The 144,179-nt window shown below is 36.1% G+C and overlaps 9 protein-coding genes across 11 annotated transcripts in view; 2 read left to right on the forward strand and 7 right to left on the reverse strand.

Moving 5' to 3' along the window:
* Positions 1 to 12,256: 12,256 nt before the first annotated feature.
* LOC128223201 (uncharacterized) lies at positions 12,257 to 14,098 on the reverse strand. Its single transcript, XM_052932492.1, has one exon. The coding sequence runs from the start codon at positions 14,096 to 14,098 to the stop codon at positions 12,257 to 12,259; it is 1,842 nt and encodes a 613-aa protein (XP_052788452.1).
* Positions 14,098 to 14,625, reverse strand: LOC128223202 (uncharacterized). Its single transcript, XM_052932493.1, has 2 exons — positions 14,488 to 14,625; positions 14,098 to 14,271 (listed from the first exon to the last, which is right to left on the reverse strand). Exons 1-2 carry the CDS (start codon positions 14,623 to 14,625, stop codon positions 14,098 to 14,100), a joined length of 312 nt encoding a protein of 103 aa, XP_052788453.1.
* Positions 14,626 to 38,592: 23,967 nt separating this feature from the next.
* Positions 38,593 to 40,141, reverse strand: LOC128222724 (short-chain collagen C4-like). The gene is made up of 3 exons (XM_052931817.1): positions 39,854 to 40,141; positions 39,631 to 39,696; positions 38,593 to 39,089 (listed from the first exon to the last, which is right to left on the reverse strand). The coding sequence occupies exons 1-3, from the start codon at positions 40,104 to 40,106 to the stop codon at positions 38,593 to 38,595; spliced, it is 816 nt and encodes a 271-aa protein (XP_052787777.1). The 5' UTR covers positions 40,107 to 40,141.
* Positions 40,142 to 41,919: 1,778 nt separating this feature from the next.
* Positions 41,920 to 53,305, reverse strand: LOC128224678 (short-chain collagen C4-like). Its single transcript, XM_052934646.1, has 3 exons — positions 52,984 to 53,305; positions 52,604 to 52,669; positions 41,920 to 42,422 (listed from the first exon to the last, which is right to left on the reverse strand). Exons 1-3 carry the CDS (start codon positions 53,297 to 53,299, stop codon positions 41,920 to 41,922), a joined length of 885 nt encoding a protein of 294 aa, XP_052790606.1. The 5' UTR covers positions 53,300 to 53,305.
* Positions 53,306 to 60,698: 7,393 nt separating this feature from the next.
* LOC128224924 (uncharacterized) lies at positions 60,699 to 71,568 on the forward strand. The gene is made up of 7 exons (XM_052935028.1): positions 60,699 to 60,845; positions 60,976 to 61,440; positions 62,041 to 62,147; positions 62,613 to 62,691; positions 65,377 to 65,507; positions 67,639 to 67,708; positions 70,261 to 71,568. Exons 1-7 carry the CDS (start codon positions 60,750 to 60,752, stop codon positions 70,363 to 70,365), a joined length of 1,053 nt encoding a protein of 350 aa, XP_052790988.1. The 5' UTR covers positions 60,699 to 60,749; the 3' UTR covers positions 70,366 to 71,568.
* A 4,432-nt stretch (positions 71,569 to 76,000) lies between these two features.
* Positions 76,001 to 91,544, reverse strand: LOC128222882 (sodium-coupled monocarboxylate transporter 1-like). The gene is made up of 14 exons (XM_052932050.1): positions 90,699 to 91,544; positions 86,345 to 86,413; positions 84,844 to 84,895; positions 82,769 to 82,836; positions 82,172 to 82,252; positions 81,908 to 81,981; positions 81,057 to 81,197; positions 79,802 to 80,023; positions 79,091 to 79,277; positions 78,687 to 78,773; positions 78,258 to 78,424; positions 77,832 to 77,932; positions 77,126 to 77,247; positions 76,001 to 76,318 (listed from the first exon to the last, which is right to left on the reverse strand). Exons 1-14 carry the CDS (start codon positions 91,050 to 91,052, stop codon positions 76,076 to 76,078), a joined length of 1,968 nt encoding a protein of 655 aa, XP_052788010.1. The 5' UTR covers positions 91,053 to 91,544; the 3' UTR covers positions 76,001 to 76,075.
* Positions 91,545 to 102,880: 11,336 nt separating this feature from the next.
* Positions 102,881 to 105,412, reverse strand: LOC128224782 (uncharacterized). The gene is made up of 3 exons (XM_052934830.1): positions 105,293 to 105,412; positions 103,906 to 104,274; positions 102,881 to 103,008 (listed from the first exon to the last, which is right to left on the reverse strand). The coding sequence occupies exons 1-3, from the start codon at positions 105,388 to 105,390 to the stop codon at positions 102,921 to 102,923; spliced, it is 555 nt and encodes a 184-aa protein (XP_052790790.1). The 5' UTR covers positions 105,391 to 105,412; the 3' UTR covers positions 102,881 to 102,920.
* A 12,209-nt stretch (positions 105,413 to 117,621) lies between these two features.
* Positions 117,622 to 121,575, reverse strand: LOC128224783 (uncharacterized). Its single transcript, XM_052934831.1, has 4 exons — positions 121,531 to 121,575; positions 120,383 to 120,495; positions 119,009 to 119,380; positions 117,622 to 117,724 (listed from the first exon to the last, which is right to left on the reverse strand). The coding sequence occupies exons 1-4, from the start codon at positions 121,537 to 121,539 to the stop codon at positions 117,640 to 117,642; spliced, it is 579 nt and encodes a 192-aa protein (XP_052790791.1). The 5' UTR covers positions 121,540 to 121,575; the 3' UTR covers positions 117,622 to 117,639.
* Positions 121,576 to 132,445: 10,870 nt separating this feature from the next.
* The window catches only part of LOC128224223 (uncharacterized), a 130,368-nt gene continuing 118,634 nt past the window's right edge, over positions 132,446 to 144,179 (forward strand). For 2 of the 3 annotated variants that reach the window (XM_052934012.1, XM_052934014.1), the window contains exons 1-2: positions 132,446 to 132,687; positions 142,758 to 142,847. The gene's annotated coding sequence lies outside the window, so the exon portion shown is untranslated. Of the gene's footprint in view, positions 132,688 to 139,316; positions 139,477 to 142,757; positions 142,848 to 144,179 lie in introns of those variants that run through there. The other variant, XM_052934013.1, reaches the window with a different exon arrangement.

Raw genomic sequence — 144,179 nt, forward strand, 5'->3', positions numbered from 1 at the left:
TTGTTGTCTCGGTTATCGACATTATCTAAATGTCTAAGAATTAGAGCGGTGTAACTTGTATAAATAGAACACGAAAATTATTGAACATGTATAATCATTTCTTTAAATACAAATCATTTGATGGGGAACATCAAACGACATTTGAACAATGATTCATTTGTTTTTTTCAACATAAGTCAAAACTACTGTTTGTTAATGGTTGCCTACAGTCTAGTAACATAAAACTTGTAATGGGAATATTGAAACTTGATTACAGAAATGTTGCTAATTTCAAGGGTCATAATCCAGTCAGATCTAGCTATGTCTTCACACAGAAAACTTATGGATATCTAACAACTTTCAAAGTCTGGTGCAAATTAAATTAAAATGAGAGGCTCTGTTTTGTTCACACGCTCAATAATAAATTATTAACCAATTTCACGGTGCCGTAACCGAATCATTGCCGGGGGCTTCTGGATGGTTTTCGAAAGGAATCATGAATAGTTAATATCTTACAACAGTATCAGTTAAATGAATAAATCGAAACCCTATTTTGGTCATAAGCTAAACTATAACAATTTTGACAAATTGAAGGGCTATTATCCAGTCATGCAAGGGCTGACCTGGCAGGAATTTGAAAAGAATCGTTTTTTCATTATTATTAATTTCTGTCCTGGTTTGGTGTATATCGGAAAAAATGGAGGCTCTTTTGTGTTCACAAACCAATTTATAGCAAATTTGATCATTTTAAGGCACAAAATCAAGCCATCCATGGGTGGATCTGGTTTGTGTTTGTTCGAAAGAAACCGTAATTGAGTCAGTATCTAATTACTCTATACGTTCACCAAACATATGTTAATAAATATATTGCTCATTAAAGAACTATCAACTCACTGTAACAGCAATGGTGAACACCTTCTGCAGTCTCTGAGTATAGGTTGTCTCTTAAACTGTAATGTTTACCTCTTCAACCAAGGGAAAAGAATGTAAAACAAAATGTAACTGCATTTCTGAGTACAGGTTGTTTCTCTTAGACTGTACTGTTTTACCTCTTTAGCAAAGGAAAGGGATTGCATAACAAAAATAACTGCACACACTGTACACAGGTTGTCTCTCTTTGACTGTATTGTTGTACTTGGCTGCAATGGATAGGAATTTAGAACATTTCAATGACTATTATCCAGTAATGCATAGACGGTTTTGATTGGTTATCAAATGGAACCGAGCTCTCAGAGATATACTGTAATATACCTTGATTAAAGATACAAAAACAACTGAACACTTTATTGTGTTCACAGGCAGTTGTAACGAACACACGGACGATTGGCAGCGTCTGCCAGAAGGGCTAAAAGGTAAACAGTTCAAAAATTTCCATCAAGATTTAAGAACATGCTAAAGAACACGTATGCCGTATAATGAGGGAGTAAACAATCATAATCTACGCGAACACGATAAATATATAGTCTAGTATTGAATATACCTGAATACATATACAAAAGAGAGCCTTTTTTGCACGAAAGCTTTTTTGATGCTTTCATCGATTATGATATTGAAGCTAGTTCATTAGAAATACTCTACATATAGTTTAGTCTGATTCAAAATGCTATCGAATGTGACATTCAACCTTGTTCATAAGAACTACTCTATAAATAATTTAGTCTGATTTAAAATGCAAATATAAATTTGAATTAGAAACATTAAAAGATTATTCCATAATGCGAACAATATAATTTAAACCTTGTAATGGTCTGGATCTAGTGGTGGTGCCATTAAGAATATACATCACTGGTGCCATTAAGAATATACATCACTAATCTAAGGATAAACTAAAACTAGTACTTTTGCAAATCATTAAAATATGGTACAATATGAGTTTTTTTTATTATAGTATACCTTTACATGTTGGAACACTTTTTTTCAATATATAATTTGCTAATGTGAAAAATATAGTATTAAAGATAAAGCATGGCTTTAATATTTATCATTTATCAAAATACTAGCTTCACACTTGTCCCATCATTTATCCAAATACCACCTCCTCACCTGTTCCATCATTTATCAAAATACAACCTTCACACATGTAACGTCCTTAATCCCAATACAACCTTCAAACTTGTCCCATTCGTTATCCCTATCTAACTTTACACTTGTCACATCATTTGTCCCAATACCACCAATATACATGTCCCAGCAGTTATCCCAATACTAACTTCAACTTTCTAACATCATTTGTCCCAATACCACCTATACACATGTCCCAGCAGTTATCCCAATACTAACTTTACACTTGTCCCATCATTTGTCCCAATACCACCTATACACTTGTACCAGCATATATCCCAATACTAACTTCACACTTGTTCCATTATTTATCCCAATACTACATTCACACTTGTCCCATCATTTACTCCAATACTAACATCAATCTTGTCCCACCATCTATCCCAATACTAACTTCAAACTTATCCAATTATTTATTCCAAAACCACCTTCATACTTGTCCCATCATTTAACCCAATACTAACTTTACACTTTTATAATCATTAATCCCTATCTAACTTCACACTTGTTCCATCATTTATCCCAATACTATTTCCACATGTTCCATTTATTATCCCAATACTACCTTCACACATGTCCCATTATTTATCCCAATACTAACTTCACACTTGTCCCACCATTTATTGCAGTACCAACTACACACTTGTAAAAGCATTAACACAAATACCACCATCACATTTGTCCATTTATTTATCCCAATACCAACTTCAGACTTGTCCAAGCATTAACCCAGATGCTAACTTTACACTTATCCCATCATTTATCCCAATACCACCTTCACACTAGTCACAACATTTATACAACCGTCACACTTATCCCAGCATTATTCAAAATACCATTTTCACACTTGTCCCATCATTTATCCCAATGCCACCTTCATACTTGTCCCATCAGTTAAAGTACCAACTTTACCCTAGTCAAACCATTTATCGCACTACAACCTTCATACATTTCCCATCATATATCCCAAAACTAAATTATCACTTGTCCCATTTATCATTCCAATACTAAATCCACCCTTGCTCCAGCATTTATCCAAATACTAAATTCACACTTGTCTCATCTATCATCCCAATACTTACTTCACACTTGTCACATCATATATCTCACTACCGCCTTCACACTTGTCCCACCATTTATCCCACTACCATCTTCACACTTCTCCAAGCATTAACTCAAATACCACCGTCGCACTTGTCCCATCATTTATAACAATACTAACTTCACACTTGTTCCATCATTAATACAAACACTAACTTCACAGTTGTTCCATTATTTATCCTTATCTAAATTCACACTTGTCCCATCATTTATCCCAATACCACCTTCACACTTGTCAAAACATTTATCCCAATACCCCCTTCACACTTGTCCCATCTTTTATCCCAATACTAACTTCACACTTGTCCCATCATTTATCCCAATACTACCTTCACACTTGTACCATCATGAATTCAAATACATACTTTACACTTGTTCCATCATTTATCCCAATACTTCCTTCACACTTGCCCCATCATTTATCCCAATACTATCTTCACACTCGTCCCATCATTTATCCCAATACCACCTTCACACTTTTTCAATCATTTATCCCAATGCCACCTTCACACTTGTCCCATCATTAATACAAATAGTAACTTGACAGTTGTTCCATTTTTTTTCCTTATCTAAATTCACACTTGTCCCATCATTTATCCCAATACTAGCTTCACACTTGTTCCATCATTAATATAAACACTAACTTCACAGTTGTTCCATTATTTATCCTTATCTAAATTCACACTTGTCCCATCATTTATCCAAATACCACCTTCACACTTGTCAAAACATTTATCCCAATACCCCCTTCACACTTGTCCCATCTTTTATCCCAATACTAGCTTCACACATGTCCCATCATTTACTTCAATACTAACTTCACACTTGTCCCATCATTTATCGCAATACCACCTTCACACTTGTCCCATCTTAATCACAATACTAGTTTCACACTTGTCCCATCATTTATCCAAATACCACCTTCACACTTCCCCCATCATTTATCCAAATACCACCTCCACACTTGCCCAATCATTTATCCAAATACCACCTTTACACTTTCCCCATCATGTATCAAAATACTTATTTTACACTTTTTCCATCATTTATCCCAATACTTCCTTCGCACTTGCCCCATCATTTATCTAAATACTAGCTTCACACTTGTCCCATCATTTATCCCAATACCACCTTCACACATGTCCCATCATTTATCCCAATACCACCTTCACAATTGTCCCATCATTTTCTCCAATACTAATTTCACACTTCCCCCATCATATATCCCAAAACCACCTCCACACTTGCCCCATCATGTATCCAAATACTTACTTTACACTTTTTCCATCATTTATCCCAATATATACTTCACACTTGTCACATCATATATCTCACTACCGCCTTTACACTTGTCCCACCATTTATCCCAATACCACCTTCACACTTGTCCCATCATTTACCCCAATACCACTTTCACAATTGTCCCATCATTTTCCCAATACTAATTTCACACTTGTCCCATTATTTATCCCAATATCATCTTTACACTTGTCCCATCAATTTCTCCAATACTAACTTCATACTTGTTCCATCATTTACCCCAATACCACCTTCACACTTGTCCCATCATTTATCCCAATACCACCGTCACACTTGTCCCATCATTTATCCCATTTTTTACTTTACATGTGTACAATCATGCATCACACTACTAACTATACACTTGTTACATCATATATCCCACCAACCAATTGCTGTATATGGTTGGTGCAAACAATCTCCAAAGGCTTTATGTTTGAATGTTCGACTACAGGGCTTGTCCCTACGGCTTTCAGTGTATCATTTTTAAGCGACACACACTAATGAAGCCCTGCAAAATTGCCCGATGAAGGAAGCATTATGATAAAATTTAAAATATCTTTATTGTAAATGTCTTATATTTATAGCGTCTATGGATTGCATTGTGACATATTTTCGTCGAAGCGTAGGTGGAAGCTTTTAGCTTTATTCATCTCATTCAATTACCGCTCATACAACTCAGGAAGCTTTGGTCTAGAAAATCAGATGACACAATTAATTTATAAAACACACTTTAAAGGTCATATAACAACAAGACCATTGAAGATCCAATTGTTAGTGATATCTATCCAGACTCAGAATATAAGATCATTGTTATTTTAATTCGTTTCCCCTATAACATAAAAATGTTGTTGTTGTTTTTATTCTGAGGGCTAAAACCCTATCCTACTGGATTGATTGAGCGACACAAAATAGTAATGTGGCATGGGCTTATCGAAGCATCTCCATACCCTGCAAAGAAACAATATCCCATCATTTCCAATAAAAAAATAACCCCGATATCTGTTAAAAGAAACTGCATACTCGCATATTTCAAACTGTTGAATCCTACCTTATGTTCAAAAGTTGAAAATAAAACAAAACATGCGCCAACTAAACACACTGAAATAAAGCAACTGAGAGTTATAAAGTTGGCGATCAACGAAAAGTTTATGACTACAACAGAGCAAACCAAAACAAAATAGCCAAGAATTGATCCCATACACTGAATTGTTAATACAAATATTATACTTCGTGTTGAAACAATTCTCATCGAGCGTTTCCTTGTCAGGCCATGTGTTTATCTCAAAAGGCTTTATGTTTGAATGTTCGACTACAGGGCTTGTCCCTGCAGTTGTCCCATTTATTATTTATGTATTTTTTTTAATTGACACACACTAATGAAGCCCTGCAAATTTGCCCGATGAAGGAAGCATTATGATAAAATTTCAATACCTTTATTGTAAATGTCTTATATTCCTAGCGTCTTAGGATTGCATTGTGACATATTTTCGTCGAAGCGTAGGTGGAAGCTTTTAGCTTTATTCATCTCATTCAATTACCGCTTATACAACTCAGGAAGCTTTGGTCTAGAAAATCAGATGACACAATTAATTTATAAAACACACTTTAAAGAACATGCTACAACCAAAATATTGAAGCTTCAATTGTAAGTGATATTTATCCAGACTCACAATACAAGACCATTGTTAGTTTAATTCGTTACCCCTATAACATAAAAATGTTTTTTTTTATTCTGAGGGTTAAAAACCTATCCTATTGATTGAGCTACACAAAATGTTAATATGGCATGATTTTATCGAAGCATCTCCATATCCTGCAAAGAAACAATATCCTATGATCTTCAATGAAAAATAACCCCCATTTAAGTTAGAAGAAACTACACACTCGCATATTTCAAACTGTTGAATCCTACCTAATGTTCGAAAATTGAAATAAAACAATGCATGCGCCAACTTAACACGCTGAAATAAAGCAGCGGAGATTTATGAAGTTGCCGATCAAAGAAATGTTACGACTACAACAGAGCAAACCAAAACGAAACAGCCAAGACACTGAATTGTTAATACAAATATTATACTTCGAGTTGAACTAAATCTCATCGAACGATTCCTTGGCAGCCAATGTTTTGATTTGAACCTTGTGAAAAAAGGGAATAAGTGTTGTGCTTGCATTCATTAGCCTGTCACAACTTCACAAACATTCATTTACCTAGAAGCTAGGATCGAGCCTTACGTTTTTGCCGGTAATACGAATGGACGTCAGTCTAAATATAAAAGAACAACAAAGTCCAGACCAAGACACTTTTAGTATCAGCACTTAGACGTTATAATTCAAAGTATTGTTGTATGTGTGAAATCGGTAAGTGCATAAAAACGATTCATCATATAAAATTCATGTGATTATGTCGACCTTGAACGCAAATGGACCTCACTTTAACACTCACTTTAAAAGAGTGCCACTAGAAATTCAACACAAACCAAATTATGAATGCTCAGAATAAAGCAGTTATGGACGACAGTGTTTTTGCAGTTTCCTAGAACTTATTTATGTCTATATAAATACTCACTGACATAAGACGTTTAACATGGTAATAAAAATAAATCAGTAATCAATTCCTTAAGCCGAAAATCCGAGGGTTAACCTCCCTCTTTGGTATTTTATTTTCAGAGGGTACTCAGGGCTAAAGAGAGAAGTACACGTTACGAAAATAATTTAACGTTCATTATTTATTATTAATCAGACTCTCAAAATAAAGTATGATTTGGTTCGCAAGATTCGGATAGGAATTGAAAGATTTTTTTTCTCAGAACGAAGGGGTGTAAGGGAGGAGTGGGTACTTGGGTTAAACCATTAGTCTATGTAAATAATTTCTGATATAACAAGTTTAACATGGTAAGAATATGATCAGTTAATAAACCCTTAGGCCGAATATCCGAAGGTTTAACCTCACTCTTTGGTAGCAGATGTATTATTTCCATGCGGATAACAACAATATTTACTTATAACGCAAGCTATTGATTGGTCGTTGTCCTAGGTCGCATGATACAAAACTGCTTCGTCACCCACAACCCGAGTAATTTAAATAATACACAATCGCTTTACTACTAAACTAAATTAACGCCTAATTTGACATGTCGCCTGTCAGCACTCGGAGCACCTAGATCATATTCGTTCGAAAAAAACGTCAAATTTATATGGACGGTTTACATTATCAGAAGTTTTAACATTAATCTACGTTGCAAGTAGATCGCGTAGTAATTAAAAAAAAACGATTACACAATACGCCAAACTCTGTGCTCCTTTTTTAGGCAAAAACGTCGCCGGTCTTACACTGAACATGTAGAATTCTGTTTGCGTTATCGCCATTTTATTTCTACAAACTACTTTAACATCCAAGGTTTTGTCGTATGGCGTAAATGGCTAATGTTCCAATCGGCCTGTCCGGACAATAACATCAATTTACATTTGAAAGGTGTAATATGTGTTTAAATTCAAAACTTTGTCTCAATGTAAGAATGTATAAAGGGTATAACTTTCGTGTTTCTAAAAAGGCAATTCATGTGATAATAAAATTTGAGATGGACATTGACACTTTTACATACTATTTTTAATATAATGTGCTTGCTTCTTTGGTAATGTTCTGTGGGGCTAATGGATGGCTCAAATGCGTCAATATAAATGCTAAAACTTGAGAATGATTGATATCATTAGCATGCTGAGTGTTTTAAACACATTACTATGAATTTTTTATTGAATTACGATACAAGAATATAATCCTCGACATGAATGTAATAAAATAATCGAAAAATCCTGTCATTGTGCGATATGCTGTTCCACTATCTAGTAAACGAACAATCACACCAGAAAGAGACGTCGTTCTAAAATGTTGCAATATATTTTAATACTTACAACAGCTGGGTTTACGTATGGCATTAGAATTCAAAGAACCGTGTATGAAAGTCAGGGTTCAACACAGTTCTCACAAAGAGGGATGCGTCCACAGTGCGCCAGCAAATGTGTCATGCAGCTTCGGCATTCTCAGTCAAGTGGCGTGAAATATACTGGCTTCACTACAGGGCCTTGTTTTTGTTCATCGGTGGCCATTTCTGAAGACAAAGAACCCGGAATAGGATACGCTATGAAAAGAGAAGTTATTGCACAATATGATCCTCCGGTAGGATACATGTTTATAAGTCTTTTATCTTATTGTGCAGTATTATTTTTTAAGATTTGTTTTATTTGTAAATCATTTGAATACTATTCCAAACACCAAACGCAACAAGGCAAGATAAACCAGCAAACACAACGTTAACTGTCACAAAATGTTTTCATTGATCCTGGTATTTTCGAATGTCCACAAATCTAAATCCACATGAAGTATTGAACAATGTATATCAGCACTATTTAAATTCAACAACACTTGTATTCTGAACTGTAATCATCATAGAAGTATTTATTTTTATTTAAAAAAGAAGATTTTAGAAATGCTCTATCACCGGTGATTTTTTTAATTATTTGTTACGCTTTTAAAGACCCTTTAATTTTACCGAAAAAATGCTCAGAGAAATTTGCCCTTATAAATGGTAAATACTATTATATACACAAAAAGAATGTTCCAGAACATACTACACACATCCTTTCTTTTGTTGTTTGCATACACATCCTTTCTTTTGTTGTTTGCATACACATCCTTTCTTTTGTTGTTTGCATACACATCCTTTCTTTTGTTGTTTGCATACACATCCTTTCTTTTGTTGTTTGCATATGGGACTTTTGTGCGGAATTTATTATTTACAAGTTGCTCTCCATGGGTCTTTGAATAGCACTTTACACACTTAATGTAAAGCTAACAGTATTAGGTTTTCTATTGCATAATTACGGATTAATTTGTGCATGGTATGATAAACAATGACTTTGAACACGTTTAGTTTAAATAATAACATTGTACATCTAAGATTGGAGAAACTGTTAGTTGAGAATTCGGTCATTTATCTTTTATAGGCCATTACACAAAGAGTCAATAGAGTGGAAACGAGCCGGTTTGTTGAGGAAGTATCTCTTACACTAGTAAACGGAAGTCGGATGACCGTCACCTTGAATGAAACCAAAAGGTAGTTATACCATGTTTTCATTTTATACAAATGCAATCTGGAAATGAATTTGACTTTTCATTTTAATAACAAGACAAATTCAATGTCCGTTATGGACAGTTCAATATTTTGCTATAGGTTTGCTATAATTGTAAGCCAACGTCTTTCTTTTTTAGAATCTTAATAATTCTTTAACAACAGGTGCTTCTGCAGGTGTCAGTGGCGTTTGCCCTGATTAGTACACAGAATATACTACACCTTCAAAAGATACTAAAAATAAGTGGTGTCACAAGTCATAAACATTTATTATCATCGCCAAAAGCTATAAATACAGACAAGCTAATGTAGACATCAGCAACCAATTGTATAAAACAGGATAAGCTATCCAAAAGAAATACTTCGGCTTGTTTGCAGATAATAGCAATTTTCTTGGTCAACAATAATTATTAGATGAATAATGACCAAAAATATACATCTTGGTTAACATTAACCAAACCAAACACTCAATCGGTTTTGTACAATTTGCTTCGTGTACCTTAAGCCTGGCAGTGTTGCCTTTTTCAATACTGTCAATGAGCAGTTTCAATCAAATTCATTATTTTGATGTTTTCTGTGCTTTTGAAGAATCTACCTTCCAGAAGACAATCATTTAAAAGAAAAATCGTTTTTTTTTTTCAACATTACAGTTGCAGTCTAAATTGGATAATAGACGAATCCAACATTTTGTTGCATATTCGCGCTTCTGGGGACGTTGACTTCTGGGTGGACAGATATGTTAATAAAACATGGGTGGATGGGCAACCTTTGGTGCTTCACCTTGCCAATTCGACAGGCTTGCAGGAGTTCAGTGTCATCTTTTATACGGGCTTCGTTCATGTAAGATCAACAGTTTCCCTTTTAGAATTTTTTCTATATATTTAGCCAAAACCTCTTGTATTGAATAAATGTATATATATTAAGTCAACATGAATATATGAGTCAAATGCCAATAATTACTTGAGCCAATGGCGAACGTGTGTCTATTGAAACAGAGGTGTACATGTATCAACTGAGTCAAATACGTATGCGTATCTATTGAGTCAATACGTAAATTTATCTTTTGAGACAAAGGTTTGACTGAGTCATATTTAGATCACCCAAAGTTTATATTTGTGTAAAGTGTAAATCCTTTCGATGATCAAGTTAAAGCCTCTTAGAATTATGGTGTGTGTGTGTGTGCGGGCGTGCGTGCGTGCGTGCATGCATGCGTGCGTACATACGCGTGTGTGCTATATGTAATACAATTTATTACACTGTTCTAGACTCTGCTACTTCATAACATCAGCACGATATATCAGCTTTATACATGCAAAAAATCGGTAAACTTGGATGAGTTTTAGGACTAGGAAAAAATATGTTACCCTTTGAATGAATCTCAGAAATTAAAAGTAAGTGACGTCATTATTACTATCGGTTTATCAAGCGAAGGATACAAACAACCTATTGTTGCATACACAATGGTAATATATTTAATACATTGCATACTCACTTCTTTAAGTCAATATCTTATAACATTTAAGAAACGTTGACTTAACAAAGCGGTTCAACATTAACTCATTTCTTTTCAAGAGTTTATGTTCTTACCCCTTAAAATTCTTCAAAATAATAATTGCACTCTTTCTAACTCCGGACTATATACTAGACCCCATATTTCATGAAGGTAGCTTGAAACATAATGTTTAGTTTATAAAAGTAAAATGTGTGTTAAAGATGCACTCTTATTCCCGAATCAGATTTACCACAACTCATGTTATTGTTTAAATATGCCCTAAAGGATTAACTCTGGATTAAATCAATTACGATTGAAATAAATGTTGATGTCACACGAAATTCCGTAAATGTATCTTTTATGCTAACCTATAAAAATGTAAATTTAATTGGCGTTAACTGGAAAATCTCTTTAAAAAGAAAAGTTGTTATGCCATTTTATTGAAGTTAATATAAAACTATTATACTATTAAACAAAACGGTCTCTGTTAATAGTAAGATTATTATCACAAATGTATAAACACAAAATTCTATTATCCTTGCACTTAAAACGTCTTTCAGTATCTTTGTAAAATTAGGTTGTATTTATTTCAGGTATTTTATAAGGGGCAGTTTCTGAAAAGATATACGATTGCAATGGACAGCTCCGCAGTTACTACGTTTGAAGTCCGTTCTCACAACCCCTTTTTTTCTCGAGCACATAATGGAACTTGCCATATCTACCGAGTGGAAGTCAGAAGTCCAGTCGGTAGTCAAGACAGTAACACAGTTGGTAGTCCCATCAGTACAACACCATCAACTGTAGCGCCTCCCTGGTGACCAGGTCCCATCAGTATAACACCATCACCTGTTGCGTCTCCCTGGTCACAAGGTCCCATCAGTATAACAGCGTCACCTGTAGCGCCTTCCGGGTGACCAGGTCCCATCAGTACAACACCATCACCTGTACCGCCTCCCTGGTGACCAGGTCCCATCAGTACAGCACCATCACCTGTACCGCCTCCCTGGTGACCAGGTCCCATCAGTACAACACCATCACCTGTAGCGCCTCCCTGGTGACCAGGTCCCATCAGTACAACACCATCACCTGTACCGCCTCCCTGGTGACCAGGTCCCATCAGTACAGCACCATCACCTGTATCGCCTCCCTGGTGACCAGGTCCCATCAGTACAGCACCATCACCTGTACCACCGCCCTAGTGACCAGGTCCCATCAGTACAGCACCATCACCTGTACCGCCTCCCTGGTGACCAGGTCCCATCAGTACAGCACCATCACCTGTACCGCCTCCCTGGTGACCAGGTCCCATCAGTACAGCACCATCACCTGTACCGCCTCCCTGGTGACCAGGTCCCATCAGTACAGCACCATCACCTGTACCGCCTCCCTGGTGACCAGGTCCCATCAGTACAACACCATCACCTGTAGCGTCTCCCTGGTGACCAGGTCCCATCAGTACAACACCATCACCTGTAGCGTCTCCCTGGTGACCAGGTCCCATCAGTACAACACCATCACCTGTACCGCCTCCCTGGTGACCAGGTCCCATCAGTACAACACCATCACCTGTATCGCCTCCCTGGTGACCAGGTCCCATCAGTACAACACCATCACCTGTACCGCCTCCCTGGTGACCAGGTCCCATCAGTACAACACCATCACCTGTAGCGCCTCCCGGGTGACCAGGTCCCATCAGTACAACACCATCACCTGTACCGCCTCCCTGGTGACCAGGTCCCATCAGTACAGCACCATCACCTGTACCGCCTCCCTGGTGACCAGGTCCCATCAGTACAACACCATCACCTGTACCGCCTCCCTGGTGACCAGGTCCCATCAGTACAACACCATCACCTGTACCGCCTCCCTTGTGACCAGGTCCCATCAGTACAACACCATCACCTGTAGCGCCTCCCTGGTGACCAGGTCCCATCAGTACAACACCATCACCTGTAGCGTCTCCCTGGTGACCAGGTCCCATCAGTACAACACCATCACCTGTACCGCCTCCCTGGTGACCAGGTCCCATCAGTACAACACCATCACCTGTACCGCCTCCCTGGTGACCAGGTCCCATCAGTACAACACCATCACCTGTAGCGCCTCCCTGGTGACCAGGTCCCATCTGTACAGCACCATCACCTGTAGCGCCTCCCTGGTGACCAGGTCCCATCAGTACAGCACCATCACCTGTACCGCCTCCCTGGTGACCAGGTCCCATCAGTACAGCACCATCACCTGTACCGACTCCCTGGTGACCAGGTCCCATCAGTACAGCACCATCACCTGTACCGCCTCCCTGGTGACCAGGTCCCATTAGTACAGCACCATCACCTGTACCGCCTCCCTGGTGACCAGGTCCCATCAGTACAGCACCATCACCTGTAGCGCCTCCCTGGTGACCAGGTCCCATCTGTACAGCACCATCACCTGTAGCGCCTCCCTGGTGACCAGGTCCCATCAGTACAACACCATCACCTGTACCGCCTCCCTGGTGACCAGGTCCCATCAGTACAGCACCATCACCTGTTGCGTCTCCCTGATCACAAGGTCCCATCAGTACAGCACCATCACCTGTACCGCCTCCCTGGTGACCAGGTCCCATCAGTACAGCACCATCACCTGTTGCGTCTCCCTGGTGACCAGGTCCCATCAGTACAGCACCATCACCTGTTGCGTCTCCCTGGTCACAAGGTCCCATCAGTACAGCACCATCACCTGTACCGCCTCCCTTGTGACCAGGTCCCATCAGTACAACACCATCGCCTGTACCGCCTCCCTGGTGACCAGGTCCCATCAGTACAACACCATCACCTGTACCGCCTCCCTGGTCACAAGGTCCCATCAGTACAACACCATCACCTGTACCGCCTCCCTGGTCACAAGGTCCCATCAGTACAGCACCATCACCTGTACCGCCTCCCTGGTGACCAGGTCCCATCAGTACAACACCATCACCTGTACCGCCTCCCTGGTGACCAGGTCCCATCAGTACAACACCATCACCTGTACCGCCTCCCTGGTGACCAGGTCCCATCAGTCAGCACCATCACCTGTACAGCCTCCCTGGTCACAAGGTCCCATCAGTACAGCACCATCACCTGTACCGCCTCCCTGGTGACCAGGTCCCATCAGTACAGCACCATCACCTGTTGCGTCTCCCTGGTCACAAGGTCCCATCAGTACAACACCATCACCTGTACCGCCTCCCTGGTGACCAGGTCACATCAGTACAGCACCATCACCTGTACCGCCTCCCTGGTGACCAGGTCCCATCAGTACAACACCATCACCTGTAGCGCCTCCCTGGTGACCAGGTCCCATCAGTACAACACCATCACCTGTACCGCCTCCCTGGTGACCAGGTCCCATCAGTACAACACCATCACCTGTACCGCCTCCCTGGTGACCAGGTCACATCAGTACAGCACCATCACCTGTACCGCCTCCCTGGTGACCAGGTCCCATCAGTACAACACCATCAACTTTAGCGCCTCCCTGGTGACCAGGTCCCATCAGTACAACACCATCACCTGTACCGCCTCCCTGGTGACCAGGTCCCATCAGTATAACACCATCACCTGTAACGCCTCGCTGGTTATAAAGGTTGACTGATAATGACGAGTTAACTCACTTACCATTATACAAATTGTTCATAAGTCTGTTTTGACTGTTTAGCTCATAAATGGAGGCGTGAATGCTGTAAGAAGCTTTTATATATCAACATATTTCCTACGCAGTGATATTCCTTTAAGCATTGAGACAACCCCTGCCAACACGTGTGATTTTGTTTTATTTCATCTCATTGCTTTGTTTAACTATATTAAGAATTGAATTTTTCATTTCCCCAAAAATGATTAAAATTAAATACGCTTTAAAATGATGAAAGATGTAACGTGATTTTATAATTGACGGCTGTAATAACTGTACGGTAAAGGGGAGCAACCGTTGCGCGGAGCTTGCTGTTCAATTTGCCAATCACGGTCGTAAGGGCCATTGTTGATTAGCGTATGTATTGTGCAGACGTCATTTATTTCTCCGACTGAGGCGGGCTTAGAGATTTAAGGTTTTTTACATAATAAAGAGAAACAAATAAACCTGTTCGTACAATAGGATGCATATCTACGTATTGTTGTACTGTCACAGAGTGATTTTCACGCTCGTCTTATAGAAAGCAAATCCTAAATATAAATAAATGCGTAAATGAGAATTACGCCTAAATATGGATTTGTACACGTGTTCAACTTATGCCTGTTTTGTATTCCCTTGTAAATTATATTGAATATTGAGAATGTCTATATAAATATTGCTTTGTTTGCAAGGATACATTATGCTGTATAGATTTGTATTCACGTGTAAATCATGTTGAATATGTTTTTGCATTCAAGTCTAAAATACCTATTTGACCTATTTTGAATATTGATTTGTATTCAAGTGTAAATAATGTGACACTGGCATTGGATTTTCAACAGAAATAAATAAAAAAAAAATAGTTTCTATATATGTGAGGATGTATAGACAGTACAAAAATCATGTTTATTAAGAAAACAAATGAAATTTGTTTGACATCGTTATCTTTAGTTTGGAATTATATGATAAGTTTTTTATAAAAAAAAAAGTTTGAAAGTCAGGGGTCAGTGGTATGATTATGTAAAATTTGATTTGTTTCAATTGTAAATTATGCTTGTATAAATATTGATATGTATTCTAACGAAAAATATGCCTGTTTTGTCATGTTCTTTATTGTAGTATTCATTGTCCAGACTATGTTGTGTTCTTGGCTATAAAATAAACATTAAAAATTGTTGAAGTTTTGAAAACCAAAGACTTATCAAATAAACAAATACATGTTACAGAAATCTATGGATATGCCAAGTAAGTAGTAATTTACCGTTATGTATGGCATTTTGCTGAATTAGTACAATTGTCTTTTTCGATCAGTCCTGGGTAGATGTAGAATGTAGAAGGATTTTCATTTGAATATCAGAGCAATTGGTTTCATGCAAATATAAACTGTCGAAGATACTCGCACATGTTCATTGACGCAGTTTAATTTGTACTTCAAGTTAGCATGTATGTATTAAATATATTTTATTTGAATTGTTTCTGACTGATTCTGTAAGTACATCCGTCTTTTCGTATTGATAAGCAATATATTACTTTTTTTAGGAAACGAAGTAAAACTAAAGTAGTTACGCTAGACATGACGATCATTTTTGTCTGAAACCGCAATAAGCAGATTTGTGTGCTGTAGAACAATTTTGAATTTCGACTTAAGTTCATCATCAATGATATAATATAATAAAAGTAAGCCCAAACTGCTGAAAAGTATCATAATATCAAACAAATTGTATACCATGGGCGCAGCTACTGTACTATATCAGCTTGTCACAGTTCATAGATTTCATATTATAGTGTATCTTTCAAATATAGTAGAAACAAGATATTGCTTTTATAACTAGTCTTGCTATCTTCGCTGATATTCATCTACATTCTGTTTGTGAAGATAAGTGCTGGGAATGATAAATGAAGTATGATATTTGCATACTGAGTGTCTAGCAGACATTATTATTAAATCTTTATTGAATTAAGAAAATATCGAATCATTTTCAGATCGTTTTTAGATAAGATTTTTAGAAATATTAGTAAACGACTGTGTTCTACGGAAAATAATCGCATAATCAGGAAATGTTTAACCCTAATATTATAAGTATGGTATAATAAAAAATGAACGGTATGATTTTAGATCATTTTTATGATCATAGTGATGCTTTCATTATTAGAGTATTTGAAAATATAGTTTTTAACCTTGCTAAGGTTATGTGGTAGTCTTTGAATGTCTTTATCGTACCTTTTAAGGGCTAGCCCTGTTGCTCCGCCTTGATTTACACGTCTGTTGGTGATTACCTAATCAGTTTACATGCTATTTGTTTACCTTATTCTTCACTATTTTAAAGGTGATGTTGACTCTGATGAGGCTTTTATTGTAAACTTTGCAATCATTGATAACTATTTGGACAAATGTGCGGTTATAGCATCACAAACTAGTTTAAGACCCAGTAAACTCGTGTTCCATTGGACTCGTGTTTTACTGACCGTTCCATTATGGATATCTCATTATTTATTATAAATGATATTAAATTGTTTCGTCACTCACATTCCGAGTTATTGAAATAATACACAACTAACTTACTACTTAACTAAAATAACGCCAAATTGGACGTTTCGCCTGTCAGCATTTGGAGCACCTCGGTCATGTACGTTCGAAAACAACGTTAGGTGTATATGGACGGGTTATATTGTCTGAAGTCTTAACATTAATCTCCGTTTCAAGTAAATCGCGTAGAAATATATATATATAAAAAACAATTACAGAATACACCTGACTCTGTGCTCCGTTTGTAGGTAAATGTCGCCTGTCTTACACTGAACATGAAGTACAAGCATACACAAACTTTGTAGGAGTCATCACCTTTTTATTGCAACGAACTTCTTTAACTAATGCACCGGCAAACATGAAAAGCTCGTCGTTTGGCGGAGATGGCAGAGCTGTTCCTATCGGCCTGTCCGAAGCAACATTGTTAAAACAAAACATCAGTTTTGATAAGGATGGAGCGATATGTGTTGAAATTCAAAACTTTTTCTCAATGTAAGACTGTACATTGAAATGTAAAAGGGTATACATTTTGTGTCACTAAGAGAGGCAATTCATGTGACAATAAATTTTACATGGACATTGATACTTTACATTTTACTTTTAATTTCCTCGTTAGAGAGTTCTGTGTCTAATGGATGGCACAGATGCTTCAATATATATGTTAATGCTTGTAAAAGTTTGATATCATTTGCATACTGAGTGCTTTGAATAAATTTATATGAATTCTTAATTGAATTACGATATAAGAAAATAATCCACTATCGACTCGAAGATTATAAAATGATCAATGAAACGTCATTGCGCGATGTGCAATTCGTCTATCTAGTAAATGAACAATCGCACCAGAAAAAAACATCGTCCTAAAATGTTGCAATCTATTTTAATACTTACAACAGCTTGGTTTACGTATGGCATTAAAATTCAAAGAACCGTGTATGAACGTCAGGATTCAACACAGTTCTCACACAGAGGGATGCGTCCACAGTGCGCCAGCAAATGTGTCATGCAGCTTCGGCATTCTCAGTCAAGTGGTGTGAAATATACTGGCTTCACTACAGGACCTTGTTTTTGTTCTACGGCGGCCATTTCTGAAGACAAAGAACCCGGAATAGGATACGCTATGAAAAGAGAAGTTATTACACAATATGATCCTCCGGTGAGTGAAGATATTTTCTTTATGATTTTCGGGTGTTTAATGATACTACTGGGGATTATATCCTGAAAAAGTGAAACAGTGTTTCATGCACACATACTTGCACTGATTCTCTCATTTTAGCCCTTTTCACTGTACGAAAACTAACGTATACGAACACAGTGCAGGGAAGCAAACCATTTACATCATTTCCAGTAAGCCGTCATTTAGCTGTAATTTGCGGCAAGTTTCCAATATCATTTTTTTTATTATTAATGATAATTAAGAACTTTTGAACACTTAAAAAACACTAAAATTAAATTAATATTTCACTTGTGGTGCTCAACCGGTGAAAAATATATCGATATTTTACACGAAAAAACAACACTCAGCGTCTATTTGATAACTCTTTTCTCGTCCCGTGCATTTGTAGCTTTATAATATTTGCTTGATTTTTCAGAATTGATCATTTTAGAATGGTTTTGCATCAGCGGATACCCACAACTAGCCCATTCCCTTACATCGATGAATGGAGGGCTACGGAAGGGGGCACAAATTCATGTCATCGGAACTACTCGGCCATTTCACATCGTAACCAACTTATGCCGGTGCATTAGTAGAAGTAGTTCATATATCGTTTATGATGATAATGAGTAGTGCTTTAACGTTTAGTTTGTACTACTTAGCTAAAATAAATTCCCAGTTAAGTGTATTGTTGCATATATAATGAAGATTCCTTAGAGTAATTTCCTAAGGCTTAACTGATTAATTGAACCTACTACGCGATCTACTTTCAGCGTAGTTAAATATAAAGATGTTTGACATTATAAACCGGCAAAAAAGTTGTTTTCGATGGAAAATTGCCGAGCTGTTCCGATTGAAGTTCATGTCCGACGATGCCTCTTTCGGCCGTAAGGCCGTCTGAAATCGTCCTGACTTCCTATGAATTTAACCTTGAGTAATAAACTAAAAACATAAAGATTTTCTTTGGTCATTATAAACTTATACTAGAAATCCCATTTGTCAATGTAAAAAAAGTCAAATAAAATTAAGGGCATTAGAAAAAATGCTCCTTAGATCTCTAATTGGCAGATCATCTTTTTAGAGTATACAGAGCGAGCAGAACGTTAAAAACAGTATACAAATTGTTTTCGAAATCGATTGTTTTTGGTGTAATACGGACCTGCATTTTTCCTTACTTGCGTTGTGACTTACAAATATTCATTTCGAATCGGAAGTAAGTGCTAAGCAACCTGCTGACAATATAGAAAAAAACAGTTACTGCTGACCATTTCCCGACCATATAGATAGAAAATGTTTTTTATTAATTTAATGAAAATAGTATGAAGAGTTATATTATGTTGCATTATATTGTTTTTAAAATGATATGTTATCAAAGTTGATATTTTTATTACTATATAAGAGCGTTCAGTATTACAAGCCACAATCAAACAACCTTACTATCTTCAAGGTTGAGCATTATAGTCTAAACGAATGATCCCAAGAACTCAGTTCCTGTTGGTCACATATATTGACACCCTTTAATAGATTTAATAATTTAATAATTTGGCCTTTTGCTACCGTTTTAGGGATGAAAACATTTCTCTATTGCAAAACAGCACGTATTTAGTCAGACATTGCAATACTGTAAAATGTGCATGGCTATGATATTCCTTTGAAAAGAATTACAATAAGTAAACCAATCAAAATCTCTATATAATAACATGTTGAACATTCGAACCTTTCAGACTCTAATAATCCCGCTGGCTTACCACGGCCTAGTATCGTTTTAAATATTCTTCTTGTTGTAGCTACATATATCATCTAGCAGCACTAAGAACCAGACTATGATTCCTTTGGCCAGCCAGTTCCTCAACTTTCTCGTATCCATTCTAGGTTTAATACTGCAATACCTTATGGTAAAATTGCAATGGGCATATTCCTTTTGAATCCTATAAAATCGGTTTAGTAAATGTCCACTTGACATTTTTATATTTTAGGCCATTTCACAAAGAGTCAATAGCATAAAAACGGACGTGTTTATTGAGGACGTACCTTTTCCATTGGTAAACGGAAGTGAGATGGCCGTCACCTTGAATGCAACTGGGAATCAGTAATACTTTGTTTTATATTTGTTTGACTGCAAGTGTGGTACTAGTGTAATAGAATAGACTTTACAATATGTGACTCCCATTGTATTGTTTTTAATGCTAAACGTATCTAAAATATTCCTATTGATTACAGTTTTTCATTAACAAATGAAAAAACAATCTACACCAAAAATCCATATGGCTACAAATATGGAAGCCAACAAATCAAAAATCGAATCCAATCTATTAAAACGATGATGTTTACAATGTAAGTAAATTCATCAATTTTATGCACACTTGTCGAAATATAAGATGTTTGTTAATATCTAGCGGCAATGTTTAACTTGAATAATTATGATTTTATAAAGCACTAAATTTGTCTAAATCCATCTTGAAAATAGATCATGGCTATAGGGGTGGGCAGTTCTAAAGTAATCAGCAAATACTTACATATTTACATCTCAACTTCCATTTCTTAAATGACCTGCCTTGCAGCAACTGCATTAATCATCTGATGAATGCAACACGTTCGGATTGCGAATCTTATTGAAAATTGATTATCATGTAATTGTTTGTATTAAATATTAAATCAACATGTAAAACTGTATATATATGTTAGGTTAAATGTTTTGTTGTAATAAGTGTTTCAATATTACGTTTGAAAGTGATTTGAAATGATCGATTTTATTTACAGAATAGCTGAGAATTTCTGTAAGTTTCCTTAAGTGAAATGAAGTATTTTTTAACAATTATTGAATGATATAATGAACTGTCGGTGTAAATATAACTAATGAATTGAAGGATTATTGTCATTATCAGCGATATGAACGCAATTGGGCTGGTTATAGTACGCATGGAGTCCCCACACGCTTTAAAAGTCCACCTGCGTTCACACCCCGATAATGACATAAAAGTCACCGATGTATGACATAAGAATGACTTTATTTGCATATTTAATACCACCCGAAGTGGCATCGGCCGTTCTGCACTTTTCATTACAGTCAATGTGCAATTTCAATCATATTCATATTTTCGACATTGTTTGTGAGACTACCTCGCAAAATGAATTCGTTTAACAGATTTATATGCAGTAATTTCAATATTTCAGATTTAGACTTGACTGGGTTGTGGACGAATCAAACAGCTTGTTGTATATCACAGTTCAGAACGATGTCGTTATTGGAGTGGAGTATGTTAACAACACTTTGTTGGATCGGAAGGTATTAGGGTCATACACTGGCAAAGAAAATGACTTGCAGAAATTCAGTGTCATCTTTTATACGGGCTTCGTCCATGTAAGTTTAATCTTTTTCATAACAAAGATCAAACCGAAAACTGATAAAAAATACGGTTAAGTAGTGATGGGCCGATGATCGCCGATAATCGATTATATCGGCAGGCATTTGTAACTCGGCGATCGGCGACCTCATCGTTCCCTTATCGAATAATCTAAACAAAAAATGTTTTCTTAAATCTAGTAAATTTTCAAATTTAGATAGCGTAGTGACTTAGAGCTAAGGGAAGAAACAGTACTTTCCTTTAGTTGTTTTTTGCTTTCAAATCGCTATTATGATTGCAGACAGCGACTCTGATCTCATTATATTTGATTACCCTGGTAATCGGTCGTGCAGGTGCTGGAAAAGTGCAAATTATTCCAGCGAAATGGTTAGTGTCATAGATTCTTATGAAACTAGGCTTCATCGACCCTAGATGTTCTCACATATTGGAATGTACGTCAAAATCAGTCGATGTAAAAATAGGAAATATTTGAAGAATGGAAATATTTGTCGTCTAATTCCGAAAATTAGTGAGAAAAGATTTGCTATTTGAATTTACAATTACTCGTTATTTTGAAAGCTAAAAACCTATTTGTTTTGTCTCCTTTTTTTAATTTAATTTTCATGTATTATACAGGATAATAAAGGATCTATCAATACGTATATGAAAAACTACAGAGACAAGCTCAGTAGCCAAACGTTTTAACATAAACCCCGTTTAAATGGCACAGGGTAAACGCAAAAGACATAGAACACAAACACACAAAAAAACACTAACAAGAAACATGGAACAACAGCACAAAACTCCACAAACAACGCACTACATATATAATATTTAAATAACTAGGGGTGTTTATCAAGGATTGTTAGAAACCGCCTTGTAAGGTTTGTCTGAGTAAGATTTAGACACTCTTAATTGTATGTGTGACGCATGTATGTCTGGCTGAACCAGATGGAGGCTGTCCAAATATATGTGTGGGACATATAAGGGCTGACATAGACAGATTAAGACATTCCGAAATGTTTGTTACATGCGAGGTGTAAGGTTGGACCGAGCCAGATTTAGACACTCTTAAATGTATGTGTGAGAGGTGAAAAGTTTGGCTGAGCTAGATTAAGACAATCCAAAACGTATGCATTAATGCTTTTAAGTTTGGTTTAGCCAGGTTTAGACTATCAAAAACATAACTGTTAGATGTTTTGCTGAGCTAGGTTTGACTCTCCAAAAATACAGTCGAACCCTGATGGCTCGAACTCCCAGGGACCGGTGAAAATATATCGAGCCTCGGAAAATTCGAGCCAAGCGGGAATGATTACCTTCAGTTGATACAAATCGGTCCTTTACATCCAGTTCGAGCCAAAGAGAAATTCGAGCTAAACCAGTTTGAGCCAACGGGGTTCAACTGTATGCGTGAGAGGTTTGGCTGTAGTTTTTCATATTAATGTTGAGAAGATTCAGACAATAAACACATGTGTATGAGAGAGGTAAGTTCTGACTGAGTCAGATATAGACCTTCCAAAATATTGTTGAGTGAGGTGTAAGGCTTGCCTGAGCTGGATTCAGACACTCTATACTGTGTATGTGTAAGATACATATTTTAACCTAGCCAGATTTAGACACTGCTAAGACTTATAACTGTGTCAGATATTGTGACACATACTTTAAGTGTAATGTGAATGGCTGTAAGGTGTACACGTGTTTACAATTATTAATGTTTATTTGCAACACATTTGTCATTATGTGTGTCAGTTTTTTATTTATAATGTCACTGTTACTATAATATGTGTGCGTTTGTTTTAATGCTCCTATCGTCATAGGCTTGTGAGGCAAATGCAACTTTATTACTGTTTCTTTGACTTGGAATATTTGTGGTTAAGTGTATTTTTTCATTATTTATGTGAGAGTTTTTGTATTTAGGTATCCTTTACTTCATATTTCTGTAAGTGACTTAACTGTGTCATATGTGTGCAGGTACTTTACAACGAGAACTTCTTGAAGAATATTACAACTCGGCTAAATAGCTCAGCGGTGACCGAATTTCGCGTCCATGCTTTCCATCTTGGAGTTAATGTTACCTGCTTTATTCATCGGACGGAATGGAAAAGCTCACCCATGAAGTCCAGCCATAAGTAAAGTCTGAGGTCATGTCAGTACAACACCAGAACTTGAACAATTGATGATCGACATAAGAAGGGTTATATAAAACACTTTGTTTGTTGATTTATCACCAGAAAACCATATCAGGATAGTTTCGTTTTTCTGCTATCATCATTTCTTTACAGTCACTATCTTTAACGTCCATGTGACACAGTCATGGCCGCATCTCTTGTGCAATCTCTGAATCCATCCACCCAAGAAAGAGATCCTGCAATTTATCATTCCAAACCACATTCATGTCTTTACATATGATATCAATCATGTTTAAACTTGAAAATACATACAGGGGTGCAATGTGCACGTATTCAAATGCTACCTATATATGGAAAAACATTGTTTTTAAAAACTAGTTGAAGGTATACAACAATTCGGGAGCGTTTTGTTGTGGGCCGACACCTGAAATTGTACAAATACATTTTACTTCTGTACTAGAGGCGGACTGGCAGTTTGATTGCTTTTGTTAAATAGTCATTTAAGAACATTTTAAACTGATTTCATGCACTAATAAGCGTATTTCAAAATGCATGTTGTCCCTGCTATCACTCAGTAAATATATTTTATATACAGTAAATCAGAATACATGTAGTTTAAAACGTGGTTGAATTTGTACACTAATGTATATGTTTATTGTTTTATGGTCCAATTTCACAACTGCAGAAATTCCTGTAAACATATTGTTATTAATTTATGTATTCAAGTGTTAATTATGCCTGGTTTGTTATTTCGATATTGTATTGATCATTTTCATAACAATGTTGTAAAATGATTGTTTTCTTGACTGTGTAGGGTTTTGTTGTTATTTATATTTGGTGGCGGATTTAAAAAAAAACTGAAAACAATCAATCGACTTATCAAATAATAATATAACGGCAGACACATAAGATTGCAATTCACCGTTATACATTTTGATAACTTGATGTGAAAAATTATGTCTTCGATTTGACCAGGCATGGTATCAGAATAAAACGAGTACTTGTATGTATGTAGTCGTACAAGCTTCGATTGCCTTTATTGTAAATCCGCTAGTGGACGTACAAAACAACAACACCAACATAAACAAATTGTTATCAAGAATTCTGAGATGGAATCGTATACCACGGTCCTGGAGTTTAAGTGGAACTTAACTATTAATGTTTGTCTTTCGTTGTTTGCCTTTTAGGACTTCAATCTTGTGCCTCGAAACTGAATAATTTAATAATAATAATAATTGTTTCGGCTATTTGACTTGCCCCTGAAGTTTCAATTGAATTAGTGTTACATCGTTCATCAATAAAGTATACCAAAAAGGCACTCGCTCACATACTAAGTAATGGTATAAATTAGTATTGTTCTTATATATCGCTAAAAAAGAAAACACTTTTAATAGATTTATAAAACGTATGCTTATTTTATCCTTATTCTCCTATTGCCATCTATTTTCATTTTTATTTTTATGGTGAAAGTGATATTTTTGTCGATAACAAGCTTTGTATATAAACAGTATGATCTTGTTATTTGGACAACCAAAAACTAATCTCACAAAGGTATTAAAGAGTGAATACATATTTATTCAACATTTCAAAACCAATCGATGAATCTGGTTGTCAATAGTTAAAAATGCATTTTCAGTTTTTTTATAGATAAAACAAGAAAAATATCGGTATTCAGCATAAGCATATCGATATAAAACACTTCTGCCCCATATGCGAATACTATATCGAGTAATAGATACTATTGTACATCCCCATTTGTTCGAGGCATTTCTTTCATAACGTATTAAGACATTAATGTGTTAGTACAAATACCAACCAGCAAGTGTCAGATAGTCGATATGTATTTAAACAGAAACATGAAAATCATGCTCAGTATCGGTCAATTTATTACGTTATTTACGCTTTTTGACAAATTGGAGAAGTTCTGTCCCAGTTTTAAATATCTGTAAACAATGCATGTCTTATTGAAACTTATAAAGAAGACAATACTGCGATAATAATCTACTTCAAAACATTTTTACTATTCATGGAAGTTTAACAACAAGAAAAGAAGAAATTAAACGTTAAATTTAAGTGGTCGTATGTCCGTTTTCTCTACAAGTCGATGGCGGAAACAGGATTCCGTATAAAATACAGCATAAATCGGCATTCTTTTGGCTATTAAAATTTTCTTCCCAATGCCAACAAAAAACAAAAGGCACGATTTGATACAATACACGTGTCCACACATTATATTTAAAAAATAGAAACGTAATGTGGTATTATTACAATAACATGCTCGTATATGGGTGAAAATAATAACGAATATTGTTTATGTCTATATAAATATTGACTTGTATGCAAGTATTCATTTTGCCTGTATCATGACAGATTTGATTCAAGCGTAAATTACGTTGAATATTGATTTGAATTCAAGTATAAGTTATGTTTAATATCGATTTGCATTAAAGTCTAAATAATATTGATTGTTGATTTGTATTTAAGTATAATTATATGACACTGGCACTGGATTTTCAAAATCAATATGTAGTGTATATATATGTGAGAATATATAGACAATACAAAAATCATGTTTATTAAAACACAACAACACTTTTTTGGCATCGTAATCTTTAGTTTGGAATTATACGAATAGTTTTTATTAAAAAACAGTTTGAAAGTCAGGGGCAAATGTTATGACTATGTAAATATTGATTTGCATTCATTTGTAAATTATGCATGTATACATATTGATTTGTAGTCTTACGAATAGAATGCCTGTTTTTTATACTCCTCATTGTATTATTTATTGCCCAAACTATAGTGTTGCTTTTTCTGTATAAAATAAACATTAAAAATGGTTATAGTTTATTAAATACCAAGTCTTGTAAAATAAACAAATCAATTTGACAGAAACATTATGGATATGCCAAGTACTTTGTAATTCATCGTTAAGTATGGCATTTTTGTCGAATGAGTACAATTGTGTGTTTTCTTCGATCAGTTCTGGGTAGATGTAGAATGTAGAAGATTTCTCGTACGTTTACCAGTGCAATTGGTTTGGATAAATGTAGCGTGTAGAAGAGTTCTCGTGCGTTTACCAGTGCAATTGGTTTGGGTAAATGTAGCGTGTAGAAGAGTTCTCGTGCGTTTATCAGTGCAATTGGTTTGGATAAAAGTAGCGTGTAGAAGAGTTCTCGTGCGTTTACCAGTGCAATTGGTTTGGATAAATGTAGCGTGTAGAAGAGTTCTCGTGCGTTTACCAGTGCAATTGGTTTGGATAAATGTAGCGTGTAGAAGAGTTCTCGTGCGTTTACCAGTGCAATTGGTTTGGGTTAATGTAGCGTGAAGAAGAGTTCTCGTGCGTTTATCAGTGCAATTGGTTTGGGTAAATGTAGCGTGTAGAAGAGTTCTCGTAGGTTTACCAGTGCAATTTGTTTGGATAAATGTAGCGTGTAGAAGAGTTCTCGTAAGTTTACCATTGCAATTGGTTTGGGTAAATGTAGCGTGTAGAAGAGTTCTCGTGAGTTTACCAGTGTAATTGGTTTGGATAAATGTAGCGTGTAGAAGAGTTCTCCTGCGTTTACCAGTGCAATTGGTTTGGGTAAATGTAGCGTGTAGAAGAGTTCTCGTGCGTTTACCAGTGCAATTGGTTTGGATAAATGTAGCGTGTAGAAGAATTTCCGTGCGTTTACCAGTGCAATTGGTTTGGGTAAATGTAGCGTGTAGAAGAGTTCTCGTGGGTTTACCAATGCAATTGGTTTGGGTAAATGTAGCGTTTAAAAGAGTTCTCGTGCGTTTACTAGTGCAATTGGTTTGGGTAAATGTAGCTCGTAGAAGAGTACTCGTACGTTTACCAGTGCAATTGGTTTGGGTAAATGTAGCGTGTAGAAGAGTACTCGTACATGTTCATTGTCGCAGTTTAATGTGTACTTCAAGTTCACATACAAGTATCAAATAAATGTTATTTGAATTGCTTCTGACAGAATCGTTTTTTATGAATCGACGCCAAACGTAACTAATTACGATAAACATGCCGATCATTTTTATCTGAACCCGCAACAAGCAGATTTGAATGTTGTAGAATAATTTTGAATTTCGAATTGTGTGCATCATCAATGATATAATATACAGAGGTAAGCCTAAAATGCTATAAAGTATCATGTGCTTTAAAAAAAACAATACACATACACCTGGGCACAGCTACTGTACTATTTCAGCTTGTCACAGTTCATATGTAAGTTTCATAATATAGTATATCATTCATGTATAACACAAACAAGATATTGCCTTTATAACTTGAGTTCCTCGCTGATATGGCTATCTGGCTGATGACCGGATACATTCTGCTTGTGAGAATAAGTGCTGGGAATGATAAATGAAGTATGATATTTGCATACTGAGTGTCTAGCAGACATTATTATTAAATCTTTATTGAATTAAGAAGATATCGAATAATTTTCAGATGGTTTTTAGATAAGATTTTTTGGAAAATAATCGCAAAAACAGGATGTGTTTCACCCCAAATATCATAAGTATAGTGTAATGTAAAATGAACGGTATGATTTCAGATCTTTCTTTGAAGTAACAACAATGGTTTGAAAGGTTCGAATTCATTGCATAATTAATCCTTAACGTAAACGAGTCATGTTAATGTTTGCATTTTCGAGTGTCCGGTAGGTAATCTTTGGTTTGTAAAAATAGTTTTTGCCTCATATATAAGGGACTGGTCGTAACATTTTCTATTAATATCGTTTTTTCTATCTCGAAGGAGATTCGACAACATTTATATGTGTTGTTTTTTTGTAAAGTAATTTTTCACAGTGTCCCCCATCTAGTTAGTAAAATGATGCTTTTATTATTAGACCATTTAAAACTCTAGTTTAAATCCTAGTTATGTGGTAGTCTTTAAATGACTTGATCATACATTTTAAAGGCTCCCTGTTACTCCAGCTTGATTTATTCGTCTGTTGGTGATTACCTTATCAGTTTACATGCTATTTGTTTACCTTATTCTTCACTATTTTAAAGTTGATGTTGACTCTGATGAGGCTTCTATTGTTAATTATTATTTGTTGATAAATATTTGGACAAAGTGCGATTATGGCATCGTAAACTAGCGTAAGCCCCCAGTAAGGTTGTGTTCCATAGAACTCGTGTTTTACTCACCGTCCCATTAAGGAAATCTCATTATTTATCCTTGAAACCATGATACTGTGTCGTCACCCACAGCTTAAATTATAGAAGTAATACACAATCAACTTACTACTAAACTAAATTAACGCCAATTGGATGTGTCGCCTGTCAGAATTCGGAGCACCTCGGTCATATTCGTTTGAAAACAACGTCGGATTAATAAGGATGGTTTACAGTGTCTGTACATTGCAAGTAAATCGCAGTGTTATATAAAAAATATTACAGAATACACCTGACTCTGTGCGCCTTTTTTAGGGAATGAGGTCGCCTGTCTTACACTGAACATGCATACACAAACTAGGATTGTACGAGTTATCGCAATTTTATTGCTACGAACTTCTTAAAATAATGCACCGGCATACATCCAAAGATCGTCGTATGGCGGAGATGGCCGAGATGTCCGATCGGCCTGTCCGAAGCAACGTTTTTAAATCAAAACATCAGTTTTGATAAGGAAGGAGCGATATGTGTTGAAATTCAGAACTTTGTTTCAATGTAAGACAGTATCTTGAAATGTAAAAAGGGTATAACTTTTGTGACACATAAAAGGCAATCCATGTGATAATAAATTTTACATGGACATTGACACTTAACATTACACTTTTAATTTCTGTTTTAACTCCTAATGTTCCGTGGGGCTAATGGGTGGCACAAATGCGTCAATATATATGTTAATGCTTGTAAATGTTTGATATAATTTGCATACTGAGTGTTTTGAATACATTTATATGAATTCTTAATTGAATTACGATATAAGAAAATTATCCACAATCGACTCGAAGATTAAAAAATGATCAATGAAACCTATCATTGTGCGATGTGCTGTTCCACTGTCTAGTAAACGAACAATCACACCAGAAAGAGACGTCGTTCTAAAATGTTGCAATATATTTTAATACTTACAACAGCTGGGTTTACGTATGGTATTAATATTCAAAGTACCGTGTATGAAAGTCAGGGTTCAACTCAGTTCTCACACAGAGGGATGCGTCCACACTGCGCCAGCAAATGTGTCATGCAGCTTCGGCATTCTCAGTCAAGTGGTGTGAAATATACTGGCTTCACTACAGGGCCTTGTTTTTGTTCTACGGTGGCCATTTCTGAAGACAAAGAACCCGGAATAGGATACGCTATGAAAAGAGATGTTATTACACAATATGATCCTCCGGTGAGTGAAGATATATTCTTTATGTTTTTCGGGTGTTTAAAGAAACTAATGAGAATTATTTCCTGATAATGCACCGTTTGAAACAGTGCTTTCATGCAGGCATAATTGCACTGCTTCTCTCATTTTAGCCCATTTCACTGTACAAAAACTAACGTAAAGGAACACAGTGCAGGGAAACAACCCATTTACATCATTTCCGGTACACCGTCTTTTGGCTGTAATTTGGAGCGAGTTTCCAATATCAATTAATTATTAGTTAATGATATTAATTAAAACTAAAAATATTTCACATATGGTGCTCACCCGATGAAAAATATATTGATATCTTACACGAAAACAAATAATCTACGCCTATTTGATAACTTGTTTTCGTCCCGTGCATTTAGAGCTTTATACTATGTGCTTGATTTCTCAGAAATGATCACTCTATAACATATTTTGCATCAGCGGATACCCCCAACTTTCCCATTTTCTCATTATCGATGAATAAAGGGTTACGGAATAGGATAGAAGTTAATGTCATCGGCCATTTCCCGTCAAAAACAACTTGTTCCTGTGCATTCGTAGAAGTAGTTCGCATTTCGTTTATAATATTATTAATTAGTAGTGCTTTAACGTGTAATTTGTACTATTCAGTTCAAATTGATTCCCAGTAAGGTATTTATTGCATATATAATGAAGATTGCTTAGAGTAAATTCCTTAGGCTTCACTGCTTAATTGAAACTACGTGATTTACCTTCATCGTAGTTAAATGTAAAAAAGCTTGATATTGTAAACCGTCAATATACATCCTAGGTTGTTTTCAATGGAACAATGCCGAGGTATTCTGATTGAAGTTCATGTTCGACGACGCCCTAAGCTGGTATGATATTTACCGAAATAAACTGAATAAAATTAAGATTTGCATTAGTCATTATAAACTTAAACTCGAAATCCCATTTGTCATTGTAAAATTAGACAAATAAGATTAAGGAGTATCGGAAACAAGCTCCTTAGATCTCTGATTGACAGATCATCTATTAAGGCTTTACACAAATAGCAGAACTCTAAAACTAGTATACAAATTGTGTTTTTTAGGAATTGATTGTTTTTGGTGTAACACGGACCTGCTTTGTATTTTCCTTTCTCTCGTTGAGACCTACATTACAAAAAAGTCATTTCGGGTCATGTTTCAGTGCTGAGCAATTTGCTGACGATATAGAAAATGAGAGTTACTGCTGACCATTTGCTGACTATAAAGATATTGAGGGAAATTTTTATTAGTTTAATGAAAATAGTATGTAGAGTTCTATTATGTTGTATTATATTGTTTTTAAAATTATATTTTATCAAAAATGATATTTTTATATAAGAGCGTTTAGTTGCAAGCTACACTCAAACAACCTTACGATCTTCAAGGTCGATTATTATAGTCTAAACAAATGTTCTCAAGAACTCAGTTCCTCTTGGTCACATATATTGACGCCCTTTAATAAATCTAAGATTCAGCGTCTTGCGTTTTCTTACCCGCTTAGAGGTGAAAGCATTTCTGTAATGAAAAATAACATGTGTTTAGTCAGACATTGCAATACTCTATAAAACTATTCATGGCTATGATATTCATTTGAAAAGCTACACTGACTCAGGAATTACCCAACAACAAGTAAACCAAACACAAACTCTATGGCATGTCGAACATTCAAACCATTCGGACTCTAGTCATCCCGCTGGCTTGCCGAGTATCTTTTTAAAAGTACTTCTTGTTGTAGCTACATATATCATCTAACAACACTAAGAAACAGACTATGATTCCTTCGGCCAGTTCCTCAACTTTCTCTTATCCATTCTAGGTTGATACTGCAATAGCTTATGGTAAAATTGCAATGGGCATATTCCTTTTAAATCCTATAAAATCGGTTTAGCAACTCACAACTTGTCATTTTTATATTTTCCAGGCCATTTCTCAAAGAGTCAATAGCAAACAAACGGACATGTTTGTTGAGGACGTACCTTTTCCATGTGTAAACGGAAGTCAGATGATCGTCACCTTTAAGGCAACTGGGAAACAGTAATACTTTGTTTTATATTTGTACCAATGCGAGTGTGGTAGTGTAATAGACTTTACAATATGTGACTCCCACTGCATTTTTATTTTTGCTAAACGTATCTAAAATTATCCCATAGATTACAGTTTTTCATTAACAAATAAAAAACAATCTACACTAAAAACTCATTTTGTTACAAATAAGAAAGTCAATAAATGAAAAATTGAACCCAATCTTTTATAACGATGATGTTTACAACGTAAGTAAATTCATCAAAGTTTTGCACAATCTTCGAAATATAAGATGTTTGTTAATATCTCGCGGCGATGTGTTTGCACTTGAAGAATTCAGCTATTAGAAAACACTAAATCTGTCTTAAACAATCTTGAAAATAGATAGTGGCTACAGGGGTGGGCAGTTCTAAATTAATCAGCAAGTACAATTCTCTTGAATTGCGCTTAAATTAAATGCATCAATATTTACACCTCAACTTCCATTCCTTATATGAGCTGCCTTTCGTAAACTGCAATTATCATCCGATGAACGCAACATCTTCGGATATGTTCGGATCGCGAATCGTATTGAAGCTCGTTTATCTTGTTATTGCTTGTTTTGTGTCAGCAGGCAGAATTAAATCAACATGTTAGAAAGTGTATATTTATGATATGTTAAATGTATTCCTGTCATAAGTGTTTCAATATTATGTTTAAAAGTGATTTGAAGTGATTTTTCTCGCGTTATTGTTATGCCTTTTGATAAACTGTTTCCGTCGGGTTGATCTATTTACAGAATGGGTTGTAAAAATTATGTAAGATTTCCTTAAATGAAATGAAGTAATTTTTAACAATTCTTAAATGATACAATGAATTGTTGGTGTAATTATAAGTAATGAATAGCGGGATTAATGTCATTATCGGGGATATGAACGCAATTGGGTTGGATAAAGTAGGCGTGGAGTCATTCCACACACTTTATCCAGCCCAACTGCGTTCATACCCCGATAATCACATCTATCCCGCAATTCATTCCTTATATAAGTAACATTATCGCCACTTATAGTTGACTAAGAAACTTCCTTCTACAAAAGATACCATTAAGGCCAAAGAGCTGCTGGATTGTTTGAAGCAAATTTAAAACATTTCTGATAAATTAAATGTTGATAAACATATCAACGTCAAAATTTAATGAGGCAGACACAATTTCATGGATATATACAGAACGAAAACTATTTAATAAATTATATATAATTGAATATGTCGCCGGCATCAAGAATCGAACACGTACAATCTACTTTAATTCTGAAACCATATCCATTACACCATGATAGAAACATAATGCCCTCGATGTGTTTTATAAAACATACAAAGGAAAGGTACCATTATTGTCATTATTGCATAATTTGTCAACATTTAAAACACAGTTTCCAACATTTAAGCGTTTATCTAGTTTCCCGGAAGTTACCAAACAGGCATAGAAAAGATAATATACACGTGTATCTGACAAACTTTTGTTTTCTTTTTACAGCAATCAACGAGAAAATGAAAATATTAAATGTTTCATATTAATGGATAAATACTGTAAATAATAACTACTTTTCTGGTAGTAGCTCGTTGTATCATTAGAAATAATTCAGATATATATATTTACACAGTTTGGAATTGAACATGTCTTCATTTATAAAAAAAAATGCGAAAAACTCGTGGAAAAATGTAATTCAGGAAGACTTGTTTGTATGAATATTTAATAGCGTTTTTTGCATGCCCAGATGTTTCATTGGATAATGAAGGAAGGTGACATGGTAGTTTAATCCAATTTAAATCGAGCTTTGAAGCACAAATGCAATAAGTTCACCATCACAAAAAAATTAAGTCAACGGTGTATGACCATACGATTGACTTAATTTTCAAATTGAATACCACCCGAAGTGGCGTCGGCCGTTTTGCACTTATCATTACAGTCATTGTGCAATTTCAATCATATTCATATCATCGACATTGTTTGTGCTACTACCTCGCAAAATGCATTTATTTAACAGATAAATATGCAGTAATTTCAATATTTCAGTTTTAGACTAAATTGGGTTGTGGACGACTCAAACAGCTTGTTGCAAATCCTAGTTTGGAACGATGATGTTTCTGGGAAGGAGTATATTAACAACACTATGTTGAACCGGCAGGTATTAGGGCCTTACACTGACAAAGAAAATGATTTGCAGAAATTCAGTGTCATCTTTGATACAGGCTACGTCCATGTAAGTTTTATCTTCTTTTTGTACAAAGATCAAACCGAAAATTGATTATATAAATTATATATGAATATATTTAATATGTGTGCGTTTGTTTAAATGCTCCTATCGTCTAACGCCTGTATTTGAAATGTAATTACTGTTTCTTTGACTTGGAATATATGTGGGTATGTGTTTTATTATATATGTGAGAGTTTTTGTATTCACGTATCTTTTACTTCATATTTTTACAAGTGTTTTAACTGGGCAATATTTGTGCAGGTATATTACAACGAGAACTTCTTGAAGAATATTACAACTCAGCTAAAAAGCTCAGCGGTAACCAAGTTTCGCGTCCATGCTGGCTATCGTGCAGTTAATATAACCTGCTTTATTCATCGGACTGAATGGAAAGCCCACTCATGAAGTCCAGTCAGAAGTAAAGTCTGAGGTCATGTCAGTACAACACAAGAACTTTAACATAGAGATTATCAACATAAAAAGGATAAGTGAAAACAAAGTCGAGTTCGACAATAGCTTTGTTGGACTGGTAATATCTCTACCACTGTACAAATGATTCATGAAAGAACCCAGTCTGGTTCGACTATATCTTTATTCGACTGGTTACCTCTCCTTTATTGTACAAATGATTCATGAAAGAACCCAGTCTGGTTCGACTATAGTCTGGTTCGACTGGTAATCTCTCCGCTATTGTACAAATGATTTATGACAGAATCCAGTCTGGTTCGACTATAGTCTGGTTCGACTGGTAATCTCTCCGCTATTGTACAAATGATTTATGAAAGAATCCAGTCTGGTTCGACTATAGTCTGGTTCGACTGGTAATCTCTCCGCTATTGTACAAATGATTTATGACAGAATCCAGTCTGGTTCGACTATAGTCTGGTTCGACTGGTAATCTCTCCGCTATTGTACAAATGATTTATGAAAGAATCCAGTCTGGTTCGACTATAGTCTGGTTCGACTGGTAATCTCTCCGCTATTGTACAAATGATTTATGACAGAATCCAGTCTGGTTCGACTATAGTCTGGTTCGACTGGTAATCTCTCCTCTATTGTACAAATGATTTATGACAGAATCCAGTCTGGTTCGACTATAGTCTGGTTCGACTGGTAATCTCTCCGCTATTGTACAAATGATTTATGAAAGAATCCAGTCTGGTTCGACTATAGTCTGGTTCGACTGGTAATCTCTCCGCTATTGTACAAATGATTTATGACAGAATCCAGTCTGGTTCGACTATAGTCTGGTTCGACTGGTAACCTCTCCTCTATTGTACAAATGATTTTAATCAGAACCCAGTCTGATGCGATTTAAATCTGGTTCGAGTGGTAAGCTTTCCACTTCTGGTGGATTTTCTATCGTATGACCAAACATTTTTACTGGGAACACCTCTGGTGGAGTCGGCCTGCAATGAGATTACCTTCTTTGTAATATCTTATATTACTCAAATTCATCACTTTATTATGAATTTGCAGTAAACAAATCAGCTTTTACACTATTTTCCCCCACATTATAAAACACTTTGTTTGTTGATTTATCACCCGAAAACCATATCAAGATAGTTTCGTTTTTCTATTATCATCATTTCTTTACAGTCACTATCTCTAACGTCCATGTGACACAGTCATGGCCGCATCCCTGTTGTCATCTTATGAATCCATCCACCCACGAAAGAGGTCATTTAACATATCATTCAAAACCACATTAAAGTTATTGAACACTTTAAACCTGTTTCATATACAAATAGGCGAATTTCGTAATGCACTTTGCCTCTGCTATCACTCAGTAAATATATCTTATAGAAAGTAAATCCGAGTACATGTTTTTTTAAAAAGTGGTTAGATTTGCACACTAATTTATATGTTTATTGTTTCATTGTCCATTTTCACAGCTGTAGAAATACCTATCAAATATTGCTATTAACTCATGTTTTCAAGTGTTAATAATGCCTGTATTCGACATTGTATGGATCATTATCTAAACAATGATGTAAGGTAGTTGTTTCCTTGACTGTGTAGGGTTTTGTTGTTGTTTGTATTTGGTGGGGGATTTTAATAAAATAATTATTAAATCTGAAAACAAACAATAGACTGTTCAAATCATAATACAACGGCAGACACATAAGTTAGCAATTCACCGTTATATAGTTTGTTAACTTGACGTGATAAATAACGTCCTTGATTTGACCTTGCATGTTATTAGAATAAAACGAGTACTTGTATGTATTAAGTCGTACAAGCTTTGATTGCCTTTATTGTGAATTTGCTAGTGAACGTAAAGAACAACAACACCAAAATAAACAAATTGTTATCAATAATTCTGAGACGGAATCGAATACCAGGGTCCTGGAGTCTAAGTGAGACCCATACCATTGATATTTGTCTCTGGTTGGGTACCTTTTAAGACTATAATCGTGTGCCTCCAAACAGGATAATTTTTAAATGGTTAGACTATAGGGCTTGACAATTATTGCAAGCAAGAAAGGGTGACACTCTTAGGTTCATACTAAAGCATCGATCCAAGCAAACCTGTATACACGAGATCAGTTCCATTAGCCGGACACGTGCTTCTTCCCCATCTTGTGTACACTGAGCCTGGAATAGAACATTTGAGCAGGCATTTAATATGTAAAACACCTTATCGCATTAGGAAAGATAGTTTAAATCCTAGTGATGTACTGGTGAATAGAGTAATGATGCATAGTAGTCTAATCACGATTTATTGTAACGCATGTCAACGACAAACTGTGCTTATTCATCGGAACAACATTAGAAAGTCAAATTTCAGTGTAAATCGATTTCAAAATTTGCAAAAATAATACTGTTGAAAATGTATAATACGTGTAATACAAAATTGTACCTGCTTTTTGGACAAGATGAGAGTGTTGCAATATCCAACTTTTGTTGGTTTTATTTGGGTCTCGAATTTCGTAATTTTTGCGACCAGTTGATTCTTCTTAGTGGACAGCTTGTTTACCTCAGTGGTCAGTAGTTGTAACGCTGCTGTAAGGTCGTCATTGCAGTGGAGAAGAACGCGCTTTTGTTGACCAGCGTCCGCTTGTGTTGATTCAAAAGATAAGATACAGGAAAAAAACGAAAATAGTTTGAAGAGTCATTTTAACAATCCAGTTACGCACAGAATTACTGCGAGAGTCTCCTGTCTCTTCACTTATTAATATGTCTATTCAATGTGCGTTATCTCAAAAGTTTTTGCTTAAAAGGGGAAGTTCAGGGAGTTCGATCCAATGGTAGCAGAATATTACGCAATAGTGGGGTCCTGTCTTTTATGGTTAACTTGAGTACACGGTGGACCAGAAATCGACCAATGGCGGTGATTGAACCCGATACAAGTGAATGCTTAAATCAGTGTGCTAACAGGTCGACGAATAGGCTTCTGTTCCTACAAACGACTTCAAGTGGTAAAAAAACGAATTTAAACAAAATCCATCTCAAATATCCCGACGCCGCTGAATATGACACTACCATTCAACTTGAATTGGGCTACCCATACTGGTTAGACGTCTATATTAAATGGTACATATATCATATTTTAATAACAGTAACCGCTTATGATGTTTAAACATGTTTAAGAGCGCCAACGTGTTCAGCGCTTTACCGACAACACAATGGAAGGAATCAACTATGCTAAAAAAGCAATAAACCTAAATGATTGCTTACATAAGGATCAAATTGATCTATTTTGCTCCTTAAGATACATCACTTTAGTGTTTTTAATTGGAGGAAATCATTAAGGTTAGGACGATGTTGCAGATAACCTTTGCGCTACCTTGAAACTTATTTACAATACTGAACAGAGGTGTTCGGCCTAGGTCTTGGCTCCAACTAGTTGTTCAAAACACACGGGGGCAAAAATGTTTATGACCACATGTGTGGGTTGGTATACGTCTCAAGGAGATAGCGTGAAGAGCCCAAACAGAAGCCAATGCTACCTTTGGTTGACAAATTAATATTCTGGCTATCTGGTGTGTTCTGTCAATACCAGCCATTGCCAGTAATGTATTACTTACTACTCCGTAAATAACATATTGAATTTAAAGAAGAAGACCTCATTATTGTGTTTTGGGGATGTTTGATGGAAATAAATAACAATTTACTAATGATATCGAATTTATTTGCTACATACAACACATGTGATTTCACGATACTGTACATAGGGCGGGCAGCGAAGAGACCCACAAACTGCTTCGACCGTGTACATCAGTTTTCCCATGTTGGCTTGGTAATCGCCAGTCACGACTTCGGCATTTGCATCAAGGCAGGCGTAGTTATCTCCAGATACGGAGCCAGACCATTCGCCTGATACTAGATAACCGGCGTATTCTTTTGTCCATCCCTCAAAGCACTGATTTCTGCCTGGGATCATGATGGTTGTTTCGCGTGATGTACGACAAACAGCACACGGGGCATCGTGATTGTGTAAGTCCTTGCCGAAAAACTCTGAGCCTGCTTGTTGATAACCCTGCTCAAAAAACTGATATTCTGTCCCGTATATCTTAGCCGAAAATGTCTGTGGAGAGTCGTCGAATACACCCCAAAGTGGCTGTGATGTGAGACAAAGATAATCAGCAGCTCCCTGTTCAGTGTAAATACTTCCAGCGGTAAAACCTGTAAAATAACAAAACTTAACGAGAACTTAAAGTTTGTTCCATATTAGGGAGTGCTGTTTTCTTGTCTATACACTCATATCGGAACGGTCACATGTAGGCGTAGAACTGATTATTGTAAGAATTGGCCAGAGTAGCCAATTTTGAATTAAATATTTGAAAAGTAGGTAAGTTTTTTATTGAATAGTCAAACTAAATGATATTCTGAATAGGTTTTCAAATAAAACGGAATTTTTGAGTTTCAACTGTGTGGAAGATCGGGGTAAAGATGCAATATGCATATGCGTCGTTGGAAGACAATCGATTGGATGGTATTAAATATCTTTAAAAAGCTGAAGAAATGGCTGCTCCGTTTCAATGTAACTTTCCGAAAAAGATCATAGCATCATATCAAAAGTCTCATCTTAAAGAAGTAGAATTTATATAAACATGTATATAGGAAGTAACAATATCTACTTATTTGAACTATTTCCCCTTATATAAATATATAGGAGGTATTGGTACACAGGATTTCCGAAAGGTTGGCAAAGAGCCAAGCAAACCTGTATACACGAGATCAGTTCCATTAGCCGGACACGTGGTTCTACCCCATCTTGTGTACACAGATCCTGGAAAAGATCATCATTTATGTATTACTCACATTATCCCATTAGCAAATGTAATGTACGTCCTAGTGTTGTACTGATGAAATAGAACACAATGCCTACTCAAAGAACAGTTGTCCTCAGCGATGTATTTATTTTAACTATATATATAATTTTTTACCTCCCTTAGGGCTAGATGAAAGTGTCGCAATGTCCAACTTCTGCTGATTGATTTGGGTCTCGAACTGCGTGATTTTTGCGACCAATTGATTGTTCTGAGTAGTCAGCTGGTTGACCTCGGTGGTCAGTAACTGAAGAGCTGCTGCAAGGTCGTCATTGCCGTGGAGAAGAACTCGTTTTTGTTGACCAGTGTCCGCTAGTGTTGAGTCAATTAATATGATACAAGAAAAAACGAAAATAGTTTTAAAAGTCATTTTAACAATCCAGTTTCACATAGAAATACTTTGAGTGTCTCCTGTCTCGTTACTTATTAATATGTCTCTACAATGTGCGTTATCTCAAAAGTGTGTGCTTAAAAGAGAAAGTTCAGTGATTTCAATCAAATGGTAGCATGATAATGGGCGACAACGTGGTCCTCTCTTTAAGGGTTAAGTTGATTACACGGTGAACCACAAATTTAACGCGTCAATGGCGGTGATTGAACCTGGTACAAGCGATGCTCTTATCACTGTGCTAACGGGGCAACGAATAGGCTTCTATTCATGCAAACGAACTTCAAGTGATTAAAAATGATCTAAGCAGAATACATATCGAATACCCTGACGTTCCTGTATATGTCACTGTCGTAAACCTTACACGGGCTTATTTATACCTGTACGATATGGATATTAGATTGTACATATTTTTTGATATTGATTACAGTATTTAAAACTTGAACAAAAACATATTAGAATTACGTAGTATTCAAAACGTAGTTCAAAATATAAACTACAGGAAGCGTTTCCCAGCGCTCTGTTGTATTAACATTTCATTAGATCTTGTATTAATTCATGTCCGTTGGTCGTACAAATAATACAGTGAAACCTACAGGGACATGCCTTGTAGTATAAACCCAATTGACAATGGCCAGACGTATAAACACCACATACACAAATACAAACAAATAAATAAACCTAACCCGCATCTTAATATTTATGCAAAAAGCTGCAGATGCAAGCTCAGTAGCAAAAAGTTTAAACATAAGCCCGGTTTAATGGCATTGGTCAAAGACATAGAACATAAAATCACAAACAAGAAATCTTTATACCGATACATTTTGGGGTTACCGCTTTTGAACGGTCAATGCAATGCCAGTTTACTAAAACATGAATCTACCCGGGCAAAAGTCGATCGTCTTGTTTTTTGTTTTGTCCTGACTTTCTGTGCATTTGGGGTCAGTGGTTTTAGAAGTTCGAAAAGGAATGATTTAAACACAGACAGCTACTCGTATTTAAATACTTTGGCTCAATTTTGTAAAACGGAGGGATAAGTTTTTCATCATCAAATACAGTAAAATATATATATGTAGGCACTGATTATGTAAGAATAAACAACATGTCAAGCAAATGGAACAACCATTAATACAACGAAACCAACAGTGATAAGCCTACTAGTCAAACCACCAAAACCATGTGTACAGCCACAATAGGTTCACGGGGTGGAATATATTGCGATCTTACACTTTAAAAAAACAACAGTGTTGTCCTTTTAGTGAAGACCTAAAAGGGATATATACTGACAGTTAGTTACATTTTTTTCAAAAGACAGCACGATTGTTTGCAAACGTAACGTCATTTCAGAAATGTCGTCGTTAGAATTGTGTCCTAGCCCTGTGCGCGTTGTATGGTCTTTTCCGAATATGTCTGTTTAGAGTCGTCGTAGACTTCTCAAGCTGGCTGTTACCTCGAAACAATGTGTATAACAATGCTGCATAGAGGAATTCGGCCTACGACTGTGGCACAAAATATTAGTTTGCTCGCAAACGGAGTTACAAGCGTACGACCAAAACGCCCTACGAAAGGTTTCGGCGAGCTACCATTAAACGGAAAGGAAGAATCGATTGAGACACTTCGTTGACCAAGGAACATTCTGGATATCTAGGTGTAATTATCAATGTGAGCCACTGAACGTTATTTATAACATTCTACAAAGCGCATTCAAAACGACCAAATAATTTCTTTTTTAGAAGTTTGGAAGACATTGCTCAGCGGCTCAGAATTAAGTAACACTTTACTAGTGATACAAAATTTATTTGCTACATACAACACACGTGATTTCACGATACTGTACATAGGGCGGGCAGCGAAGAGACCCACATACTGCCTCGACCATGTACATCAGTTTCCCGTTGTTGTTTTGGTAATCGCCATTTTCTACTTGAGCGTTGGAATCAAGACATGCGTAGTTGGTTCCCGATTTAAAGTTGGGATGACCCGATGCGCCTGATACAAGATAGCCGGCGTATTCTTTCGTCCATCCCGGGTAGCACTGGTTTCTTCCTGGAATCATGACGGTTGTGTCACGCGATGTACGGCATACAGCACACGGCGCATCATGATTGTGCAAATCATTCCCGAAAAACTCCACACCTAACTTTGGGAAATTCTGCTCGTGAAATTGGTATTCTGTTCCATATATCCTAGCGGACATTGGCTGTTGAGAGTCGTCGTAGGCTCCCCAAAGTGGCTGCGATGTAAGGCATATATAGTCAGCTGCTCCAACTTCAGAGTATAGATTTCCAGCTGTGTAACCTGTAAAGTAAGACAACGATTATCAAACATGATGTATATTCATTTCTTTACATATAGATTATATGATGGGGAAAACAAAACAACATTTAGCTAATCATTAATTGATTATTTTATATTATTAAGTCAAAAACACTGTCTAATGATTATAGTATCGGACATTTTAACTTCACCCAATAGTTTGTATACAATAATAAAAACACAAAATACCAAATATGACATAAATATCTGGCCTAATTAATATTGAAATTTACTCCCCGATATGAATGCATTCATCGGTACACAGATTGTCATTCAGACAGTCCCTTATCGGTAGTAAACACGTTATTCGCACGTAAACCAGCCAAGGTCACATTTGTAACAAGATGGCAGAATCAGCAAGATAAGTAGTATGTTTATAATTATTTAACAAAAAAATGTTATGCCATGTCTGAATAATACTGCCAACTTTTTTTAAAGAGTTCCTAATTAAAAGTAACCAATCCCCTAAATTAAAAAGAAAAATTTCATCATTCGTTTTAAAAATTTAGTGCATCCTTTCATTCTGCAAAAATGCACGGACGATATGTTATATATCTGCTGCAGGTACGCTAACCTTCACACTTCACAAGTAAGGTGTTGGTTTACAGGTTGTTTTTATTAAGATAGCAGGTTTTTCATTGTTAATCCAGTTAATTAGACTGACTCCCGTACGAAATTTTTCGCCCGGAATTGACACGTAATTTAACTATAAGTTCTGGGTGGAGATATTTTCCAGGCGTAGTTTGAATAATATAATGATAAGTGTTAGAGGCGGAACCCGGCCGGATCCCGGGTTTTTGGGGCGAAATATGTAATTGAGGTGGGACGGAATTCAAATTCCAGGCAGAATTTCATGTTACGGGCGGATTTACAGATTTAGTTTGATTTTTTGTTACGGGCGGAATTTCAGATTAAAGGCGGAAATTCAGAATGAGACGGAATTCCGGTTCTGGGCGGAATTTTAGATTACGTGCGGAATTTCAGATTCAGACGGAATTTGAATTACTGACAGAATTTTAGTTTACGGGCGGATATTCATACATATGTCACATGGAGTTAAATTAATTTTAATTTTATGTGCGCAATAATTTACATGCGAAAACTATGATTAATTAACGGACTGCAAAACAATGTGAATAACCATACTAAAGCTTACTCAATTTATTCTGCATTTCAAATATAAATACGCAGAATAGTTAAATTATCATATTGGCTATAAAATATAATTCAAGTCACTAGTACACTTCACAGTAGAATCCTTATTGTTCAGTCATCTAGTATTTGTCAACTGTTTCGCGCATACGTGTTCCTCTTGTGGTGGCCAGATTTAAATCTTCTTCAGGGAACGTCATGGCAGCATTTTCAGTCATATCACATACTCTGAAAATAAGACATGATATTTTTTTTATTAAACCGAAAGTATAAGCTTTCTTATCATTAGAGAATCGAAAGCTTTTTTTTCTCAAAACAACACACTTATAAAAGTGATATAAGACGAGTGCTATATTGCTTAACTCTGTGTATGGATACCTAAGTCTTCGGTATATAATTTTGCACAATAATTTGTAAAAGGGTAACTATGGGCCTTTATTTCTGCCTTATGTTTATATTTTAGGCAGTCTACTTGTAATACAGTATCTACCTTCGAGTATTGCCTGTGGCCAAGCATATGCTTTCTTGCCTTACCAGGGCGAGGTTTCCCAATACCAGTTCCCCATGGAGTTCGCCAGTTTGGTAATGGTGAACACCTTGTCAATGAGGTCATACATCAAGTTCTCTCCTTTTGCCCCCTTTCGGATAGCATTGGTACATGCTCCATTCTATAAACCTCACTGTGAGGTAATAGCCTCAGCTGTAAATAAGTTGAAACTTGGGAAAGTTTTTTTATACTGTATCTTGTAAATAAAGTTTAATGATTTTCTTCTATTGAAATTGTGTATTTCAGGTTTATTTGATAGCATTGTATAATTTACACTCCTGAATTGAAAAATGATCTATGGATAACCATGTAACACATGTCAACAATTACAGAAATAAAGTCATACGTAACATGCCATTTAAGTTGCATGCCATAGTACAAGGCTGGTTGAATTGTATTTCAAATAAATTGTTATTAAAGTCAGTTTAGTTAAGAAAATGTTATTTATCTTTTACAAAGTCACAAACTTCTGAGCGTAAGGTTTTATTTGCCATTATAGTATCATAACATTATGATTAAACAAACAGGTTAAACTAAATTTGTAGTGTTTCTTGCAGCACACCCATTATGGTAGCAACGACTCTTAAAATAACCGTTTGATTAACATTCTGATATTTGTATATACAAAATAAGTAGAGAACATGATCATGTTTCGGGAGGCCAGAAGACGTGATGACTGAGCATTCTTACCGCAACAGATATGTTTCGGGAGGCCAGAAGACGTGATGACTGAGCATTCTTACCGCAACAGAGTTGCCTGGGGTTACAGGAGTGGAGATCATGGTTGGCATGAGTTTTCTTGCGAAGTTGACCTTGAAAGTTGCTTCGATAACTGTAAAAATTGTTTGATTAATTGCAATAATCACCTTATAACAATTAAATGATCACTTATTTTAGCTGTTTACACAATCCATATTATTTTAATATAACTGCTCTCATTCATATCCTTATTTTATCATGAATTACATCTCTATAAAATATATATGACACATTAATTTATTAAGCACTTTAGAGGTTTACGCGAGAAACCCATTACCTTTGCTGTAAAATTTGTTGATGGAGATGCAGTCGAATTCTGCGTGTGAAAGTGGCTGCTGAAATATCAAGAAGAACACATGTATAATGCGTTTATTTCTGTTTAATAAATTTATTAATTTAAAGATTGTTTTTAAAATCAAGACTAAAACCGTTATTCCAGCATAATGCAGAACTTAATTAACATTTTGTTGTTTAAACAAACATATTAAAATGAATATATGTGAACTCGGTAGATTCCCGCAAGCTTCATTATGATAACACCGACAGCAATTGTAATTACTCGGAAACTTTCGCGGAAAGCCAAGGGTTAATGCCGATATCTTTTTTTCGTTGCACATATGAACTTCTTTGTGAAGTTTAATGATTGCGAGAATGCTTTTCGGGTGAAAATTATGTAACAATGCAATTATAAGGTAATATGGTTGTAATAAACATAGTAATGATACCCAACCAAATATTTTGTAAAGCATAAACTAAGCATTCTTAATCGCATCGAACTTAATCGATGTAAATCAAACAAAATAGTTATAAAAGTGAGAACAGACAAACACAATTTCAAAACCAGTACTGGTAAAACGAGAAATAGAAGAGTTGCCTCCATCTTTCACGGCCACGTACCCCTTTGAATTGTTGCATTTGATAATCCGCCAGTCTCACACAGCATATTATTTCGCGATTCAAAATTTGTAAGACACCTCAAGTCCGCGTTATTCTTATCAATCACGGCTAATGTTCCATCTGTTGGTCAATACACACAACCATACGTTTTAACTATAACGTTGTTCACGCAAGTTCAAATGTTTTCTTGGTAAAAGTCTAGTTATCCATTATTCGAAAGCGCGGTACATGTATGTCTATCAGTAAGGTTTCCGTGTGGGCATCTTGTGAAACACATGACCGGAATAAATAAAGGTTAATGTTCTCAAAGGGAAATCCGACCAGATTTATGCGAGATAAGGCGAGTTACTTTATTGGCGCCGCTCAGAAGAGCGCGCCTATTATGGAATGGGAATTTATTTTAGTTAGTGGTAGGAGCGGTTTTTAAGTTGATTGACAGTTGGGTTTTACTGTTATTTTATTATGATTAAAAAATGCAAATGGATGGCGATTGCATGGGTGTTAAAATGCTATTTGTGGTTGAATAGATTGTCTTCAATTTATCTTCAAAACATTATATTTGAAGAACGACAAATAAGTTTAATAACTGTTCCCGTTTCGTTTACGCTTTCCGATTGGTTAACTGTAATATCATGTGCCGGAAATGTAAATATTCGGAGGAGTTCCGAATGAAATGTAAAATGTGTGGACCGGTAATTATGTGAATGGGAATAATTATGTTTTATGTTGTTTTGTTATGTTTACTGCATTAATAAACAATGAGGTAAGCTGTTTTCTTTAATTTAATCGATATTGGATTAAATGTTTACCTAAATTTATTTTTTAATGTGTTGAAGGTGACATTACTAAAATTGTATTACGATTGCCCCCGAGTTGTTTTATTTTTAGAACACTACACATATCCGGATGTTGCTATTTTTAGAACCAGAAGGTATTTCCCCGCTATTCATAGGTCAATAATGGAATTTCTACATCGTCGATTAATAGTTGGAGACTCGGTTTTGTCATGAATATACGTTTAAAATAAGTAAACACTAAAAGTGCACACTGACAGTTGATTACGATACATCGAACAATTTGAGTCATTACAGTAAAACATGGATTATAAGTGAATTATACGCGTAAGAGAAGATTTTCTGTCGAAAAAAAACTAATGTCAACAATCAGCATGGAATTGGGATATTCGTATCAAAGGGCTATTCATGTAAGTATCCTTGAGTAGTTGTGTAAGTTTATGTGTTCAAAAATGTTTGTTTTTTAATTTCTTTGGAATTCTTAAATTTTTATTTGCTAAACGTTAAGACAGCGTTTTAATATTTCTACATGTACTATAAATATACATGTTACATACTTTACATCTACTTATAATGCACCAGTCAATTGTAACCAAAGCCCCACCAGGTCCGAGGAATAGCTGGGACTTTGACTTTCTGTCCAGCCAACCCCGGGTAAAATCCTCGTCCTGCAGGGACGAACTGATGGTCAAATCCTCGCCATATGCCCCTTACGCTAGGGAGCCTAGGTAAGGCATATTCCCTGCTATATCTGGCTCGAAAGCACCGTATTCACCCGGCACCGCGAGTCCACCTGAAAGTTAAAAACACAGCCCATTTCCCCGGCATATCCCCAGCATATCCCCAGACCTGGAGGGCCGTGGTTACAATTGACTGGTGCATTATGTACATGTTACATATTTTTAAATGTACTTATGTACATCATTTATGTATATGATATGAGTATGTAATCTTTTATTTGATTTTTTTTATCTTAGAAAAATATTAGACTTAAAAATACCCATTATTTGTTTACAAACTGCATATTTTCAAAATAAACCTGTATAAAGATGTACATGGTTTCGGGCTGGAAGCCACAACAGCTTGGACACAAGCGACATTCATTTGCTTGGTGTAGGTCTTGTTGAACGCCATACTGTTGTGAATCATTATCAATTATATGCACAACATCTACACATTTGTGCCTACCAACCCTTACTCTTGGCTAAAACGGATATTAGTGCAGAATGTATAATTAATACATGTGCATTTGTATTTTACGGTTGTAGTTTCTGTTGTTGATAATAAGAAGTCTAATTTCTTTCAGGCAGGAAAAGGACTGAGTCTGAATATTACTATTATATGAAGAATTCCAGCCTGCATTAAATACTTTGTTGGATCATTGAGACAGATTTGACATCCATGTCTATCCACATCTGATAGAGATGATGTGAGTATTTCATATAAAACATATTTGAGTTGGTGTTTGTTGTTTTATAAACTCACTGTTTTCAATAATCCAGTGGTTGTGGTGGTGGTGATGGTGGTGGTGATGATGAATTTTATTGATAAATTTAGTAATTTTCTTTATATTATATACATGTATGTATCAGCTTATTGTTGTTGTTTTTAAATAATGTTGAGAAATATTAAACTGTTTATATTTTATTTTGTATATGTATGGCAGTATTATTATCTATACAAATTAGTTAGAAAGTACTTTTTTTTCTTTTACAGCACTAAACATTCTAGATGGGTAAAGACCTGTTAAATCAGCATTGACTCAGCATTGAGTAATTTTCATCTGTGCAGACACTACAAGTACAAACGCATGGGGACAAACCAAACTTCAAATGTTGAAGAGTGAAGAATTATTGTGAAAAGTTCTAAATGTTAGAATACCATTGACTAAATAAAACAAATAGGCATCGATTACCAGCAGAGACTGTTTACATGTTATAATATTAAAAAGACATTAGTTGAGAACTTTCACTCTGACATTTTTGGAGGGTACTTACTTACCTACTTTTAAATTAAAATATGTAAAGAAACTCTGAATTCTGAGTTAGTATCATAAGTAAAATTCATTTATTTGAATAATTACATTTTATGAATAAGTCCAATTGAGCTTTTTACAAGAAAAAAAGGTTGATTTTTAAGCATTTTATTAGTTATAAAAATGTATAGTTACATGACATTATGTATATTTTCTTCAAAACTGAATGGTAAACTATCAAAAATTGTCTTTTGAATTGTTCATTAGACATCATAGAAAATATTTAAATGATTTCAGCAGGTTGTCTTATTATTAACTATTTTTTATGAATTTATAAAACTGCTATATATTTTCAAACATCGAAATACTGCTCTGTTCCGAAGACTCACAAGATCAATCAAAATGAATTTTTTTCCATGTGTATCAATAATATGTTCGGTTAATATTTTTCTGTTAACTGAAGTTTATTTTACCAGAAACTGTTGTGTTTATTTCATAATCTCTGATAATGTGAAAAAAATTCAAATAAAGACAAAATATTTTTAATTAACAGTAAAAAATCTTCAAAATTTGGATAAAAGTCCCATAGTGTACCATCATAATAACTATGTTGTCCGTAAAAGCTTTATAAAAGTGTGTATTACTTATACCTTAATTCAGTTCAAATAATTATGGCCTTTAAGGATTTGTGTTTTCATAATATAGATTTCCTGTTATATTGAGCTTTTTCAATTTGTGTTGATGTTTTGTTTTATGTACAATTACTACTTCTATTTCCTAACTTTTGTCTCATTTATCAAATTGAATTGTTACATATTTAAGTGAAAAAACACACACACTATTTTTAAAGATGCACTCTTACTCCCCAATAAGACTTATGATAATTAATATTATTCTTTTCATTTTTCAAAATGGGTTGATAGATGTCGACAACAATGTTTCTAATGAAGGATCTTGAGTTCAATTTGCTAATAAGAATGAACTTAAAACATGGTATTTCTGCCTTGTGATACTATAATAGACCACAGTAAATCTTTTAGCAATCACCAATTGATCATTTAATATTTGTCATGCATTCTGCTATTATAAACAGGGTGACAAGCTTGTTATCAGTAAACGATATTTCAGTAAATGCATTATTTACTAAGTAGTTATTGTTTTTTCACTCAATTTGATGTGTGTTATATATACAATTATATGTATTGATTTCAAATAAGAGTTTCACTTTAAAGATGCTCATTTAAAGATAATGAACAGACACACAAAACTAGACACATTTGATACTAACTATAGGAATGATTGTTTTATATATAGGTGACCTCTGATTTGTTTTGGAGATATATGGGTGTTATTCTTTATTGTCTTTAGTTTCTTATACATTTAAGGATTTTTGCTTTTCTGGTATATATTACAATGTAATTTAATGCAAATGAAAACACACTTTAAACTGGACACATTTGATACTAATGATATAAATGATTAGTGTTTACATGTACTCTGATTTGTTATGAAGATATTCATAAAGGGGTGTTTTTCATGTTATTATACATTTTGGACTTGCTTTTAGTATTGCTTTTCTGGTATATATTCATTTAATGCACAAAGAAATTATTTTAAGTGTTCAGTATAACTTTCACACATTGTTTACTATTTTATTTTTTTTGCATATTTGGCCTATTTATGCTTATATGTGCATTGTTGTATTTCAAAACCTTTGTGAAAAATAGAAACAGTATTATTTCCTTCATACATAGTCTGATACATATTCAGTTTGAATGCGTTATTTTTATCATATTTGAAAAAAATGCCATTGTCCAATAAGACACATGCTGTTTTTGTGTTAATATCAACTAAAACATCCATTTTCTACTCTTCTTTACTATGTAAATGAAGAAGTTAACATTAGTATTATTAAACAGCTAAAAACAAGGCATGTTATGTTATAAATGCATTTCATCTAGTAAACAATGTTCACTTTTTATATAACAGTTCAATAATTATGTTCTATTTATGTTTGCAACTTTACAGTTCAATAATTATGTTCTATTTATGTTTGCAACTTTTGGACGAAATGATAATGTTTATTAAAGTACTACACAAATTGTTGAATTGTTATTTCATATCACTTCTTCATGATGAATGAGGTAACTTATTCTTCCCTACAAGTTGTCATTCCAGCATGGCGACGTTGCCCCCTCCCCCTTTATGATTAGAACTGCAGTGTACATGAACAATAACTCTATTTCAGCGTATTGCAAGAGTTATTCCCTTTGTATCCTTTCCTGTCCGGAGCATAACTAGAAAACTACTTTTTGGAATTTCATTAAACATCATTCAATGGTATTTAGCACAACGAGAGGAAGTGCAGTGCACAATGACTATAGCTGTTTTAAAGCTAATTACATAATTATTGCCCTTTGCCGCTTTTTCTTGACCAGAACATTACTTTAAAACTACTTATGGTATTGAAATAAAACTTGGTATATGGGTATGTGGCAATGACAAAAAGTACAGTGCACAAGCACCCTAATTCTGTCGTGTTCATTAATGTACCCCACCCCTAATGAAATGTTCAACTTGAAAATCTTCAATTTCAATGCTTTTGCCTATGTTGTCATGCAGAAAACTACAAACATTTTGAGAATTTCATAGATGCGGTTCAATACACCATAATATGCTTGTTGGCCTTGACATTCCTTGTTTTTCAACATATAACAAGTGCATAAACTTTTAAACGGCGCCCTTTGATGCTTTGCATCAATGGTCTTTCTTGTAAACAGCTGGATCGTGTACCCCATTGATAGCCCATGAGGCCTATCGGTGAGTCATTGATGACCTCGAATCGAGTGGAAGTCAATTATTTATAGCCGACTGGACTAAGTTTAGTTTTAATTGCTATTAGTGGTTGATGGTTATAATGTCCCAATTAGTGACATTAGTAACATTTTAAGTGGACCTTAAAGTTCATAAAAGCTGAGTGTAAATTTATATCATTGGGTCATGTGGGGGTTTTTTTCCTTTATGTTTTTGACTGCCCTTTGTAGTTTTATTTTTATTTTTGTTGCACATTTTATGTTAATACATGGAGTATGCGGTGTTCAGATGAAAGCATGGAAGATGTTTAGCTTTTAACTCGCTATGTGAAATCTAAACAAAAACAATTCAATAAGTTTCATGACTTTCGAATTATTTTGGATTTTTTGGCTGAAAATATTAGGCTAAGTTCGAAATTACGCTCCACTAAAATGTTTAAGTAGGATATTCCGTCCCAAACGTTTCGTAGAAAAAACAAAGTACGAAATTCCGTGTCACACAAATGTTAAAGTATATAAATACGCACGTTATTTGTTTACGCCTGGAACTTTCAATATTTTTACGCCCAGAATCCACTAGAAACTAGGGATATCGGGCGGAATAATGATTCCGTCCATACTCCAGGCGGAATTCACCGATTCCGTGTCAATTCCGCCTCAATTCCACCCGGAATCCGCCCCTTTATTTCGTACGGGTGTTGTCATCCCATCTGATCGCATTTCTGTGGTATTCCGGACCGGATGGGGGAATTAGGTACGCCAGATTCTTCGTACCAGCAAACATAAATGACAGAGATAATAAACGACTTTCAATTACAAATACAACGTCAATGTGTTTCAACTTTCTACAAATGCATACAGCCGCCCCGACTTACTCACGTTTGAAAGGATGTATTATGCTACGTTTCCATTCCAAAATAAAATCCAATTTTATCGCACGCTTTGCATTCATTTCATTTCTGTCATTCTCACACGGCCGTGTTTATAAATTATACGAATACCTAGTAAAAGAGTTGGTCTTTTTAAACTTGTCCGGTAATTTCCAAGTACATATGTCAATGATTGATTGATTTAGGGAACTTCAGATATGGTATGTCGGAACATTTGTTCCCTATATATCTCTAAAGGGTCTTTCGGAACTCTGGATTTCCGAAAGGTAGGCAATGATTCCAAGAGAGAGAGGGTCGCACCGGCAGACTCGTAGGAAAGTATTGATCAAAACAAACCTGAGTAAACGAGATCAGTTCCATTAGGTGGACACGTGCTTCTACCCCATCTTGTGTAAACCGAGCCTGTAACAAAACATTCAAGCAGGAATTAGTTATGTAATACGTACACACCTTATTGCATTAGTAAACATAGTTGATGTCCCAGTGCTGCTGAACAGAGTAAAATGTGTAGTATTCAATTATTGGTGAATTTACTTCAGCGATTGACTATTTGTTACACTTGGCAATACGTGCTTATTCATCGGATCAGCACAAGAAAGTAAAAATCCATCTTAAACGGTTTTGAAAGTTGTAGAGCACAAGGAGTGTAATTAGGTAAGTAGGTTATAGATATTATAAATGGTATTATTGAAATGCATTATTATACATAATTATACCCCCTTTTGGGCTAGACGTGAGTGTTGCAATGTCCAACTCCTGTTGGTTGATTTTGGACTCGAACTGTGTAATTTTCTCCTCAAACGCCGCGTTTTTTGCGACCAGTTGACTGTTCTGATTGGTCAATTGAGTGACCTCAGTAGTCAGATGGTTAACCTCAGTGGTCAGTAGTTGTAATGCTGCTGCAAGGTCGTCATTGCCGTGAAGAAGAACGCGCTTTTGTTGACCAGCGTCCGCTGGTGTTGAATCAATTAATATCATGCACGAAAAAGCTAAAATGACTTGAAAAGTCATTTCTAAAATCCAGTTACACATATAAGTGATTACGATTTTCTCCTGTCCCGTTACTTATGAATATGGCTCGGCAATGTACCTTATCTCTTTGTGCTTAAAAGGGAAAGATCAGAGAGTATAATCCAATGTCAGCACGATGAAATGCGAGAGTGTGGTGTGGTCTTGTTTTGTAACGCGAGAATGTGGTTTTACGGTGTGAAGGAAAACGGAGAAGATGTAGGTAACATACTGGAATCCGAGACGCCTTTATGGGAAGCGAGTGTGCTAACCAACCACTGGACAACGAATTGGATTATTTTAATGCAATCAAACTGCGAGTGACTAAAACGGATTTTATACGGAATACATCTAGACGCCCGTGTGTCTTTGTCACAATCGTACACTCACCTATTCATTCCAGTATGATGCGTATATTAAAATGACATATTTTAGGTATAATTTCAGGATTTGAAACTGTACAAATTAAACATACCAGAAGGGCGTTGAAATCAACCTATAGTTTAACATATACCATGTTCTGGATATCGATTTGTACACAATACGATACCAAATTGACGTAACACTCGACATATAGTTAAAACATATACTTACGAGATCTTTTATGCTTGTACAGGTAGTGTTTTGCAACGCTCTCTTGTATTCATATTTCATTACATAAATTAAAGTATCGGTCGAACAAAGTCGATTTGTGTCCTTTCTTTCTGCTCATTTTGGATCAGTGACTTTCAGAAATTCAAAATAGTGTTGCCCTTAGCTCTTAAACAAACTCAGACAACTGCTCATTTAAAATACGTTGTGTTTTTTGTGCCTCGGATGGATGGATCTGCTTTCGGTTAGCTTGTTTTTATTTTAAATGAGAAGAAACAACATGCCAAATTAACCAATCATCCAGCAGTTCAGAATTAAGTAACACTTTACTAATTATACAACATTTATTTGCTACATACAACACACGTAATTTCACGATACTGTACATAGGGCGGGCAGCGAAGAGATCCACAAACTGCCTCGACCATGTACATCAGTTTCCTGTTGTTGTTTTGGTAATCGCCATTTTTAACTTCAGCGCCGGAATCAAGACAGGCGTGGTTGGTTCCGGATATAAAGTTTGGATGACCCGATAGACCTGATACTAGATAACCAGCGTATGCTTTCGTCCATCCGGGGTAGCACTGGGACCGTATTCACGTACATGTCTTAGCCTCAAATGTAGACTTAGGACTCAAGACTCAGACTTTGGGCTGTAAAACGATATCACTAATGTTTCTGAGATCAAAGTTTGAGTCCAAAGTCTAACTCTGATCTCAAGCGTTGGGTCTATAAAGCTTTGCAACCTCCGAAGATATCGGCTTGACATGCCGAGATGTCGTTAGAAATCATATTTATCAGAGGCCAGTGCCACGTCCTCGTGTTTCCACTGGTTTCTACCTGAAATGATGACGGTTGTGTCACGAGATGTACAGCATACAGCACAGGGCGCATCATGGTCGCCTAAGTCCTCGTGTTTCCACTGGTTTCTACCTGGAATCATGACAGTGGTGTCACGAGATGAACGGCATACAGCACACGGCGCACCATGGTCGCCTTAGTCCAGTCCGAAAAACTCCGCACCGGATTGCGGATAACCCTGCTCATTAAAATTGGTAATCCGTCCTATATATCTTAGCTGAATAAGTCTGTTGAGCGCCGTCGTAGGCTCCTCAGAGTGGCTGCGATGTTAGGCATAGATAGTCAGCTGCTCCAAGTTCAGGTTATAGATTTCCAGCGGTGTAACCTGCAAAGTTTGAAAACAATAACTAGTTAATTAATTCCTTTACATACAGGTCACTTGATAAGAAAACTGAATCTACACTTTCACAATCATAATATGGTTTCCTTTAAAATAAAATCACTGTTTGATGTTTATATTATCGGATATTCCAATTACACTCAATAGTTCGTATAAACAAATAAAAGCAACAAAACAACAACAGAATATATAGCATAAATATTTGGCTACCTTCCAGCTATCCGAATTTACACCTAAAAAGAAATGAAGAATATGAATATAACACAAAGTGGCATTCAGGAAGTCATTTATCTGTGGTTAACAATTTCTTTGCACGTAAACCAGACTTAAATGCCACAAAGAGGAAAAGATCAGTGAGCCACAAAACATTTCCTACCACTACCACTAACCGCTATTCCTACTACTAGTACTACTACTACTACTACTATTACAACTACTAATCTACTACTACTACGACGACGACGACAACGACGACGACGACGACGACTGCTACTGCCGCTGCTGCTGCTGCTGCTGCTGCTGCTGCTGCTGCTGCTGCTGCTGCTACTACTACTACTACTACTACTACTACTGATACTGCTACTGATACTGCTACTGCTACTGCTACTACTACTACTACTACTACTACTACTACTACTACTACTACTACTACTACTACTACTACTACTACTACTACTGCTACTGCTACTGCTACTACCACTGCCACTGCCACTGCCTCTGCTACTGCTACTGCTGCTGCTGCTGCTGCTGCTGCTGCTACTACTACTACTATTACTACTACTACTACTACTACTACTACTACTACTACTACTACTACTACTACTACTACTACTACTACTACTGCTGCTGTTGCTGTTGCTGTTTTTGTTGTTGTAAGGGCACATGCTTGCAATAATTCTCATTTGAGTTTAATCAACTTCATGTGACCAATGATAGTTCCCCTAATGGAATAAAGCGGGACGATTCCAGCTGGGATTACGGCAATCGGCTTTTTCAAGAGAAATTCAATTTTCCGAATCAATACGGAAAAAGCCGAGAAATTGTGATTGGGATTTTAGCTGATTTCGGCAGGAAACCGTCTTAGACTAACATCAAGTTGTCCATTCTACTCCAGGGATTAGGTTTAAATTAATTGTTATTGAAATATCATATGCATACCATACATGAAAATAAGGTCTGGGCTGAAAGACGACAATCTTTCGAAGACATAAGATTAATATTATACACTCACTTTAGTGTGACTGAGGCCATGAACGGTTGTAACCTGTGAACCAAAAAAAATCAAACAATTTTAAAGAACAGACTGATTATTCTTGTTTATTTATGCAACATATTTAAACGGTAAATGATTATCATCATAACTCTATGCACCGAACTTTAAACGCGCAAAAACGACGTGAACATTCGTGAAATTTAAAGAGGTTATTGTGACGTCACTTCCTTGACGTTCTTGGCGACGTCAATACTCCGCCATCTTGTTTCTAACAAACAAGTCGCTTTTTACGAAGCTCTTAAAGAAATGAAAAATATGCGCTCGCTACATGATGTAGAATGTCAGGAGTCGTCACGTCACCGATAACGAATTTGTAACGTAAACGTATGAAGTCAGATGTAAAGTTTGTGACGGATTTCACCCGTAGTGCAACGATAACTTTGTTTGCATTTAGCGGGTGGGGCAACGTTTTCAAAAAGCTAAGAAATCTTTGTTCAACTTTCAATTAAATGTAGGTCGATAACATTTCCAATCCAAAATGTAAGGCATTAAAAGTAGGTCGATTACATTTCCATTCTAAATTGTTCGGCTTTAAATGTAGGTCGATTACATTTTCATTGTAAGCGAGTTCATTTTCAATGAAATATGTAGGACGATTTCATTTTCGACACATTTTATATGTATATTGTAGAACGAATTCATTTTTATTGCAAATTGTAGGGCGGTTATATGCTTATTGTTCGTTCTAAGGCAAATAGATCTTCAGTGTAAATTGAAAAGTTATTTCATTGTAAAACTAAGGGTGATTACATTTTCGGCTATAGATATAGGGCGATCGTTTTCGATGTAAATTAAAGAGCCATTGCATTTCCATTGTAAAATGGTGATTAGATAGATACAAAGTCATGTTTACAATGGCAATATGCTTACACATTTCTAGGCAAAATGATAGAAAAACATGCACCTTTGTCGAAATGTTTTATAATCTTGTTAACCATTTAACTATCTCTCTGTCTTCAGTGACGACCCTGCTTCTCAGCCAGCTATCGGTGACCCACTAGAGGTCACGACCTCTGACCTTTCCAATGTCACTTCTTCTGGCAGTGACCTAACGGAGGTCACGACCTCTGACACTTCAAAGGTCATCACAACAGTCAATGATCAACTAGAGATCCTGACCCCTGACCTTCCCAAAGTCAACCCTGCTGTTAGTTACCCACTAGAGGTCATGACCCATGACCTTCACAAGGTCAACCATGCTGTCACTTACCCTGACCTTTCTCTGACTTCTTGGAGTGACCTTGACCCCGGCCGGAACTCTGATCTTATTATTCTGGCTGGGCTCTGTGTCAGTCAACTCGAACTCCTTGGTACTTTTATTTCCATTCTCCGCATACTTCTTTTTTTCTTTATCTTCATCTTTCATTTTTGCCATATTCATAGGAGGTTTTATTTTGAATTCATAACGTTACTTAGTTATATAACGAGTACACATACATTTACGAGTTAACTTTATAGTATTCAAATAATCAATATATTTGCTTCCGTCAGAACGGCGGCTATAAATTCTGATGTCATCTTCAGAATCAGAGAACGCGGGGGGCGATCTGACTCCCTTTTGGGAAGATGTTTCCGGTTCCGCCGCCTCGTCTTCATTTGCCTCTCAGACGGAAGTGCCGTCATCGACGGATGACACAGCCGCCATTATCCGAAATGATGAGGGCTATGAACCGCCAAGTAAACGTCGATGTGTGGAGTCTGTGGCTGATGTTTGTCCGGAAGTGACGTCATCGAGGGATCAGAAGGCTGCCCCTATGACGGCGTCCTCTGGCTACGAGAGCGAAACGGAAGAGGAAGATGAGCCGCCCAGGAAACGACGTCGAGTGACGTCTGTGCTCGAGTGGCGTCGACGAGGTTTGTTACTTTAAACTTGACAGCCTTACATTAATTGTGTGGTTCGGGGATGAGTTGGTTTTATTTTTTATCGCCTTAAACGAGTTTAAAAGCGTCACCCTTTTGTTCTTCTCTATTTTTCAGTCGAAATAAATTATTATGTTTAAATCTGACAAGATTTTTTCTTTCATTCTGAAGTTATGAATAGAAGCTATCAGAAACATGCATTGGTACTATTTAAAAAAAGTAATATTAATTGTCCAATATGCAGTACGAATGTCATAACTTACAACAGCTTTATTGACGTCTGTTTGTCTGTTTCTAAGTTCTAAACCTTTCAACGCGTAATTCTTTATAACACCTTATAAAATATAATGATATTTTTATATTTTATGACTTTTAAAAGATAGTTAAAAGTGTGTTACTTAAAATTCCAGGTCTTTCCATTTCCGCCCCCGCCAGTGCTCGCCTTATACCCTACCACCGGAAGTTAGATGACGACCGGAAACGGACTGGTCGTCATGTGAGGTTTTGCGACCACGTTCGTGTCCGTCTACTGTCTCCTGAGCCGGCAGACAACTCTGACTTAGATGGCAGTGATGCAACTTCCGAAACTTCCGACAACGATTCCGACGACTCCGACGAAGATGTCTTTTTTGGCAATTCCAGTTCTGATTTCGACGACAAGGAAAGAAGTCTTTCCTCTGATGGAAATTATAATTCCAACGATGAAGATTCCTTTCATATTTCATATGGAAGCTCTGATTCCGACGACGAGGAAGCTAGTCTTCCTTCTGATCGAAATAATAATTCCGACGATGACGATTCCTTTCATATTCCTTATGGAAGCTCTGAATCCGACGACGAAGACGATAAGGATCTGAAGGACGCTTCTCTTTTTTCTCTGGTGAAGGTTCAACCTCTGATTCAGACGACGAGGAAGATTCCATTCCTTCCTGTCCGGCCTTGTGTCCTTGTCGACGGAGATACAGTGAACCGGAACTACGGGAAATTCCCCACCAGAAGCGCGTTGCAATGCCGCTCTACTACAAGTTACTGCAGTAGCATTTGCTTCGCAGCTCCAACTTGCGCTTGCGAAACTGCTGCAGTTTCCGGTGTAACCGGAAGTGGGTAAAGTATGAGTGTAAATCCATCCCCATGATCGTGAGTGACTATTAGTTTATAAGCTTAATAAGAAGAATTGTAAGTGTTTCTTAATGTTTAAATGAGGCCTAGAAGATAAATTTGGTTCTGATATACTGCTGATGGTTCCTTTTGAAAAAGCCTGATAAACGAACATTTTTTCACGCGCACTCAAAAGTGGTAAAACGTTTTGATTTGAATCTTAAATCAACATGTTACACTACTTTTTTGCAGAAATATTCTGCAGCATATTGTATAATTGTGCGCCGCAGATTCACGCTCGCAAGCACGCAAACACACACACGCACGCACGCATGCACGAACACACAGATACAAACGTACGCCACACACACACACACACACACACATACACACACACACGCACGCACGTACGCACGCACGCTCGCTACACGCACGCACGCGCGCTTCACGCACACACACACGCACGCACACACGCACACACACGCACACACACACACACACGCACACACATCCACACCAAGTAACTCCGCCGTTGCCGGTCCCAAGCCCGGATGGAAAAGGAGGAGGGACGTGTGTAGAAGCACACAGATGCAGGCATAATGACATCTACAACATTCAAGTCTAAAAGCTAACGGCGGACGGATTTTCGACTAAATCAGCGGGATTATAAGGACAAAAGTAATGCACGGTTTGTTTTAACTAATGGTAAGGCAAAAATGGTTTGGTTGTGGGTTACATCGTTTTCAAAAACAAGAAGGGTAGACCTGTAGGACTTTTTTTACTCATATTTCTATTTTAATTAAGAGCCACTCCATGCCCTATTGAACTGAACCTATAATATAAGCTATTTTTTCGTTTTGTGAAATCCATAATATTACACTTAATGTTTAAAATGTAATACCCAAAGAATATTAAATAAGTTTATGAACGTTTATATTATACATTCTACATGTGTGGAGATTTTAAATTAAACTTTATAACCTGGATTTGAAATTAAACACACGCACAGATGCACGCCCGCATGCACGCATACGCTCACACACGTTTTGGAAATTTAAATTATCTTGCTAAAATAAATCGGCAAGCTCTAAATTTGTTCATCTAAGAACATTAATACATGTTTTGGACGATATACGCCACCTATTGAATGAAACTGATTCTGAAAACTGTGATAATTCATATGAATTTCTCAACTTTCATCGGAACCGGTTACTGTCATGTTGATTCTATCTCATACGCAGTGATACCCCTTTACAAGTCAATACTTATTTCATGTCGGGCATCGTGTTACGAGCAGAGTGTAACTATATAGCAAAGGGAAGTCACCGCCGCGTGGTCCGACTTTTCATACACTGGACCCGGACGCCTGCGTTTATTATTTCCTATGTCCACTTCCGGATCCAAACTTCCGGTTATTCAATGCTTGCTATTTTCGCGACTTTTCTATCAAAATGAGCTGTCATTTAACATCAGTGCGCATAAAGCTTCTGCAGCTGCTTCATTTTCGTCCTTCCTGCAATATATCACTAATTGACACTAGCCAAAAGGTTTGTATAGTTTGCTGTTATGTAAGAAATTGCGTTTGAAGGTCAACGTTTTCATGTTTTTTGTGTGGTTAACCGGTTTCATGAAATTATGTATTTAGTGTGTTTAACTCCTACACTGTATATATTCCAGCTACTGTCACAAGGTTGTTATGGATCAGCCAGAAGCAGTCAGTTGCTATGTCAACAACAGATAAGAGGCTGCATGACAGCTCATGTGTGCCAAGCCCAAGGCCAGCTTGACAGTTGCAAAAACAATGAAGCAACTGCCAGTTTTCACAACATGTTAAACAGTTTGAAAATGCAAGCGCATGTGAATGAAAAAAGTCACGAATATTCATCAGTTACTCTGTATTCTGACATTGGAGATGACAATCACTCACATAGCAGGAAGGACAGTAGAAATAGGTTGTGCAAAAATGTTCCACTTTCAGAAAGTTACATTTTACACTTTTCTCAGCCAAATGTGCAAAAAACAAATGGAGACAGTTTGAATAACTCTACCTCAGATCAGAAAACAGACTCTGATGATGGAAAGAAGGATGATCTGCCATCGCCTGCTCAGCTGTCTGATATAAGAAAATATTACATGCAACAGGTCAGTGGAGTTTTTTTTTCAACCGAAAATTGGGCCATATTTTGGGTTAACAGTCAATAAGCTCAAATAACACCTCATTAAAGAATCAGCTAATGCAATCTGAAGGTTACAAATTGACTAAGATTAATATCAGATTCATATATATGTTAACATATTGAGTCTATATTCACTTAATTATTGTACTTCATATGATAAAATAACATATATATAAAATATATAGGTTATGGAATGTATTTTGGTCCGGTACTAAATGGCAAGGGTTGAGCCTACACGTAATGCGAAATAACTTAAATTTGATCAGTCGGTCAAATTAATCAAGACATGCAAAAGTTCTTTGTGATATTTGACCTATTTTCTTCGATGATTCCGACCTGACATTTTGATAATTTGCAGTGAAAATTATATAAATTCTGCGACAAATGTGCTAAACTTAGGCAAATTTTGAGGCCTAATGGCATTTTACAATTACTGTCAAAAATAAGTATTTTGGATGAACGAGTCTGAATTCTTACACTTAAGAATAATTTATATACTATTAAGCCATTTATAAGTTAAAAGCAGACAAATCACATTGTATCCTGTATTTTAATCTGTTTTCAGCTTCCTGTATGTCACAAAGGCGGAACTATGGATGATTTGAAAACCGGCAGACACCATTTAGATATAGTTTTTGAAAACCTATTCTTCGAAAAGCCAATCATTACACAGTAAGAACACAAAAATATATCTAGCTAAGCACATAAACTAGAATAATTATTTGATAATATTCCAATCAAAGCTGAATTATCTGTCAATATTAAAATAATTATTAATTTATATAGTTATAGAGTTAGCATACCCAATCAGGTCATTAAGGTCACTGCACAGGCACAAATTCACCATTGAATTAAGTAAAAATTCTTTATAATTTGCTTATGAATTTAATAATTTAAACTTTGAACATATTTTTTCGGTGTATGAAATCAAGCTGTCAATTGCTTCTCTAAATACATTCTTGGCTTTGGATGCTTTATGGGGTGCTCAGTAACCATGTCTAAAAATAGACCAATCATGGCTGTTTGAGGAAACACGCCTCTCAGTATTTGTGTGACCCTGTCTGTATGTAAGACATTGACGTGTAAGTAGATGTGGCATTTATTCTCTATCACATTATTTTCAATGTCTATTTGCAGGGGAATACTGAAATACTCCTACCAACAAGTGAAGTTCAAGTGCCTATTGCATTTTCGCTTCGTGTCTTTTTATGTTTTGGTAAGTATATTAAATGCGGGGTATAATGTATCTTTGTTTTTTTATCCTCCGCCGAATCGAAGATTTCGGGAGGGGGATATTGTTTTGGGGTTGTCCGTCCGTCATTCCGTCCGTCTAGTACCATATCTTGGTAGGCATTGATCAGAAAATGTTCAATCTTGGTCAGACTTCCTCTTGATCAAATCTCGACCACTTTTAAAAGTAGGTCACTTGAGGTCAAAAACAAGGTCACTAGGTCAAATCTTAGAATAATCATTGGAACATCCTAGAGGCATTATACATGGTCAAATATTCATTAAACTTAATCAGAAAACAAATCAGAATGTTTTCCTTGATGAACTCTTGGTTGTAAATAAAACTGGGTCACATATGATCAAAAATTAGGTCACTAGGTCAAATCTTTGAAAAATCTTGTCCAGTACCATATCATGGTAATTATTGGTAAAGTTATGTTCAAAATTGGTCATGATGTACCCCTTGAAGAAATAAGGATCACTTAAAAAAGTGGGTCACATGGGGTCAAATCTTAGAAAAATCTTTGGAACATACTAGAGGCATTATACATCATGGTCAAATATTCATGAAACTTGATCAGAATGTTTGCCTTGCTGAAATCTTAAATTAGTTTGGAACTGGGTAAACATGGAGTTATAAACTAGGTTTCTTGGTCAATTCTAAATGTTACATTATATAAAAAAAAATTATTTCAAACAGTTGCAATCAAAATCAAATTCATATTATATATTTCATCAACAATTGATTTCCATTCCTTGACTTAGCCCAATCAGGCGGGGGATATCATTTCAACGAATTTGCTTGCTATAGGTAGGTGTGTTTGACCTATAACCTTGTCATGCACTGGGAATAGCTAAGATGTTTGGCAGAAAAATCTGATGTGTTGTGGGCAAGACTAACGTTACTATCGTGAAGATTAAAGCTGCACTCTCACAGATTGAACGTTTTGACAACTTCTTATTATTTTTTGTCTTGGAATGAGCCAATTTATGCGAAAAAGCATGGAAACCAGTGATATAAGACTGCTGACAAAATATCAGATCCCAGATTTTCATATTTAAGTTTAAAAAAAATGATGTTTTATGGATTTTTCTTAAACTGTTAGTAACACTTATAGCCATAAAACATTAATTTACGAAAGGAAATATGAATATCTGCAATCTGATCTTTTGTCAGGCAGTATTCTTTTACTAGTTTGCAGATATTTACGCAAAAATTGGCTCATTCCAAGGCAAAAAAAAAAAGAAATTGTCAAAACGGTTAATCTGTGAGAGTGCAGCTGTAAAGCTGCACTCTCACAGATTGACATTTTTATGTAGTTTTTGTCCCAGAATCAGCTTCTTTTGCCATCAATACAGTCATATAAGAGAACTGACAATAGAATAGCTCTCAGTTGATTGGGAAACTGCCAAAAAATTATTTTTTATTTAAGAGTTAGTAACACTTTAAGCCAAGATACATATATCAGTTTTAAAACATAAATTTAAAAAACTGCATTCTAATCTTTTGTCAGCAGTGTTGAATCACTGATTTCCACACATTTATAAATTCAAAAATTGGCTAAGACAAAAAATTAAAAGATGTCAATCAATCTGTGACCGAGTAGCTTAGGTACACAAGACCACACTCTCTCGCAACATCGTGCCAACAAGACTGATTAATATAGGCTGCAGAAGCTTGTTTCACAATCATAAAATAAATAAGTTTTAACTAAACTAAGGTCCCGCTCAGGGCTTTATCATAATGGAATACTGTATATTATTCATACCCAGGGATGTTGTATGCAGGTGTCTGCTGACCAAAAAAAATAAAAAATTAGAAGATTTTTTATCATTTTTGTTTATTTTTTAAAGCCAGTTTTGCTTATGGGGCAGGACTTTGATTCCCATGGGGCCTAAGTGCCACCAAAACCATCACTGTGAAGGTTATAGCCCTTCAGCTGCCATTAGTAAATCACATCCCTGCTAATAACTGTATTAAACAACAAGTGGTTGTGTTGGGGCTGTAATGTTTCCATGCATAAGGCCAAAGGGGATTTTTAAATAGAGGCACAGATGTTTGGCACATATAGGCAACTTGTGGCATGCACCACCAATTTCTCTACCTTGAAAGTCAAGGTCACTTATAGGGGTTTATCCTTATAGAATGCTGCATATATGCACAGAGAATATTAAATGGACTGGTTTCTACCCAGGAGAAAAACTCTAGCATGATTCTATACAAATGAGCTGAAAGAAATGAGAACATACTTAAAAGAGCCCAAAACATTTCGTTTATGTTTTATCAATAATCACCTGCCTTAGTTGTCACCCAGGTGCCTATCAGCAGTAGCCATATGACACAAATTCATACGCTATGCTAAGTCAGTGGTCGAAATTACCACAAGCCCACATCCCCTGCACTGGTTAAATGTTTTTTGGGCATGCTCAGATCCTCATGTTTGGGCATCAAATTTTTAAACAAGTCTTGCTATATAAAATTTAGAATTTGAGCAAGCCCGGAAGACATTTTACCAGTGCAGGGCTTGCGGGCTTGTGTTAATTTCGACCACTGATTTAGTAAGTAGCTAAAGGTTTACCACTCAAAATGTATGTTTGCTAAACATCTTTATGTATTGATTTTAAATACGAGTATCACTTTAATTTTTACTTCCTTGCTTTTTTTGGACAGCCTATAAATGTGACCACACACTATGACCAGGGCTGTATAGTGATTCACTGGCGACTTCACACATTGACGTTCACGGCCTTGGTTCGCAGTATCCTTGCCTTCAAATGGCTTGATAGAACGACCTATTACAGGTGAGTGTTACTGTTGAGTTTAAAGTTGCACTCTCACAGTCTGACGGCTTTGATATCATTTCCTGTTTTTGTCTTAGAATGAGTTAATTTTTGCGTAAATGACTGAAAACTGGTGATATAAGCAGTGTTCGACACTAACGGGGTCCCGGGATCCTGAGGACACCAATTTTTCAGGAGGGACACCTGAACATCGAAGTCTGGTATTCCGTCGGGACATTTAAATTTTGACTGATAAAGGCTGAATATCAATAAATAAGTAGCATTTAATTAATTTATTACCTAAATTCGGGCTCCCCTAAATTTCTTGACAGCACATGTCAAAACGATATTATAAATTATCATTATCGGACTCATCAAAGCGAAAGTATAGCTGACTATTTGACTAAAGTTACGTCATGAATCTATAAATAAACAGGTCATTTCACAAGGCGCATGCAGTTTAACGCTTCCGTTTTGTTGTTTACATTTTAAACAAGGTCAGAGCTGACAGATTTATTATCGGTAAAATACTTATGTGGAATTGTTTTGCTTATGTGTCAGAACCGCCCAAAAAGATTCCAACTCTGGTGATACGAATTTTAAAGACATATATTTTATACTTTGATAAAAAAATAATAGAAATAAAATTTGCAGGGTTTTATTCATTAATTCAATCAATTTATAAAATTTTATGACTTTTTGTCGCGAAAATTAACATGTATACACAATTTTTGGTCGTCTGCTCTTCCAGTATTCACTACGACTGTTGGGCAGTCTGATTGTTTTATCAACAGCTCTACTAAATTTTGATTGGAGTTTTCACAAGCCAGATGTAATATTCCTACTGTTTCTTAATGAAAAGCACCGACATTTGACAAGACCCTGAACCATGATGTATTTTATGCGTATTTTCCAAAAATCTAAAAATAGTAACAACATCAAGTTCGTTTACATTGTATCCATCTCTGTTTTTGACTGAAAACAAAAGGGACTTAGACATTCTCCCGCTTTTGAACCCAATCTACCAACTTAGAGACCAAAATACACCTCACTGCCTTTCAGTGCTACTAACCTGTCATTACATGCTGCTGAAAACCTGTATAATATGGTGGTGTATACTTGCATTACAAATTGAAAAGTAAAAGGATGTTGAATTTAATATTAAAACAGGCTCAACAATGAAAAAAATGTAAAAAGTGGAAGGGACTCCTAATTTCAGGAAGGGACACCTGATTTCAAATGTTGGTGTCCCTTCGGAATCACTTGGAAAAATGGTTAGTGTCGACCCCTGTATAAGTCTATTAAGTCTGCTGATAAAAGATCTTCCATCGAAAAATTACATTTAAAGGCTAAAAACGTTAATATCGCTTTATGAAAAATGAAAAATTCTGCACTTTTCAGAACAATTAAGATTAATTCTATTCTGAGTTACCTAGATGCTATTACTGAATTTAAGGCATTGATGCCAAAATCAGCTGGCCCCGATTTCTCGAAACTTCTTAAGCTTAACTGGCTTAAGTCGCTTATTTCAATAAGCCAAAATACATACTAATAATGGATTTTGATTAATGAAAAATGATTTATTCTGGTAATAATACAGATTATTCCTACATAATTTCTAAAATTTCTTGAAGAAGTAAATATAACACATTTTATAGACCAACAAAAATAGTGAGATTAGCTTAATCCTATTATAAGGGACTTAAGAAGTTTCGAGAAATTGGGGGCAGATTCTGAAATGTATAATGATTTTCTTTTACAAAAATGACAATCTGTGAGAGTGCATCTTTAATGTGGAAATTTATACCATTCATGGGGCTTATCTAAAAGGAAATTACAATATATTGTATGATCAATTTTGTTTAATTATTAAGGTAAGCCATCCATCATTAGGATGCAAAGTAAGTGTTAGAGCATTTTAGATACTATTTCCAAGATTATTGCAATGTTTAATTTATATTAACTTACCATTTTAAATTGTTACTTCCTTTAAAATATATGGCATAATTGTACATGGTTAAAATCATGTATTAATGAGGTAAAATTGCAGAATAAAATAAAGTTTTATTTATCGAAGTCTCGATCTGCCAAAATAGAGCTGAGATCATTGTTTATAGTTGCTGTAAAGTCATGTTTTATTTTTGTTCTCCAGGACTGTTGAAGGCATCTCAACTATATATGCAAATTCTGATGGAAAGATTATAAAACATCGTTTAGAAAGGGTTAGTTATTCAGCTTTTAAGATCGTTGTTTTTTAAAGATAAAAAATTGGTGTATTGTCAAAGCCTTGGTGTTGTTGTTGGCATTTTTGTCATTATGCAAAAGATTTAAGTTTGAGTTTAACTCAAAAAGCATGAAGATAGTCAACTGAAACATCTGGTTATAAATGTTACCCTAGACAATTATGCATGTGTACAGCTTTATGACAATAACTCAAGTTTTAATAAATTTCCAGTAGATGACCCATTTGATGTTAGGGGGTCATTGGTCAAAGGTCAAGGTCACAGTGACCTTGAACACAAACTCAACGATCCTGGACCTATGGTTATCAAACTTGACATGAAGGTTGGGCCTTACCAGCAAATGACCCCTATTTATTTTTAGAGTGGTTGGGCCTTACCAGCAAATGACCCCTATTTATTTTTAGAGTGGTTGGGCCTTACCAGCAAATGACCCCTATTTATTTTTAGAGTGGTTGGGCCTTACCAGCAAATGACCCCTATTTATTAGCTCGACTATTCAAAGAATAAGAAGAGCTATACTACTCACCCTGGCTTCGGCGTCGGTGGCAGCGGCGGCATTGGCGTCACACCTTGGTTAGGGTTTTGCATGTAAGCCTCTTTAAGTCATTATCTCAGTAAATACATCAGTTATTGCATTGAAACTTTGGATATGTATTCCCAACTATCTTACATACTAAATTAATGAAGTTAGATAACAATAATTGGAATATAATGCAAATTATGGGCCTTTATTATTTGACTTAGACATTCTGGTTAAGGTTTTGCGTGTAAGCACACACAGTATTGCATTAATACTTGATACAATGGTACTCAACCATCCAACCTACTAAATTAACCAAGTAAGATAACTCTAGTTTGCATTTAATGATAATAATTGCACTTTATTATTTGACTTAGAAATTCTGGTTAAAGTTTTGCGTGTAAGCACACATAGGTTAATATCTCAGCAACTACTTGAGGTATTGCATTGAGACTTTATACAATGGTAGTCAACCATCCAACCTACTTAATTAACCAAGTTAGATAACTCCAGTTTGCATTTAATGCAAAATAATTGCCCTCTATTATTCGACTTAGAAATTCTGGTTAAGGTTTTGCATGTAACCACATTTAAGTCAATATCTCAGCAAATATATCATGTATTGCATTGAAACGTTAGATATGTATTCCCAGATAACACTTTTTTGAATATAATGCAAATTATGGGCCTTTATTATTTGACTTAGACATTCTGGTTAAGGTTTTGCATGTAAGCACACATAGGTTAATATCTCAGCAATTACTAGATGGATTGCATTGAGACTTTATACAATGGTACTCAACCATCCAATCTACTTAAATAACCAAGTAAGATAACTCCAGTTTGCATTAAATTAAAATAATGGCCCCTTTTTTAATCGACATAGAAATTCTGGTTAAGGTTTTGCATGTAACCACTTTTAAGTCAATACCTCAGCGAAAACATCATGTATTGCATTGAAACTTTACACACAGGCTCCCATCTATTTAACCTTCTTATTTAATCAAGTAAGATAACTCTATCTTTTATGATATATGATTTTTACCCCTTTATTATGCGACTTAGAAATTCTGGTTAAGGTCTTGCATGTTAGCACACATAGGATAATATCTCAGCAACTATTTGATGTATTGCATTGAGACTTTATACAATGGTATTCAAACACCCAACTTTATTGAATAACCAAGTTAGATAACTGTATTTTGCAAATAATGGCCCTTTATTATTAGACTTAGAAATTTTCGTTAAAATTTTGCATGGAACCACATTTATGTTAATATCTCAGCACACCATGTATTGCATTGAAATCTAATCTAACAGTGATCCATGCATGTTTTGCCTAAAGGTTTCAATCCTTATATTGAAAAGCGGCGGAATAGTCGAGCGTGCTGTCTCTGTGACAACTATTGTTTTTAGAGTCATCAGGTCAAAGGTTAAGGGCAATGTTTAAGGTCAATGTGAAAAGGTTGTTTGAGTGATAACTCGACAATGCCTGCACCCATGGCCCTCAAACTTGATTTGAAATGCTTTTGTTACTTTAGCTCTGAAGTGCTCTTGTTTGCATTAGCTCTGAAGTGCTCTTGTTTGCATTAACTCTGAAGTGCTCTTGTTTGCATTAGCTCTGAAGTGCTCTTGTTTGCATTTAGCTCTGAAGTGCTCTTGTTTGCATTTAGGTCTGAAGTGCTCTTGTTTGCATTAGCTCTGAAGTGCTCTTGTTTGCATTGGCTCTGAAGTGCTTTTGTGTCAGTTATAATATGTATATGCAAGGCCAATAACTCTTGCTTCAATAATTTCTGAGCTATGCCTTTTTTATACTTTTGTTGTTGTCTTGTGCCACTAAACAGGGATGATTTTGGAATACTCTTCTTGTCCCTGTATTTTTCATTGTATTCTTAAATAAAGAAATATCTTAATTAATTAAACTAAGGTGTCGTTTCTCCACCTCCTGACCAATTCAAGTGAAGTTTTTTATTTATATTTGAATTCTAATATGATTTTATTTTCTATTTAGAAAATACCTCTAGACACTGCCCAGCCGAGTAAAGCAGAGCTTCTTGCCGCGAAGTTGGTGGGCCGGAAGAATCTAGCCACTCAGTCGTTCAGTAAAAAGAATTGAGATGAGAAGTTTTAGCGCCATTAACATGAACACGAATGAAATAAAGGGTTTTATGTGATTTGTTGAGTGGATTAACCATTTCCACACGGACACAGAAGAATAGAACTGTGACAAGTAGAAATGGGTCTGTGTTAAAAGATTAGTGTCCAACATCAGATCAGATCAAGGATGCTTTAAAAAAAAAGAGAAACAAACTACTGTACCTAAAAAACACCTGAAAAATAACCATTAACTTTATGAACATCATATGTGCCTCAAATCATTCAATTGAAATAATGACATACCGGTAATATCTATTGAGAAAATAAAATGGTTAAATTTTACAGGCATTGCAAATATGCCACAGGTGATATTTGATAAAGTGAAAAGGCAATAAAATGGTTTGGTTAGGGTGACACCCTGTTCAAAAACACGTGGGCCTTTTATTTTTTTATTTTATTTATTAAGTTTAATAATGTAAGAATGTTATTGTGATCATTGAAGATACAGAATTGTGTAATTTTTTGTATTAAACTACATGTATGTTAAAACATACACTTAAAACCACAAACACAGTAGCTGTTGCCATAGAAAAACCATAGTTAATCTGTTTAAGAAGGGCAGATAATTTTGATTGTGATATTTGTACACATCTGAAAAGTATTTTGATGAGTAACAGCTTTAAAGCAGGAGAATGGTAATTACTCTTACAGTAATTTTGACTTAAAACTTGGGGAAATCTGTAAAATTATAAGGGAGACGCGTGTGTGGTCAATACACCATGTTAGGGCTTACGAGTGCATGATGGATTTTACTTCATATACTATTTAAGGGATTATTTCTTGCATTTATGCTGTTTGAATGCATTAGGGCACGCAAGCGGATTCTATGGTTTCTTGGTAATTTGTTCCCTTGCCCTTCTGCGTTCATTCAGCATAAAGCCAAAAAAACGTGATCAAATACATACAATTATATTTTTCTTGGACATTATGATTAAAAATTAGCAATATCTTCTGCAATTGAGTATTTGTTCTTAAAGAATTGTAATCAACAACATACATTTGTGTAAAAGAATAGCTGATATTTGTAACGTCTTATATCATTGGTTAAACTACTGGCACGCTTATCCAATCAGATGCAATATTGAAATAAACAATGATGTCATGATCAGTGCATGTTATAAACTATGAATGTTAAGTGCTAAAGTAAAGGACTAAATTCTCATTGTGCTTAGTTCTAGATTTATGTACCATTTATCCATCTTTGGTTTGGTAGTGTATAACAAGATAATTATACAATATATATATCTGTAAATTTTTAAATGCATTTTATGTCAGTAAGAATTCATCTTTGAGTTAAAACCCCTTCTTTAGATCTATGTAAACACTATAGAAAACCTGCATTAATTTATAAAAACCCACCTCAAGATTGTGTAGCCTAGAATGAAGTTATAAATGGAGGGCTTTTGTGAGAGGGATGTAACTGCTGTTGTATATCGAGTCACGTCTGACTTGGGTTTATCCCTCGAAATAGTGATAACTAGTTTACAGCATGCTGTTTTCTTGTTCGCAAAGTGCTATATCTATTGTGTATTTGTGAGTTATTTTCATGCACAAGTAAATATTGTACACACGAAAGAGACTTTGTTGTGTACACGAGTTGCTTGTTACTTCAAGGCATTAAATATTTTTGAAATATGAAAAAAAATGCTTTTGTAATTATGTATTTTTATGCTCCCCTTCGAAAAAGCAAGGGTATTGCTTTGCACAGGTCTGTCCGTCAGTGAATAGACCAAACCTTGTCCACTTGATTACTACGTTTGGACCTAGTTTCCTTAAAACTTGGTAGCGAGGTTGACCACTCTTATTGTTTTTGAGTCAATCAGTTAAAGGTCATGGTGGTGGCGACCTTGAACACAAAAAGCTTGTCCAATTGATAACTTGATCATGCTTTGTCAAATGGTTCTCAATTTTGACAGGGGGATGGGTCATGACCAGTAGATGAACCTTTTTGATTTTGATTTTGTCCGTCGGTCCTCAAACATAGTGTCATGGTTGGTCATGTCAAGAAGATGATCTCTATTGATTTTGGGGTCAGCGTGTTAAAAGTCACGGTCAAAGTGACCATGAACACAAAACGCTTTTGGATTGATAACTTAAATATGCTTTGGTCTAAGGTCATCAAACTTAATAAGGTGACCAGCAGATGACCTTAACTGATCTTAGGTCAAAGGAAATGGTAATTAGAACTAATGACCTAAACTCAAAAAGCTAATCCGATTGATAACTAGAGTATGCTTGATCATATGGTTCTCAAATTTGGCAGGGATGTCAGTCATGACCATCTGTTGACCATATTAATTTTGAGGTGAGTAGGTCAAAGGTTGTGGACGCAGTTACACAAAAAGTAAGTTTGCTTTGTCCAACCGTCCTCAATTGGGCAGGGTGGTCAGACATGGCCATCAGATGACCATATTTGATTTTGAGATAAGTATGTCAAAGGTCGTGGTCATGGTGACCTTGGACACAATAAGCCTGTTTGATAAAGTTCTAGCGTTTGCTTGGGCCTAAGACCCGCTATCTTGATAGGGAGGTTGGTCACGACAAACATATTATCTTTACTGGTTTTAAGGTCAGTAGGTGCTATGAGAGAATGCTATGGCCTACGGTTCTCCAACTTAGTGGCGAGGATGGCTATACATTCAACTACCCAACGGACATACATTGTGAGATTATGTTTGCCATGAAACATTATTCTCTCTTAATGTTTGCATCACACCCTGTTTAAAGTACGTTCCTATTTTAGTGTAAATATTAGTTGCTTTTAACCTTGGGTAACCTTAGAGCGTATCGCATATATCGCGATACGTTTTTTAGACTTTGACACATTGATTGGACGAGAGCAGTCACAATGGTATTAAATTGAACCAATGAAAGAATATTTTAAAAGAAAATACTTATAATTCGATGGATTTTTCATTAATTTCCATTGCTAACATAGCAAACTAACTTATAACAAACTTTAGTCGTAATTAAGATTTAATGCGTTATACACAACGATATTGATTTTAAATAAATGTTTTTCGTTTTTCTTTGCAATGGTATCATCTGGTAGCTAGTCCATTTAAAGCATGGAATGTTGTGTCACTACTATCTCGATAAGTATATGAGCAGGAGTCATGAAACTTAATAGGGATGCCCACTAGCATGGGAAGTTGTCCATCTCGGGTTTTATTTGTGGCTCTGCCCAGTTGAGTTACGGCACTTGACACCATTACAATTCGGCATATAGAGCAGGAAACTTAGTGAAAACTATTTAACATATTTTTTTATCTTTCGTTCAAGTTCATCTCTAGTAATAAATTGGTACGTTAGTATATTTCGAGGTGGAAAGTTTGGATTTGCTCTTACTCTTTCGTTCTGCAACTGGTAGTTTTGATGCACATTCATCATTTTGGGGCGGAAAATGGACCTTGGTTTTGTGGTAAAGTCCGGTGATGTTGGCATCTTTGAGCAAAATTCTAGTCCTGGAAGAGTGCAAATGGTAAATACCGTTGCATAGGATTTGTTGTTTAAAGCTGCACTCTCACAGATTGAACGTTTTGACAACTTTTTTTATTGTTTGTCCTAGAACGAGACAATTTCTGCGAAAGTGCATGGAAACCAGTGATATAAGACGGCTGACAAAAAATAGATCGCATATTTTTATATTTTAGTTCAAATATTGATGTTTTATGCATTTTTCTTATACCGTTAGTAACGGTTTAAGCCATAAAACATTAATTTTCCAACGGAAATATGAAAATCTGCGATTTGATCTTTTGTGAGCAATCTTTTATCATTGGTGTCAGATATTTATGCAAAACTTTGCTCTTTCCGAGACAACAAAAAGTTGTAAAAACGGTAAATCTGTGAGAGTGCAGCTTTAAGCACGAACACCATAAAGCAAAAGTTCCCAGCTACTCTGTCTACTTTAGTTGAGAGAAATAAATGAGGAATGTCTGGACTACCATATGCTGTTCTATTTTATTTGTAAACAGCATCAAAAATACATTCTGATTAGTTATACATAATAAAAAAGAATGTGAGACAGTGTATCCTTCCGATGTTTTGTTCGGATTTATTCAAAGTGCCTATAGAACGTTTACCATATGGTACATTTACATGACCTACTACTCAAGGGCATGTGCACTATGTGACTGATAGTAACAAGGTCTTGCTCAGTTATGTTTAATTCAGAATTACACAACACGCATTGATTTAAGAGGACAAGTAATTTTACGGTTTTTTACATTCAATACAAAGGATTGACTCTAAGAGAAAGGTCAAAACTATTTATTTTCTACAGACATATCGTAGGGTTTCAGCTCGAAGAGTTATGGAAGGGTGCTTCCCCCTGTTCTTGTTTGGTAGCACTCTTATGCCCTCATGGAGTCATGCATAGGCACCCTTCTTCCTTCAGCCTTCATATAATTCAAAGCTTGAGATTATCAAATATTTCTTTTTGTTTTGACTGCAAAACTTTTTTTTGCAGTGAAAACCTAATATAACTTCAATTAATTCCTAACATATTCTGTCCTATTCATGATGTTCAAATTGTCCGCAGCCCGATACAATGTGCCCTTTTTCCGTTAGCACCCTTTCTCTTTTCTGCAGCACCTTGTCCTTTTTAAACCTTTCTAAAACCCTATATATCGCTTCCAAAATAAACTGGTCATTATACCATATACAGTTTCTATCTCACCATCATTGCTGAATATACCGACGTAAACTATGCAGCTATTGTAGCAACATGTCACAAGAAGGCAAGGAAATTTGAGTTCAGGGTAGACAAAAGAAAAACAACAGCAATACCTTGGTGTAGAGACACATTATCCCTAAAGGCCAAGTATAAGCCTTCAATAAGTTATCCCCCCCCCCCCGCCCAATTGGTGTATAGTACACAACCTCTATGTATTGATCATAATCTAATATCTAATTGCTGGTGTCGTCTTATCAGACCTCTGATCTGAGTATCCTGCTGTGCAGTTTTGGAGGTTTTGTTATTGAAATGGACCCTAAATGACCCGAGCCAATAAACAAATAACAGGAAATTGGCTCCTACTGAGTACTGTGACATAATTGCAATATTAGCAGGAGATGCACAGCAGGTGATTGCCATGTCAAACATTCCTTAAACTAAGCCTTTAAGCAGGGGCTTATGCATCCCTTAAAGTCCTCGCCACAATACTTTCAGCCCTTCAGCTGTCAGCACAATCACATCCTCTATAAATAAGGCCTAGCAGACACTAAATGATAATCACAGCATCAAAAAACAAGAAATACAGAATACACACATACATGAAAATAATTGTATTTGTGAATTAATAAATATCGGATATCCCTCTTCGAAATTTCAGCGAGACGTGTGTTGACGTACTGATGTACACCGTATATATCTATACGTTCTATAAGAGTCAGGTACATGAAACCTCTTACTCAATATTTATATGAAAACTACAGAAAGAAGACGAACGTTTAAACATAATACTTGAACCAGGGGCCGTATTTAATAACCCATTAGATTGCACTTTATTTTTTATATCAGAATCCAAGTGTTTTGATTGGACTGTAAAAATAGCTGGCCAATGGACTGAATGGAATCACTGAGGCGTGTCCTAGGACAAAGATAGAAATTGTATTGAATAAGGTCCCAGGAACATTAGACAAACTGTATCCAAAACTAATTATAGTTAATACGGTGGGGGACTGTTTAAACTATCCCCGCTCTTCTCGTTGTCAGTATCCGGCACGAAGTGGCTGTTGTTGTAGACGAAGGCGGCCTGTGTGGACGGTTTGTAAGCAAGTATCATCACGTTATCTTTGGTATAAGGTGGAGGCTGTGAGAACGATGTTGGTGTGGTGGATTTCTGATCAAGGTCAAGGTCACTCTTAGTTATGGCGATTTCTTGGTCTTGTAACTCATGTACAAGCGTCTGAAATCAACGGAGTAGTTAATTGCATGAACGAAAGGAAAATAAGAATCAATCCTTATATTTACATTTCCCTTTTTCATTATCTTATTTCTTGTGGTAATGATGAGGCTGGTTGTTAATGCTATTCGCGTTTATCATGAAAAAGATCGAGTTTTTATTAAATTCTAGTTTTATATATGCATGACCCAGGTATTTCTTGTGAAACTCCGCCTACTGAGGTCACGAAAGGTCAACCGCTTCATGCAAAATGAACGCAAATATTATCGTACAGAAAAACGCGTGAACATGTAAAAGTATATAATTTAACAACATGGTCATCACGAATCTTGCAATAAATGATAATAGGTAATTAAACATTATTGTATGATAACTTTTGATTAAAATGGAAAGATAAATAATCATCGAAAACGCGATTTTAAGAGGAACAATAGGACGTTAATAGTTATCTAAAATTACTATGCTTCATGGCGCCATTAAAAAATGTCACGCGCGCTTTTTTGATGACATGTACAAAAATGCGTCATTTTTTTTTACAAATTGGTAGTATTAGGTATGCAAGAAAAAAATCAATCCTGTTTTCTCCGGTCAGGATCTAAAATCCGACCTTCTGGCATCCTTGCGTGGCTTGTTAACTCGACCAGCCTCGTTTCCAGCTTACACGCATGCGCGAGAGTCTGATCCCGACCGGAAACATGATCGATACTTGAAATCTTAGCTACAGATTAAGTCAACACACAGAGCAATCTCCAATGGTTTTTGTGTAACAAACTCACTTTCCCCAAATCAATCAACCCATGTTCTACGAACCTCAGGATCTTTATACTGGTATCCACAGCGACAAGGTCTTCTCCAACTTTCCGGCACACAGCAGGCAAGGCGGTCGAAGAACGGAATCAAGTACTTTGGATCCACCTCCTCTTTTTCCCAGCCTTATGTTTCACAAAAAGAAATAATATTGTATAAAACGTATATACGCTGTTTTTCATTTCCATCAAAGTTAGTCTAGGCATTTTTGTGACAAACTTTTACCAAATTGTGTACTTTGGGTTTCTTTCTAACTATTAAGAATTTGTAAACCTGATACTCAGAGAGTTTTAGCCTAAACGTATGTGTCTGCAATTTCTTTTAATATGCAATAGTAATAGGCAACAACGGTGCAACATACATATATATATATATCATATATGAAATCGAAATACCTGCGAAAAAAATATTTGTTTCAATATTATCATTATTTATATGAACAACTTCAGAAACCAGCCCAGTATTTGAAAGTTTAATCATAAACCCAGCTCAATGGTTCAGGGTTAACGCCAATGACATAGAAAACACAACGGAAAAACAAACAATCACAAACCAGAAGCATTGTTTCCAGTAAAAAGCACGATTTCTTTTAAAAAAAGGAAGCTACGACGTTAATTCATGTGGTCAAAATATAGTTTGCTCCAGTGTCTGAAGATATTTGTTTTCTTCAAAGGAGCAAGAAGAATGCAAAAAGCGACAGACCACAAACCTGATATTAAGCTGACGAATAAACCAACGATGATCACTGTAGCAACGCCAATGCTGGGATACCAAAGATAGGAGACCGTGTACAGAAGTTGAATGCCTGACCTGAAAGAAAAGTAAAGTTCGAAAAAAGTTAGGGATTGTGTGTACATGCAGGGTTCGATTCTTTGCCTGGTCGCATGTGAGTTTGGTATATACTCACCAAGCCAGACAAATGGGTAAATTCCGGTTTCTTCAACAACACAAGACCACGATCTTGCGTGATATCGTAACATCGTGCCGACGAGCGTGATTGTTATAATGTTGTATAGTTTCACAGCTTGCATGTATACTTAACATTGGTGAGTACGTTCAGGTTGAAATATCATTCGGTTGCACAAACAACACCAGAAGCTGAAACTGACAGTTTCGTTTTTAATGAAGAACTTACAACTCTTCAACCGGTTTGATTGTCGTCGTCGAATTCAGCATTATTTCGTCCACTGTACAGTTATCAGTGGGAAAGTCCAGCTTATAGCCACTGCTCGGAAGGTTGTAGGCGCCGATGCTAATCCAAAAGGGAAGCGCTAGACCTGCAAAACCTCCTACGAAGCAACCCTGAAACATATTTACTTTTTGTGAATGGCTGCTAGGGAGGACAGCATTGATTTTTTTCTGTTTAAACAAGGAATACTGGTAAGGGTATCTGTACTGAAAGCTGAACGATGTTGTTGTTTTTAGTTAAGGATATTTATATTCAGAATTATCCATCAACAAACTTTTGAATGCGATCTGAAATACAAACCACTCCTTTTTATTTTTAATGATAAAATATCAATTACACGCGCATTAGCACTATAGAATTATATTGGACACGTACCAACCAGTTAGCCCACGGGAAGAGCCCCCCTAGGAGAAAAATTCCAAGCAAAGGTCCTGAGGCTGCTCCTGTGAAGCTAAGGGATGCCTAAAACAGAACACAAGGTACTGGGGAGAGTTCGATCGTTAAAACCACACTGCATATACCTCGTTTACACACAACCATACAAATAAATATTAATCGACTTAAGTCTGTTTGCCAAGGAACTTCGAGAGGCAAATGACACAACTGTCCAGTCCAATAGGCCGATCAATAATCTTGCATAATGTGTGAAAAAGCATCAACGAAATGAGTACACAAATAGTGTATGTATAGAAAATGTAACAGGCATCGGGACTCAAAGTGAGTTGTTCTTATGACAAACTAAACCAAATGCTTGTGTCTTTATTTATTTACATAATCACCTGAAGTACGGTTCCCCCTAATGTCTTGGCAATAAAAGCAAACCCAACGCCAGCAGCACCGTATACAAGCACAAGCAACTTGATGATCCATGTTTTGGCGGTTTCGGATGTCCTGTGGCCAATCAGCGGCTTGAATATATCTTCCCATGTGACTGCGGATAAAGCGTTGAGGCACGAAGACATCGTGCTGTGAAAGAAAAAGTGTTGATTATAAAAAAATTGTTGATTTGTTTTCAGCTCCTAATATACAAGTGAATATCGATGTCAAGACTTATTAAGAGAAAAAAGAACAACGCCAACATATAAACTTAAAGTCACCTGAACGTCACGAATAACATAGATCAAATGAAATAACCGCGTAAATTTTCTCAACATGAAAATCATAAGAGCGAGAGAACAATCAAAATCAAGCCAGTGAAAAACATTATTATATTTACTGAAAACCGGAAGAATAAAAATGAAATCGCAAAGTATTTATACAAAACTATTTAACGTATCATTTGTTTAATGAATTGTTTAGTTCCTATGAAGTATTGCTCTCTCTCTCTCTCTCTCTCTCTCTCTCTCTCTCTCTCTCTCTCTCTCTCTCTCTCCTCCCTGATTTTAGTTGTTACATCGAATCACCTACTCTTCTTTGCCACAATTGGATACTCCCGATCGCGACATCACTCACTCACGCAATTCATGCATGAAAGAAATCCATTATCATACCTAAGAGCCCCACTGAACAGACAAGACACAAACAACCCCGGCAGTCCGGGGTACCCTAAAACCTCCATCACAAAATATGGAACGAGTTGATTGGAGTTGTCCACTTGGTTGTTGGACAGAGGATCACATCCCTTCTGTGCGTAGTAGGCAAACATCACAACGCCAGCTAAGGACGTGACTGTCATCAAAATGATTACTCCGGCAATGTTCAGTAAAACCGAGCTGAAAAAAAATTAATTATAACTAATAAATATTATTCCAGGGGGTGTGATTTGACCGCAGATTCGCGGATTTCCCAGGATCTGATGATCCTATGGACCAACATTGTTATTTTCAACTGATTAAGAAAAGGTAACTCGTTGCTTTGGGGTGTTGCTTTTCAATATTTGCGAGTACATAAAAGTAGTACCGTACTCCATGTGTCCCTAATTTGGGACCTAAAGCCACCCAACCCCAAACCCATCGTCAAAGTGGTTTAAGCCCTTCAGCTGCTAGGTCGATCACATCGCTGATATATACTGTTTATTGTATATTTGTTTGGCGCACAATTAATCTGTGCAAGTTTATTGTCAGTTAATAAAGTGTTACTGGTTGCAATTAAAAAGGTAGGTTACTTGATTGTTCAAACTCATATAATAGTAGAAGATGTTATAGAACTTTAGAAGTGAGCCAAGCAGATATTATCAATATCGCCGCACTGAAGGATGACGATTTATCTTTCAAAAAACTTCGGTCATTTACCATCTGAAACAACCTCGGATATATATCAGTAGAAGTAGTTCGTAAACATAAATATTAGTAGTAATTAATTGGAGTTTTTATATGTATTTTATAATACTAAGTCAGCGAAGTATATTATTGTTTAATAAAAAAAAAATCAAAAGAGTAAATTCATGAAATTTTAACTGCTTAATTGAAATTACTACGCGATCCACATGCAGGCTTGTTAAATGTTAAGATTTCTGACACTGTAAATCGCCCATATACAACCGATACAACAATGTTGTTTTCGATGTAAAATGGCCGAGGTGCTCCGAATTGAGACTTGTTTATGTGTTTGCATATAATTATATCAGCAGTTATTATAATCTTGCTGTTCAAGTATGATTTCGTGTTTTATTCATGGCATGCTGTCATATTTTAAACATTTCAACATTTATAATACTCCTGAAAAATGTATTGATGAATTAACACCAAGTGACACACTGTAAACATCATAAACTTGGAACAAATAAATGTACAAAAAGTTGCAAACCATCTAGACTCTTTTAGTGTTGCGACCGCACAGTATCGTTGAACACTGGCTTGGTTACAGCCGTAGGTGCTCATCCAGCCGACAGCTCCCCCGATCACAAGCGACCAAATAGAATGACGTACCGTGGGGTCAAAATTGGCACTGAAAACAGGTACAATGTACTATTTTTCAATAAATGAACAATAAATTTGGCAGATTTGCACATGTAACTTTGGATGACACGCTTCATTAAACAGACGGGTACTTTTTTCAATCGAAACAAAACTAATAATGTTCTACTCTAATGAGAGGTTAATATATTCATGTGCATGCACATTAAGTGTATCCACACAGCTCTATGTGTATTTTATATCATAAATCATGCACAATGCCAATGATTTAACACGAAATCAGAAGACAGCTTAAAAGAAATGTTATCAGTGTCTCTATATTTGCCATCGCCGCATTCGGAGCTCCTCGGCCATTTTTATCGGAAACAACCTCGGATGTATTTGGACGGTTTACATACTCAAAACGTGGTACGTTTAAGTCCGCTGCAAGTAGATCGCGTAGTAATTTAATTCAGCAGTTAAACTTAATGACTTACCTCTAGGAAATTAATTAATGTTGTTTGCAATAATACACTTCACTGGCAGTCAATTCAAAATTAGGTCAATAAATACAAGCTAAAATACCACATTTAATTAATGATATAATTTAAAATAAAATACGAACTACTTCTACCGATGTACCGGCATACATCCGAGATTGTTTTCGATAATAATGACTGAGGAGTTCCGAATGCCATCGCCGATGTATACTTCGGCTAGGGTAAATGATGAGGTTAGAACAGAAGTAGCAGTTTCACCTACTCCCAGAACTCGATCCTGTGCCAGTCTTCATTGATACTCCACACTGTATCCAAGCCACCTACTTTAAGTGTACCCTGTATCATAGAGAACAAAAAACGTACAAAATCAAAGCACCCAGTGCGTTATGCGGAAGGGTAATGTGAATCGTGCTAAGGCCTAAAAAAGTACCTTTTTACAATATCGAACATCTACGACCCTTTTCTACCTTATAATAAATGGTTCCATGCTATATTTGTACATTGCTTTTTTCATGAACAAACTTACTTGTATTACTATGGCTAGGAGACCTGCTACCATTATCACAGACTGAAAGACGTCGGTCCAGACAACGGCCTTCATTCCTCCCTAAACATGTAAGACACATGTATAAGCTAAGGTAAGTCAAGATAAGTTTTATTTTTCGATTGAATGACATATAACATACAAAAATAAAATCTGTAGAGCTTTTAACCCAACAAACGGACTTATCTACAAATATTTGTTCATATACCGGATATTTCGTATTATCGGCGAGTTATCTTGATTACTTATGCAATAATACACTTCACTGGCAATCAATGTATACCCAGTAATACAAAATATACGTCAAAAATTACAATTAATAAATGCTATGGTTTAAATTTAAGAACTATTTCTATTAATGTACCGGCATCCATCAAAGGTTCATTTCGATGGAAAACTGCCGAGGTGTTCCGAATGAACTGTGTTTTGCTAACGGCAAACCACAACTAATTTAATAGTCAAACTGTTTCAATCTAGCTTATAATGCTCGAGTTTCATGTTTTTTTTAAAAAAAAACGTATTTGGCAGATTATGTCCTCGTGTGTATGCTAATTTAGGAAGAAGTATAGTTTAATATACCAAGAAAGTATAGAACGTTGACACGCATCCAACCGTGATAATAGTCGCCCATGTTGGGAACCCTGTCACTGAAAAAAATAACAGAAATACTTCAACCATGCATACACAATTTCTCAACATCTCAATTAAAATACAAAAAAAAAACGAGGACAGTCTTGAACACACCATATGCAAGGATGAGTTTTAAAGCTTCACTCTCACAGATTTACAGTTTCGACATGTTTAGTTGTGTGTTTTTTCTCGTTATCAACGATGCCTTCAATTTGGCCATATAATACGTTTAACTCACAATAGGACAGATCTTATTTTATTTAAAACGTTAATAACGCTTTTAGCTATAAAACATTAATTTTCGAACGTAAATATATAAAACTGCGATCTGATCTTTTGTCAGCGGTCTTGTTTCACTGCTTTACAGATATTAACGCAAATATTGGTCAATCTGTGTGAGAAAATATTGGTCAATCTGTGTGAGAAAATATTGGTCAAAATGTGAGGGTGCAGCTAAAAACTCGATTGCGAAGTATCATTTATGCAGTATTACTTGCTATTTGAATTCATTATAACACCGATAACAATTTATGGCAAAATATTAAAGCGCAAAGTGGCATAATCCAGAATATTAATCCACAGAAACAGCCGATGGCAAAAAAACACATCTCTAAAAAAATGGCTGTGCTTTAAATGTAAGGTTGAAAAGTAACGCTTGAATCATTGTCTGATATCCCCAATACACTACTGCGCTATTCGTCGTTTTATAATGTGAGCGATTTGAAGAGGAATATCTCGTAATCATGAATAATTCAAGAGGCAGTTTCATTTGTTCCTCAAGGAACTAATGCGGACCTAAGCACTTACACTAAAACATATTCTGGCGAAAGCTAGAAATGAACTCGGTCCGCCAGTTTACTACAACTGTTAAGAGCTACGTAGACCAGTCGCCCGTTCAGACAACTTGACAATACAGAGTTATTGAAGAGTAATTAATTGTAACATGCGATATCATTGGAAGAAGAGTTGTCTCCCTTGTACCATGCATATTCATTAAAACGAGATGTTGTCAGTCAATTTCCCAACATATTCATTATTAAGTGTAACGGAAAAAAGAATGCATGCATTGCGAAGTTTCATTAGCTTGTTTCCCCCTGTGTATTCTGTAGAGTAATCGGAATAATACAATGTGAATTCCGGCGATTGGAAACGCGGTCGCGTCCATAGGGATACATGTTTACCATTTTCAATGGACAAGGATATATGGATACATCTTTAGATTGTAGGAAAAGTGAATACTTATCATTAACACAAATCGTTTAACTTTCCTTATTATATTTTGTAACGGAACCGTTTTGTTGTCCGTGAATAGTTACAATCGATAAATAACATATCTTATAAAGAAATGTTAACCAGACGGATATAACTGTAATCTATAAACTTTTTTTATACTGGTCGCTGGTCAGATCCCTTAACAAAGGTCCGTCGCATGGGGATATCTCCTAAAATTGTACCGCAGACATGTACTACGAAATAACTTATTGGCTGCCATTCGGGTGGTGGGTGGGATACGTATTTAATTTAAAACGCCTTTCTGAAAACAATGCACACTCATAGATTGATATGTTATATATCAAATCTTGTTATCCCTGTTAATTTCATTATTTCACTAATTATAGCTTATGTAAAACCGCATTCGATTTATGACAAAAATACATATATTCACACATTAACCTTTTTAGCCACGACTTTAATGTATTACATCAAAATTCGTTATTGTGTCAAAGTTAAGCGGGCGTCTTTATGAAAAGATTATATCAGGTTCTAAATGGGAGGCCAGGTAAAAAATAAAATCAGTTAGTATAAAATTAATTTAATAAATCCTACATCATTTGAGTAAAACCTTAACGATAAAATGTTTTGAAACACGACAGGAAACATTGTAAAGAAGGAATATATTCTTTCTCGTTCCTTTGCGCGCAAGATAACTCGCTAACAATTTCATCTTACATTTTAACAGCTTGTCTCGTGGTATCATTAAATATTTTGTTTGAACAATATCATTAAGCTGATTGTGCACTCACCTGCTTCTAAAGCTGTCGAAGGGGCATAAGAGGCGATCCCCATGTATAGAATCTGAAATGAATAATTGATGACTGCACACAGAAGCGGCTAACAGGGTAGAGTTTATGGTTAAATGATCTTTGAGAAGCAGGCTCCAACTTCTCGGGGCAGCCGACGCTCCCTCCCTCTAAAATTGTCCATGTTATTTTATTCTTTCAAATTAGGAGAAAAAAAGGAATTAAATACGCCTAATATGCACCATTTCCGACGAAATTTTGTTTTAAATTTTACCGCCCCCCTACCCCCAATGTTACCAAATATATTTCGGTTCTGAGGGAGGCGTCAGGTAAGGCGCAAGTCAACAGGTTACGCCCCCTTAGTTACGCTCCCACAAACGTCGAATCCTGGATCCGCCCCTGAACTATATCAACTTATATTTTTATTTATAATTCTGTACTCTTAAGATTCCTGTAAATATTTGCTGTAACGTCATATAGGTTCATTGTATTGTTTAACAGTCTGAAAATGGTAAATTACCGTTTTGAATTATGCGGATACAGTGTGTGAGTTGTACGACGCATATATCGTAATAAAATACTGCCACTTTAATGCCTACGATTTATATGAACTTGACATAGTGTCTGACAATGCCACTTGTTTCATCCATATTTATGAATCTTATTTAAATATTGATTTGAGATAGAAAAAAGAGTGAGACTCGATCAAGTTTCAAATCAATATTTCTTAAGTAATTTGAACACATATATGCTCCACATTACATGATATATAATGTTATACAACATAAGTTATATACAACGTTAACATAATAGGTATTGAATTTAAAATTCTAATGCGACTAAAAGTTAGTGTCTAGAATTTCGTCTCCCTTTTCCACCGCCCCTTAAGATGTACGACTAAAATATAAAAAAAATGCTGAACTTGGGTCTGTATATTTCCAATGGTCTGATTTTTGTGACAAAAAAATAAGACGAAGAAATTCGTAAAGTGTTGCATTTACATACATTTTTATTCTATACATTCGATATAAAACAATAATATTTGAGCCATTTTTATAATAAAAAGTTGGACATTGGATCCGTATAATATAGGAGTTATTGATTTCGAACTTGTAAAATCGTATTAACCGAATATTATTGGGTACTTAAAAAGGTTTACCATAAAAACAACCGCGGATGTATATGTAAGAAATCTAAACACTTAAACTACGCTGGCAAGTAGATCGCGTTGTAATTTCAGTTAAGCAGTTCTATTAAATGACTTTACTCTTGGAAATCACAATTTTATATGCACAAATACACATCAATGACAATCAATAAAGAATTAGTAATACATACATATATGTTAAAACACTTCAATAAATTAATAATATTATTCAAAAATTTATTAACTACTTTTACAGATGTACCGGCATACATCCGAGGTTGTTTTCGATGGAAAATGGCCGAGGAGTTCCGAATGGAGTTTTCCTTGATTAAATCAAATAACTAAATAAAAGAATACCTGTTGAATAATCATAATAATGGTTCCTGTCAGCTTGGCCACCTTCGAATTAAACCGCAACTCCAGATACTGAAAAATAAAACATTTACATATATTATACCGAACATCTTGTATTACCATTCAACACTTTGTCTTTGAAAGCACGTTTGATGTGTATTATTGAAGCAATTATTGTTTACGTGTAAAGTCGTTGTTACCAGTTTTATGACGTCAGCGGTCCATATTATTTTTGGCGATGTCCGAACCTGCCAAAATTATTATAAGGACCGCTGAAGTCATAAAACTGGATTTTTGATCAAAATATACTGATGTACGAACTGATTGACTTTATGTGTACTTATATGTAAGGGACACACATATATGTAAGGTATAATATAATGAATTATAGTTGTACCATGTTAGAGAGTGATTTCTATGTGTTAGTCTACACATTAGGCGGACCTTAACCGTGCAATAACTACCATGAGGATAAAAAGGTTATTGACCGTTTACTTGCCTTTGATAAGGCAAAACATACTTTTTTGTTACATACTTTTTTGTTTCTACTAACATCTCAAAAACAGGGGGGTCTAACGTATTTTGTGTTTTTCGAATTTTGTTTGAGGGAAATGTGTGATGCGGAATGAAATGGCGGTGTTCGAAGGGATTTTGGTGTATCGGGAGGATATTTTCACCTGGTAAGTGAGTTATATAAATTATCTCGCAATATAAATACGCCTACCGGGAGGCTGCACGTGAAAGCTTCCCTCAGTTGTTTGAGAACAGGTATTCTGTGCCAATTCGACCTTTATCAGGGTAAATCACTATTGTATACAATGTTTAAAGTGACACTCTTATTCAAAATCAATACATACACTTGTTTAACAAACATACATTTTCACTGATAAACCTTTAACTAACTACTTACTAAATAATGCATTTATGGAAAATATTAATTGCTGATAACAAGATTGTAACCGTGTATTTAATAGCATTTAATAGCTGCAAGCGCAAAAGTATCAAATAATTGTTGAATGCTAAAACATTTACTGTGGTCTACTATAGTATCATAAGGTAGAAATACCTTGTTTGATGCTCATTTCTTTCAAATTAGACTCGGTATCCTTCATAAGAACCATTGCTTTCGACATTTATTCATCCTTTTTAGAATATTAAACCAATACTTTTAAATGTGGTAAATGTAATTTGGGAGTAAGAGTGCATATTTTATATAAAATGGTCAAATTTTAACATGTTCACTCAAAAAAATGCACGTTTTTCAGGAAATTACGAACAATAAACACTACGGCTAAAAAGACGAAGGGTCGGGAGGAAAAAAATAGGGTCGGTTCGGTTGTTTACGATTAACATGGTGTAATGCGTGTCAATTGTAGCCACGCCCCCACCCCACCCAAGGTCCGGGAGTATAGCGGGGATAGCCGGAGAAATGGGCCCTGTTTTTACTTTCACTGTGGCTCCGCAGTGCCGGGTGAGTGCGGTGGTTTTGTATTCGAGCAAAATATAGCAGGGAATGTGCCTTACTTAGGGTCCCTGGGGTGCGGGGGGTTTTGGCGGGGATTTTACCATCAGTACGTCCCCACAGAGCGGGGGTTTTACCCGGGCTTGGCTGGACCGAAAGTCAAAGTCCCCGCTATTCCCCGGACCTGGAGGGGCTGTGGTTACAATTGACTGGTGCATAATAATATACTATACACTTGTAACCTCAATTCGTGGTTGAAATTAGACACCCTCACTGAAGCGCTCGTCAGTGACGTCATAAACTCTTGTTGTGGGTGTAGTATCTTTAATATATGATTCCATATAACCCAGAATTAGGACATACCAAATCGTTTCTATGTTTAGCGTCCGCGGACTGATGGGGTTTGGGATTCTCGACCTCTTCTTCTTCTTCTTCTTCTTCTTCTTCTTCTTCTTCTTCTTCTTCTTCTTCTTCTTCTTCTTCCAAATAGGTACAGTCCACACTCTGGTGGGTCGTCGTACCGTACATTATTAATTCAGACTTCAAAAAAGCATCCTTTATTCTTGGTACTGGTTTTCTTGACATTTATTATAATGAAATGATGCATTATATGGGATTCCCATGATCAACACACTTAAATCCAAATTTTATTTTAACTCAATTTGCAGTAGAAATTTATCTGACAATTGAGAATTTAACAAGGAGGCTCTGACGTCTAAATTCTTCATATGATATCACTCATTTAGTATTTGTTTTAGTTTTCTTCATGATAGCTAGATAAGTTTTCGTACTACGGGTTGACATTACACATAAAAGTAAGTTGGTATGGCCTTGGATGAAGTTTTTGTTTCAATGATACAAAATTAGGCTTTTTTGCTTGTTAGGACTTGTTAGTTGTTGCGTTTTTCGTTATGTTTTGTTTTGTATTTCATGTACGTGCGTGCGTGTGTGCGTATGTGTGTGTGTGGGTTGATGGGTGCGTGCGTGCGTGCGTGCGTGCGTGCGTGCGTGCGTGCGTGCGTGTGCGTGTGCGTGTATGTATGTATGTATGTATGTATGTATGTATGTATGTATGTATGTATGTATGTATGTGTTACACGAAGCTATAGCTCACATACGAAGCTAGATATTGAAAATATGCTTTGGAATTTCCAACCCTCGGGTGTGACTGTGTTAAAAGCTATATTTACATGCACTTCTTTATCAACTCAGTTCAGTGATGGAATACTGTATAGCTTTCAAGAATTACAACTGGTACTTAACTGATAATATTAAAATGGTATTACTTTCATCGTTCGCTTGTTATTGTTGTCGTCGTTACTGTTGTTGTCGTCGTCGTTGTTGTTGGTGGTGGTGGTGGTGGTGGTGGTGATGATGATAGTGTTGTTGTTTTTAAATTTATATGATATTAGTTTTATTTCAAAATATCATGTTTAAAACAGTGTTTCATTTCAATTTAAATACAGGATGTTTCTATTTTCAATTAAGAATGGCCGTACCGTAGTTGTGAAATTATTCATAATATTGTTTACATTGTTAAATAATTCTAAATACCACATACAGATTAATTTACCTATAAATCTTGTTCTGAACATTTGTGTGTCCTGTTGTTGACTTTTATTTCAGTTAAAGATGGCAATTTCACTAATAAATTTTGATATAGTTTTTATGTCATAATGTACACAACATTTATTATTTGCATAATTTATAACAACAAGACAAAATATTCACTGTCTCCCACCGACACAATCGGAACGACTCGGCCGTCTCCGGCAAGCTTCGGGATAATGGCCGAAGTGTTCCGATTATAGCCGATACCCACTCAGATGGTTGTTATCTTAAAAACTGTCACTATATATCAGAACCTGTATACATTTTAGGTACGTTTTATTTTGAAATACTAGTTGGACGTGTATATGTTTGTAACATATGTATGTGCTCACACCAATATTTTTGTTATCAGATACAGTATAAACCAGGTCCATGTCAGATGTTGAATCATAATATTCGAGCGTCCTGTGTAAGTTTTACAGCAATCAGACATCATATATTAACATTCTGAAAATCGCATTTGTTTACAGTCTTTTGGGACACCCCTCGTACATGTCAGGGGGGCGGAGGATGAGTTTCAATAAAAAAAAGGCAATGGTGTTTACATGATACGTACACAACTGGAACACCTCTGTCATTACCCAACAGGTCTATCCCAAAACTCGCCGGAGATGGCCGAGTTGTTCCGATTAGATACGTTTGTTGACGAATGATCTGTCACACTTACATGCTCATGATGTCTAGACACAATTAATGAGACGCGTTAAGTTGTAATATAGCAATTTATTTATTGTCTCATGTGTTGCGCAGCCATGTGACTCTGAACTTAATCGTATTGTTTTGATGACAACGTTTGGTAATAGTAATTTAAGGGTATGATGATATTCGTTCAATTTTCATTAGTACTGCAAAACTTACTTTTCTGCTTGTTTCAGTCTATAGAAAACGTTGTAAGCATGTGGATATTAAAACAAGTGGCTTCTTTTTGCAAAAAACAACAACAACATATATCTAACGTTATTATTATGATTTATCTTGATGCATTCATTGTCTATCAACAGGGATAGCCCATATTTGATTTGTAGATTCAATCCATTTATTAATATGACCTTTTGCCTTTAAATTTAACAAAAAACACATCAAAAGGAAAACGGAAAATAAGAGCGTCATAATCATAATTTTAACTGACAATTCTAAAACGCACGACTGAATCAGTACTTGCGTCATACTCTGACGAATGGAGAGTAACAATATGTAACGTGGGAACCTGATGGCGCTTTATCCTATCAATTAATCTCAACGTCAAACGGCTCTGTGGTCATATAGTTAGACTAACATACTCACCTCAAAGCTGCTGGTCAGTCGCAGAGGGTACAACAGAGGCACGAAGATCAACGCGGACATTATGATGGCCAGAACCATACCAATAAGGTACATGAAATACAGCGTCCCCGCGGTGTACATCTCAGCAGGGGTCCCCAGGATCAGAATCGCCGACATAAAGGACACCAGGATGCTGATTGCCACGGGGAGGAGTTGCATGTTGCGACCTCCCATAAGGAATTCTGACGAGTTGGAGTTCTTGTTGAAATATTCTTTGACGGCGTAGAAGATCCCGATCCCCGCTGAGACCGCTAACATCAGGCCAAACAGGACCCAGTCCCAAGTTTCGAAATTTCGAGGTTCTTCTGTCGCCATGGTTACGCTTTTTATCAATATCTGTAAATAGCTATGCTTTCAAAGTATATTTTTATTAAAGACTAATCAAAGTGTGTTTTTGTACAGTTTGATGCCCAGTAGTATTCCCATATAAGTCTTTTGTTTATATCCAGTTTTAGTTATATACGCGTTCTCTCTAATTTTGTGAATCTAATTATTCGAAATAAGCGTTGAGTTTTCTGCGTATGTATTGAAGCAAATCTGAAACTAGTCACTGACAGTTTTATGCTTTAGTCCTGTTGATAGTTTATGTTCACGTTGAAGTTTGCGGTAAATCGCCTAAACCACTTCAAGTATTTGTTTTTCCTACTTTGGTTGTGTCCTGGTGATAATTTATGTTCATTTTCAAGCTTTCCGTAAATCGCCTAAACCACTTCCAGTGTTTGTTTATGTTTACTATCTATTCCACTATAAATCGGACCACGTCAAGTAAGTAATTGCCGTACCCTAAATTTGTTATATTTCGCTAGAGTAAATACTTCATGTAACATAGTTGACATATATAAAACATTAACGGTAGCTGAGGTCGTTACATGCACCGCAATTCGTGAATGTAAGCATTTTATCATCATATTCTCTCCATATCTTTTCAACTCACTAATCATCAAAAACGGGGTTAAATCAGCAAGTATATCTACATCATTGTTAAACATAGAAAATAGCGAACGCGCAACTGCATTTTATGGAATTAATTTCAATTAAAAACATTATCGACAAACTCGGCCTTTGGTTATGTGATTTAAATACAACATCTCCTAATGGTATTTAAATTGTGAGATCCACAATATTTCACCACCCTTAAATGAATTCTTACAGCGCTACAAGACAACTAACACCATACAAGAAAAGTACAGCGCTACAAGACAACTAACACCATACAAGAGAAGTACATCCCTACAAGACAACTTACACCATACAAGAGAAGTACATCCCTACAAGACAACTAACACCATACAAGAGAAGTACAGCGCTACAAGACAACTAACACCATACAAGAGAAGTACATCCCTACAAGACAACTTACACCATACAAGAGAAGCACAGCGCTACAAGACAACTAACACCAAACAAGAGAAGTACAGCGCTACAAGACAACTAACACCAAACAAGAGAAGCACAGCGCTACAAGACAACTAACACCAAACAAGACAAGCACGGCGCTACAAGACAACTTACACCAAACAAGAAAAGCACAGAAGCACAGCGCTACGAGACAACTTACACCAAGCAAGAGAAGCACAGCGCTGCAAGACAACTAACACCAAACAAGAGAAGCACAGCGCTACGAGACAACTAGCACCAAACAAGAAAAGCACAGCGCTAAAAGACAACTAGCACCAAACATGAGAAGCACAGCGCTACGAGACAACTAGCACCAAACAAGAGGAGCACAGCGCTACGAGACAACTTACACCAAACAAGAGAAGCACAGCGCTAGAAGACAGCTTACAACAAACAAGAGAAGCACAGCGCTACATGACAACTGACACCAAACAAGAGAAGTACAGCGCTAGAAGACAACTAGCACCAAACAAGAGAAGCACAGCGCTAGAAGACAACAACCACCAAACAAGAGAAGCACAGCGCTAGAAGACAACTAGCACCAAACAAGAGAAGCACAGCGCTACGAGACAACTAACACCAAACAAGAGAAGTACAGCGCTAGAAGACAACTAGCACCAAACAAGAGAAGCACAGCGCTAGAAGACAACTAACACCAAACAAAAGAAGCACAGCGCTACGAGACAACTAACACCAAACAAGAGAAGCACAGCGCTAGAAGACAACAAGCACCAAACAAGAGAAGCACAGCGCTAGAAGACAACTAGCACCAAACAAGAGAAGCACAGCGCTACAAGACAACGAGCACCAAAACAAGAGAAGCACAGCGCTACAATACAACTAGCACCAAACAAGAGAAGCACAGCGCTAGAAGACAACTAGCACCAAACAAGAGAAGCACAGCGCTACACGACAACTTACACCAAACAAGAGAAGCACAGCGCTACAAGACAACTTACACCAAACAAGAGAAGCACAGCGCTACAAGACAACTTACATAAAACAAGAGAAGCACAGCGCTACAAGACAACTTACACCAAACAAGAGAAACACAGCGCTACGAGACAACTTACACCAAACAAGAGAAGCACAGCGCCACGAGACAACTTACACCAAACAAGAGAAGCACAGCGCCTCGAGACAACTTACACCAAACAAGAGAAGCACATCCCTACAAGACAACTAACACAAAACAAGAAAAGCACAGCGCTACAAGACAACTTATACCAAACAAGAGAAGCACAGCGCTATAAGACAACTAGCACCAAACAAGAGAAGCACAGCCCTACCAGACAACTAACACCAAAAACAGAAGCACAGCGCTACCAGACAACTTACACCAAACAAGAGAAGCACAGCGCTAGAAGACAGCTTACACCAAACAAGAGAAGCACAGCGCTAGAAGACAACTAACACCAAACAAGAGAAGCACAGCGCTACGAGACAACTAACACCAAACAAGAGAAGTACAGCGCTAGAAGACAACTAGCACCAAACAAGAGAAGCACAGCGCTAGAAGACAACAAGCACCAAACAAGAGAAGCACAGCGCTAGAAGACAACTATCACCAAACAAGAGAAGCAAAGCGCTACAAGACAACTAACACCAAACAAGAGAAGCACAGCGCTACAAGACAACTAGCACCAAACAAGAGAAGCACAGCGCTAGAAGACAACAAGCACCAAACAAGACAAGCACAGCGCTAGAAGACAACTAGCACCAAACAAGAGAAGCACAGCGCTAGAAGACAACTAGCACCAAACAAGAGAAGCACAGCGCTACATGACAACTAGCACCAAACAAGAGAAGCACAGCGCTACACGACAACTTACACCAAACAAGAGAAACACAGCGCTACAAGACAACTTACACCAAACAAGAGAAGCACAGCGCTACAAGACAACTTACATAAAACAAGAGAAGCACAGCGCTACAAGACAACTTACACCAAACAAGAGAAACACAGCGCTACGAGACAACTTAGACCAAACAAGAGAAACACAGCGCCACGAGACAACTAACACCAAACAAGAGAAGCACAGCGCCACGAGACAACTTACACCAAACAAGAGAAGCACATCCCTACAAGACAACTAACACAAAACAAGAAAAGCACAGCGCTACAAGACAACTTATACCAAACAAGAGAAGCACAGCGCTACAAGACAACTAGCACCAAACAAGAGAAGCACAGCCCTACCAGACAACTAACACCAAACAAAAGAAGCACAGCGCTACCAGACAACTTACACCAAACTAGAGAAGCACAGCGCTACAAGACAACTTACACCAAACAAGAGAAGCACAGCGCTTGATGACAACTAACACCAAGCAAGAGAAGCACAGCGCTAAAAGACAACTAACACCAAACAAGAGAAGCAAAGCGCTACAAGACAATTAGCACCAAACAAGAGAAGCACAGCGCTAGAAGACAACTAGCACCAAACAAGAGAAGTACAGCGCTACAAGACAACTAACACCAAACAAGAGAAGCACAGCGCTAGAAGACAACTAGCACCAAGCAATAGAAGCACAGCGTTAGAAGACAACTAGAACCAAACAAGAGAAGTACAGCGCTACAAGACAACTAACACCAAACAAGAGAAGCACAGCGCTACAAGACAACTAACAAGAGAAGCACAGCGCTAAAAGACAACTCGCACCAAACAAGAGAAGCACAGCCCTACCAGACAGCTAACACCAAACAAGAGAAGCACAGCGCTACAAGACAACTTACACCAAACAAGAGAAGCACAGCGCTACAAGACAACTAGCACCAAACAAGAGAAGCACAGCGCCACGAGACAACTTACACCAAACAAGAGAAGCACATCCCTACAAGACAACTAACACAATACAAAAGAAGCACAGCGCTTCAAGACAACTTACACCAAACAAGAGAAGCACAGCGCTACAAGACAACTAACACCAAACAAGAGAAGCACAGCCCTACCAGACAGCTAACACTAAACAATAGAAGCACAGCGCTACAATACAACTAACACCAAACAAGAGAAGCACAGCGCTACAAGACAACTAATACCAAACAAGAGAAGCACAGCGCTACAAGACAACTAGCACCAAACAAGAGAAGCACAGCGCTAGAAGACAACTAGCACCAAACAAGAGAAACACAGCGCTACAAGACAACTTACAAGAAAAGCACAGCGCTAGAAGACAACTAGCACCAAACAAGAGAAGCACAGCGCTACAAGACAACTAACACCAAACAAGAGTTGCACAGCGCTACAAGACAACTAGCACCAAACAAGAGAAGCACAGCGCTACGAGACAACTAACACCAAACAAGAGAAGCACAGCGCTACAATACAACTTATACCAAACAAGAGAAGCACAGCGCTACAAGACAACTTACACCAAACAAGAGAAGCACAGCGCTACAAGACAACTAACACCAAACAAGAGAAGCACAGCGCTACAAGACAACTAACACCAAACAAGAGAAGCACAGCGCTAGAAGACAACTAACACCAAACAAGAGAAGCACAGCGCTACAAGACAACTAACAAGAGAAGCACAGCGCTAGAAGACAACTAGCACCAAACAAGAGAAGCACAGCGTTACAAGACAACTAACACCAAACAAGAGAAGCACAGCGCTGCAAGACAGCTAACAAGAGAAGCACAGCGCTAGAAGACAACTAGCACCAAACAAGAGAAGCACAGCGCTACAAGACAACTAACACCAAACAAGAGTTGCACAGCGCTACAAGACAACTAGCACCAAACAAGAGATGCACAGCGCTACGAGACATTTAACACCAAACAAGAGAAGCACAGCGCTACAATACAACTTATACCAAACAAGAGAAGCACAGCGCTACAAGACAACTAACACCAAACAAGAGAAGCACAGCGCTACAAGACAACTAACACCAAACAAGAGAAGCACAGCGCTACAAGACAACTAACACCAAACAAGAGAAGCACAGCGCTAGAAGACAACTAACACCAAACAAGAGAAGCACAGCGCTACAAGACAACTAACACCAAACAAGAGAAGCACAGCGCTAGAAGCACAGCGACACAAAACAACTAGTACCAAACAAGAGAAGCACAGCTCCACAAGACAATTTACACCAAACAAGAGAAGCACAGCGCTTCAAGACAACTAGCACCAAACAAGAGGAGCACAGCCCTACAAGACAACTTACACCAAACAAGAGAAGCACAGCGCCACGAGACAACTAACACCAAACAAGAGAAGCACAGCGCCACGAGACAACTTACACCAAGCAAGAGAAGCACATCCCTACAAGACAACTAACACAATACAAAAGAAGCACAGCGCCACAAGACAACTTACACCAAACAAGAGAAGCACAGCGCTACAAGACAACTAACACCAAACAAGAGAAGCACAGCCCTACCAGACAGCTAACACCAAACAAGAGAAGCACAGCGCTACAAGACAACTAACACCAAACAAGAGAAGCACAGCGCTACAAGACAACTAATACCAAACAAGAGAAGCACAGCGCTACAAGACAACTAGCACCAAACAAGAGAAGCACAGCGCTAGAAGACAACTAGCACCAAACAAGAGAAGCACAGCGCTACAAGACATCTAACAAGAGAAGCACAGCGCTAGAAGACAACTAGCACCAAACAAGAGAAGCACAACGCTACAAGACAACTAACACCAAACAAGAGTTGCACAGCGTTACCAGACAACTAGCACCAAACAAGAGTTGCACAGCGCTACGAGACAACTAACACCAAACAAGAGAAGCACAGCGCTACAATACAACTTATACCAAACAAGAGAAGCACAGCGCTACAAGACAACTAACACCAAACAAGAGAAGCACAGCGCTACAAGACAACTAACACCAAACAAGAGAAGCACAGCGCTAGAAGACAACTAACACCAAACAAGAAAAGCACAGCGCTGCAAGACAACTAGCACCAAACAAGAGAAGCACAGCGCTAGAAGCAGAGCGCCACAAGACAACTAGCACCAAACAAGAGAAGCACAGCTCCACAAGACAATTTACACCAAACAAGAGAAGCACAGCGCTTCAAGACAACTAGTACCAAACAAGAGGAGCACCGCGCTACAAGACAACTTACACCAAACAATAGAAGCACAGCGCTAGAAGACAACTTACACCAAACAAGAGAAGCACAGCGCTACATGACAACTGACACCAAAGTAGAGAAGGACAACGCTACACGACAACTTACACCAAACAAGAGAAGCACAGCGCTACAAGACAACTTACACCAAACAAAAGAAGCACAGCGCTACAAGACAATTTACACCAAACTAGAGAAGCACAGCGCTACAAGACAACTAACACCAAACAAGAGAAGCACAGCGCTACACGACAACTGACAACAAAGTAGAGAAGGACAGCGCTAGAAGACAACTAACACCAAACAAGAGAAGCACAGCGCTACAAGACAACTAACAAGAGAAGCACAGCGCTAGAAGACAACTAGCACCAAACAAGAGAAGCACAGCGTTACAAGACAACTAACACCAAACAAGGGAAGCACAGCGCTGCAAGACAACTAACAAGAGAAGCACAGCGCTAGAAGACAACTAGCACCAAACAAGAGAAGCACAGCGCTACGAGACAACTAACACCAAACAAGAGTTGCACAGCGCTACAAGACAACTAGCACCAAACAAGAGATGCACAGTGCTACGAGACATTTAACACCAAACAAGAGAAGCACAGCGCTACAATACAACTTATACCAAACAAGAGAAGCACAGCGCTACAAGACAACTAACACCAAACAAGAAAAGCACAGCGCTACAAGACAACTAACACCAAACAAGAGAAGCACAGCGCTACAAGACAACTAACACCAAACAAGAGAAGCACAGCGCTAGAAGACAACTAACACCAAACAAGAGAAGCACAGCGCTACAAGACAACTAGCACCAAACAACAGAAGCACAGCGCTAGAAGCACAGCGACACAAAACAACTAGCACCAAACAAGAGAAGCACAGCTCCACAAGACAATTTACACCAAACAAGAGAAGCACAGCGCTTCAAGACAACTAGCACCAAACAAGAGAAGCACAGCCCTACAAGACAACTTACACCAAACAAGAGAAGCACAGCGCCACAAGACAACTAACACCAAACAAGAGAAGCACATCCCTACAAGACAACTAACACAATACAAAAGAAGCACAGCGCCACAAGACAACTTACACCAAACAAGAGAAGCACAGCGCTACAAGACAACTAACACCAAACAAGAGAAGCACAGCCCTACAAGACAACTAACACCAAACAAGAGAAGCACAGCGCTACAAGACAACTAACACCAAACAAGAGAAGCACAGCGCTACAAGACAACTAACACCAAACAAGAGAAGCACAGCGCTACAAGACAACTAGCACCAAACAAGAGAAGCACAGCGCTAGAAGACAACTAGCACCAAACAAGAGAAGCACAGCGCTACAAGACATCTAACAAGAGAAGCACAGCGCTAGAAGACAACTAGCACCAAACAAGAGAAGCACAGCGCTACAAGACAACTAACACCAAACAAGAGTTGCACAGCGCTACAAGACAACTAGCACCAAACAAGAGAAGCACAGCGCTAGAAGCAGAGCGCCACAAGACAACTAGCACCAAACAAGAGAAGCACAGCTCCACAAGACAATTTACACCAAACAAGAGAAGCACAGCGCTTCAAGACAACTAGTACCAAACAAGAGGAGCACAGCCCTACAAGACAACTTACACCAAACAATAGAAGCACAGCGCTACAAGACAACTAACACCAAACAAGAGAAGCACAGCGCTACACGACAACTGACACCAAAGTAGAGAAGGACAGCGCTACAAGACAACTTACACCAAACAAGAGAAGCACAGCGCTACAAGACAACTTACACCAAACAAAAGAAGCACAGCGCTACAAGACAACTTACACCAAACAAAAGAAGCACAGCGCTACAAGACAACTAACACCAAACAAGAGAAGCACAGCGCTACACGACAACTGACACCAAAGTAGAGAAGGACAGCGCTACAAGACAACTTACACCAAACAAAAGAAGCACAGCGCTACAAGACAACTTACACCAAACAAAAGAAGCACAGCGCTACAAGACAACTTACACCAAACAAAAGAAGCACAGCGCTACAAGACAACTTACACCAAACTAGAGAAGCACAGCGGGGTTGTTTATTTTTGGGTATTGGTCTTGTGCGCTATCATGAAGGGTCTCCGGGCGTGTGTTTTTCTTGATAAATGTATTTTAGACCTTGGCCTTGTGCCTGTGAACAGGGTTGTCGTCAAATGTATGGCTTCTGGGCTTGTTTGTCTCTGGTTTAGTGTCAGTGAGGCCTAAGTATTGTGCTATTAAAATTGGTGTTGAATAAACACCGAAAAGCACGAAAAGCGAATGATATCTACCAAAGGCAAGGAAAATAGCATAAAGCAATGCCAAAAACAACGAAAAAGCGAGTAAGAAATTTAAGAAACTCTCGATGTTTTTCGTGAGTTTTGCCTTTCATGTAAAATGCCACAAAGTAAAACAAAGGAACACGAATGTTAGTAAAGCGTTGAGAGCAATTCGTTTCGTAAGTATATGGGGCTGAATTCAGGGTAAGCGTGTGTAAAACTGTTGCTTTCAGTGCTTTTCCTTGCTTTTCTCGTTGCTTTTCGGTGTTTTCCGTGCTTTCGGTGTTTTCCGTGCTTTCAGTGTTTTTCCTTGCTTTTTCGTGCTTTTCGGTATTTAGTTCTACCATTAAACAGAGTTTTCCTAACGTATTTGGCTCCTGGGCGTGTCCCTTTAGTTATAATTGTACTAATGTCGCTGCTAAAAATATGACTTATCCCATATTAACCAATCTGAAATGTATATTGTACTGTATTTATTTTGACATAAATATGTCATGTTAATGCAATAAATGAAGTTGAGTATACTCTTATCACTAATGGAACAGACATAACATAGACGACAGACATGAGTTGTTATCTAGTCTCGTTCCATAGCACTTAGAAAAGATATGACGATAAGACCAACATGGCTTCAACAAGAACGGTACCCAATTGTTAGTTAACAATTTATAATATTAAAGAACCACAATACAATATTGGTTGTTGCAAAATAAAAATAATACAATTTTAATACTTTATTGTGTTTAACTTGTTTGACTTTAATGATTAAAAACAATATATAATTTGTTTACAGATAAAATTATTAACCATTATAAAAAAAATCAATAAATAGCTACGTAGTTACATGTTTTCTTGTTAAAAAAGCGCCAAATTATCGCTCATATTTTTTTTATCTATACAAAAATGATAGAGTTTTCCTTTGTTTGTTTTTATCATTAAAGTCAAATTAGTTAAACAAAAAAGTATTTATATTAAAAAATAATATTTTTGCATCAATCAAGTGTAACCTATTTAAAATCCGTTCAAGCCACACTCGCTATTGAGACCATTGTGTTTTAATCATAGATTTTAGTTGTTACTAAAGATGCATTCTTACTCCCAAATAAGATTTTACCAAAATTAATAATATTGTTTTCATATTCCAAAAAGGATAAACAAATGTCAAAAACACTGGTTCTTATGAAGGATACTGAGTTTTATTTGATTGAAATGAGCATAAAACACGGTATTTTTACCTTATGAGAGTATATATATTAGACCACAGTAAATCTTTTAGCATTCACCAATCATTTAATATGTTTGCTCTTTCTGCTATTAAATACACAGTTACAATCTTGTTATCAGTAATTAATAGTTTCCATAATTGAATTATTTAGTAAGTAGTTAAAGATTTATCAGTTAAAATTTATGTTTGGTATACATGTGTATGATTTTAAATAAGAGTGTCACTTTAAATCGTAAATCTGAAATCTAGCTGTTCGTTGTATCAATGTTTTATTTTATGTTTTCCAAAATGAGTGTTTTCAACTTAAACACGACTTTGGTTGTCACAAATAAATAAAAAACATTGCACAATTGCAAAGTTGAACAGCTTCAATGACAATTTATTGAAGACATTTCAATGTTAACTCAGACGTCATCAGTAGACATTGACCTCCTAATTTGTGTCCCCTACATCTATGTGAATGTTTAACATTTTCAAAATTGGGGTCAAACTGACAAAATAGAGGTCAATGTCGGACTATACAATGTATACATTTGTATTACATATTTTAAATGATGTGGGTTAAATCGTTGAAGATAAGAGTTTTAATTTACATATTTCTGACCAACACATAACTTGGGTGTTTAATTAAGGATTGTTCGCATTTTTTCTTGCGTTTATGCTGTATGAACGCAGTAGGGCACACGAGCCAATTCCATGAGCCGCGCTAGCACTTCTTTGTCATTTGCTCTACTGCGTTCACTATTTATATGTAGACCTACGTTTTAAAAAATATTCATTACGATTAAAAATAAGCAGTATGTTCTGCTGTTGAGTGTAATCGACAGCATACGTTTGTATTTAAAGGAATAGCTGATCAATGTAACGTCGCGATTCAATGACGTCGTGCAAATCCAATCGGAGCGCAATAGTGAACAAAACAATGACGTCATAACTCCTTGCGTGATCTACAATATGAACCTCAAGTTTGATCAATACAAATGACCAGGCGAATGTAAATACTATGCTATAAAAGGGCGACGGTGCTGAATACACACATGATTTCAGCTTTCTGTATCAGGGGCCGTATTCAATAACCAAATTAAGATGGACTTAAGTTTAAAAAAAGAATCTAAGAGTTTTGATTGGCTTGTATATTTAGCTGACCAATAAGCTGAATAGAGTCCCTGGAGCATGTACTATAAGAATAAGAACAATGTTGACCTTTGACCCAGTGGCGGATCCGTGGTCTAGTGGTAACGCACTTGACTATAAATCCAGTGGTGATAGATTCGATTCCCCGTCGCATCACTAAAAAAATATGAATCGTCTTCCATGAGGGACGTTAAAAGGGGGTCACGTGTGACAGTGCTATACACACGTGCACGTTAAAAAAAACAGGGTAGCTCTAACCAGGGTTACATTCTGTCTGTGCACTATGCTCCAAAAACCGAAAATGACTAACAATCTTAACGGAGCACTCGCCGAATTGGCAAGGCCCGAGTGCGAGTATAAATAAGCCCCAAATGAGCCCCAGGGAGAAATCCGTTCGAAGCGTCAGAAACAACAACAACGACGACAAAAACAACAACAACTACTACTATAAAGAAATAACAACAACAACACACACTTTTTACTGTATATATACGTGTCTATTGTTTGGTGTCTCTTGTTTGGGAAAATATGGACAGTACAAATGCATATTTAAGAAAAAAATATAGTTTTCAATAATTTTTCACATTTTTGCATCGTTACTTTAAGTTTGGATATATTATAAGGTTTTTTTTGTTTTTTTTTTAAAAAAAAAAATTGAGTTTGAAAAGCAGGTGCCAGTGGCGAAACAGGAGTTAACTTGGGTAAATATTAGTTCAACTGATATCAAACCACATACTTGTCACGATATTTATCAATACAGTCAAACCCCGTTGGCTCGAGTTCGCTTGGCTCGAATTCCTCGTTGGCTCGAAGTTGAAATCAAGGACCGATTTGTTCATACTGAAGGTACAAATTCCTTCGAAATTTTCGGCGCTCGAGGTATTTTGGCCGAGTTCAAGCCAGTGAGGTTTGACTAGAGTGGCAAAATTGATAATTTGATAACATTCGGAGCCCCAAAAACGTTAAGACAAAAAAGGAACCAAGAATAATATGCACGTTGATTTATTAAACAATGTTGCACAAGGTCTAAGGACTTCCGGGGAGGCTGCATTTTGACTGATCTGGTTCGATCGTGAGCTGGTTGTTGGCGCAGGCAGCTTTGGAAAGCTCACACCTGTGAACAGACAGACGAACATGAACATAAAATAGTCAAGAATTTTCGTGATATCTTTACAACATGATTGACTGGTTATTATTGATTAAACCAACAGGATTAACTTTATAATATGTTCAAGGGCCTTCCTCAGTACCAAATTGTTTTGGGGAGGTCAGTGAAGGGGCGACATATTTTCCAAGTGTCTAGGTAGATAGGTACAAATGTAGGTGTGTATGATGTGCTCAGCGGACAGGACTTATTGGCGAAAGCAAAAACACGCTTTCACTGCATTCGGAACTCCTCGGCCATTTTTATCGAAAACAACCTCGGATGTATTTGGACGGTTTACATTCTCAAAAAGCGGTACGTTTAAATCAGCTGCAAATAGAAAGCGTAGTAATTTTATTTAGCAAGAAAACTTAATGCCTAAACTCTTGGGAATCTCAATTTTGTTTGCAATAATACAATTCACTGGCAATCAATTTAACCTTAGATCAATAAATACAACTCTAAAACAGTATATTTAATAAATGATATAATTCAAAATTTCACGAACTACTTCAACTGATGTACCGGCATACATCCGAGGTTGTTTTCGATAAAAATGACTGAGGTGTTCCTAATGGCTTCCACTGAACTTTAAATTGCTTTTAACCGCTTTAAAGCTACATTGAGATTGACCGTTTTGACACCTAATCTTATATTTTGTCTTAGAATGACCCAATTGTTTGCGTAAATGTCTTGGAAACAAAGCTATAAGACTGCTGACAAATGATTAGAACGCAGTTTTTCATATTAATATAATAATTTTCGAAAATTGATGTTTGTCAGCAAAATGGTGCCTTCCGACGTAACATTTATGACGTAATTTATCACGTGGTATGCACATACTGTAAGGTTACACTTAACACTTACTGGTTTGGATACAGCTGTCCGTCTGTTCCACATACGATTACAAATCCTTGGGTGGTACAGGAAATCGCGGCCAGATTTGAGCAAAACACGCCTTGTATGATACCGGACATTGGATCAATGGTTGTGGTGGCTGGAGCTTGGGTGGTCGGGGCGGCGGTTGAAGGAACCATTGTCGTTTGAGTTGTGGTGGTAATACCTCCAGCAGCGTTGGTTGTGACAGCAGGAGCTCCAGCGGTCGTCGTGTGCGTCTGGGCGACCGGGACCGGCGTTGTCGTTATTTGCGGCGCCGGCGGCTGTGTGGTGACTGGGCATGCTCCGTGACTGGCCAGTTGCACGTGAATTTGGCAATGTGCTTGCACATACAAGCAGCTATGGAGGAAATCATTTGTATTAATAGCGTGTTGGTTTTAATACTGGTTCAGACAATAACAATCGATCTTTTCGACTCAATATTGCTGTGTAATAATACTATGATCTATTTTGTAAGTAAGAGTTGTGTTTTAAAGTTCAAACATACTAGTAGGTCATTTGATTTTGCGACCAAAATGCTTATTTTGATATGTAACACTGGCATGAAATATAATCTTACGTTATTTTGTGTTACGACGCGATAAGATTGCCACATTTTACATTGAAACTGATTCGTTTAAGCTTTAACATCACACTGTTGTATTTTATAGCTCTATTTTTATTAAGTTATGAGAGTTTTTGTCTTATATATAGATACAACCTTTATTATAGATAAAGCTATAAATATACAACTGTCGGGGTACGTTAGAAGTTAATGATTGTGTTGCTATATGTAATACAGTCGAATCCGTTGGCTCGAACTCGCTTGGCTCGATTTCTTCGTTGACTTGAACTGGATGTTAAGAACGAGTTTCATTCTACTGAAGGTAAGCATTCACGCTTGGCTCGAATTTCCCGAGGCTCGAGGTATTTCGCGCCAACGAGGTTCGACTATATTGCACAGTATTCGAATACTTCAGTTAAAGAACATAACCGGCGGTATTCGAGTTGTGCGTCTCGCACATCCGGAAATAACCACGCTCGGCAATTATCAAATTTGATAGTTCATTCCGAGCTTGGCGGAAATAACCGGAGATAGCCGAGTGGTAACTATTGAGAGCTTAACTTACTTTGAGGCTGACCGGAGATAATCGAAGATAGCCGAGTAGTGACGATTGAGAGCTTTACTTACTGTGAGGCATACCGGAGATAACCGGAGATTGCCGAGTAGTAACGATTGAGAGCTTTACTTACTGTGAAACATACTGGAGATAACCGGAGATATCCGAGTAGTGACGATTGAGAGCTTTACTTACTGTGAGGCAAACCGGAGATAACCGGAGATTGCCGAGTAGTGACGATTGAAAGCTTTACTTACTGTGAGGCATACGTTATCCCATTATCACCGCATAGCTGTTCGTGATTTTGTGCATGGTATTGAGTGCAGTCTATGTGGCTGAGTTCGACACACAGCATGTGGGGAAAAGGTCCCTGAAAGTGTTTCATAATGTAAGTTACTTGGTACATATATAGGTAATGTTTATATGCATCTGAATCGGAATGCGCCATATTGGTTTGATAAAAATATAAGTGACCCAATTTGCAAAACGAATGGGGTCACCGCGTGATCAGTCTTGGGCCAATGGCGTTGCGTCATTTGTGTTTGAGGCGTGATAATTATACATATTTAATTCATCATTTCCAATTTCCACCTGCTAGACTCCCATTCGCTTATAAGTGTTCAGGAGAGTTCATAGTGATAGTCAACAACTTTGTGCCTGAATTTCAGACAAGTTTGTTTTCGAAAATATCAGAAGGAATCACTTTGATAAACGTTTATTGTGAAAGACAAACATTTTCACAGGTTTAAGTAGCTAAAAGAAGTTAGGGATGGTATTAAATATTCAACTTAATTAAATCTAATGGTAATACATCATTGACTTCATTCACTGTGTAGGTCAGTTAGTTATGTCGGTTAATCCGATTAGCTACATCGTTTTTGGATCCAATTAAGACCAATATTGATTACCAGCCCTGAGCTTAAAACTTTGCACACGTTTAAACTATATTACCAAATCCGCTATTTTGTTTTACACTGTAATCAAGTGGATTTTTTAGGAATTTATCCGTCAACATAAAAGGACAATAACCAACTCATGGAAGCTTGACAGAATTGGATTGTACCAGAAAACTAATCCTTACATAGAAATATACATGTCTTGAGATACATGTACCTGAAGCTCTAGCTTCATCGTGGTTTTCTTTCGAAAGCTGTCCGCCGAAAGAAAACTTATTCGGAGTGTTTCTGCTTTATGCATCTTGGTTTTCTTGAACAATTTAACTACATCACGGGTCTATAAACAATTTGAATGTCAATAATAACCAGCAGATACAAAACCAACTACGTCTGCAATAATTATCACGGCCATTACATGTTCCTAAATAGAAATCTAGACAAACACACACTCCTCATTAGACGATAAACGCAAGCGCCCTTCTCCTCCAGTGAACATGTGGCGGTAAGATTAACAAGCAAAATAAAGCTAAATACATGTACGAACCGTTAACATTTCAATCGCCTGTTCGGGACTTTCTGTCGTATGACCATGATGCGGGGGCGTGCTGTGGTCTGGGTGGGGGTGAGGAGTGTGGGCAGCTCGATTGCCAACCCCACGGGCATTTACTGTGAAAGAGATAAAATGCGGGTATTAATCAAAGTTCTAACTGAGCGCGTGGAGTGTAACCTCGCAGGAGAATGCGCATGCGCGATGAAACAACAGTCTGAGATCAGTCCGTATCATTCGGAACATCTCGGCCGTTTTCGATCGGAATCAACTTCGGACGTATATGTATATTGACAATGTCAGAAATCTAAACATTTAAATACGCTGCAAGTAAATCGCGTAGTTATTTCAATTCAGTAGTTAAAGTTTATGACTTAACTGTTGGGAATCTTTATTTTCGCAATAATTTACTTCACTGGCTATCAATTTAAACTAAATAATACAAAATCCATGTTAAATCACTTCAACTGATTAATACTTTTTTTTTCAAAATTTACGAACTACTTCTACTAATGTACCGGCATACAACCGAGGTTGTTTCTGATGGAAAATGGCCGAGGTATTCCGAATGAAAGGCGTGTGTGTGCATGCGTTCGTGCGTGCGTGCGTGCGTGTGTGTGTGTGTGGGCACAGTAAAAGTTTGTAGTTTGATCACCGAGCTTTTCTCTTGGTGATCTCATTTAAAATCAGAAATAGTTAATTATAGAATATTAAAAGCATATAATTATAAACATTAACAAGTAAACGTATATTTATGAACGAGAGAGAGGTTTATTCTTAGGTTGCAACCAGACACATAACTTCAAGCAAATGGCTTGATCGTACAGCACCGTAACCTATAGCAAGTTGCCAAAAACAAAGTATAGCTTACCTGAAGCAAGATTGCCAACAAAAATAGAATAGCTGACCTGAAGCAAAATATCCAACAACATAGAATAGTTGACCTAAGGCAAAATTGCCAATAACATAGAATAGCTATAGCCTGAAGCATAATTGCGAACAAATATAGTATAGCTGACCTGAAGCAAAATTGCCAACAAATATAGTATAGCTCACCTGAAGCAAAATTGCGAACAAATATAGTATAGCTCACCTGAAGCAAAATTGCCGACAAATATAGTATAGCTCACCTGAAGCAAAATTGCCAACAAATATAGTATAGCTCACCTGAAGCAAAATTGCCAACAAATATAGTATAGCTCACCTGGAGCAAAATTGCCAACCACATAGAATAGCTAACCAAGGGCGGTTCCATAATTTGACTTTCGAGGGGGCGTAACTAAGGGACGTAACCTCTTGAGTTGTGCCCCTCCCTTACAACCGAGTCCCAAGAAAAATATAACAATTTATAGTCCGAAATGGTGCATTTGGGGTGTATTTCTTCTCCTGTTTGTATATTGAGATTAAAACCTGGACGAAATAATGTGATGCCCCCCCCCCACCTCCCGGATCAGCTTGTGTAGCCTGAAGCAAAATTGCCAACAACATACATGATAGAATAGCTAACTTAAAGCAAAATGGCCAAGAAACAAAGATTTGCTAACCTGACACAAGCAGACAGAAGATGAAACCTATGACAGACATCATTGTTCAGCGCACAAGCGACAACAATGAAACTTCTTAAACAGATTGCTCTACATAGATAAGGCATGATATGTCTTGTAGACTTCGTATGTGGTCGAAGTAGACTGGCTTCTGTCTTTACACCATACACAATTTTATTGCAAAACAATAATCATTTTAGGTTTGTTTTTATCTATTAAAGGAATATATAAACCAGGCAGGATTAGCAGTGGGGCGCTGTTTGATATTGTCAAATATATAACTTAACTTAACTAAGGGACCAGTTCGTAAATTGCAAAATAATGTTGTATATGTGTTGCACGTTGCACGATCAAATGTGATGGACGGTGTGTTTTCAAGAATGTATTATTTAATGGATAACTAAGTCTCTGAATAACTGAAGGTTGCACGGTACCATTACAATCTCCTATATGTATTTCAATCTCTACGAATGTTTTGTTGTTCTATTTTTACCACGCCGAAATTATTCTATACATCAACATTTTTCTTGTCTATAAAAGTCATATTGAGTATCATCGCCGATTGGATAAACTTCTCGGTCATCCCCGAAAAACTCGGAAGATTTATTTGGATTATTGTCGAGAGAGTGGGCATGTAAGCTTGTTTATACTCGCACTCGGGCCTTGCCCATTCTGCGAGTGCTCCGTTAAGATTGTTAGTCATTTTAGATTTTTGGAGCATAGTGCACAGACAGAATGTAACCCTGGTTAGGGCTGCACTGGTTCATTAACGTGCACCAGTGTATAACACACGTGACCCCCATTTAACGTCCCTCCCGGAAGACGATTAGTATTTTTAGTGATGCGAACCTGCGACCCCTGGATTGATAGTCAAGTGTGTTACCACTAGACCACGGATCGGCCGTCGAGAGAGTTCGGAACGCCGTTGTATAAATACCATAGTTGCGGTTGGATAAGATCTGTTATTTGGCCGATATATTAAAAGTGTTAGTTTGTGTCCAGTCTAATTTGTGACGTCAAGTTTAATCTTACAGGCGTGATGAACTGTCACAAGCTTGACCTTGTTTTACTGTGTGCACACACGTCAGTAAATTTTGCATGCAATTCATTTCGGCTCATTTTTTTTTTACTCACTCTGATGGGACACATTATAGATTTACACTTGGATGCAAAAAGGTTTTAATGTGAATGTATTATCATGTGTAACACATTTGACTTCCATGATAAAAGAAGATATGAATTTTGTGTGAGATAAAAAATCTAAGCGATTTTTTGTGCCTTTTAAAAAAGTTTTTACTGGGGAAATTGTCGCTAAACCATAGTATATGTGATAATAAACATAATAACTCCTTAATATAAGAAAAGGTTTGCATATAGTAAGTGTGACCCTAAATGGTGCCCTTTAAAATTAACTTGTTTTTAGTTTATGACTATATCCATGAAAAAAATACTTGTACATTTTTAACAAAAGCTCAAACGTTTGCAAAAGTGGTCGATGACATCGACTTGCACCAGTATCGTTTACATAACCGGCATGTTATCATTTTAATGTATAAAATATTATGCAAGATCGCGCTAAAGCGTCTACTGCATGAACGATATAATTATTTCTTAATAAATCATTTAACTGTTATAGTTCTAAGCATGCAATCATCATTAAATCACACGCCATTATGAAATCTCTTTTAAATGATTTTGTTATAATTTCAAGTCTGACGCATATAGTATTAAAATAAAAAAATTGTATTGGCGATGTTAGACAACTTACTATTATAAAGTAACCTTGTTTTCGTTAGAGCATTGTTTAAATAATTATTGTGTGCCTTCTCCAAAGCATGTATGTGTTTATTACATGGTAAATATTTGTAAATATTGTGTTTGTCCTCATGGGCCGTATGGCTTTTTGGATATGAAATATATCTTCTTCTTCTTCTTCTTCTTCTTCTTCTTCTTCTTCTTCTTCTTCTTCTTCTTCTTCTTCTTCTTCTTCTTCTTTAAGAACTAAATTTTAAACTTTCTTTATTTCATCTATCTTAATTTTTGTCTTGAAACAAGCCAATTTATGCGAAAATGCATGGAAACAAGTGACATAAGAGTGATGACAAAAAATCAGATCGCATATTTTCATATTTAAGTTCCAAACCATTTTTGTTTTATCCATTTTACTTAAACCGCTATACACCCATTTCACCAAGAATTATTTTTTTCCAATCGGCCCGATCTGTACCAGCTTATCCCCGATGATTTCTTTTTTTTGATAGGCCAGATTGCCGTCCTGAATCGCCTCCAATCGTCCCCATTTTTTAAACCAATTGAGTCCCGACCAATGAACCACGGCGAGGCTGGTCGTCCGAGGATCTGGTGATGGTCGGGTGCTTATGCTCCGACGACAGTGAGTCTACGTACGACCCTCGGAAAAGAGCGGCAGAGGCTAAACGAAAGCTCCAGAAGGCTCCATAGCGCTCCAGAGGGCGGGCGAGCCAAGTGGACCCTCGGGCGACCAAGGCGACCACGGACCGACGGTTTTTGATCGGCTACTGTTTTTCAACTTGTTTAATAACAGTAGCCGATCACTTTTTAGGTACCCGACCCTTGGGGGACAAATGCGATCGCGCCAGATCTTACACCGAATGTATAGGTTAGTGCACGTTAGTGCACGCAGGTTCCCGACTTATTTTGCAAAAATAGGGCCGATCGACTAAAAAAGGGATTCGGTACTCTCGGGACCAAAACAATCATTGGTGAAATGGCCCTATTAGTAAGGGTTTTAGCCATAAAACATTAATTTTTGAATGGAAATATAAAAATATGCGATCAGATCTTATATAACTTGTTTGCAGATATTCACGAATAAATTGGCTCATTCCAAGACAAAAAAATAAGAAAAGTTGTCACGGTAAATCTGTAAGAAAGCAGCTTTAAGGCGTAAGCTGTTTGAGGTCACTTTTGACCTAGATAATGTCGTTATCTTGATAAATACACTCAACTTTAAAACGTATTCTTTACCATCAAAAACATTATGAATTGTATCATTCTTTTCATTTTACACTAATTTGAGGATTTTTTTAACTATTCAGCAATATACAGGAAAAATGCTTATGGTAAAGGAAGTAACTGTTAAACGCCGTACATTTTCTACGGGACCATTTCCGTTCCGTTTTTAAGCAACGATATTTAAACAACAGTTTTCTCCCTTGAAATTAAAATCGCCATGAAATCTCGTGACTTGAATTGATGCAAAGCAAGAAAATTTATCAGAAATAACTGAGAAATTGCGTCTAAAAAGAAGTATTGAGTATTATTTTCTATATAGCAATTAAGTTACTGATCTCTTTTGGAAAGCAAATAGAATTGGCCTTTTTTCTTTTCATTTTATTTGTATTCTAATAGAATTTCCCTAGAGCAAGAATGTGTTTCAAAGTAACGTTTAAATAGCATGTTTCATTGATTCATCGTCGATGTTCATGCCAGGTTAATTTAGGTAGAACCTATATACAGGGTTGTCAATAAGAACCGGCCGCTGGCCGAAATGGACGGTTTTTATTCGGAAGAAAAAAAAATGATCACGAGTTTTATTGGTAATAAATGTTCCTTACCGCTAAAAACTGCCCTTTTGGCCTATCACATCTCTTTTCGATATATAGAACATTGCCTTGCCTGGTTTTAAATTTTCCGATAATCTTAATCATTGTGTTACGATTTGGCATATTTGTAGACGCAGTAGACGATTTTTTGTTTATCTAACATTGCCAACATTTTTGACACGATTCTGAACCATGACCTGTGCCATCAGGCGCGTGATCAATAAAATATAGTTGTTTTATTAGTAGTTAATTACAACTTGCAGCATTGTGTAAATTTCCATAAGGAAAACGCGACAGGAATGCCCACAAACCTGCGCAATCAACGTTTTACGCATCTTTGATATCCATGACCTTATTTCGCGATTTTCCAAATTTTTTGAAATAGTAACATAGTGTTTTTTTTTAGTGCATTGTATTTATCAATGTTTATACTTAATGGAAATGAATTGATAGCAAATAAACAAGTAACAGATATGAAAATAAATGACCCTACATTATGAGTATGTAGAATTTAGTATCTATAAAGCTATCGATAAAGCCTGGATCTCCGTATCTATTAATTAGCTATGGATAAATAAGTAAAATTGTGTATCTATGAAGTAATGGGTTAAATACTCCCAAAATGCCCCAGAATGCAGGAAATGAAGTGCTTGATTTTCAAAATTTGCTTAATAAAGCCAAGCAAACAAATCAAGGTGTGAAATTCATACCTGATCTCTCAAAAATGACATCGAGCCAAGCAAACAAAACAAAATGTGAAATTATTATAGGTACCGCGAAAATAACATCAAGTGTGGAGAAATATCGACCCTCAAGATCAATCGGAACTCCTCGGCTATTATCAAGATATGGCCTCGGATATAATACGGGTCGTAAGAAAATAGTCCAACATGGCGGCGCCCGTGTTGAAAACATGTTGTTTATGTTTTGAACCTTCAAGGGACATATTTACTGTTTTAGGGAGGAGAAAATGTGACATCAAACCCGTTCTGAAACTCCATTTTCCTGTTTTGTTTTCACGTGTTGATAGATTGTGCCAAAAGTGTTGGAAACAGTTAGAATCTTTCGAGAAATTTAAAAGGTAACTGGCTATTCCACTCCAATCGACGTCAACGAATATTTTAACGATTTTTTTAACTATGGCAGATGCGAGACAGGAATACATTACATAAAAAAATGACAAAATAATAAAAAAAGGTATCCCTGATCGTTTATAATTGTAGCTAACTGGTTTGCAAGACATTAACATTCAAAAATTTGTTTTGGCTTGGATTGTCGTCTAGATACATAGTCCACCTTAATGGCCATCAATGAGTCTTTCGATGATTTCCTTTACTATGGCAGACTCGTGACGACAACCATCCAAGCAAAAAGTAGTGAACAATCGTTGCGCAAAGAATCCTTGTGGCCACATTTTTTTAATATCTCGGTTATAAATTCAAATTACTACAAACAATATTATTGTCTACTATTAAACACATATACATTTATGTCACTATGCAAAAAAACATGGTTCAGATTTATAAAACACTTACATGTCTCGATAGGTCACAAGTATCTGTAAATCTGGGACAAATCTGACAGGTTGTGTACATGTATCGTAAAACGGTATTCTTAGCCCAAAATATACCCAGGGGGTATACGGGGGAAAGCTGGGGAAATGGGCCGTGTTTTACCTTTCAGGTTTGCCCCCAAATATAGCGGGGAATGGGGCTTACCTTGTGTGTGAGGGCATTTTTCGTGGGGACTTTACCATCAGTTGGTTCCCGCAGGGTGGGGATTTTACCAGGGGTTTGCTGGACCGAAATTCAAAGTCCCCGCTATTCCCCGGACCCTGGGGGGGGGGGGGGAGGCTGTGGTTACAATTGACTAGTGCATATATGGTAGAGAGTTGTAGTGTTTCAGGGATACATAAGAAATGTCAAAATAATAAAAAAAAGTATCTCTGAAAGCTACTTATATGTAATACAGCCTTTTAATTGTTAAATTTATAAGTTTAAATGGATAAAGGGTTCACTTGCCAAGTAACCAGGGGACACAGATTGTTGTGCCTCTAAGTGATCAATTGAGATGGGTTGGTCTATTTCTTAGCAACAGGCAACACACTCCACCAAAACTCAATCAATAAGGCTATAACTTTTTGTTTCATGCTTCCTGAGTTCCACACATAGAACCTGGCAGTGTTTCACCTTTTAGGTCAAGACAATCATCCATTGCATTTTTGTGAAGTTCTGATTCATGTATTGAAAACTTGGTAGGAACATTTGTCCGGTATAAGGTACAAACTAATGTTGAATAAAATGTTTAGCATGGCACACAACTCAAGTGACCAACTGAGCTAATTAAGGGCACACAGTACTTAGTAGATCATAAAAGTGTAATGACTGACTTTAAGATGTAAACCAAACAAAGATACATTATGTGGTTCATGTTTCCAATTGGTTCTTTTACAGGAATGTAGAAGCTACCATCAAGAAAAGATTATTAACACCAGACAGATCAGCAGTTACCCCTAAATGTCCTAGAACAACAGTTGCAGAGAGAATTTCCCTGTCTGCTAAAAAGTGCACTCCCAGGCGACCGTCTGTGTATCCAAGCTCAAATCATGAAAACAAGAAGCAGCCTAATGTTCATGTTGTATCAGGTAAAATTCCATAGTTTCTTGTTAACATAAATAAATCCTCAGTCAACTTCTTCAGTGTCCTACACCAACTGGTATGAAACTCAGGATCAATGTGAAGTTAAGATGTTTAAACTTATTATTATTCATATGTTTGAAAGGGACTGTACAACATATGATGAAATAGCGAGAAAAAAATTACGAAAACTGACATAAACTGAAGTACCACATACTTTACAATTACTTTTCATATTTTTCCATTAAAAAAAGATTACTAGGTATGTCTACCTAGTAGAATTCATTCCTTATTCGTGATTGGCTGGTCAATGCTATCACTTGATATTAAGTTAGGTGTATAGATTAAGTATTTCAACCGTTTAGGGTAAGCCTTTGTAGCACAGTGGATGCAACACAAGACTGCGATTTTAGCGACACTGGTTCAAACATGGTCTCCGACTCATTTTTTTTTGTTTACAATTACGATATCAAAGAGTAAAACATTTTATTAAATAATTGTATGGAGATTCTTAGAGAAAAAAAAACTTTTTTGGTGCCAATCTGGTGAACAGTCCCTTAAATAAAGAAAGGATAAAAGTATAATAGGAATGTATTGAATATTCATTAATTTACGCAATCCATTAAGCAAGAAAGCTCATAGTAAAGCAGCATCATTTTCTGTTGTTTTTTCATATATCATTTTTATTTCGGGTTTGACATACTCAGCATTCAGTGATTTTTTTGAGAGCCATTATATGCAACCACATAATGTGATATCAAAACACATGATTCCTTCTGTCTACTTTTCAAAAGTCACAGTCAATTTTTTTTTAATTTCATTTTTAGATATAATTAGTTGTCTTTGTGTATATATGTAGGTTCAGATGAAATGTCAGATAAAGTGCCTGAAAAGCCAAGAAGACAACTGTTCATGTCAGAACATTCATATGCTGGTATAATGCTGGTTACATTTCTGTTTTTTAAGATGCATGGTTAGTTAGTTATTAAGTTACATCCCAGTTGCCTTTGCAGTACCCATTTAAATGGTAAAGCTTTAAATATTAAAATTCTTTTTTAAGATGATGATTGTCATGCCTGACTACAACATTTCATGGGAGGCATATTAAAAGATGCTCCTGTTCATACGTTCTTTCATATATACTTAGGTCTAAAAAATATATATTTCGGTCCAGTTTCCCGACTCTACCTACGAATGAGGCGCCGGTCCCAACCATTTTAAGGATTAAACGCAACAATCATGTCGCCCATCATGCTGTTTCAGCTGAGTTTCCCCGTTTGAAATAGTGCGGAATGGTTTTCCCGATTTGAAAAACACGCGGAATTATTTTTTTCCGAAACACTGCAAGTCACGTGATTGCTTTGAACAAAATTAGTAAACCTGTTAATAAGCGTTTTAGCCCACTCACTGTCATTTAAGCAGTGCAATCTCTTTAAAAAGTATCTGTCCGGTTCTCTGTCTACATTTTTTACAGCAGTATTCGCCTCCCTTGCACTGTCCCTTTCAGGAAACCATGAAGTGTGTATATTAAGCATGAAAGGTTCACTTGGTTTAAAGTGACACCCTTATTCAAAATCAATGAATACACATGTATAACAAACATAAATTTTGAGTGATAAACCTGTAACATCTTACATAATAATGCATTTATGGAAAATACTAATTACTGATAACAATATTATAACCATGTTTTTAATAGCTGAAAGCGCAAATAATATTAAATGATTAGTGAGTGCTAAAAGATTTACTGTGATCTAATCATAAGGTAGAAATACCGTGTTTTCTGCACATTTATTTTTAATTAAACACTGTACCCTTCATAAGCATCATTGTTTTTGACATGTTATCATCCTTTTTGGCATATTAAAACGATTGTGTTAAATGTGTTAAATCTTCTTTGGGAGTAATAGTGCATACATTTGCAGGAACGTCACATTTCAAAATTGTTCGTTGTATCAACGTTTATTTTATTTTTAATTTTTTTATTCAACGTGTGTGTTTTCAACTTAAATACTACTTAAGGTTCAGTTGACACAAATCAATAAAAATCATAACGCAATTTCAAAGTCGAGCAGCTTCACAGCAGGGGCGTAGCTACATGAAGGCCTTGTAGGCCTGGGCTTACATTTGAAAAATGACAAATTAAATGGCACAAAAGATGCAGTTAAAACTCATAGCTAATCAAACACTTGGAATAACTGAAAAGTTTGTTTAATTATAACTCAAGCAAGTTTTTTTAATACGCGCAGTGTGTAATGGTTGATTTTTAAGTGTGTGTAATGTGCATAAAAATGGATGTAATTGCGCCTTTTGATAATTTCTTTATAAAGCTCCAGGATTCCTCCTTAAATTCACCATATTGCTTCTAATTTAAAAAAAAAAATCTTTGGCGCGGGGTGGGGCATACCCCCAAATCAACCAACACGCATCAGGCCTACATCGGGCCACAAGTTGTTTTAGGCCTAGCTACGCCCCTGTCAATGACAATTAGTTGAAAACATTTCAATCGGATAACTCAGACGTCACCAGTAGACTTTGACTTATTTAAGATTCTTTATAAAGATGACATGTGATTACGAATGTTTGTCCCCTACCTCAATTTTAAACATCAACACAATCGGGGTCAAACTGACAAATTAGAGGTCAATGGTGGACATTACAGTGTATAAATTTGTATTACACATTTGAAATGATGTGGGTTAAATCGTGGTCGATAAGAGTTTCGTTTCACATATTTCTGACCGACACATTATTATGGTGTTCATTTAAGGATTGGTCGCATTTATCTTCCATTTATGCTGTATGAACGCAGTAGGGCACACGAGCCTGAATTCAATGAAACGCGCTAGTATGTCATTTGCTAGCTTGCCCTACTGCGTTCATACAGCATAAAAGCAAGAAAAAATGCGATCACTTCTTATATTTGCATTAGAAACGTTCATTTTTACGCTTAGAAATAAGCGGTATCATCTGCAGTTGGTATCAGTTCTAAAATAATATTTATTTTACATTGTTTTGCATCGTTATTTTTTAGTTTGAAATTATAAGATATTTTTTTTATTTGAAAACAAAATAGTTTGAGTATGAATATATGGTGCCAGTGGATATGGATATCCGACCGCATACTTGTCACGATATCTATCAGTACAGTCGAACCCCGTTGGCTCTTACTCGCTTGGCTCGAATTCCTCTTTGGCTCGAAATGGACGTCAAAGACCGATTTTTTCAATTCCTTCGAAATTTTCGACGCTCGAGGTATTTTGGCCGAGTTCAAGCCAGTGAGGTTTGACTAGAGTGGCAAAATTGACAAAAGAAGCTCATTCGGAGCCGAAAAAACGTTAAGACAAGAAAGGAACCACGAATAATATGCACGTTGATTAACAATGTTGAACAAGGTCTAAGGACTCCCGGGGAGGCAATTTGACTGATCTGGTTCGATCGTGAGCTGGTTGTTAGCGCAGGCAGCTTTGGAAAGCTCACACCTAAGAACAGAAAGTCGAACATAAACATAAAATAGTCAATATATTTTTTATTAATGTTCGTGATATCTTTACAACATGCTGGACTGGCCCCAATTTCTCGAAACTTCTTAAGTCTCTTATAACAGGATTAAACTAAACCCACTATTTTTGTCTTTCAATATTTTGCATTTTATACACTCCTTAAAATGTTTTAATACTTTAGATAGGAATTATCATTACGATTATCACAATAGAAGACTATTCATTTATAAAAAATCAATATAAGTATGTATTTGGGCTAATTGAAATAAGCATCTTAAGCCTGTTAAGCTTAAGAAGTTTCGAGAAATTGGGGCAAGCCTGTTAAGCTTAAGAAGTTTCGAGAAATTGGGGCAAGCCTGTTAAGCTTAAGAAGTTTCGAGAAATTGGGGCAAGCCTGTTAAGCTTAAGAAGTTTCGAGAAATTGGGGCAAGCCTGTTAAGCTTAAGAAGTTTCGAGAAATTGGGGCCTGGTTATTATTGTTTAATCCAAAAAGATGAACTTTATAATATGTCCAAGGGCTCTCCTCAGTACCAAGTTGTTTTGGGAGGTTAGTGAAGGGGGCGAGTGTCTAGGTAGATAGGTAGTTGTGTGTGATGTGCTCGGCGGACAGGACTTATCGGCGAAAGCAAAAACACGCTTTCACTGCATTCGGAGCTCCTCGGCCATTTTTATCGAAAACAACCCCGGATGTATGTGGACGGTTTGCATACTTTAAAAGAGGTACGTTTAAGTCCGCTGCAAGTAGATCGCGTTGTAATTTTATTTAGCAGGTAAACTTTATGACTCAACTCTTGGGAATCTCAATTATGTTTGTAATAATACAAATCGATGGCAATCAATTTAAACTAAGATCAATAAATACAACTCAGTATACAACAGTATATTTAATAAATGATATAAATCAAAATTATACGAACTACTTCTCAACTGATGTACCGGCATACATCCGTGGTGGTTTTCGATTAAACGGCCGAGGTGTTCCGAATGGTTTTCACTGAACTTTAAATGGGTGTTAACCGCTTTAAAGCTACATTGAGATTGACCGTTTTGACACATTATCTTATATTTTGTCTTGGAATAAGCCAAATGTTTGCGTAAATGTCTGGAAAACAAAGCTATAAGACTGCAGACAAATGATTAGAATTATAATAATATTCGACAATTGATGTTTGTCAGCAAAACGGTGCATTCCGACGTAACATTTATGACGTAATTCATCACGTGGTATCAGCCACTGTAAGGGAGGTTACACTTGACACTTACTGGTTTGGATACAGCTGCCCGTCTGTTCCACATATGAGTACAAATCCTTGGGTTGTACATGATATCGCGGCCATATTGGAGCAAAACACGCCTTGTATGATACCGGCCATTGGATTAAAGGTTGTGGTGGCTGGAGCTGTGGTGGTCGGGGTGGCGGTCGAAGGAGCCACTGTCGTTTGAGCTACGGTTGTGGTGGTAATTCTTCCGGCAGCGTTGGTTGTGACAGCCGGAGCTCCAGCGGTCGTGGTGAGCGTCTGGGCGACCGTTGTTGTTGCTGTTACTTGTGGCGCCGGCGGCTGTGTGGTGACTGGGCATGCTCCGTGACTGGCCAGTTGCACATGAATTTGGCAGTGTGCTTGCACATACAAGCAGCTATGGAGGAAATGATTTGTATTAATGGCGTGTTGGTTTTAATTCTGGTTCAGACAATTACAATCGGAAAACAAGCGACAATAGGCGCCATCTTATCAACAATGGATCCTTTCGAATCAATATTGCTGTGTAATATAAAACTATGATCTATTTCGTAAGTAAGAGTTGTGTTTTAAAGTTCAAACATACTAGTTGGTCATTTGATTTTGCAAGCAAAATGCTTAATTTGATATGTAACACTGGCATGAAATATAATCTTACGTTATTTTGTGGTACGACACGATAAGATTGCCACATTTTACAATGAAACTGATTCGTTTAAGCTTTAACATCACACTGTTGTATTTTATAGCTCTATCTTTTATTAAGTTATGAGAGTTTTTGTCTTATATATAGATACAACCTTTATTATAGATAAAGCTATAAATATACAACTGTCGGGGTACGTTCGAAGTTAAAGATTGTGTTGCTATATGTAATACAGTCGAATCCGTTGGCTCGAACTCGCTTGGCTCGATTTCCTCGTTGACTTGAACTGGATGTTAAGGACGAGTTTCATTCTGAAGGTAAGCATTCACGCTTGGCTCGAATTTCCCGAGGCTCGAGGTATTTCGCTCCAACGGGATTCGCCTTTATTGCACAGAATTCGAATTCTTAAGTTATAGAACATAACCGGCGGTGCTCGAGTTGTGCGTCTCGCACATCCAGAAATATTCACGCTCGGCAATTATCAATTATCAAAATTAATAGTTCATTCCGAGCTTGGCAGAAATAACCGGTGATAGCCGAGTTGTTACGATTTAGAGCTTAACTTACTGTGAGACATACTGGAGATAACCGAATATAGCCGAGTAGTGAAGATTAAGAGCTTTACTTACTGTGAGGCATACTGGAGATAACCGAACATAGCCGAGTAGTGACGATTGAGAGCTTTACTTACTGTGAGGCATACCGGAGATAACCGGAGATTGCCGAGTAGTGACGATTGAAAGCTTTGCTTACTGTGAGGCATACGTTATCCCATTATCACCGCATAGCTGTTCGTGATTTTGTGCATGGTATTGAGTGCAGTCTATGTGGCTGAGTTCGACACACAACATGTGGTTAAAAGGTCCCTGAAAGTGTTTCATAATGTAAGTTTCTTGGTTACTAACCTGTTAACTTTCAGTACATATATACATATAGGAAATGTTTATATGCATCTGAATCGGAATGCGCCATATTGGTATAATAAAAATATTAGTGACCCAGTTTGCAAAAAAATGGGGTCACCGCGTGACCAGTCTTGGGCCAATGGCGTTGCGTCATTCGTGATTGAGGCGTGATTTTTATACATATTTAACTTGTCTTTTCTAATTTCCAGCTGCTAGTCCAAGATTAACAGACTCCCATTCGCTTATAATTGTTCAGGAGAGTTCATAGTGATAGTCAACAACTTTGTGCCTGAATTTCAGACAAGTTAGTTTTCGAAAATATCAGAAGGAATCACTTTGATAAACGTTTATTGTGAAAGACAAAAAGTTTTCATAGGTTTTAGTAGCTAAAAGAAGTTAGGGATGGTATTAAATATTCAACTTAATTAAATCTAATGGTAATACATCATTGACTTCATTCACTGTGTAGGTCAGTTAGTTATGTCGGTTAATCCGATTAGCTACATCGTTTTTGGATCCAATTTTAGGAATTTATCCGTCAACATAAAAGGACAATAACCATGCAACTCATGGAAGCTTGACAGAATGGGATTGGACCAGAAAACTAATCCTTACATAGAAATATACATGTCTGGAGATGCATGTACCTGAAGCTCTAGCTTCATCGTGGTTTTCTTTCGAAAGCTATCCGCCGGAAGTAAACTTTGTCGGAGTGTTTCCGCTTTATGCAGCTTGTTTTTTTTTTAAACAATTTAACAATATTTTATTATTATACAGTTTACAGGTCCGTGACAATATGAATGACAATATTAAACAGCAGATACAAAACCAACTATGTCTGCAATAATTATGACGGCCATTACATGTTCCTAAATAGAAATCTAGACTATAAAACGGACAATCCTCATTAGACGATAGACGCAAGCGCCCTTCTCCTCCAGTGAACATGTGCCGGTAAGATTAACAAGCAAAATAAAGCTAAATACATGTACGAACCGTTAACATTTCAATCGCCTGTTCGGGACTTTCTGTCGTATGAATATGGTGGGAAGAGATAAAATGCGGGTATAAATCAAAGTTCTAACTGAGCGCGTGGAGTGTTACCTCACAGGAGAATGCGCATGTGCGACGAAACAACAGTCTGAAAGATATATCATTCGGAACATCTCGGCCATTTTCCATGGGAAACAATTTAGGGTGTATATAGACGGTTGACAATGTCAGAAATCTAAACATTTACTATGCTGCAAGTAGATCGCGTAGTAATTTCAATTCAGCAGTTAAACTTTATGACTTTACTGTTGGTAATATTAATTATTTACGCAATAATTTACTTCACTGGCTATCAATAAAACTAAATAATAAAAAATCCATGTTAAATCACTTCAACTAATTAATACTATTTTTTTTTCAAAATTTACCGAGGTTGTTTCGGATGGAGAATGGCCGAGGTATTCCAAATGAAAGGCGTGTGTGTGTGTGTGTGTGTGTGCGTGCGTGCGTGCGTGCGTGCGTGTGTTTGTTCTTTGATCAACAAGAAAGCAAGTATCAAGCTGTTCGCTTGGTGATCTCATTTCAAATCAGAAATGGTAAATTATAAAATATTAAAAGCATATAATTATAAACATTAACAAGTGAACGTATATTTATGAACGAGAGAGAGGTTTATTCTTAGGTTGCAACCAGACACATAACTTCAAGCAAATGGCTTGATCGTACAGCACCGTAACCTGAAGCAAGTTGCCAAAAACAAAGAATAGCTTACCTGAAGCAAGATTGCCAACAAAAATAGAATAGCTGACCTGAAGCAAAATATCCAGCAACATAGAATAGTTGACCTGAGGCAAAATTGACAATACCATAGAATAGCTATAGCCTGAAGCATAATTGCGAACAAATATAGTATAGCTGACCTGAAGCACAATTGCGAACAAATATAGTATAGCTGACCTGAAGCATAATTGCGAACAAATATAGTATAGCTCACCTGAAGCAAAATTGCCAACAAATATAGTATAGCTCACCTGAAGCAAAATTGCCAACAAATATAGTATAGCTCACCTGAAGCATAATTGCCAACAAATATAGTATAGCTCACCTGAAGCAAAATTGCCAACAAATATAGTATAGCTCACCTGAAGCAAAATTGCCAACAAATATAGTATAGCTCACCTGAAGCAAAATTGCCAACCACATAGAATAGCTAACCAAGGGCGGATCCATAATTTGACTTTCAAGAGTCCCAAGAAAAATATAACAATTTATAGTCCGAAATGGTGCATTTGGGGTGTATTTCTTCTCCTGTTTGTATATTGAGATTAAAACCTGGACGAAATAAGGTGATGCGCCCCCCCCCCCCCTCCCGGATCAGCTTGTGTAGCCTGAAGCAAAATTGCCAACAACATACATGATAGAATAGCTAACTTAAAGCAAAATGGCCAAGAAACAAAGATTTGCTAACCTGACACAAGCAGACAGAAGATGAAACCTATGACAGACATCATTGTTCAGCGCACAAGCGACAACAATGAAACTTCTTAAACAGATTGCTCTACATAGATAAGGCATGATATGTCTTGTAGACTTCGTATGTGGTCGAAGTAGACTGGCTTCTGTCTTTACACCATACACAATTTATTGCAAAACAATAATCATTTTAGGTTTGTTTTTATCTATTAAAGGAATATATAAACCAGGCAGGATTAGCAGTGGGGCGCTGTTTGATAATGTCAAATATATAACTTAACTAAGGGACCAGTTCGTAAATTGCAAAATAATGTTGTTTATGTGTTGCACGTTGCACGATCAAATGTGATGGACGGTGTGTTTTTAAGAATGTATTATATAATGGATAACTAAGTCTCTGAATAACTGAAGGTTGCATTACAATCTCCTATATGTATCTCAATCTCTACGAATGTTTTGTTGTTCTATTTTATTCTATACATCAACATTTTTCTTGTCTATAAAAGTCATATTGAGTATCATCGCCGATTGGATTCACTTCTCGATCATCCCCGAAACACTCGAAAGATTTATTTGGATTATTGTCGAGAGAGTGTGCATGTAAGCTTATTTATACTCGCACTCGGACCTTGCCCATTCGGCGAGTGCTCCGTTAAGATTGTTAGTCATTTTAGATTTTTGGAGCATAGTGTACAGACAGAAAGTTACCCTGGTTAGAGTTACCCTGGTTCATTAACGTGCACCAGTGTATAACACTGTCACACTGGTACCCATTTAACGTCCCTCCCGGAAGACGATTAGTATTTTTAGTGATGCGACGGGGATTTGAACCTGCGACCCCTGGATTGATAGTCAAGTGTGTTACCACTAGACCATGGATCGGCCGTCGAGAGAGTTCGGAACGCCGCAGTATAAATACCAGAGTTGCGGTTGGGTGACATCTGTTATTTGGCCGATTTGATTATATTAAAGGTGTTAATTTGTGTCCAGTCTAATTTGTGACGTCATGTTTAATCTTACATGCGTGATGAACTGTCACAAGCTTGACCTTGTTTTACTGTGTGCACACACGTCAGTAAATATTGCATGCAATTCATTTCGGCCCATTTTTAATTTTACTTTGAAGTGGCACAATGTAGGTTTACACTTAATACATGCATAAAAGGTTTTAATTTGAATGCATTATCATGCGTAACTCGATTGACTTATATGAAATAAGTAGATATGATTTTGTTTGAGATAAAAAAATATATATAAGCGATTTGTGCGCCTTTTACTGGGGAATTTGTGGCCACGTAGCTATTAAACAATATTATACATGTATATGATAATATGTTTTATCAGTACACAAATAATGTGTTTGTTTGTTGTTTTTCGTTTTGACCATTAACGTCAAATAAGTTAAACATAATAGTTTCTTAATATAAGAAAAGGTTTGCATATAGTCAGCGTAATCCTGTATGGTGCCCTTTTAAACTAACTTTATTTTTTTTTTAGTTCATGACTATATCCATGGACAAAATACTTATACATTTTTAACAAAAGTTCGGACGTTTGCAACAATGGCTGTTGACATCTTTACTTTCACCAATAGCGTTAATGTAACCGGCAATATATATTTTTGATTTACTAAAACTAATAAATAATACAAGATCGCACTAAAGCGTCTACTGCACGAACTTAATTTTAAACTTGCTTTGTTTAAAGTGACACTCTTATTCAAAATCAATGAATACACGCGTATAACAAACATAAATTTTGAGTGATACACCTTTAACTACTTACTAAATAATGCATTCATAATATTAAATACTGATAACAAGATTGTAACTGTGTATTTAATAGCTGAATACGCAAAAATATTAAATGATTGGTGAATGCTAAAAGATTTACTATGATTTACTAGTCTCATAAGGTTGGTAAACCATGTTTTCTGCACCTCTTTTTCAAATTAAACTCGGTATCCTTCATAAAAACCATTGTTGTCGACATGAAATAATCATTTTTTGTATATCAAAACATTTGTATGGATTGTGGCAAATTTTATTTGGGAGTAAGAGTGCATCTTTAAGGTGTACAAACTGTGTGAGGTCACTTTTGACCTAGATTATGTCGTCATCTTGATACATTCAATCAACCTTAATACGTATTCTTTATCATCAAAAACATAATGCATTGTATCATTATTTTCATATTACACAAATTTAAGTATTTTTTTTAACTATTCAACAATTTACATGAAAAAAATGCGTATGGTAAGGGAAGTAAGTGTTAAACGCAGTACATGTTCTAAGGATCCATTTCCGTTCCGTGTTTAAGCAACGATATTTGGCCACAGTTTTCTTCCTTGGAAATGAAATCGCCATGAATTCTCGTGACACCAATTGTTGCAAGGCAAAATTTTTTATCAGAAATAACTGACAAATTGCGTATAAAAAGAGGTCTTGAGTATTATTTTCCATATAGCAAATAAGTTGCTGATTTTTTTTTTGAAAACAAATAGAATGGGCTTTTTTTGCTTTTTTGCTTTTCTTTTCATTTTATTTATTATTCTTTAGACTATTATTCTATTTCCCTAGCAGAAAGAATCTGTTTTCAAAGTAACGTTTAAATAACATGTTTTACTGATTCATCAGCGACGTTTTTCATCAATGTTCATGCCAGGTTAATTTTTATATAGAATCCCTATAATTTTGTAATTTTTTAAAAACAAATTGTAATTGAGATTTATATTTCTGCTGGGTGGGTTAACTTATACATAGATAAAGTGGAAAATGGGGCCAATATTAGTCCATTTAAATAGCCGATTCAGTCTTTGGCGATTGTTGAATCGGCGACTCTACGTGTCCATATCCCACTTGTTGTTCTCTTTGCCAAGAATGACAGATGATGAGATCCCAGCGCTAAGTATATTGAGCGGCAAGATAACGCCCACCTGCTAGATAGTTTCAAAATGGCGATGCTTTATTGACAGAAGTTGATCTGAATTAGTGTGTAATGAAACACTTAGTGTACAAAGAGAAAGTTTTGGCTTAAACACTTTTACAATAATTTAAGTGTAACTTTTGTGTTTTTATTTAATTAGTGCAGTGTTAAATATTATGGAGTTACAGTTGGAAAATATTTTTTACATTGGTTTGAAACAATCAACGTTTTAACTTTAGAATATCCAAATGTTAACAAAGGTGCCTAAACGCGCATTATTGTAGCTAGGCCAATTTATATGGCTCCAACAAAATGACCGAAAACCTGTGGTAGGACACTATTGTCATAAGGGTGTCAAGTCAAAAAATGGTGGTGTGTGAATTAAAGTTATATGATATGTGAAGTGCCAACTACCATGGAAAGGCCCCGAGGTATATGTCTGAATTGCTAATCTTTGCAAATAATGAACGCTATTCTCTAAGATCAACTTCAAAACAAGATTTAATTTTGATACAAACACCGCAAACTAACTATTTCATGGATTCTTTTTTGTACAGCAGTATGAAGGTTTGGAATAATATTCCAGATGAAATACGAAATGTAAAAAAGTTAAACACATTTAAGCATAAATTCAAAGTGCACCTCTTGAAATGTGCATATCATTAGTTTCAAAAAGGTATCTTTTCATTATCTTCAAGATTGAAATAACTGTTGTTTTATGAATTGTTGTGTTTTATTGAGTTTCTGTCGGCATGTACATGATGTAATTGAAATAACTTAAATTGTTATGTTAATTAATCATGATTGTATATAATGATTATATTCAAAACATCAATAGTGCTTGTATGAATGTATAAGTGCGATGCAGATGATTTATGATTTACCAAATGCATTTTGTTTGTTTGTTTTTCTTCATAGAAGGCCACATTGTAAATATGATGTTGTTATGGTTGAACCTGTAATTATGTCATAATGTGTCTATACCTTTTATAAATAAAGATATTATTATTATTATTATTATTATTATTATTATTAAATTTGTAAACATCAAGTATTTTTCAAAATATTATGAACATTGTATTTCGTATTACTTTTTATGTCAATATAGGAGAAAAAAATAATAAAATACAACCAAATGCACCATTTTGGTCTAGAAATTGATAAAATTTTCTGAGGGGAGTATATCAAACCCCCATACCAACACTTTAAAGCTGCACTCTCACAGATTTTCCGTTTTTACAACTTTTTTTATTTTTTTGTCTTGGAAAGAGCAAATATTTGCGTATATATCTGCAAACCAATGATAAAAGAATGCTGACAAAAGATCAGATCGCAGATTTTACTAACAGTTTTAGACAAATGCATAAAACATCCAATTTTTAAACTTAAATATTAAAATCTGCGATCGTATTTTTTTCAGCAGTCTTATATAACTGGTGTCTATGCATTTTCGCAAAAAATGGCTCATTCCAAGACAAAAAATAAAAAAGTAGTCAAAATCTTCAATCTGTGAGAGTGCAGCTTTAAACCAAATAAATTAAGGTTCTGAGGGAGGTTAGGCTAGTCAAAAGGTTATACCCCTAAGGTACGCCCCCTCTTATGTCAAAGTCTGTGTCCGCCCCTGGAAAAAGAATGACCTAATAGTGTTTTCTTTTGTTGGGACAGGTCCGTGACGTTATTCATGATATTAAAAAAATCGACTTTCATCCCATCATCTCTTCAGTACTATGGAAACGTGGCTATTTTAATCAGTACTCCTATTTATCTAAGGCTAGTTATTATAAATGTTATCAGACTTAGGTGTGTAAAAGGTTCAATAGGAACAGCTAGTATAAAGGACCAGATGTCACTTCTGCTTTTATTGGCAGAAATGGAAAACGCGGATCAATCTTCATTGTACATGTATGGGTCATGTCTTTTTTGTCCAATGTCAGGAGACCTGATTTTTTTTTCTTTAGGTTTACCAGACCCTAGCTATGAAATAGACCAACCCTACCATTTTCATAGTCCTTGTTTGCATTTTTTGTGGTGTGTTTTAAAAATGTCAAAGCTTTAAAGCTGCCCTCTCACAGATTGAACGTTTTGACAACTTTTTTATTTTTTGTCTTGGAACGAGCTAATTTTTGTGAAAATGCATGGAAACAAGTTTATAAGACTGCTGACAAAAAATTATATTGCAGATTTTTATATTGAAGTTCAAAAATTGATGTTTTATGCATTTTTCTTAAACCGTTGTAATTGTTTAAGCCAGAAAACCTTAATTTTCGAATGGAAATATGAAAATCTGTGATCTGATCTTTTGTCAGCAATCTTTTCTCATTGGTTTGCTGATATTTATGCAAAATTTTGCTCTTTCCAAGACAAAAAATAAAAAAGTTGTAAAAACGGTACATCTGTGAGAGTGCAGCTTTAAACTGAAGATAATTTTAACGCCATTCCTGAATGATGTTAAAACATTCTTACATACAGCTAAATAAAAAAAGCCTACCTTCATAAATTGTTTTTGGACAAGATGAACGCTAACCACACAATTTTTTTTATTTTTTTTGCGTTATACATGTATATATGTCATGTCTATTTACTTCTACGTAGTTATCCAATAATACAGGACTTAGTAAAACAGAGATTTGTGTAGATTATTCTATGATTAAAAGGCGCACAATATAGGCTGATGCCAAATGATTATTTTTTTAATTTTATTTATAATGTACAATTCATTTCACTTTAATGATCAAAACAAAAAAAGCATTATGATATGCAAAATAGATAAAAATAAAAAAAAGGAGAAGAGATTTAAACTAAAAATCATTTATAAAGGCTACCATACTAATTTTATCTGTGCACAACTCGTACGCTTTTTATGTTTTACCTTTTTTTGCTGATTTTTTTTTATTAAAGTTATAAATAAAAGAGGCGGGAACTTTGCCTTCAAGTAATAATTAAAGGAGCGGGAACTTTGCCTTCAAGTATTAATTAAAGGAGCGGGAACTTTGCCTTCAAGTATTAATTAAAGGAGCGGGAACTTTGCCTTCAAGTATTAATTAAAGGAGCGGGAACTTTGCCTTCAAGTATTAATTAAAGGAGTGGGAACTTTGCCTTCAAGTATTAATTAAAGGAGCGGGAACTTTGCCTTTAAATTATAAATTAAGTAGGTGAATGACCACAGTAGTTATTTCCATCATTTTTGGAGAGGGTTCTAAGGGCCTTCCTTATAGGGAACAATGTGCCTTTCAAATGGTATCAGGAATATCCAATTTTCTAAGTTAAGAATATTTTTTCTAATAATTTACTTTTCAACATTTAGGGAAAAATTATTATGTACGTATTGTGATTTTGAAATGGGCTAAATTTTGACCTCAAATTGGGCTGCGTAAAACCAACTTGAACATTGGAATTGTGACCTCTCTTGTACCAAGAAAAATCCTTTTCAATCCATAATGTCTGTTAAGGCTGAACCCTCCCAGATTTACAGTTTTGATATTTTTAAAAAGAAAATGTTTCAGAAACAACTTATTTTGGCATCAATGCCTTCAATTTAGTCATGTAAGATAACTCACAATAGAACAGCACTCAATATTGATAGGAAATATGGCAACAATTTTATTTTTCATAAAGCGTTCGAATGTTATAAAAAACCTCCGATATGATCTTTTGTCAGCAGTCTTATCGCACTGGTTTCCATGCATTTGCTTGAACAGTGGCTCAATCCATTAGACCAAAGAATTAAAAGTTGTCAAACCCCTCAATCTGAGAGAGTGCAGCTTTAGTTTAGTTTAAACTTAGAGAGTGCAGCTTTAGTTTAGTTTAAACTTAGAGAGTGCAGCTTTAGTTTAGTTTAAACTTAGAGAGTGCAGCTTTAGTTTAGTTTAAACTTAGAGAGTGCAGCTTTAGTTTAGTTTAAACTTAGAGAGTGCAGCTTTAGTTTAGTTTAAACTTAGTTTAAATTTATTTAATTTTACAACGATTGGTCTTGTATTGTGGAGGAAATCAGAGTACCCGGAGAAAACCCACTTGTCTGGCTTGGTGACAACTAACCAAACCCACATGTGCCAAGGCCAAGTATCAAACCTGTGTCCCCTAGGTGAGGAGCCAGTGCGCTAACTGGAGTGCAGCTTTAAGCCCACTGTTGTTAGTAGATCACCTTAATGTTGTGCTTTTTCAATAAAGGATTTTATTTGTGACTTCATGGTAAATGATTTTTTCAGGTAATGCATCTGAAAACCCTTATATCATAATTATTTTACTCTTTGATACACAAATTGTAGAATAAATACAACTTAGATTTATATAAAATAAAAAAAAGCTGGTCATAGTGGGAGCTAACCCACACAGTGGCTAAGAGTCAATGAACGAAATAAAACTGATATTACAGTCATCGAAATAGAGTATTTTGAACAAGTGAATACTGAATAGTGAATACTAAATATTCATATTAAAATTGTAACTTAAAGATTCATTTTTAGCAAGCTCAAATATAAAAACATAAATAAACAAAACCCTAAAAAATTCACAAGCCCGGGATAGATTATGTGGTCGAAATAAGCACAAGCAAGTTGTTGAAAAATTATGATACCAAGAACTAGTGTATGAATTGACAGGCTTGTTTTTACAAAAGTCCATGTTTTGATGACTGGGTTCATTCTTGATCAGCTAAAGTCTAATCATTTTACTATAATAATAATCATATTATTCAGACTTCTGTACACAATCATAAATACATGGTTGTCCAGTGGTCAGCTGCATTTGACAGTTAAGAACGTCTATATAATAACATGCTGTTGCCATGGTAATACTGATGTCAATGCATGCTTGGTGCTGACATCTCTTAATTTGGGTGATGATCAGGCAGTACAATATGTTTAGGCCATATAACATGAATTATGTGTTTATGGCGACATGTTTATAGCAATTTTCTTCATGTCTGACTACAACATTTTGTGGGAGGCATATCAAAAGATGCTCCTGTTCATACGTTCTTTCATATATACTTAGGCACATGGAGAGGCTCACAGACTTTCTCAAGTTGCTGGTACTAATAACTCAAATAAACTATTTGTTAATTTCAGCCTCAAAACTGGACATTTTAACCATTTTACTTTTAAAAGGACTAGTCACCAGATGGTCCCTAAATTGGCATATACAGTATTTCCTCATAAAGAGACAAGAATTGTCAATAAGTATTTGTCTGATAACACGCCATTTTACATGATTTAAAGAATAAACGCAACAATCATGTCGCCTATCATGCTGTTTTAGCTGAGTTTCCCCTGTTTGAAATAGCGCGGAATGGTTTTCCCAATTTGAAAAAAAACGTGGAATTATTTTTCGGAAACATTGCTAGTCACATGATTGCTTTGAACAAAATTATTAAACCTGTAAATAAGCCTTTTAGCCAACTCACTGTCATTTAAGCAGTGTAATCTCTTTAAAAAGTATCTGTCCAGTTCTATGTCTGTTTTACAGCAGTATTCGCCTCCCTTGCACTGTCCCTTTCAGGAAACCATGAAGTGTGTATATTTAGCATGAGAAGTTCACTTAATGGTTTAAAGTGACACCCTTATTCAAAATCAATGAATACACATGTATAACAAACATAAATTTTGAGTGATAAACCTTTAACAACTTACTTTGTCATATAAATGCATTTATGGAAAATACTAATTACTGATAACAAGATTGTAACCATGTTTTTAATAGCTGAAAACGCAAATAATGTGAAATGATTGGTGAATGCTATAAGATTTACTGTGATCTACTATAGTCTCATCAAGTAGAAATGCCATGTTTTCTGCACATTTCTTTCAAATTCAACTGCGTGGAAATCAATTTTATGTAAGTTTTTGACAGTTTTCTTTTTTTTCTTGCAAATTTTGTCTATCTTTAGAATAATGCTTATATAACGCTTATATAATATAAGCATAAAATTCTAAAAATACATTATTATTACATAAAGTTATCATTATTTTTTAGATTGAATTTTTAATGGGTTCATTATGAACATCTGTTTTTAAGTGTTCCTTTTCATATTAACTCGAGCATGCCCCAGTTCAAAGAACGTCGAAGATAAAAGTTATGATTTTAGTGCTGACTGCTTTTAAAGCTTATGATTATGTTAATTAAATATTGTTATTTTATGTAATGCAGTATTAATTTGAAATAATATTTTGTTAATATATTTGGTGATTTTAATTTGGAAAGGTTGTTAATATTCATTAAAATGTTTAATTATGAATGAATGCATTTCGTTATTGCAAACTCACTTTATCATAAAATAAATTATTGTAAACTGTAAAGAATATATATATTAATTTTATATTTTTCTGGACTTTGTAATATTTATTGCCAGCCGGTGACAGCTGGTTGCATTTGATCAATATTCCAGCTTCATGTTTTGTGCCATATACTTACATGTATGTATTTTTCTTTCTATTTGAAGGCTGACACATTACTCATGCACGTTTAAGTAAGCGTGATAATTGAGCCATTGGAATTGATCACTTATCGGGGAACATTGCTTTTATTAGCATAAACTTTCATTGCATTTTGAAAGTCATTCATACTTTGAAATATATTTTGTGATCATTCGGGATTTAAGCAAACATGTGTTTTGTGTAAATATATATTTGTTATAGAACCAAAATGTAAAAAAATTCTCATATAACTTGGAGATTGCAGACTGTCCAGAAATTATTCCAAAAATATATTAAAAGTGATTGAAATTAAATGAAATCATTTGGATATGTAAGCAATATAATAAAACAGGTAATTTAAATATTTTCTTTACTTTTTGTTATATTTAATTACTATATACTATTATTAAATAATTCAAGTTCAAATTAAATATCACTTTGTTATTATAACACTTGTTTTCTTAAGGGAAAGTTTTGGTGTATTTTATGACAAGGCTTAAAAAAAGGTTACCCGACCCTAATTAGGCGCTGACCTTACCATTTCTATATAGTCAGTTGGCGAATTAAAAAAAGTAAGTGTTTTAATATTTAGTTTAAAACCTTAAAATCTTAAAGCTACACGCTCACAGATTGAAAGTTTTGACAACTTCGCTATTTTTTGTCTGGGAACGAACAAATTTTTGCGTAAATATCTGCAAACTAGTGATAAAAGACCAGATCGCAGATTTTCATATTTCCGCTCCAAAATTGATGTTTTATGCATTTTTCTTAAACTGTTAGTAACGGTTTACTAAGCGATAAAACATTAAATTTGGAATGGAAATATGAAAATCTGTGATCTCATCTTTCTCAGCAGTCTTTCATCACTGGTTTGCAGATATTTACGTAAAAATTTGCGAATTCAAAGACAAAAAAAAAAGTTGGAAAAACGGTAAATCTGTGAGAGTGCAGCTCTTATACAGAAGATTACTTTAGCACCATTATCCAATGATGACAATTACGTTCGTATATATATGGCCTAAAAAAGATAAATTAAAAGCCTTAACCTACCCTATATACATGTTACAGAAAAGGGTGTCGTCCTAAATGAACCCCCCCAAAAATGGCCCAAGTTTAAGATTATTATGAAATACAAACAAATTTATGAATAGTTAGTTACATTTTTATGAATAGTTAGTTACATTTTAAATAATTAAACGAAAATATTCTATAATTAGTCATGTATTAAATATTATTAGTAATTTTCAGAGATTATAAGCACTGACAAAAAAATGCAGTTTGGAATATTTACCAGTAGATCAATTTCTTCAGAAGAACTTGTATGAGCATAAACTAAAACTTAACAACTTGAAATAACATTTATTTATTTTTGAATAATATTTTGAGAAGTTAACATTTTCATGCTTTATAATTAGTGCCAAATATATGTCTTAATATCTTAATAGAAAATTGCTTATATTATTTAAAAATTATAATTATAATTTTTTTGTAAATATTTTAACAAAACATGCTGTTATATCATTAAGACTTGTTTGGTTTTTGGTGGTTTATAGAGATTTATAAGTGTTTTGTGTTTTCAAACGAATTTTCATAAAAAAACGATGTTTTTTAGTGATTTGAAATTTTAGCCCATTTGCCATTCTAATATGCCCAAACTTATGAGTGGGCACAAGACTCAGGGACAATTTATAGCTGCACTCTCACAGATTGAAAGTTTTGCATACATGCCATATTTCTGAGAGGCTTCCCAGGGGATTTTGATCTGAATTCCAGGGGATTTTGATATTACACCAGGGGATTTTTACGCGATGAAAATTTGCGCAATATCTGCATTTATAATATAAGAATAAATACAGAAATACACTCAAATTACAATAATTTTTGGACTTAGTCATCATGGTCCTTCATGGAATTTCACACTCATAATATTATTGATGCTTTCCACTGTCAACCTTAAGCAAGTTTTTTTTTTTTTTTAATTCCAGGGGATATGGATCCCCCGGCGGGGGACCAGGGGATGGGTCGAAATTCCGGTTTTTTTTCCCCCATGGGGGGATATGGCATGTATGGTTTTGACCCTTTTTATTTATTTTGTCTCAGAATCAGATGATTTATATATAGGCATCAATGCCTTAAATTCAGTCTTAAAAGATAACTGGCAACACCAATGAACTCAATTGTTTGGAAAACAGCTGAAAGTAACACTTTTAGCCATAGAACATCAATTTTCGAACGTAAATATAAAAACTGTGATCTGTTCTTATGACAGCAGTCTTATATCACTGGTTACCAGACATAAATTACCCAAAAATTTGCTCATTCCAATTAAAAAAAAATAAAAAAAATATTAAAACTATCAATCTGTGAGAGTGCAGCTTTAAAAAAGTTCTGCATACAATTTGGCACACTTTCTGAACAAGTGCAATTAAAATATCAGTTTATGGAACATGAACAATTTCATGATTCATTATTTTTTTTTGTATTTTTAAACCATCTGGCGGTTACAAAACAGCTTCTAATAGACACTTAAAAATGAATGCGGCCAAAACGAGTTGAGATGAAATCGGCGGTGCTGTTACGAAACGAAATCCGTGCTGTTACGAAACACTCCTTTTAAAAGCAGGAAATATTATATAAAGTTGAGACGATATAATTGGTGTTGCCGTATAAACATAAGTTTATAGTAATTGCCATAAATTGTTAAGGAAATATAAATCCTTTTAGAGTTTTGAAAATTTTGAAGAAATTAAAACATGTAAAAAAAATTAATAACATTTTATATTGATGATTATTTCATTTGTAATAATTATTTTCGAAGGCCCAAAATCGGGCGATGTGGATTTGTAATAATTAATATGTTCGAAGGCCCAAAATCGGGCGATGTGGATTTGTAATAATTAATATGTTCAAGGGCCAAAATCGGGCGATGTGGATTTGTAATAATCATTTTCGAAGGCCCAAAATTGGGCGATGTGGATTTGTAATAATTAATATGTTCGAAGGCCCAAAATCGGGCGATGTGGATTTGTAATAATTATGTTTGAAGGCCCAAAATCGGGCGATGTGGATTTGTAATAATTATTTTCGAAGGCCCAAAATCGGGCGATGTGGATTTGTAATAATCATTTTCGAAGGCCCAAAATCAGGCGATGTGGATTTGTAATAATTATGTTCGAAGGCCCAAAATCGGGCGATGTGGATTTGTAATAATCATTTTCGAAGGCCCAAAATCAGGCGATGTGGATTTGTAATAATTATGTTCGAAGGCCCAAAATCGGGCAATGTGGACCATATAAGAAAAGAAAAATTGTTTGAGATAAAAGTGAAGGGTTATGTGTTCTGTTTTAAAACATAAAGATGACATGTCTTATTTACTTCATCACTCCACTAAACTTGAGGTTAATATTTTGGATTTTTCTTATAAGTCCTTGCGGATTGCCAACTCTTAGTCAGGCGCAAGCATTCCTAAATAACTCACTGGTATCTGAAAATAACTCGCAACAACATGATAGATAAAGTCTGTGGATTTTTCAGTTACATAAGCACAATGCATGATAACTGAGTAAAGCTTGTGGATTTTTCAGTTATATTAGAAGAGTGTATGAAAGGTTATGCCTTTGGAATTTTGAGTTTTATTGGCACAGTGAATTATGGTTTAAACCAGGGGATTTGTGAGTTATATTGGCACAGTGCATGATAGGTTAAGCTTGTGGATTTGTGAGTTATATTGGCACAGTGCATGATAGGTTAAGCTTGTGGATTTGTGAGTTATATTGGCACAGTGCATGATAGGTTAAGCTTGTGGATTTGTGAGTTATATTGGCACAGTGCATGATAGGTTAAGCTTGTGGATTTTTCTGTTATATTGGCACAGTGCATGATAGGTTAAGCTTGTGGATTTTTATTTTATTTTGGCACAGTGCATGATAGGTTAAGCTTGTGGATTTTTAGCTTGACTGTTTGAAGAATTAGGAGAGCTATACTACTCACCCAAGCGTCAGCATCGGCGTCACCCCTTGGTTAAGGTTTTGCGTGCAAGCACACATAGGATAATATCTCAGCAACTACTTGAGGTATTGCATTGAGACTTTATACAATGGTACTCAACCATTCAACCTACTTAATTAAACAAGTTGGATAACTCTACTTTGCATTTAATGCCAAAAATAGGCCTTTATTATTTGACTTAGAAATTCTGGTTAAGGTTTTGCGTGCAAGCACACATAGGTTAATATCTCAGCAACTACTTGAGGTATTGCATTGAGACTTTATACAATGGTACCCAACCATCCAACCTACCTAATTAACCAAGTTAGATAACTCTTGTTTGCATTTAATGCAAATAATTGCCCTTTATTTATCAACTTAATAATTCTGGTTAAGGTTTTGCGTGCAAGCACACATAGGTTAATATCTCAGCAATTACTTGAGGTATTGCATTGAGACTTGATACAATGGTACTCAACCATCCAACCTATTTAATTAACCAAGTTAGATAACTCTAGTTTGCATTAAATTCAAATAATGGCCCCTTTTTTGACATAGAAATTCTGGTTAAGGTTTTGCATGTAACCACTTTTAAGTCAATACCTCAGCGAATACATCATGTATTGCATTGAAACTTTACACACAGGCTCCCAACCATTTAACCTTCTTCTTTAATCAAGTAAGATAACTCTATCTTTCATATTGTATAATTTTTGCCCCTTTATTATGAGACTTAGAAATTCTGGTTAAGGTCTTGCATGTTAGCACACATAGGATAATATCTTAGCAACTACTTGATGTATTGCATTGAGACTTTATACAATGGTATTCAACCACCCAACATAATTGAATAACCAAGTTAGATAACTTTATTTTGCAAATAATGGCCCTTTATTATTAGACTTAAAAACTCTGGTTAAAATTTTTCATGTAACCACATTTATGTTAATATCTCAGCTCATCATGTATTGCATTGAAATCTAATCTAACAGTGATCCATGCATGTTTCGCCAAAACTTTTCAATTCTTACATTGAAAAGCGGTGGAAAAGTCGAGTGCGCTGTCTCTGTGACAGCTCTTGTTGTTTTATTTTGGCACAATGCATGATAGGTTAAACCTGTTGATTTGTGAGTTATTTGGCACAATGCATGATAGGTTAAACCTGTTGATTTGTGAGTTATTTTGGCACAATGCATGATAGGTTAAACCTGTTGATCTGTGAGTTATTTTGGCACAATGCATGATAGGTTAAACCTGTTGATCTGTGAGTTATTTTGGCACAATGCATGATAGGTTAAACCTGTTGATCTGTGAGTTATTTTGGCACAATGCATGATAGGTTAAACCTGTTGATTTGTGAGTTATTTTGGCACAATGCATAATAGGTTAAACCTGTTGATCTGTGAGTTTTTTGGGCACAATGCATGATAGGTTAAACCTGTTGATCTGTGAGTTATTTTGGCACAATGCATGATAGGTTAAACCTGTTGATCTGTGAGTTATTTTGGCACAATGCATGATAGGTTAAACCTGTTGATTTGTGAGTTATTTTGGCACAATGCATGATAGGTTAAACCTGTTGATTTGTGAGTTATTTTGGCACAATGCATGATAGGTTAAATCTGTTGATTTGTGAGTTATTTGGCACAATGCATGACAGGTTTTACCTGTTGGAATCAGAGCTGGTTTAATTGAGACTGTGTTTGATTATCCTAAACATGTTAGATTATTTAACATGGAACAGCATTTAAGTTATCCTGTGTGCACAATGTTTATTTTTTAAAAGAAGTGCTTTTTATAACAGCTACCTCCAGCCGGCCAATCATAGGCCTTCAAAAGTGTTTGATAAATCTCACAAACAACTGTTTTTCTGTCGGATATTTCAACTGGTTAATCTCGTGCAAATCATGCACCTACTTATACAAGGACGTTCTTAATACTACAGAAATGTTTGTTTCCTGTGCTTTCCTGACATTTTTCTCACACAAATGTATGGTATCAGACTGAGAAACAAGCAATACACTTTCTGTTGTCTAAGTCGGATAGATCATGAGTAGCCGTTTGATATGGGATTATCAACTCGCTACGCTACCTGATGAATTCCATATCAAACGGCTACTCGTGATCTATCCTATACATATATCACTTACACTCTTACATTAAGATAAACCTTGTATACAAACATGATTATCTCCACGTATTAGGTAAGAGGCCTAATTCTTTTCTACTGTGTTATTAACTTTTGACTTGTTTTGTTAGTTAAAAAAGAAAGGAGCTTAATGCTTGATAACAGTTGAAAGTTTTGCAAGGGAATTATGTGAGAGATAACATGCTAGCCATTTAAAACAAATGCCCCATTTATATGGCCAACATTTACCCCATGGGTTAAACATGCCACTGGGGGTAGGAGGGGGGGGGATACAACCAGCAGGGACAATTTTGTTCCCAAGGGTATTTCTTGGATGTGTCCATATGGCTATTAAAAAATCATGAAAAAATAAAAAAGCCAATAGTTTGTGTTGGAAAAATACATACATCAATTAAGATATTATGTTATTAGTGACTTGTGAAATAAATATTAAATTAAAAATATTGAATACTATTATTTTCCCTGCAAGGTATCATCCAGTATTCTTTTAGAAAAATTCATTACGCCTCTCGAGTCAATTATTCTAAGCCAGTGTAAGAAATCTATTATTTTATCCTGTTCAATTAAAGTTTAACTGTTTTGAAAATTTTAAAACAAAATAAGATAGTTAAATTGACCCCAGTAGGTATTTGCATTTATGTGCACATATTTATACCCGTGGGTATATTTTGTCATATAAACGGGGTATAAATGACATTCAGGGTAATGCAGAAATTTGCACAGGCTTCTACTTTATATATCATTTATATATCGGTATAGTGCTTTGTAGAATATACCTCGGACGTGATGTCCGCTGTTCTTGTTATCATGGTTTATACTCTGATGAAGACGTATAGCCTTAAATGTTGATAAGTCAGATAACGGTGGTAAATTTGTTTTTGATGGATTTAGTCTATTATTGGTTCAGAATAACAGGATATATATATATGTATGTTTTGACATTATTTAATGTCCTATTTGTTGATGTGGAAATAAGCTGCTGAAACACGGATTAATTATCAAGTGGTAAATGTGTGTTTTTGGATTTAATCCTGTGTTTTAATAATGTTCTCATTTTGGGACTTTCCAATTAGTTATAAGGTGTAAAATGCGTCATTTTCACTGAAACAGGAAATTACTAGTTTGCTTTGAAATGAACATGTTTGCTTTTAAAAATAAACAGAATTTACATAAAGAATGTGATCAAGTTTGTTTGTTGAAGAATATACGTCGAAACAGTTGGCTCAATTTCCCATGGACCGGCCAAAATACTTTGAGCCTCGGAATATAGAGCCATGAGTTAGAATGCTTACATAGAGTAAAAATTAATCGGACCTTTACAGTTGTTTGATCCAACGAGGAATTAGAGCCAAAATATTGAGCCAACAGATTTCATCTCTGTCAATGTTTCCATACTAAAATTGTTTGTAGTCGATTATTTTATTGTAATTTTATTCAAATAGAAATTTAAAAAATTATTTTTCACTTTTGAAAAATATGTAAAATTACTTTGATTTTGGAGTGGGACAAAACCAGTTGGCCCCATATAAGTCAGAAAAAACAACAACATACTGTAGTCTGCTTTGTCTTTCAAATATCGGGAGATTTACAATGCAAAGAAGTAAATACCAATATGTAATTTGCTTCAAGGGATTGATAAAGATTAAATCAGTCATTCTTGATAATTATGTACATAATATTTGATGATATTGGATTACATATAACAGAGTCACGATTTGCCAAAGGTTTAAAGAGATTTGTTTTCAACTTTTAAGTGTTAAAGCTGCACTCCCACAGATTGAACGTTTTGACAATTTTTAGCTCTACTGGCCAAAGGCCAGAAGAGCTTATGTGATGGTAATGTGTACGTAGTATGTGCATCCGTGCGTCCGTGCGTCTGTAAACAATTGCTTGTGAACATGATACAGTCTTCAGTTTTGATTGTATCTCGATGAAACTTGTACAGTATCTAGATATCCATTAGAGCTTGGTTCCTTTCAAAAACCAGCCAGATCCGCTCATGCATGCCTAGATTATGGGCCTTGAAAGTATTAAAAAATCAGTTCGTCTGTAAACAATTGCTTGTGAACATGATTTTTAGCCAAGTTTACATGTAAAGTCACAATTGCTTGTGATATTTGTTCAAATTATGCCCCTGGGGTCATTACAGCCCCCCCCCCCCCCCCCCGGAGATTGTCCCGCAAGGGACCAGTGCGGCAAATGCAAACGACATCGGCGACATTGGCGGAGGCACAGGGAAGAGTTCTCTTTTCTTTGTAAGGGACGGACTCCCCCCCCCTTAAATTGGGAAATGTTAAAAACCTTTTTGTCTGAAACCACTATGCAAATCCTTGTCATTTTGAACAAGGCTTTATTTAGTGGTCCACTACCATGGTTGCTCAAATTATGCCCCTTGGGTCAAAACAGCACTGCCCTGGGTGTCACTATTTTCCTAGAGACTTATTTAAGAAATATTTTCAAAATCTTCTTGTTTCAAACCACAAGGCCCATACCTTTGATATTTGTTGTGGAGCGTCATATGATGCAATTGAAAACATTTGAAATAATGCCCCTTGGGTAAAAGCTGGCCCCACCCCTTTTGACTTACTTATTAATTTTTAAAGCTACAGTAATGAAATTTTGACCATGTGAACAGTTTTGCAAACAAGCATTAATGTTGTTCTCGGATGTCCTTGACTTTGACCTTTGACCGACTTTATTTTTAAAGCTACAGAAATGAAATTTTGAAGATGAGTACAGTTTTGAAAGCAAATATTTTTTACCCTCAGATTACCTTTACTTGGCACATATTAAAATAGTTCAAGCAACTAATCTGCTTACAACACTTCCTGTCCTCAGACGTTGAACGTGCAGCGTTTTCAGCTAACCCAAACACTAAAAGTGAACTATATATTTGTTGCCTATTACTCAAACGTACATGCTCTGGATTGAAAATGACCACAAGAGCCATGCCAGTAGAGCATAGGCCCTTTTGGGCCTCTTGTTTTATTTTTTGTCTTGGAACAAGCCAATTTATGCAAAAATGCATGGAAACTAGTCATATAAAACTGCTGACAAAAAACGCTTTAAGCCTTAAAACATTAATTTTTTAATGGAAATATAAACATCTGCGATCTGTTCTTTTGTCAGCAGTCTTTTATCACTGGTTTGCTGATATTTACACAAAATATTGCTAATTCCAAGACAAAAAATAAAAAAGTTGTAAAAATGGTAAATCTGTGAAAGTGCAGCTTTAATTTTAATGCATAATCATGTTTAACTTATTTGACTTTACTAATATAATAAAAAAAATAAAACAAAACTATGATTTGTGTACTGATAAAGAAATGTTAGCAATATTTTGGTGCTTTTTTACTGTGGAATTTGTGGGCAACATACCTATTAATTAAAAAAACAAACATTTGTAAAGACTTATCTATTTGTAAAGACTTATCTTCAATTATTTTTTTCTAATTTTATGTAAAAAGTCTGGGATTCCCCATTTTATAATTCTACTCCCAGGAAATTTGAACAAAAATCATATTAGTGCTCTATTAATGTTGATAATTATAAAATATGACCCAAAATACTCCATTTTGCCAAAAAGTGTCAGTAAATGTTTATAATATTTAGTCTTGGATTAACCAAATTGTGGTGAAATGAGTAACTTGGAGCAAGTTGTTGTTTGGTATTTGTTCATAAAAGTATAAGTAAAATAAAATAAAATTATTCATGGCAACAAAAGTCAAATAAATCTGTGAGCGAGTGCCTTTGGTTGATCAACAGTGCAAAGAGGTTACGGAAATATTTATAAAATATTTGAACCATATCTGCACTAGTGGATTTCTTGGGGGGGGGGGGGGGGGGGGTGAATTGCAGGGGATAAAGCTGCACTCTCACAGATTGACAAAAAATCAGATCATAGTTTTTCATATTTACAGTCGAAAATGGATGTTTTATGGATAAGAGTGTTAATAACGCTTTAAAAAAATGAAATATTTGGCAATTTATCAAATAATTGAGATCTGTTATATTGTGAGTTATCTTATAATAACTGAATAGAAGGAATTGATGCCAGAATCAGTTGATTCTGAGACAAGAAGAACTGTCAAAATGGTCAATCTATAAGAGTGCAGTTTTTAAAGAATAAATAAGTGCATATTTATTTTTAACTAGGTATATTAGTCGAAGACGTCAAGTAATTTGGCATTTAAAACCTTGGCTATCAAAACCAGAAAAGTATTCTTTTGTAAGTTGCTATAAAAATAATGCATGTTCTTGACAGATGATGTATTGTCTAAATGCAGGTGGTTCAGCATGGTAGCAATGGTAATGGTGACAGACAACAGCTTTTGATGACAGCCAAGTTGTCATGACAACTAGAGGTCAACTGTCAGGTATGGAAATCAATGAAGTCTTTATTCTTGAAAAGTAAAAAATGTTCTTCAATATTAAATCATTGTGTATTTCAGAGTTTGCAAACCACGTCTGACTCACTAGCCAACCCTGGTAAAATTTGTGTCAAGGCCTGGTAAAAGATTTGTAAAATGAACTGTATAATATAAAGAACAAAAAGTGGAGAAAAAGGGGTATAGAAACTGTCGTTCTTCTCTGATCAAATACATTAGGAGCCTTTATCCAATCATCATCAAATTTGGGTTGTGTATTGGCATAAAATCTGGGACAATTTTAGTTTGGTAAACAGTCATTGCTTGAAGAACTGGAGAGTTATTGCCCATTAATTAAAGAAATTACCTAAAATCAGTGTGTTGTCCAATCAATAACTTTAGAAGCCAATTGTCCAATCATCAACAAATTTGGTCAGAATGTGTATGGCAGAATATCCTGTCAGGTTTGTTAACCAGTCATGTTGCCTCAGTCACTCCAGAGTTATGACCCTTGAATTTGCAAAAACTGTTTTTACACTGTCCATGCACTCTCTTTTTTTGTACAACTGCTTATGCACCAGTCAATTGTTACTTTTAAACCACACCCCCCCCTAGATCTGGGGGTTTACCGGGGATAGCTGGGGATTCAACCATGTTTTTACCTTCCCAGTGGCCCCGCAGTGCCGGGTGAATATGGGGTGGTTTTGTCTTCAAGCCAAATTTAGCGGGGAATAGGCCTTACCTAGGGTCTCATGGGTGCAGGGCATTTGATGGGGATTTAACCATCAGTTCGTCCTCACAGGGCGGGGATTATACCCGGGCTTGGCTGGACCGAAAAGTTAAAGTCCCTGCTGGACCTGGGGGGCCGTGGTTACAACTGACTGATGCATAATCACCAAACTTAGTGTCCTAAAACTAGCATAGGCATATTTGTGACAATTGCTGCTCTTGTTTCTCTGTTGCAATATGCTGTCACCAGAAACCCATTATTATATGTTATGTGATTGTCTATAAGATAAAATAATATGATAGGAAGGCTATCGGTACCCATAACAGCGCATAGATCTGAAGCGATGAGTGAAATAAGGATCATCCATGATTCACACTATTATGTAACATCTTGTTATCAGCCAACAGTTGAAGAATATCAATAGCCATTACTTCATTTAAAAAGAAACTGCAATCATGGTTTTGTCATGGTTGTGTAGAATTTCTGTTTGAGTTATTTACACGGAACTTAGTACATATGTTGCCAAAGAAAATACAGTTATGATTGTGTACTAAGCCGAAGGCTTATAAGTATTACTTTTAACTTGTGCTTCTTATTGACTGGCAAAAGTT

Source organism: Mya arenaria, chromosome 17 (assembly GCF_026914265.1).
Source record: "Mya arenaria isolate MELC-2E11 chromosome 17, ASM2691426v1".
NCBI classification, from domain to species: domain Eukaryota; kingdom Metazoa; phylum Mollusca; class Bivalvia; order Myida; family Myidae; genus Mya; species Mya arenaria.

What these genes read in the sequence shown, in the direction of transcription:
- LOC128223201 (XM_052932492.1), bottom strand. Translation starts at nt 14,098, where the DNA reads ATGGGACCTGGTCACCAGGGAGGCGGTACAGGTGATGGTGTTGTACTG.
- LOC128223202 (XM_052932493.1), bottom strand. Translation starts at nt 14,625, where the DNA reads ATGGGACCTGGTCACCAGGGAGGCGGTACAGGTGATGGTGTTGTACTG. An exon ending in GCGGTACAGGTGATGGTGCT is followed by an intron (nt 14,272 to 14,487) that starts GTACTGATGTGA and finishes CCTGGTCACCAG; the next exon opens with GGAGGCGGTACAGGTGATGG.
- LOC128222724 (XM_052931817.1), bottom strand. Translation starts at nt 40,106, where the DNA reads ATGACTTTTAAAACTATTTTCGTTTTTTCTTGTATCATATTAATTGAC. An exon ending in TTCATCTAGCCCTAAGGGAG is followed by an intron (nt 39,697 to 39,853) that starts GTAAAAAATTAT and finishes GATCTTTTCCAG; the next exon opens with GATCTGTGTACACAAGATGG. An exon ending in AACTGATCTCGTGTATACAG is followed by an intron (nt 39,090 to 39,630) that starts GTTTGCTTGGCT and finishes GTTATTTTACAG; the next exon opens with GTTTTACCGCTGGAAGTATT.
- LOC128224678 (XM_052934646.1), bottom strand. Translation starts at nt 53,299, where the DNA reads ATGTGTAACTGGATTTTAGAAATGACTTTTCAAGTCATTTTAGCTTTT. An exon ending in CACGTCTAGCCCAAAAGGGG is followed by an intron (nt 52,670 to 52,983) that starts GTATAATTATGT and finishes GTTTTGTTACAG; the next exon opens with GCTCGGTTTACACAAGATGG. An exon ending in AACTGATCTCGTTTACTCAG is followed by an intron (nt 42,423 to 52,603) that starts GTTTGTTTTGAT and finishes CTTACTTTACAG; the next exon opens with GTTACACAGCTGGAAATCTA.
- LOC128224924 (XM_052935028.1), top strand. Translation starts at nt 60,750, where the DNA reads ATGAGCTGTCATTTAACATCAGTGCGCATAAAGCTTCTGCAGCTGCTT. An exon ending in GAAAAGCCAATCATTACACA is followed by an intron (nt 62,148 to 62,612) that starts GTAAGAACACAA and finishes GTCTATTTGCAG; the next exon opens with GGGAATACTGAAATACTCCT. An exon ending in TAAAACATCGTTTAGAAAGG is followed by an intron (nt 67,709 to 70,260) that starts GTTAGTTATTCA and finishes TTTTCTATTTAG; the next exon opens with AAAATACCTCTAGACACTGC.
- LOC128222882 (XM_052932050.1), bottom strand. Translation starts at nt 91,052, where the DNA reads ATGGCGACAGAAGAACCTCGAAATTTCGAAACTTGGGACTGGGTCCTG. An exon ending in ATCAAACCGGTTGAAGAGTT is followed by an intron (nt 77,933 to 78,257) that starts GTAAGTTCTTCA and finishes CTTTTCTTTCAG; the next exon opens with GTCAGGCATTCAACTTCTGT. An exon ending in ATTCGTCAGCTTAATATCAG is followed by an intron (nt 77,248 to 77,831) that starts GTTTGTGGTCTG and finishes GTGAAACATAAG; the next exon opens with GCTGGGAAAAAGAGGAGGTG.
- LOC128224782 (XM_052934830.1), bottom strand. Translation starts at nt 105,390, where the DNA reads ATGCTGTGTGTCGAACTCAGCCACATAGACTGCACTCAATACCATGCA. An exon ending in GGGATAACGTATGCCTCACA is followed by an intron (nt 104,275 to 105,292) that starts GTAAGTAAAGCT and finishes TTTCCTCCATAG; the next exon opens with CTGCTTGTATGTGCAAGCAC. An exon ending in GGACAGCTGTATCCAAACCA is followed by an intron (nt 103,009 to 103,905) that starts GTAAGTGTTAAG and finishes GTCTGTTCACAG; the next exon opens with GTGTGAGCTTTCCAAAGCTG.
- LOC128224783 (XM_052934831.1), bottom strand. An exon ending in GGGATAACGTATGCCTCACA is followed by an intron (nt 119,381 to 120,382) that starts GTAAGCAAAGCT and finishes TTTCCTCCATAG; the next exon opens with CTGCTTGTATGTGCAAGCAC. An exon ending in GGGCAGCTGTATCCAAACCA is followed by an intron (nt 117,725 to 119,008) that starts GTAAGTGTCAAG and finishes TTCTGTTCTTAG; the next exon opens with GTGTGAGCTTTCCAAAGCTG.